The sequence below is a fragment of the Xyrauchen texanus genome, chromosome 12 (assembly GCF_025860055.1).
Source record: "Xyrauchen texanus isolate HMW12.3.18 chromosome 12, RBS_HiC_50CHRs, whole genome shotgun sequence".
Classification (NCBI taxonomy): Eukaryota; Metazoa; Chordata; class Actinopteri; order Cypriniformes; family Catostomidae; genus Xyrauchen; species Xyrauchen texanus.
In genome coordinates, this window is record NC_068287.1 from 5,829,071 (window position 1) to 5,973,249 (window position 144,179).

General features: G+C 38.6%; 4 protein-coding genes across 6 annotated transcripts; 1 reads left to right on the forward strand and 3 right to left on the reverse strand.

The window, feature by feature from the left end:
• Nucleotides 1-7,402: 7,402 nt before the first annotated feature.
• LOC127653318 (ras-associating and dilute domain-containing protein-like) lies at nucleotides 7,403-66,407 on the reverse strand. The gene is made up of 16 exons (XM_052139969.1): nucleotides 65,905-66,407; nucleotides 62,971-63,300; nucleotides 61,444-61,679; nucleotides 53,607-53,935; nucleotides 43,513-44,187; nucleotides 43,243-43,280; nucleotides 39,980-40,164; nucleotides 39,371-39,483; nucleotides 30,470-30,689; nucleotides 29,988-30,160; nucleotides 21,866-22,010; nucleotides 21,455-21,633; nucleotides 20,872-21,247; nucleotides 15,200-15,318; nucleotides 10,151-10,290; nucleotides 7,403-8,272 (listed from the first exon to the last, which is right to left on the reverse strand). The coding sequence occupies exons 1-16, from the start codon at nucleotides 66,030-66,032 to the stop codon at nucleotides 8,173-8,175; spliced, it is 3,486 nt and encodes a 1,161-aa protein (XP_051995929.1). The 5' UTR covers nucleotides 66,033-66,407; the 3' UTR covers nucleotides 7,403-8,172.
• Nucleotides 66,408-72,798: 6,391 nt separating this feature from the next.
• LOC127653325 (luc7-like protein 3) lies at nucleotides 72,799-86,979 on the reverse strand. 2 transcript variants are annotated; one of them, XM_052139977.1, is made up of 11 exons: nucleotides 86,771-86,978; nucleotides 85,426-85,492; nucleotides 85,305-85,344; nucleotides 84,682-84,826; nucleotides 83,333-83,407; nucleotides 82,962-83,066; nucleotides 82,632-82,793; nucleotides 80,025-80,365; nucleotides 79,512-79,693; nucleotides 76,384-76,580; nucleotides 72,808-73,349 (listed from the first exon to the last, which is right to left on the reverse strand). In XM_052139977.1, the coding sequence occupies exons 1-10, from the start codon at nucleotides 86,867-86,869 to the stop codon at nucleotides 76,417-76,419; spliced, it is 1,380 nt and encodes a 459-aa protein (XP_051995937.1). In that variant the 5' UTR covers nucleotides 86,870-86,978; the 3' UTR covers nucleotides 72,808-73,349; nucleotides 76,384-76,416. The 2 variants fall into 2 exon arrangements, with proteins under 2 accessions (XP_051995936.1, XP_051995937.1); XM_052139976.1 differs by having other exon boundaries at nucleotides 72,799-76,580; nucleotides 86,771-86,979.
• A 7,457-nt stretch (nucleotides 86,980-94,436) lies between these two features.
• LOC127653327 (phosphoribosyl pyrophosphate synthase-associated protein 1-like) lies at nucleotides 94,437-118,313 on the forward strand. Of its 2 annotated transcripts, XM_052139979.1 has the most exons (11): nucleotides 94,437-94,706; nucleotides 95,269-95,321; nucleotides 98,737-98,803; nucleotides 99,072-99,244; nucleotides 101,232-101,347; nucleotides 101,454-101,509; nucleotides 104,139-104,281; nucleotides 105,753-105,791; nucleotides 110,017-110,087; nucleotides 110,195-110,341; nucleotides 114,112-118,313. In XM_052139979.1, exons 1-11 carry the CDS (start codon nucleotides 94,624-94,626, stop codon nucleotides 114,268-114,270), a joined length of 1,107 nt encoding a protein of 368 aa, XP_051995939.1. In that variant the 5' UTR covers nucleotides 94,437-94,623; the 3' UTR covers nucleotides 114,271-118,313. The 2 variants fall into 2 exon arrangements, with proteins under 2 accessions (XP_051995939.1, XP_051995940.1); XM_052139980.1 differs by lacking the exon at nucleotides 105,753-105,791.
• Nucleotides 118,314-124,275: 5,962 nt separating this feature from the next.
• Nucleotides 124,276-125,627, reverse strand: rasd4 (rasd family member 4). Its single transcript, XM_052139982.1, has one exon. The coding sequence runs from the start codon at nucleotides 125,442-125,444 to the stop codon at nucleotides 124,818-124,820; it is 627 nt and encodes a 208-aa protein (XP_051995942.1). The 5' UTR covers nucleotides 125,445-125,627; the 3' UTR covers nucleotides 124,276-124,817.
• Nucleotides 125,628-144,179: the final 18,552 nt, after the last annotated feature.

Genomic DNA, 144,179 nt, shown 5'->3' on the forward strand with positions numbered 1-144,179 from the left:
TTGTGTAACAAAACTAGGGTAAAAAATTTTGGAAGTTGTTGTTATTATGTCATATATTCGCGTCACATGACAATTCCTTTGTTCCCAGATGAAGCACACTGCCTACAAATTGATGTCACCAGCTGAGGAGCTCTATCTAGAAATAAAATTCTCAGTTCAATCCACCAGAGGGAGGCAAACGCCATTCAAATAACTGCTTTCAAGCTTATTCTCGTGAAATAATCTCTACAGCTCTACTTGACACCATTTGAAATTCCTCAGATGAAACACTTGGGATAACCCTTTAAATCAGTCTCACAAGTTCTATTTATGTGCTCAAGGAACTTCAATATAAATTTCAACATTCCCGTTATGATAGTATTACTGAAGGAACTGCTGATAGAGCTCTTGCATGGATGAAGGAAGACCTTATTCACAGTAGCGCCAAAGATTTTTGACGGGAATGAAAACGCGGCTGTGGGGGATAAACTTGCAGTATCTTCAATGACTGGATAGAGCTCCTGTCCTGGATCACATATAATTTTCAACAACTCATGTTGTCTGGAGTTTTTTGTCTGAAATATATTTATTCAACATTTCCACAGTGGAATGAAATATGCAACTCTTTGAAGAGACATCTATCCCTCACAGCCTTGTTGTTGTTCCCATAAAAAAATCAAAGCTGGCGCTGCAGTGAATAAGACATATTGAGCTGTTCAGCCTTGACATCAATTTGTAGGTAACCCTGGAATCTTAATGAAGCAGCACTGGAGTCTGACCATTCAGAAGTGGGTAGAGAAAACAAGATAATAGAGATTTACATAATGCTACATAATCAGTAGAAAAAGCAGAACAGAACTAAAGGACTCAGCTGCTTTGAGAGCCTATAAAGAGAGAAACTTGTCTAAACAGCATTTTGAAATACAGTGTCTCAGCATGAGCTCTGGCATATGATGGGTGTGTCTGCTGCTACAGTGGAAACCTCACTCTCTATAAATGCTCTATAAATGGCAAGTGTTGAGGTGACCCGGGGCAGCATTCTTTGAGACACACCCTTGGGCTGCACCCCCCACTACCCCTTCTCAAAAAAGCTGGGCTCCTCATTTGCCCAGGAGTGTGCTGTTGCTTTAATTAGATTGCTAGAACTGATGGACCCAGCAGATCAGGGCTGAAACCGCAGTTTAAGACCTCATGAAATCAAAACTAGAGTTTTGTGGCTTTTAATGCCTGTTAGTTTTGAAGCCATCTGCTAGTTTACTTCTAAAATCTGACTAAGCTAACTTCTAACTAATGTAACTTACTATCATACATGTACTATATAAGCACATTGAAAATGAACAGTTTTTCGGTTATGGGGAAAAACACAAATATTGATGACTCATCTTGCAGTCATGTGCACATCCACTCAAATGCTCTCTTAAAGGTGTCATATTTCATATTCTTTTAAAAAAGAAAATCGTTTTATAATCTTCCCTGTGGTCCACTGATAATGTTAGTAAAGGTTTTTTGCACTAAAACATCCTAATTTAGCTATATATGATCATTTTGCACCCTGTCTCTGGCCCTCTGACTGAAACGCTCAACTTTGGCATAAGTGCCTCCTTAAAACATCAAAGTAAACGCCCACTGTTCTGATCGGTTAACATCGTACAGACCCTGGAAAACAGTCATATTTGAAACTCAATCGGAAGAGAAAGAACAAGGTCCACAACATTATAAAACAAAATTTCAAGGTTTACACGTAACGTATATCCAACACACTGCATCCGTATATATTAAACTGTTTACACTCACACCCTGTCTACACCGGACGCGAGAGTTGCGTTGCATCAAAAGCAATATGGAAGCGTAGGTGCGCCGACAGTAAACAGATGTCCCATTCCATTTTCCTCTGTATATGCTAAAGACACATCCACATCCAGTTTCCAGTATCATTCCATCATGTTTTCATACACCAACAATTAGCCTAAAAATAGCGCAGATGGGCGAAAGAAATCGTCCATGATAGAGAGCTTCTCCTCTTTAAAGTTGTAACTTAACACCGCGTCTTTTAAAAGCAGCTTGAGATATGTATCAAGCAGTCGAAGACGTCTGTCTGTACATGTTTATGAAGAAAAACATTTCAATCCAGACAGGCACATGAAGGTCTCCAGTGTAGTCCAATTTGGATTAGAGATCAACGATAATCTGATTTTCAGATATTTTTTCCGATATTCAAACATGAAATTGCATGCAAGACAGCCATTGCAGCAGTGCATGTGCAATTGTATTCAATGTAACAGCCATTCATGCTCTAGTCTAGTGAGATGTGTAACAAATGCTTAGCATGTAGGTTATAAGTAGTAACGCATTACATGTAATATGAATAACGCAATACTATAAAAAATTACAAGTATTTGTAATTACACTACATTACATTTAAAAATATGCGTAATCAAATTATAGTCTATTCTGCAAATGGGACTGTGACGGCTGAGGCCGTATTGTTTGGTGTGTAGTTTGTAGTGTTTTATCTGTCCTTTCTCCAGGTGAGCTGATTGCCAATTGGGCACACCAGCATGTGGTGTTTCTCTGTGATATAAGATATAAGTCCCATGGTTGGAGGGAGCTGGGAGACAAGCGGTCGGTGCTTTTTCACGGGCTTTTGGACATGTTGACTCTTCTCCCGGGTTCCCACCCCGGCTGGAGTGGGCAGCATGTGGTTATTGGTCTCATTGGAAAAAAAAATTATCCTTCTTCTGAATATAAAGATGCAGACGATTCATTGATAGTCGGAGGATTTTGATTTGAAGAAAACAAATCAGTTGCAAATTTAAATCCCCATTTGAAAATGTTTTTGTAAGGGGAAGAGAGATTATCTAAATCATGTCGTTTGATTTGGAGACATTTTTTCAAGCTCCGTCTGAAGCACTTCTGGATCGACTGTCAAAAGAACAGTTTATAGAAATTACTGAGTTTTATAATGTTGGTTTGTCCACATCTGATAAGCGTCTTAAGGAGGGCGTCAAGGCTGTAGTTAAGTCTGATTAGATTTGGGAGTATTGGTAAATTCGGATGAATCATGTTCTCCTGCTCCCGTGGGATTGACATTTGAGCAACTAAAAGAATTGATGCAGTTGCAGTTGGAAATCCAAAAATGATTGCATCAGTCGGAAGTTGCTCGAAAAGAAATGGAGAAGTATAAATAACTAAATTAGGTGTATCGCCAAAGGTTTAGGGATTTGAGAAAAAAGTGATAAAATGTATGTAGAGTTTGCTCATGACCAGTGGTGGCACTTGCACGTTGGTATACATATGAAATGTGTCCACTTTTGAGGCTTTAGCAAATATAATTGTGTTGGAGCAATTTAAGAGTGCGCTTCCTTCACAACTTACCATTTATATGAATGAACGTCACGTTGCTTCTGAATCTGATGCTGCTGTGATAGCTTACCCATACTGTGAGTCCCACATTAGTGATATCCATGTGGGTCGGGCTTACGGACAGAGAATTTATTCATGTTTTGAGGCATCTATTGATTTTTCTACTAATTCTGGCTCAACTAATAATATATATATATATATACACACACACACACTGGCAGCCAAAAGGTTTGGAATAATGTACAGATTTTGCTCTTATGGAAAGAAATCTGTACTTTTATTCACCAAAGTGACATTCAACTGATCACAATGTAAAATCAGGACATTAATAACATGAAAAATTACTATTACATTTTTAAAATAAACTTAAACTACTTCAAAGAATTCTCATCAAAAAATCCTCCATGTGCAGCAATGACAGCTTTACAGATTCTTGTCATTCTAGCTGTCAGTTTGTCCAGATACTCAGGTGACCTTCCACCCCACACTTCCTGTAGCACTTGCCATAGATGTGACTGTCAAGTCGGGCACTTCTCACGCACCTTACAGTCCAGCTGATCCCACAAAAGCTCAATGGGGTTAAGATCCATAACACTCTTTTCCAATTATCTGTTGTCTAATGTCTGTTTCTTTGCCGCTTTTTCTTTACAATTCTTCCCATAATGCCTGCACCCCTGAGTCTTCTCTTTACTGTTGTACATGAAACTGGTGTTGAGCGGGTAGAATTCAATGAAGCTATCAGCGGAGGACATGTGAGGTGTCTATTTCTCAAACTAGAGACTCTGATGTACTTATATCTCTTGTTTAGTTGCACATCTGTCCTTCCACATCTCTTTCTGTCCTTGTTAGAGCCAGTTGTTCTTTATTTTTGAAGACTGTAGTTACATCTTTGTATGAAATCTGCAGTTTTTTTTTTCAATTTCAATCATTGTATATCCTTCATTCCTCAAAACAATGATTTACTGAAGAGTTTATAGAGAAAGCAGTTTATTTTTTGCCATTTTTGACCTGATATTGACCTTAAGACATGCCAGTCTATTGCACACTGTGGCAACTCAAAAACAAACACAAAGACAACCTTAAGATTCATTTAACGAACCAAACAGCTTCCAACTGTGTTTGATATAATGGCAAATGATTTTCTAGAACCAAATGATCAATTTATGATTACTCAAGGATAAGCTGTTGCAGTGATGGTGCTGTTTTTATATTAATGTAAAAATGTCCTGATTATACTTTGTGATCAGTTGAATGACACTTTGGTGAATTAAAGTACCAAATACCTTCAGAAATATCTGTACATTATTCCAAACGTTTGGCCGCCAGTGTGTTTGTGTGTGTGTGTATATATATATATGAGATAAAGCTTTTAACACTTGGGACAATTGAGGGACTTGTACACAACTATTAAACAAGGTGAAAACATGAATTGATGCTCAAGAAGACAACACACTACTATATGCATCCTATACTTTATGTAAATATCTGTAATGTAGATTCTGAAGAGCAGTACTAAATAAACAAAAATATTTTATCTCTAATATTTGTATAAATTATTACATTTATGAGACAAAAGGGAATGGAAATGTATCTTAACTATTTATACTGTTTATTAAACCTCCAATTAATGGGTTATCAGCTGTCTAAATCGAGCAACTCTGTGATTTGGCGATTAAAAACAGTAATTTGGTCACAAGTCATTTTTTTAGTCTGGAACCGTATAAAGTTGTTTAAAGTTTCTAAATCAAACCTTTTTTTCCATCTACTTTAATTTTGTGGAAATATGCGTTTTCAATTTTTCATTAACTGAATGATCAACACCAATTTAAACTACTCTCTATCCCTCACAGCCTCATTTTCATTCCATATGGCACTACTCTGAAAATGGTTTATAGGTCCACACAAGTGGCTCTCAAAGTGTGGGGCGCGCTCCGTAGGTATTGCAAGTGGGGCGCGGAAGACTGACCCGTCCTCAAATCCCGTTCGCTTTCACACATTCAACAAACTCATGTAAACAAGGTCATTCTTGCATGCATGCCAGTTTCAGTCTGTTCCTCTCACAGCACTACCGTATGGCTTCAGAAGAATTGAAATCTAAGTCACGAGTGTTATGGGTGACTTTAATGGCGCTTTTATGTGTGCTTTCGGAGATTGAACAGCCACAAAGACGATCCTCTTGTCCCTCAATCTTGTGTTTCATGGATGAAAAAAGAAATACTGATTTTTAACGACGAGAGTAAGTAAATGATGGCAAAAAAGGCATTTTCGGCCATAAATCCAACTCTTTCGAAATTTCAAAATTAAAGCTAGCAGGGCCGTAACCAAGGATGTTTGGGTGATCAAGAGGCTTTTGGGAGGGAAACAGCCAAAAATACACCTCATCACAATCTCTTCACTAGGTTTGTGTACATGACAAGGTCTTAAAGGGGCGGGATTAAAGCTGAATCAAAACGTTTGACCCTTGGCTGCCGTCTGGTATGCATCTGCAGAGAAGAACATTCATATCAGCAGAAGAGCAAGTTATGCCATTTTGATGAAGGAATATGAGTTCTAAAAAGTTTAATAAAAAAAAAAATTATAAAAAAAAGGCTGATTAGATAATTGATTGAAAAGATTATTGGTGCCAGACGGGCTGGTTTGAGTATTTCTGTAACTGCTGATCTCCTGGAATTTTCACACACAGCATACTCTAGAATTTACTAAAAAACAAAGTTCTGTGGACGGAAACACCTTACTGATGTGAGAGGTCAATGGAGAATGGCCAGACTGGTTCGACCTGACAAAGTCTACAGTAACTCAGATTTGGCAGCATGAGTGGGACCTACACAATATTAGTGTCATGTCTACATGTGTTTTTGTTCAGGTTTTGTTTTCATGTCTTTTATTTTGATAAGTTCCTGTTCATGTCATTTGTTCCCTAGTCACGTGATTCCTTTTTCCCTCCCTGTTCATGTGTCTTGTGTTCATTGGTTTATTATTTAATTTTCTTGTGATCAGTTCTGTCTTTTCATTGGTTAACTTGTTTGTCTTGATCTCCCATGTCTTGTATTTAAGCCTTATGTTTGCCATTGTCCATTGTCAAGTATTAGATGTGAGTGTAGCTGTTTTTGTGAAGCCAGAGTCCAGTCCAGTCCAGTCCAGTCCAGTCCAGTCCAGTCCAGTCCAGTCCCAGTTCACATTTATAGTTAGGGTTCTGGATTTCACGTTTATTAAATTGCACTTGGGTTCTCAAGTTTTAATATTGTGGCTGATCGGTGTGTCAACACAGGAAGAAAACTGCACTGGTCAACTCGTTTCATATGGTCTTTAAAGGGATAGTTCACTGAAAAATGAAAATTCTCTCATCATTTACTCACCGTCATGCCATCCCAGATGTGCATGATTTACTTTCCTCTGCAGAACACAAACATGAATGGTGGCCAAAACTTTGATGGTCCAAAAAGCATATAAGGGCAGCATAAAGGTAATCTATAAGAATATTTAAGTGTTTTTTTTTTTTTTACTACAAATCTCCACTTTCACTTTCACATAATTTTCTTTTATGTTATTCACATTCTTTGTGCATATCACCACCTACTGGGCAGGGAGGAGAATTCTTTTTTTTTACCCACACCTATCATCTCACTTCAGAAGATATGGATTTAACCACTGGAGTTGTATGGATTACTTTTATGTGCTTTTTGGAGCTTCAAAGATTTGACCACCATTCACTTGCATTGTATGGACTGAGATATTCTCCTAAAAATCTTAATTTGTGTTTGGAAGAAGAAAATCATACACATCTGAGATGGCATGATGGTGAGTAAATGATGAGAGAATTTTCATTTTTGGGTTAATGATCCCTTTAAGACCATTATACTGGATACTCAGCATATTATTCGAAATTACTCTTCACAATAAGGTGAAAAACAGACCCTAAAAAAACATCAATGTTGATATCAATGAATTTAAAATTAAAATCTAAATTAAATTGGAAGCAATGATGGAAGAAACCAAACAAAGGTCAGATGAATACTAACAAAAACACTGTTGATGTATTTTCTTTAAAAAGAAACATCATTTATTAATAAGATTTATTACACTTGTACACTTACCAATATAAATATTATAAAACAAATGCTTTTTGTTTTATAATTTAAACATTGATGACAATATAACACTATATATTGTATATAGTGACATTGATGACAATATAACACTGTTTCTCTGGCACTGATGTTGAGGGTCATATTGTATGTTTGACATGAGGAATCTCACAAGTAATATCAATATGACATCAATATAAAAACGGTACATGGGTTCTTTCATAACATCAACGACAATACAATTTAATAGTGATACTTTGGTGAAATACTGAAAATATTATAATGACCAGAAATGACTAAATAATTGGACTATTTTTACAGTAGTGTTTGGATGTTAAGAACAGCAAATGGGGCTTAAACACATAAATGGAATAGCCCCGTCTGGACCACAGCGATTTCATACTAAACCAGAAACACATATAAATGACGGATACTAAACGAGAATAAAACACTGGTAAAAATATAAAATGTCAGGTAAACCAAGAAAGTTTGGTTTGTGAAAATGACACTGTGAAAGTTTTTTGTTTTTACACTAATACAAATAATGAATGGTCATTTGAGACTTTCATCTAAAGCTAGAGATGGAGAGACTGCCAACAGCAGCAACAGAAATATCAATGTTTTTAATCCATTCTGGATCACTTTTCCTTTGGTTTCAACAGAAGATTTGACTGCATCGATCTGCCCATTGCTACTGTCCTGACCTCTAAGTTGCTGTCCGGCCAAATGTTTTTTCTTTTCTTTTTTAGCATCTGGTGATACAGCTCCTGCCACTGCTTCTCGGTTCCGTTTTCGCCACCAGTAATTGAAGTGAATCACCTGACGTCCGGATGAGCTCTCTTCCACTGAGAGGAAAAGAAAGACCACAGGAGGGTTTATTTGGTCAGCATCAATGCCAACAATGTCCATCACATCTCATCTGTGAAACCTGAAGCTTCTAACATTAAATCTTATAAGGTCAAGAATATATCTGGGCCATATTTTTTACCGAAATCAAAAGAAAGAAATTAAATTACAGTGCCTTTAAAAAGCCCTGTTAAAATTGCATCTTTTTGAGATAAAATATGAACTTGTACCTTTAATGTCATATTAAAACCAACAAAATTCAAGGAACAAATAAATAGAAACTTTTAAGGAAAAACTTAAAATATCCTAGTTGCATAAGTGTGCACACCCTTTTATAATGTGGCATGTGACTTATTATAAAAGTTAACCAATCACATTCAAACTCTTACTTAAAAGTAATTATAATCCTTCAGACATCATTTAAGTGATGCTGAACCCTGAATAAAAATCAGCTGTTTCAGTGGAATTTTCTTGGCATCTTCTTGGTTGCATCTTACTGCTGAGTCTCACTGTGAACAGGTACCAATCAGGACAGGGGTTCAGAAGAATTTCCAAAAATGAGATTTGCCATGGAACACCATGAAGGCCACACATGGGGCACCGCAATGGTATTCCAAAGCATAAACACGGCGGCCATCAAAAATTGATGAAAAAACAAGAAAACTTATCAGGGAGGCTGTCAAGAGGCCTAAAGCAACATTAATGGAGCCGCAAGAATTTCTGGCAAGTCCTGGTCTCTAGCTGCATGTGACAACAATATCCCGTCCTCTTCATTTGTCTGGGCTGTGGGGAAGGGTCGGAAGCCAATAGTCACAAATTTTGCCAAAACATATATCCAATCACCCAAAACCATATAGCAAAATGTTTTATGGCCTGATGAAACCAAGATAGAACCTTTTGGCCATCATTTTAAAATGTATGTTTGAACGCTCATCACCCAAACAACACCATACCCAAGGTGAAGCATGGTGGTGGACGCATCAGGTTATGGGTCTGCTTCTCTTCAGCTGGGACTGGGGCACTACTCAAGATAGAATTAATCATGGGTAGTGCCAAATACCAGTCAATTTTGGCACAAAACTTACAGGCCTCTATTAAAAAGTTGAAGATTAAAAGGAATTTCATCTTTCAGAACGATAATGACCCCAAACACAAATCTGTCAACAAAGGAATTGCTTCAGAAGAAGAAGATCAAGGTTTTGGAATGGGCCAGTCAGAGCCCAGATACTAAATCCAGTCGAAAACTTGTGGAATGACTTGAAGAGGGCTGTGCACCTTCCTATTTGATCGAGCTGGAGCTTTAGACTGGCTGCTGTATAAAAGCAAAAGGTATTAGTTGAGGGGTGTGCACACTTATGCAACCAGGTTATTGTAATTTATTTATTTATTTACTTTCTTAAGTTTCCATTTGTGGTTCACTTCAATGTGGTTGATTGCATTATCACATTGAAGGTAGAAAAAGTTTTGACATGATTTATCTTGGAATCATCATTTACATCTCAAAAACCAGCAATTTTAAAAGGGGTGTGTAGACTTTTTATTGCCTGCCCATTCATCAATCCAACCAACCATCCATCCATCCACCCAACCTACTAACCATCCATCCGATAATGAACTTTAAAAAATGTATTAATATATGCAAAAATTAACATTAATCAAGATTAAGAAGTGCTGAAACAAAATTTGAATAGTCCTAAAATAGGCTTTATTTTTATTTATGCAAAATAAAAATAAAAATGTTGTCTTTTTATTTTCTTTAAATGGGACCTAGATCTGTTTTTGTGAGATCACCCTATTTTCTATGTTATAAAAATGACATTTCGGCTTTAAGCCAGTATGTTGGGTGGTGTAATAAGTATGCTGTGTTCAGTGGTCACCTGTGGTAGTCCATGCCAACCAGACTGATTCCATTCACAGCGAGGATGCGGTCGCCCACTCGCAGTCTCTGGTTGAGCGCCGCTGGAGAATCCGGCACTACAGACCTAACATAGATCCCACTCAACCGCAGTGGAGTTTTCTGCTCAGAACAAAGAGAAGCCAAAAAGAAGAGAAGACACAATGAGATTAGAAATGAACTACATCTAAATGAGTAGTCTGATCCAGGACCCTCTGTGTAACACTTGTGAAATTGAACGCACTTTACACAAATACAGTACACTTTGGAGTCCCATGACTTTTTTCAAGCATTTGATTTTGTGAGAACTATTAGATCAATTAAACAAACTATTAGTTTAACTGCTAGTTCTGCAGGCATCAAATGACTATTTTCCCCTACTGGCTCATTTTAATGACCAAAAATGTAATATCACAAATCACAAATGTAATAACACAAATGTAACATTCCATAACCTTGTGCGACCCCGCGGCCTCATGCGAGCACTCCCTCTTTTGGATTCGCTATACACAACGCATAATTTAAATTAATTTAAACCCATTGCATACTGTTCAGGACACTCCGAGTCGTCAAGCTGTGTTTGGACATGCACCAAACTTTGATAACAAGGTTGCAAAAATCATAAACCTCATAGAAAATGAATAGACAACAAAAGAAGCTCAAATAATATTTAGGTTTGACCTCCTGAGGTTGACCATTTACATTTTCTTAAGGTTATAAGTAGTCAACTGATATTGGGATTTTGCTGATACAGATAACTGAAGTAGTGGAAAAGGCGAAAACTGATTTATCGGCTGACATTTTTTTAAATAAATGTATTCAATTTGTTTTTTGTTTTTTTCTAAGACGATTTACTTAGTCTTTCCAATACGTGATGGACACAGACATAGAGGCTACAAGAGTCAAAATTCAATGAAATTCCAAATGCAGTTTACCGTGCAACCAAAATCTCAATAATAACCCAATCAAAAATAAGATTTGATGCATAACAAAGGACTTTTAGTCTTAAACAAGACTGAAATACACTGCGGACTCTTATTTTGAAATTTCCAGCTGCTAACTCGTTTGAGACTATGGAAATAAAATATGCACTCTTACAATCATCTAAAACATATTACAATTAAAACACTATAAAGTAAACTGTAATTCATCAACAGTAGAACTATCGGTGGACTATCATCTATAACTATCGTCTGCTGATACCTGATGTTCCAAAAGTAGCGATCATCACCGATTGATCTGCAAAACTAATACATAAATCAACCTCTTGTTCTATTCTCCTCACCTTTCACTGAGCATTTGATGAAAAAAGAAGACTTTCTACTTGTGGAAAGTTCCTCAAATCGCATTTGTGTGAGGGCTTCCTGAGTCACTCGAGGAAAGTAGATGTTCAATTGTCTTTGAATGATGAAGCACACAGTCATCAGGTTCTTATTGTTAACATCAACACCACCTTTTCAATGGCAATTCAGCTGTTCTGAGAAATGCAGTCATCACATGTTTAGTCAAGAACTGGACTCATTATTGGCTTCAAAAGACTATCAGTGGGGCCAACACAAACCCATTAATCTCATACGGAGCAGTTTCTCGTAAATGTAACCCCCCACATATGCACCACATAGCTAGCACCTATGTCAGCAATACCAAGTCATTTACAGGGCAAAACTTTGAGGAGGCGAACAAAGCACAAAATGTGAAATTTTCTTGTTTTAGTGGAGTACCTGTATTAACTGAGCAGATGTGCATCACATGATCTGTGTTACTGCAACAATAGTTCAATCCAATAAAAACTGGACATTTCAACCCAGTGTTTTTGTTTGATTTGATGCTTATTAGAGTATAACGCAGTTAGCTTAGCTACATGCTAATGGAAAATTCGATTTAAATGAGTCGTTATTCAAGTTTCTCAGGTGCTTCACATGAGAAGTGCTATTTGCATGATGCACAAGATCCTGCTTATACAGGGCATTCCAAATCAGTCACTTGTGAGGTTCCATTTCAGTTTCTTACAAGGCAGTTAATAGCAAGACAGCTCACTAGGTTTTGGAAAAGAGCTGTATTTAACTGTACAGATACTGTACATGACTAAGGAAGTCCAAATTATTTTTAGTCATAACAGCTGTTGACTGGCCTAGTTTTGAAGCATGGAAATAAAGGTGTTGTGCTGCATTACAGTTTGCATTTGACTAGCAGGTTTTCTGAGCAACTGTGCGTACATAAGTATGGATATGGAAGACCTACTATATATACGTAAGTTAGGGTCAGTTCTACAACAATACCATAAAGGACTACATGCTAATCACCAAATGAAACAGATTTTATGAATTATCTGCTTAAAATGTTCCTACTCACAATTGATTTCAATAGAGTTTGATGTTAGCATGTTGCTAAGCTAACAACTTGATTTTCAAAATAAGCATGAATAGTACTATTCACACAAATATTGGATGAACAATTTGGATTACATTTTTCACTAAGATAGTTACAATGCATTCTCGGGTTGCCTTCTCAATGAAGGATGTCAAATGTTGCCAAATTTGGCCAAAATGAAACATTAAGACAAGATTTTGCCAGCAACTGTATTTTTGAGCCTTCAGGTCGAGAGTGCAGTGGACTTAGTTTTGGAACAGCGAAATAGTCAGGACCTTAAAATATTGTTTCCATGATGTCAATGGATAGAAAAAAAGAGACCTGAGGATACAGTGTCAAACAAAGGTTATGTTTGGAATGAAATACTAGCTTACTACTAGAGTCAATGTAAGCACAGCGTAGTTCTAGCAGGAAGACTAGCAGCTGTACATCATCGCACCATTAGCTGGGTAATTCCCAGCCAATCACACGTAAGACATTGCTTTATAAGTCTGATCACAATCTATTACATTGCTGTTTCAGTGTGCTAACGCGGCAACCTCCACCACCCCACCACCACCAGTTGAGTCCCATCCTGCACAGGGGTAGGCTCCTCGCCCCTGCATCCTATCTCCAGCAGGATATGAATGATCAGAGTACAACTTCATCGGACCTCCAGACGGGGCTTACCCTAAAGAGAGACATTACTTTTCTGTTTTATATTAATCAAATAAATGTCATCTTAAATTTCACTCAAGTCTGCGAGTCTCCCTGATAGAAATTAAATGAAGCTCATTTATAGGTCCAGATGTATTCAATTATTCAAGAATACATTAAAAGTGCAATTCATACAAAACAATTACTTGAATGCACCTCTTTTATGGTGAATATGTTTTCAATTACTGAGTTCAAAGTCATTTTGATATTAAAGTAAAAAATGTCATGAGGTGTTACAATAACATTTACACAAACTTGGCACATGTTTTAACTATATATTTAAAAGATTTCTTATTTTTATCACCTCAGACAACCTTGTTTGTCTGTGAACCACTTACTGAATACTGTATACACTGTAAACTGCCGACTGTTTTTACCCTTTTTTTGTATTATTCACTCTACATGGCATACCGTTCTGAAACTAAACACACTATACAATGATAAATGTTGCAAATTGTATTATGCCGGTATTATGAGTCAAAACAGGGAATCATGGCTGTAATTACTTAACAATGGAAAGTTGTGTGACCTATTGTAAGGGCATGAACGGTGAGTGTTTGCCTCGCTTTTGGTGTGAAGGTGCCATTTGTCAGGAATTCATAACATTTTGACATGCCGCATTCTGTGTTAAAGGGCCTTAAGAGAGATGTTGAGCAACACAAAGGTGACATAGAGATGAAAGTACTGTGGTGGGTGGGGGGGCATGGTCATGTGTCTGTCTGCAGGACAGGGAAAGCGGTGAGGCTCGTCACCTGAGCTGTAATTACTCTAACACCTGCCTCTCATTATAGTGATGGTGGAGGAAGACCTGATAAGGCTCACCAGAGCATCAGACGAGGACAGAGAGTGGCCCAGAGCAGTGGGGAGGAAAGACCCGCAACAGAGACTGCCATTTAGAGAGAGCTATTTTGAGTTGGCCACTAAGAGCCGTTTTGCTTTGTGTGTGTGTGTGTGTGTGTGTGTGTGAGTGAGCGTGTATTTATCACTTTGTGGGGACCAAATATCCCCATAAAGATAGTAAAACCCGAAATTTTTGACCTTGTGGGGACATTTTGTCGGTCCCCATGAGGAAAACAGCTTATAAATCATACTAAATTATGTTTTTTGAAAATGTAAAAATGCAGAAAGTTTTCTGTGAGGGTTAGGTTTAGGGGTAGGGTTAGGTTTAGGGGAGAGAATATAAAGTTTGTACAGTATAAAAACCATTATGTCTATGGAAAGTCCCCATAAAACATGGAAACACAACATGTGTGTGTGTGTGTGTGTGTGTGTGTGAAACAAAAGTGTGTGAATAAACACTCAACTGTTCGCAGTCTCCTGACTCCTCCATTGCCCACGAACTTATCGTTATCACAATTATATAGGACAAAGGACTAGATGTTAACCGATATATCGGTTTAACAAATTAATCAGTGCCAATAGTTGCTTTTTGGAACTATCGGTTATCAGCAAAAATCTATACCGATAGTTGTTGATAGTTTTGTTTATTATTCCTCCATGTTCCTCTGTTGCTGGCCCTATTTTGATTAGATAATCAAGTAATCTAAATTGAAGCGAGGGCATGCAAAGAAAAATGTGACTATATGGGAACATGCCCTATAAGCTCATACATTGTGTCTCCAACTTCATATCTTGTGAATAATAATAATAAACCTTCTTTGGTAAACTTCATCTGGTGAAATATACAAACTCTTTGTCTTTTAGATTATATAGGCTATAAAAAGTCTCCATCATTTCAGAATAAGAGTCCCTTGTGTGTTTTGGTTATAATTCAATCTTGGAATTAATTAATGTTGGACTCTTTTAGATTCTATATCTGTGCCTGTTTTAGTATAGTCATTTTTTAACATTCTTTAAATCGAATGTAAAAACTATCGGCCGATTAATATGTTATCAGCCTTTTCCACCACCTTTGTCATCGTTATCGGCAAAATCCACTATCAGTCGACCTCTACAAAGGACTCACCATTCCATCCACAAGCGCCAGGCCAAGACCATGAGGTCCTCTCTTCAGCTCTACAGTGAACACCTCATCCTCATCTTCATCCTTTCGGTGGCCTGAGCTTCCGCTGAGGCCATTCCCTACTGAGAAAACACAATTACACAGGTCAGGGTTTTTTTAACACAAGTAAACAAGTTAATATTTAAAAGAATTGATGAATATCACAAAAAAGCATATATTGCGCATAATGAAAATAAAGCCTATTTTTAGAAATAATTTTGGATTTGGATGGACCTGGAGAGCGGTCCATCGCTGCTCACCCCAGAATTTGACTGAACTCTAACAATTCTGAAAGGAAGAATGGGCAAATATTCCCCAAATTTCAGTAGGTGCATGAACCTAGTAGAGACATATCCAAACAGACTGATGGCTATCATCAAAGCATAAGGTATTTCTACAACTTTTGCAAAGGGGTATGATGATTTTCTATAGGCACTGTATATGTCTTACTGTCTTTCTTACAGAAATATAGAAAGATGAACGGAACAAATGTCAGAACAGAACAGAACAGTATTTGCCAGTAGCAGGGCTCTGCCAGTTCAACAGGATGTAAATAAGGCTGCTAACACATATCACCTTTTTCTGTGAAGGCTCTTGGTGCCCACGTTCCATTCTTTCAATGGTGGCAAATGGTCATAATTCAACCGATGTCTGAAGTGAATATCAAGTGTAAATGCAATGCTTTAAGTGTGGACCTTTCTTTATCTCTATGATAATGAAGTTGTCTGAGTTAATTGGATTAGGGCTGCTCTCCTGTAACTGCTCATCTCCTGAGCGATTTGTCTACACTCGATAGGACTGTCTCCTACATGTCTATAAAACTGCAATGTCCCTGAGTTTATACTTGATGACTGCTGCACAAAACAATACATTCTGATGTGTAGACAGATCTTCTGCAAATAAGACTACTGCTGAAGCTTTATCTAATTCTTCTGGTCTTTTCTGGAAGTTTCCAACAGTTTTGGTGCAGTCAACCGGAAAGAGTTTCTTGCCTGACACCCGACAACTTAACTCAACTACAATTCAGTAAGTGTCACATTACTCAAAGAACCTTTAAAAGACCAGCATTCATGATGATCCTGTGATTTGCCAGGAAAGTGTAAAGAACAGCTGCAGGGTTTATCTGTTTACCAGATAACCAGAGAATATCATCACATAGTATCTGAAGTGTTAATCTGGTTATTTTGAAATGTCAGACACAAAGCTTTTCATGAAAATGATTGTCTACTTTTACCACCCAGAACTGTCTGACACACTTTTGCTTCGAGACATAATAGGAAAGGAGGAGGTGGGAACTGGATGAAGCATCAAAGTAATATTTTAATGAAAAGACACAAATATAAACTCTCGAACTGCTTCATCCAGCTGCCTTTATCCCTTTCCTCGGCTGATTAGCCTGACCCCCCCAAAAACATGCACATGTATGTGATTTTCCGAAATTTGAGTCCACTTGAGAATATTTTGCAATTTTTCTCAATTAATCGTTCATTTTTCATTACAAATTATATTATCAGCATAACAGTTTGAGTGAAACCTTTTTCCAAAACATGAATATTATGATATAATCATGATCCTGAATGTGAATTTTCACAGAGCATCTTGTGAAAGTGCTTAAATTAAAGAATCCCGGTCCTTTTGCGCAAAATGAGTTAACAAAGTTAATGTCACAAATTTGCGCGAAAGTGAAGCGTGAACAGCTCGTGACGCGCAAACGGCCTGATGATATAATTTTTTTTACAAGTAATTAAATTGTTGATATCAGGAATGAATATCTGAACTAGTAAAGTGTAATTATTGATATAAAAAAGGATCCTAAAACAACATCAAAGCCTATGTCCTTCAGTGATACCATTTCACCCACTATAAAACACTCGGAGATGATGTCACAACTTGTGGGCAGGGCCCCGTCTCATGGCTCACTCCATGCCCTCCTCAACCAGCATCCTGAACCATGCCTGCTCCAATTAAGATTCCACCCAGCAAGCCAACTGTAAATTCCCATGATGCTTTATCCTCTACTCATTTTCTCCTGACATCACCAGCTCTTTGTAATTCCTGAACCAGATTATAGGATTTGGGCCAATACCTAAAAAGGCTGAATGTATTAGTGCCCAAAGCCACTGTGGTCAAAGCAGAGTTACTTTAATGAGGAAAATCCATACTTTAGAAAGAGGTGGTGGGAGAATAGGGAATGGGATGCATAAAGAATATCCACACATCAAAATAAACTCTTGTGTATATATACACAATACAAAAGGCCATATTTTTGGGGTGGATAGAGGGGATTCCCCTTTGATCATTTCACCATTTGTTTCTATTTCTCATTGTTTTAAGTTGACAATGGCACCAAGTGAAACTCTTGGTACTTTTGTACTTTAGAAACTAAGCTTTTGAGGTCTGATGTCTGACTCTATCCCCAATGTGATCTAACGCATATTTTTTTGAGTACCTTGGTGTAATGTAAATACCATATGGACATTGCAATCATCTAGTGCCATAGTATTCTTTTTGCAGTATTTGCATGCTGCTTTGGTTCACGAAACATCCGATTGGATTGAATACTCATGCTGTTGTAAACATTTATGACCAGTTTTACGACACCTTCACGGAAGTCATTTCTCACCATTAATGAGACAGCAAGTCTTTACCAGAGTCCTACAAACGTCTCTGCAAAAGGTGCTAAAGCACTTCAGAAGTTCTACGATTTACTTGGCTTTGAGAGTTTAGGCTAAGGTTTACAAACTGTTTTACTTGACATCAATCACTTTTTAACATTAATTGCATCAAGTAACTTCAGTGTTTTTGTAAGCTTTCTGGAAACGTGATTGTTATTGGTCAATGTGGCATTCTGTCAAATATTTTTGCATTATAATAATGACTTCTAAACTGTTTCATTGACTGGTAACCAATCTCCTACCAAGCTGTGCTAGTTTCAAGTCTGTTATATCACTCTTTTTTGATAGTTAGGGTTTTTGGTTTCACGTTTATTTAAATAAACTGCACTTGGGTTCTTCACTCCTTCGTCATCGTCTTCGTCCTTGCCATTGCCAGCTACAATTCGTTACACGTGAGCTCCCAGATTGTTTATCAATGGTATATGCTTTTGTTCAAGCCAACAGTCTGTGATATTTCAACTTCATTTAAAAGAAATTGTGTTTAACAGAGGAATGTCTGATGAAGAACTACACTTCCCATGATCCTGGGTAAAATCCACCAATCAAAGAATCGCTGAAAACAAAGCATGTCAAAAGAGCTGTGCAGCGACTGCCCACTTCCATGATGCAATCAAGTAGCTCTCCCTACACTCTTAACCTATTTATGTATTTGTATATATCTGAATATTTTGCAATCAAATTGAAATACTTAGTTTTTAAACTTATAATCAACAACTTTAAATCAGTAGTTTTATATTTTTCCACATTTTAATTCAATTACGTGATTTACAATGCTTCACAGGATTGTAGTTCACTTTCTCAAGTACACGCAGTCTTGTGCCGTTGTTTGTTTTTTGGGCCGATTTTCAAACCCTTTTTTTCTTCAAATCAAAGTTTTGTATTTTTGTGATTCACCTCGGAGCTGGTTAGTTTGGTTCATGGCTTACAACTCTTAATATATAAATTACATTTTTTTTTTTTATTTACATTTTATGTAATCCCAATGGAAACATTGAAAGGGAATACAAGACAGTTGAACAAGTGAGTGGGCACTGTTGTGCTCTATTCTGCTATGATACGTAATGCCCACTTTTCACAATCCAATCAACAGCCCTACATTTACTCTCACATCGATGTTCAAGAATCTTACATCATTCCAGTATTTTATAAATTGCATTCCCAGCCTAATTAGAAGGGGTCACTCTAGAGCACTAGCACACAGTGACTTCCCCTGAACATAACCTCATGTTACATGTGGGAGAGCTGTTTTCGTGGTGAGCTAACTGTGTTTCTCTCCTCGTGCCCACATCTTCTTCAACCATTGCAGCCAGAGCACACAAACTCAACTTCACATCAACACCTCCACCCTAATTCACCTCCAAAAACAACACAGCATTTGAACTTGAACACACCCCACAGGGCAAAAATGTCCAAGATGTTTCTCAGAGTTCAGATCAAAAACAAATAAAAGCAGGGGCGGGAGTCTTTAAAGAATATTTCACCCGAAAATACAAATTCTTTCATCATTTTCATCAAGTCAAAAAGTTGCCACATTTTTCAAATTTTTCTGAAAGCACCTTCCATCCACGAATCAAGATTCACAACCATTGAGCAAAATGATCCATGCACCAAATGTAATTACTTTATTGCTTTGACAACTAAATAAAACTAGCCAGTGATCGTTAACTTTTTACTGCAACATAGTACATACTGTGGTTATATTGTAAGAACGACAGTTGGACCATCGCAAAAGGGTCCTTAAAAATGTACAAATCTTATAAAGCTACAAGGGACTTTATAACTTTAGAATGGACCGTAACAAATTAGAATCTAACATAATAGAAGTCCAATTGTAAGTAATCGCCGACTTATGACGCAAGCTAATATAAATGACGTGAACACATCAAAGATATTCAGACTACATCTACATTAATCCGGATATATTTGAAAATGGTGTTTTCGTAACACTCTCAGTCCACACTGCCGTTTTAAAACGTTTTCCAAAAGTTTCTCGTCCACACTGAAATGTCTGAAAACATTTAATGTGCATCTGAATAAAGAAAACGTAAGAAGCATGGACCTGCGTCATTTACATGTATGGTCTGAAAAGCAATTGTCCTTGTGTTCTGTTGCCAGATAGCAATTCCACGTAAACTTCTCATCACATTTAAAGGGATGTAATATTTAAACAACGCTATCAAAGTGAATAACAAGCCCAACAGCGGCGCTACAACATGAGCCGCCATCTTGACTGTTGTGGGTTGAATGGATCACATGACTTCATCACATGACAACAAATACGTCATTGTTTTCGAATATCTCCATTTTCCCTATCCGCACTACAATGCAAAGATGGCGTTTTCAAATTGATCCAGTTGGGAGAGCGTTTTCGAAAAGCTACATTTCCGCTGGACAAATACGCTGTCTCAGTTTGGACAGAAGGACAAAACGTGGTGAAATTAATGCATTTTCAATCTGTCTATTAAAGAAAACATCTGTTGTGAGTTAAGTGTCTTCTAAAAGCTAAGCTAAAAGCTAATCTAAAAGGTAAGCTAAAAGCTAAGCTAAAAGTGTCAAATATATCATCAGAACTTTATCTAGGATGCCTAAAGTTTTTCTCCAGAACTCCAAATGGAGACACATATGTGGAATATTCTTTCGTTAAGACACCAAAATGAAAATATGAAGAACAAAACCACAACGTGTCATAATGTTTTTGTGTCAAGTGCCGTTTCACAAACAAACGGAGACTGACTTATTTAAAGTGACCAGCACTGTTATAAGGACACAAATCTTATCATTTATAAATATTTTATAATATTTAAGGAGATTGAGAATGTAAATAGAAAATAATATTTAAAAAACAAAAAAAAAAACAACATGGTTGAGAAGTATGGCTAAAGGACGAAAGATTGGAAAAGGAGCGAAGGAGATCAACATGTGTTTTAGTGTCTTTAGACTTCAGGGTCAAGTGATGCTTACCTTTCCTGTGTTGGTTTGTGGTCTCCCCTTCCTGCAGGCTGACTTCAAGCTCGGCTTGCTCGAGATTCTGCGGGGTGTTGGGGGGTGTGAGCAGGCAGGAAGGGTCAAGGGCCAGGCTCTTGTGGTAACCCAGGTCAGTGTCCCCAGGCAGGCTGTTTTGCAGCTCCAGGCACTTGAGTTTCTGGGTCAGGACGGCCTCACACGAGCTCAGCTTGCTTTGAGACCCCCGAAAGTGTGGGGGGTGTTGCGGCTTGTTTGGCTCTAAATCCCGGGTGCTGATTGGTTCAGATGCTTCATGAGCGGTGTGACAGTTGGGTGGTGAGTCTGTAGGAGTGGATATGGACTGTGTCTCTTCAGTCAAGTCACTGCATGAGTCCTGAATGACACAGAAATATATATACGTGTATATATATATTTACACAAATATTTTTTAAACATATTTAAAAATATTGCTAAAAATTTGTATATCTTTCCACCCTTACTTAAAACACAAAAACTAAATCCATTAACTCACCATTGCAATACATGTCAGTGCATTCACTGTGGAATGTGTGGGCAGTTATCAGCAGTAAATGAGGTTTACCTGTGAGTGCTGAGCATCAGACAGTGATTGTCTGTCTGTGATGGAGTGAATGAACTCCTGCAGCCGCTGGAGTGGCATGAACAGTCCTGGCTCTGTGATGGGACTGCCTAGCTCCAAATTAAACTTGCTGTTAGGCAGGATGAGAGGAGGATGGCTGTCGAAACTCTCCAGGATGTGAGCTAATACACACAACATTTATGCTGTCAGCATTTTTATCACTGAGCACAACGAAAAGCATGCAGGATATAATTTGGGACATTTCTTATTTAAGCCACTCCCTGACAGTAAATCACACACAGATAAGAGTGAATCTCAATAAATAAATAAGGATAATGTAGTGTGTGTGTGTGTGTGTGTGTGTGTGTGTGTGTGTGTGTGTGTGTGTGTGTGTGTGTGTGTGTGTGAGCTCACAGGTTTGGAGGGATGCCTTGGCGTCTTCTGTAGACGGCTTCCAGCTGGCAGGACATGAACGGCCCGCGTTGTATTCTCTTAACATGTGATGCAGTTGCGCGGGGTTAAGATGAACAAACTCGGCTCTCAGAGATGACCAAGAAGCCTGAAATAACATGCACAGATGGACAGGGGTCAATGACATGACACTCATTTCAGAACATACATTTATTGTCTGCAATTCAAAACAATGACTTAAACCAATTCTATGATGTACATGTTTTCAATATCTGAATTAAAATCATTTTCATCATATAGTTGAAGTCAGAAGTTTACATACACTTTTTTTTTTAACCACTCCACTGATTTTTTTAACCACTCCACTGATTTCATATTAGCAAACTATAGTTTTGGCAAGTCGTTTACGACATCTACTTTGTGGATGACACAAGTAATTTTTCAAACAATTGTTTGCAGACTTTCATTGTTTCACATTTAATTGACTTATCTAGTCTTATTGACTTATTTGACTTAATTTACTTATTTAGATATACTAAGTTAACTGTGCCTTTAAGCAGCTTGGAAAATTCCAGAAAATGATGTCAAGCCTTTAGACAATTAGCAAACTAGCTAAAATACATCCACAGGTACACCTCCAATGTATTTTAAGGCCTCTTTGCTTGACATCATGAGAAAATCAAAAGAAATCAGCCAAGACCTCAGAAAAATAAATTATGGACCTCCACAAGTCTGGTTCATCCTTGGGAGCCATTTCCAAAAACCTGAAAGTACCACATTCATCTGTACAAACAATAGCACGCAAGTATAAACACCATGGGACCACGCAGCCATCATACTGCTCAGGAAGGAGACGCACTCTGTCTCCTAGAGATGAACGTATTTTGGTGCGAAAAGTGCAAATCAATCCCAGAACAACAGCAAAGGACCTTGTGAAGACACTGGAGGAAACATGTAGACAGGTATCTATATCCACAGTAAAATGAGTTCTATATCAACATAACCATAAGCCAGATTACAGTTTGCAAGTGCACATGGGGACAAAGATCTTACTTTTTTGTAGAAATGTCCTCTGGTCTAAAATTGTACTGTTTGGCCATAATGACCATCGTTATGTTTGGAGGAGAAAGGGTGAGGCTTGCAAGCCTAAGAACACCATCCCAACCGTGAAGCATGGGGGTGGGAACATCATGTTGTGGGGGTGTTTTGCTGCAGGAGGGACTGGTGCACTTCACAAAATTGATGGCATCATGAGGAAGGAAACTGATGTGGACATATTGAAGCAACATCTCAAGACATCAGCCAGGAAGTTAAAGCTCAGTTACAAATGGGTCTTCCAAATGGACAATGACTCCAACCATACCTTGTGGCAAAATGGCTTAAGGATAGCAAAGTCAAGGTATTGGAGTGGCCATCACAAAGCCCTGACCTCAAAACTTTAGGGCAGAACTGAAAAAGCGTGTGCGTGCAGTGAGGCCTAAAACCTGACACAGTAACACCAGTTCTGTCTGGAGGAATGGGACAAAATTCCAGCAACTTATTGTGAGAAGCTTGTGGAAGGCTACCCAAAAGGTTTGACCCAAGTTAAACAATTTAAAGGCAATGCTACCAAATTCTAACAAAGTGTATGTAAACTTCTGACCCACTGGAAATGTGATGAAAGAAATAAAATCTGAAATAAATCATTATCTCTACTATTATTCTGACATTTCACATTCTTAAAATAAAGTAGTGATCCTAACTGACCTAAGACATAAGAAGGTGTATGTAAACTTCTGACTTCAACTGTATTTGTGAGGCTTCAAGTAAAACATTTTAAGTTGTTGTAACTTTCCAGAGATCAATTGGTCTCATTAAAAGGCAGACAAACTTGAAGAATAAAACACAAAGCAATGTGAAGAAAAATAAAACCAAACAAAACACGAAACGCAAAACTAAAGACGAAACAGAACACAAAACGAAATGGAAAGTGACATGAAATGAAACACGAAACAAAACACAAAAAGGAACATGAAACAAAAACAATAACAAAACAAAAAACACAACAGGTCTGTGTACTTTTGCATCCATTACTTTTTCCTTTTTATCAGCCAGAATTATAGTTGGGACCACTCTGCAAATTTGTCTCAATTTTAATGAAATATTGTCCCGAACCACCACTCACTGTAAACTGTGCATGTCATATGTAGTAGAAACTTGTTGCTGGGCACATAATTGGTGCTGTTATGATGTTTTACCTCTAATGGACGATGTGCCCGATTATTTGCCATTGACCCATAGAATAAATAAATATGTATGGGACCGGGTTGTGAAAGGGTAAAAACATACAAGTAGATCTATGTAGCTATATACAGACAACATATCTCACATACTGCATCTCTCTGACAACACATGCTTTGCATTGTCAAGCAAACAGTAAGGAAACTGGTGGAGGTGAACAGAAACACTCTTGTTCTGTTCCTGAACAAACAAAACATCTTTAAAAGACACTTAAACAAAGGGCAGCTTGTCACCTCACATTTTGAATTTATTTTCTCATTCTTCTTTACTGACACTTTATGTATATATTGTACACTAATCAACCACAACATTAAAACCACCTGCCTAACATCGTGTAGGTCCCCCTTGTGCTACCAAAACAGCTCTGACCCGCTGAGACATGGACTCCACAGTGGACCTCTGAAGGTGTCCTGTGGTATCTGGCAGCAAGACGTTAGCAGAAGATCCTTCAAGTCTCGTAACTTGCGAGGTGGGGCCTCCACTGATCGGACTTGTTGGTCCAGCACATCCCATAGATGCTCAATCGGATTGAGATCTGGGGAATTTGCAGGCCAAGTCGACACCTTCAGCTCTGTCATGTTCTTCAAACCATTCCTGAACAATGTTTGCAGTGTGGCAGTGCGCATTATCCTGCTGAAAGAGGCCACTGACATCAGGGAATACCATTGTCATGAAGGGGTGTATGTGGTCTGCAACAATATTTAGGTAGGTAGTACGTGTCAAAGTGACATCCACATGAATGCCAGGACCCAAGCTTTCCCAGCAGAACATTGCCCAGAGCATCACACTGCCTCTGCCGGCCTGCCTTCTTCCCATAGTGCATCCTGCTGCCATCTCTTCCCCAGGTAAACAATGCACACGCCCCCGGCTGTCCACATGATCTAAAAGAAATCATGATTCATCAGACCACGCCAACTTCTTCCATTACATGGTCCAGTTCTGACACTCACGTGCCTGTTGTAGGCGCTTTCAGTGGTGGACAGGGGTCAGCATGGGCACTATGACCAGTCTGCGGCTACGCAGCTCCATACACAGCTAGCTGCGATGCACTGTGTGTTCTGACACCTTTCTATCACGGCCAGCATTACGTTTTTAGCACTTTATGCTACAGTAGCTCTTCTGTGGGATCGGACCAGACAAGCTAGCCTTCGCTCCCCACGTGCATCAATGAGCCTTGGGTGCCCATGACCCATGACCCCTTCCTTGGACCACCTTTGGTAGGTACTAACCCCTGTATACTGGGAACACCCCACAAGACCTGCTGTGTAGGAGATGCTCTGGCCCAGTCATCTAGCCATCGAAGTCACTCAAATCCGTACTCTTGCCCATTTATTCTGCTTTCAACACATGAAATTCAAGAAGTGACTGTTCATTTGCTGCATAATATATCTCACCCCTTGACAGGTGCCACAATAAAGATAATAAATGTCATTCACATCACATGTCAGTGGATTTAATGTTGTGGCTGATCAGTGTAGTCAGTGTTAAAAGACAGAGAGAAGTGTTTTCCACAATGCTGCTACATCCATCTAGACAAAATAACTTCAGGACTGATCTGTAATTAAGTCTCTTCTCACACATTTATTTAGCAAACAGTGGCTGGGAATGAACATTGTATAAACTCAAAAGCACCACAGACTCCTGCTGCATCTGGTACAATAAATCATTGAGGCAAATCCTTTATGTTACAGCTAAATTACACTGGTTCCCTTCAATTTGTTTTAATCTGAAACCAAATGGGCTTGGGAATTGCAAAACAAAAAGAAACTCAAAAGTAAAACACCTGAAAGGATTATGTAATGAAAATTTTCTTGAAGCACCGTACAGTTTCTAACCTATTTCTTTGGGATTTGGTGTGAAATATGACCTCGACATTTTTTGTTTGTTTGTGAGATTCACCCATAAACAGTGAAATGTACATGGTGTGTATGAGTCTGGGAGGGGTGTTGTTTTTTCTTTCATGCATATCTGGAACATGTTTATGAGTAACACATTTTTTCCAACCGAATGTGCCAAACATTTTGTCCGCATCTTTCAAAACCCAGGCCTGGTATAAGGTGCCTGTTCTGAAAAAATATGTTTCTCAGAGGATTTGCAGTTCAGTCTTGTGATGAAGATGTCACCGTTGCAAATTTGTGCCTGCATCATGAAAATGTCCTTGTAATGCCGTCTGTTCTCACCTCAGTTTGGAGTATTCTGTCCGAATGAATTGTGTATGTACAACCACGATATGTTTAATTATACTAATAAATATATCAGTTTAGTTACATTCATACAGTCACATTCACACACACGTGTAAGTGTGAAAAGGGTCACTTATCAAATTAACAATAAATAAATTAAGCAAAGAGAATTTGATGACAGAATTCTCAGAATTCATTTTATTTTCAAATGTAGCCTTGGGTAACACATTGGGATCCTAGAAAATGAGTTGAATACAGCATCAGAGTGACATTTAAAATAAGGCCCAAGGGGGATCTTTTGGTAATACAGGCAAAAAGTCGCTATAGGAATGTATTGTTATAAAGGCCAAAGTATACTTCGGTTATCTGTAGTCGCTGATCGGAACACGCACAGTATGCGTGATGCACATTCCGACATCAGCACAGTCTACGCAGACTGTCCACGTGCAGTCCAGATTTTGTCGACATGCTGATAAGTCCTTGTCTGTACGCATCGTAGCTGCATTCACCAGCTGTTGGCTGTACCAAAAGAGTATCACACAGCAGTTGTAGTGCGTCGCACGCGTTCATATTTACTTGCAGTAAATAAAAGTATATTTTGGAAGGCAACGTGGTCAACCAGGCGCGATCCGATCTGGAATGCGTAAAAACGAAGTATACTCGGGCCTGGAGAGTGTGTTGCTCAGACTTTGGTCTTGTTAGAAATTATGAAAACAAAAGTCTTTACAAAGTCTGAGACATTTTTGAGATCTCTACTGAAACTCTAAAGGAGACACATGTGACATTACTGGGGTGTTTTCTCCAGGCAAACATCTGAGAGGCATCAGACATAAGCAAAAGTCTCCATTTGCTCTTCATTTAATCTAATTGCTGTCTGGGAGAAACAATTGAGATATTATTCTGTCTTATTGGTGCACTTGTTGTGCCAACATACTGGGATAAAGAGTAAACAGCTGTCCCGGAATAGACACATGGAAAAACCAAAGTACAACATGTGCAGCTATGTGCAGAAATGGTTGCTTTAAAAACCACAAGCACTGACCTCATGCCACGGGTGGAACCCTAACAACCAGTCTCCTAGCAATTCTGACATGCAACTATTGTTTGACGGGATAGAGGAAGTTAACATTTACTCTAATTACATACTAGAATATACTGAGAGAAAGAGGCTCAATCTGTTTTGTCTTGACAATGTGATGATATTATACAGTAAGTAAATATTTACAGGTTAGATACCATGCTATACATGTCATGCAGTAGCCCTGTACGACAAATATCTAACTATCACTGCATTAAATACTAACCTCACGGTGATAGTGCACTAATCAGGTTAAAGATAATTCACCGCAGAGACCAGGGTCCACGGCCACTAGCTAAACTTTAGTCAACCTGAATACTGTCACACCCCTTGAACAGTGTCGGAGAGTAACTAATTAAATTAGCCACACTGAGGGTCTAGGTAGCTCAGTCAGTAAAGACACTGACTACCACCCCTGGAGTCACGAGTTTGAATCCAGGGCGTGCTGAGTGACTCCAGCCTGGTCTCCTAAGCAACCAAATTGGCCCGGTTGCTAGGGAGGGTAGAGTCACATGGGGTAACCTCCTCGTGGTCACTATAATGTGTGGTTCTCACCCTCGGTGGGGTGTGTGGTGAGTTGTGCATGGATGCCATGGAGAATAGCTTTTGGCACATTGTTGCACATTGTTGCACATTTAACAAATAAAATTTTGACTCCGAAGCATTGGGAAGTAATTTTAGGGAATTATTTAATGTTTAGAAAATATTTGATAATTGTTAAAGGTGCTGTAAGCAATTTTTCATGTAAATTAATGCAAAAAAATCTGGCTTCTTTAAAGATATTAATGAATAAGTGTCCTGAGATATCTCACCAGTCTCTGTGACAGCTGTAGACATTGTAAACAGCAAACAAAAATGGGTTCGTGAACCGTGGACACTGACGCTTTTAACTTGTCAATCATTTTGCTCGTTTTAATTTGAAGCAGATCATTCATAATGTTTGTCAGCGATGGTTTATTGTTAAAAAGTACTTAAATATTGAAATTTTTCACACCAAAAGCAGTCGTTTTACTTTAGAAGATGTTAATTTAAACAGTGGAGTTGAATGGATGATGTTTGTGCAGACAGTCTGTGATTTTTGGAGCTTCAAACGTCAGATCACCATCCACATCCATTATAAGGACCTGCTCAGCTGAGATATTTTTCTATTTCTCATCAAATGTGTTCTGCTGTTGAAAGAAAATCATACACACCTGGGATCTCATGAGGGTGAGTAAATGATGTGAGAATATTAATTTTTGGGTGAACTATCCCTTTAAGCAAGGTTCACACTGTACGATTTTGTCGTCGATATATTTTTCCTGCAGTCTTTAATTGCTTAGTGTGACATGCCCACAGGCGGCTGATGTGATGGCCGAATCGTATCCTCTGATGAAGATCTGGCAGTCAGAAATGTTTTGAAAGTTTTCACGCAATGTGACTGTTCTTATGACGACCAGTTTAAATAAACGTAATAAATGATGACATAACGTCGCACAGTGTGCATTAGACTTGACCAAAGATCTCACTGGGATCATATTGTACAATCTGACAAGCAACAGTCATAAAGGAATGTAAAAATCAAACAGTTATGTAAATTATGGTTCAGGCTGTGTGATTTGGACACAAAAGAATGTTCTTGTGATTATTTCTAATCTATTATTAACTGCCTTAAGCGATGATAGCCAAATCGTGAGACCTGTAAACCCTCCACGCTACAGGCTACGTTGTCCTCTGTTATTGTGTCTTTGTTTTATGGGCTTGATAAACTGAGTGAAACTGCTGAGGTCATTTCCTTATTCACAAAAGTGTAAACAATGTATTCCCCAGTGTCTTCTGAAGTTAACAGGTTAATACAGGATCAAGCGCTGTTGCACCCGTTTGAAACCACATTTCTGCTGTTTCAAGTTCATCCTGTTGCTGAAAAATGTATTCATGTCATTTTGATGCAACTTTTATGACTGAGCTAAATAATGCATATTATTCTGGATTACATCATGTGCGAATCGAGTTCTTGAGATGTTGTGGCAGGCTGAATGAGGTGACGTAAGGGTAAATGGCAGCACTCAAGGAGTAAATATGACCTTTGTTATGAGATTTCTGCTGTCATATTAAATGAATCTAATGGCACAAGCAGGCCATTGGTTGTGAAACAGGTTTGTTCAGCATTTCTTCAAACATCACGTCATTTTTATTTTCAGGGTGGTGGTTAAAGACTTAAACAATGGCACAACAGGGTTTAATGGATGCATTATTAGTATTGCTATTCTGATACTCATACTTGTTGAACAACTACAACACACCCAAATGAATTCTTTGCCATTCAATAACATGTGCTTTATCCACAGACAGCTCAATGAAACTAGCCCAAGCGGTCTGTCAAGTGAACTAAAACTAATTTCTACGACCTTTCCAGTCATTTCTGATTAGTTAATATCTATAAAATAATACTGCCCGTGTTTGTGATGCAAGTTCAAAGTCCTAAACATCTGGGATGGCATGAGGGCCATTCAGTCTTAGTTTATTCCTCTCTGAGATGAATCAAAATCACTATTGGTGAAGCAGTTCAAAGAGAAACCATGAGGTAATATGGATCGTTTCTCACCTGCAGTAGGGTTTCTTTGGGAGTAGCGAGGAGGTTGGCGGCTGAGGAGAGTTTCTGGAAAAAATCCGCAGCCAGATCGCCCAAACCAATGCTCTGAATCCAATCCATGAGTAAATCCAGGTTGGCACGAATCTGGACTCCTCTAGACCACTGGTAGAACCCACCTCCAGACCCTTAAAACATTTACACCATTTACACCATTTATTCAAGTCACAATCAGTGTTGGGGAAAACCTGTTACAAAGTACCGGCGAAAGCTTTTTTTAACTTCAATATTGGGGTGCATTTAGCCATGCTGTGTGGTAAATGGCCAGTGCTATTTCAACCGTGGTTGTAAAAGTTATGTCCTGTTGAAAAACACCTCTCAAGCGTGTTGAACAACAAGACCATTGGGATGAAGGACAGAATGAAAGAAAAATAAAAGCATACAGTTTGGAATGATATGAGGGTTGGTAAATAATGTGTGTAATAATTAGTGCTCACCTTTCTCCATGAGCGCGTTGAAGAGTGATGCGTTCGTGAAGAAGAACAGGTACGCCAGCAGTTGAGATGTGATGTCACTGTGCACCTGGAAAATGTTGAGTAGTTGTAGTGCCTGCTTCAGCATGTCTAGGATCTGGCTGACTGCTGCAGGCATGCACAGCTGACCACTCTCAGAGAAAGGATTACTGTCCAACAGCCCCGGTAACACAGTATACATACTCTAACAGAAGGGAAATCATGTTCTTTTACTGTGCTGATCAATCCCTCAAAAAAAGTGTTCAGATTAAGACTCCGCTAATGTGAATGTTGCTAGCCTAAATACTTGACAGAAAGATGTCTAGCAGCTATATTAATTCTCACCGACATACACTGGTGGCCAAAAGTTTGGAATATTGTACAGAATTTGCTGTTTCAGAAGGAAATTGGTACTTTAATTCAACAAAGTGGCATTCAACTGATCACAAAATATACATTTATGTAAAAAACAGCAAAAGTCATTTTTGATCAAATTTAGACAGGCCCCATTACCAGCAGCCATCACTGCAAAAGCTTATCCTTGAGTAATCATAAATTGATCATTTGGTTCTAGAAAATCACTTGTCATTATATCAAACACAACTGAAAGTTGTTTGGCTCGTTAAATGAATCTTAACGTTGTCTTTGTGTTTGTTTTTGAGTTGCCACAGTGTGCAATAGACTGGCATGTCTTAAGGTCAATATTAGGTCAAAAATGCCAAAAAATAAACTGCTTTCTCTAGAAACTCTTCAGTAAATCATTGTTTTGAGGAATGAAGGATATACAATGATTGAAATTGCCAAATGGAAGATTTCATACAAAGATGTAACTACAGTCTTTAAAGTCAAAGGACAACTGGCTCTAACAAGGACAGAAAGAGATGTGGAAGGACAGATGTGCAACTAAACAAGAGGATAAGTACATCAGAGTCTCTAGTTTGAGAAATAGACACCTCACATGTCCTCAGCTGACAGCTTCATTGAATTCTACCCGCTCAACACCAGTTTCATGTACAACAGTAAAGAGAAGACTCAGGGGTGCAAGCCTTATGGGAAGAACTGTAAAGAAAAAGCCACTTTTGAAACAGAAAAACAAAAAGAAAGGTTAGAGTGGGCAAAGAAACACAGACATTAGACAACAGATAATTGGAAAAGAGTGTTATGGATCTTAACCCCATTGAGCTTTTGTGGGATCAGCTAGACTGTACGGTGCATGAGAAGTGCCCGACAAGACCGTCACATCTATGACAAGTGCTACAGGAAGTGTGGGGTGAAAGGTCACCTGAGTATCTGGACAAACTGACAGCTAGAATGTCAAGAATCTGTAAAGCTGTCATTGCTGCACATGGAGGATTTTTTGATGAGAATTCTTTGAAGTAGTTTAAGTTTATTTTAAAAATGTAATAGTAATTTTTCATGTTATTATCAGTTGAATGACACTTTGGTGAATAAAAGTACCAATTTCCTTCCATAAGAGCAAAATCTGTACATTACTCCAAACTTTTGGGCACCAGTGTGTATTCACAGATTACACATATGATATATATACATAAAATATTTATTCTATGCTAGGACTCTTCCTCAAAACACTACACTTAAATTAAAACTGGACGTGGCCCCCAACATGCATGTTTTATGAATGTATACTTGGAATATCTATTTATAAATCTGAATATGTATATTGTTAGAAATCTGAATATATAGTTAGAATTCTGAAAATAATGTAAAAAATTCTGAAAGTTAGAAATCTGAATATATGAGGTTAGAATTCTGAACATAGTTATAAATCCTGAAAATATTGTCAGAAATCCAAATATTTATAGTTAGAGTTCTCAAAATATAGTTAAGAATTGTGAAAGGTAGAAATCTGAATATACAGTATGTATACAGATGTTAGAATTCTGAATAAATTTATAAATTCTGAAAATATAGTTCAAAATCCTGAAATTTAAAAATCCAAATATATGTAGTTACAATTCTGAATATAGTTATAAATCCTGAAAATAGTTACAAAATCAGAATATAAATAGTTAGAATTCTGAAAAAATAAAAAATAAAAAATAATAATAATAATAATAATATATATATATATATATATATATATATATATATATATATATATATATAAATATAAATATAGTAGTTCATATTTTGAATGAAGATATACATCATGAAATTAGAATTACAAGTGTGAATATATTATATTAGGGTAGACCGATATATAGATTTTACCGATTTATCGGTGTCGATAGTTGCTTTTTGGAATGTCGATCGTTGTCATAATTTCGTCATTTCAAAATAAGAGTCCCCTATGTGTTTTTGGCTTGTTTAAACTAAAAAGTCCCACATTATGCACCAAATCTTGGTTATTTTTAGGATTTTGTCTTTGCCATAGAAAAAAAAGGGGTCTGAATACTTTCTGAATGCACCGTGTGTATACAGTAGTTAGAACCCTGAATATAGTTTTAAATCCTCAAAAGAAAGCCTATTTGTTTCCCTGTGTATGGTTGAACAACAGTACATTTACATGAAAATGATATATATATGAAAATCATACAGTATACATACATTTTCATGTAAAAATGTACTGTTGTTCAACCACGTAGGGCAACAACAAAATAGGCTTAATAGTGAATATACAGTATGTGCAGTAGTGAATATCTGCATACTTCAGAACAAATGCAGAACAAAACCCAAAATATTTAAGAGATGTTTGACTATGAGTGCTTTTAGTGGAGAATATAGAGCCATTAGCATTGCTCTGTGCACTTCCTGAATATCGCGTCTGAGCCGATAGGAAGCACAGCACTGGCATACTTCCTCTCAGCGGGGTGATATGTGTCTGTGACTGTGCTCTGGTGAATGTCTCCTCCCAGACTGCCCATTGTTACCATAGCAGTGATAGTGTTGGGAATCAATCAGATAAGTCTAACCTAGCAGATGCTTTTCACAAACACACTCACTTTGTCCAGTGACTAAACTACAGCTCCCCCTCATGAACTGATAACAGCATTTTGTAAACAAATAAACATCACAGCGATAATCGTGCCAGATGGACACTCGGGCAAGACAGAGAGCCCATGGGGGCGTTTTTATCACAGGGTAAACAATAACAATGTACTGAACCAAAACACTGACAAAGGGGAAGATAAAAAATGGATCAGGAAGTACAAGGAAAGAAGAAAAGAGGGAAGTTCTGGCAATTTTGTCAATACAACCCATTTTACTTCCCTTATGTGCCATATTATTATTTGAAATAGGTATAAAAACCGACAGGACTCTGTTTATCCATCAGTTTATCCATCAGATTGGATTCAAATCTGCAACAATGGTCAATAAATGTGGCTTTTTTTGCTCAAATCACACTTTAATAACACTGGATGCACTCAAGGCATGTGCTGAGGTCATTGAGTAACTAAACGGAGCCAAAGGTCTCACCCCATCATGACTCCTCTATGACAGACACATTCTGCGCTTCCGTTTAAATCCATGACATCACAGCTTTCATCAGCACACTCAGTGTGTGACTAAGAGAAGCCTACCATTCACATCAATGGCCACACATCCCCCTGTATCATGACAACTCATACCAGACAATAGTGCAGCAAAATAAAAGCAGCAAAGTACATGACTGATTCATGAAACTGGATATACATGATTTAGCTGGTGTGAAAAGCTACAAGGAAAGAATGCAATGGTATTACAATTAGTGGTTGACCAATATGGGGTTATAATGGAAAATGCTGATATTCAGTGTGTATATACAGTGGCAAGAAAAAGTATGTGAACCCTTTGGAATTAGCTGGATTTCTGCATTAATTGTTCATAAAGTGTGATTTTCATCTTCATCAAAGTCACAAGTTTGGACAAACACAATGTGGTTAAGCTAACAACACACACATAATTATTATCTCTCATGTCTTTATTGAACACATCCCATTAAACATTCACAGTGCTGTGAAAAAGGAAGTGAACCCTTGGATTTAATAACTGGTTGATCCTCGTTTGGCGGCAATAACCTCAATCAAGCCTGTCCAGTAGCTGCGGATTAGACCTGCACAACGTTCAGAAGGAATTTTGCACCATTCTTCCTTACAGAACTGCTTCAGCTCAGACATTTTCTTAGGATGTCTGGCGTGAATGGCTCTCTTGAGGTCATTCTCTATTGGGTTAAGATCTGGGCTCTGACTGGGCCACTCCAAAAGGTGGATTTTCTTTTTTTGAAGTCAATCTGTAGTGGATTTACTTTGATGTTTAGGTTCATTTTCCTGATGCATCACCCAACTTCTACTGCGCTTCAGCTGGCACACAACCACCCTGACATTATCCTGTAGGATATCCTGATAAACTTGGGAATTCATTTTTCCTTTAATGATGGCAAGTGGTCCAGGCCCCAAAGCAGCAAAGCAGCCCCAAATCATGATGTTCCCTCCACCGTACTTCAAAGTTGGGATGATGTTTTCATGTTGGATTGCGTTGCCATACATAGTGCTGCGTGTTCTTCCCAAACAACTCAACCTTTGTTTCATCAGTCCACAAAATATTTTCCCTGTAGCATTGTGGAGTGTCAGGATGGCCTTTGGCAAACTTCTGCCCCACAGCAATGTTTTTGTTGGAAAGTAGTGGCTTCCTTCGTGGTGTCCTGCCATGGACACCATACTTGCTTAATGTATATACTACATTATATAGTAAAATTATGAACATAGATATTAACCAGTTCCAATGATTCCTTGAAAAAGTCTTTAGCTGTCACTCTAGGGTTCATTTTTCCTAATTGAGCATTCTGCGGTGTGCCCTTTGAGTCATCTTGGCTGGACGGCCACTTCTAGGGAGAGTAGCCACAGTACTAAATCATCTCCATTTATAGACAGTTTGTCTAACTGTGGACAGATAAATATCTAAACTCTTCTTACCCATTCTAGCTTTATGCAAAGCAACAATTCTCATTCGTAAGTCTTCTGAGATCTCTTTTTTTGCAAGGCATATTTGAGTTCTTTTTATAAATCAAAGTAGCTCTAACTTACACCTCCAATCTCATTTCATTAATTAGATGGCAGATTTTCAACTCCTCACTGTAATTAGCATTTGATGACGTCATTAGCCTTGGGGTTCACATACTTTTTCCAACCTACACTGTGAATGTTTGAATGATGTATTAATTGTACAAGAACAATACAATAATGTGTGTTATTAGTTAAAACAGATTGTTCAATATTGTAACTCTGATGAATATTAAACCAGATTTTAGGACAAGTTTATACATAAATTCAGGTACTTCCAAGGGGTTCACATACTTTTTCTTGCCCCTATATATATAATATATATATATAATATATATCTTTTTTGTATGTGCAATACAATATCTGAAAAACTTTAGTTTTTTAAAGTTACATCAATACTCGCTGGCAAAAGTAGTTTGTTGTAGGGAAAGTTACATTATAATTAAAGAAGCTGAACTACTGTCACACTAATGAAAAATGTAAGTTGCACTCTTTTAGTTAGTTACTCCCCAACACTGGTGGGCATTATGACTACTTTAACTGGACACTCATCTGCCCATTTGGTGATGAAAGCCGAATCTTTCCTGGACAGGAAACAGATGAGCTCTCTGAGTCCAAATGTACAAGACCACAGCTGCTTCCCCATCAACTCAACACCCTGCAGAGGAAGAGTAACTGTGCACTTTCTGTCTGCTTCACTGTCAGCCCTCTTGAAGGAATACGTAAAAAAAAAAAAATGGAATACAAAAGGACACATTTTTAAAGAAACGTTACGCAACTCGTGCCATACGACAGTAGTGACCACAATTAAAGAAGTCTTAAAAGTAGTCGGAATACTGCAAGTCTTCTGAAGCCCAACATCAGCTATGTGTGAGTAGCAGACCGATATTGAAGGCGTTGATCATCTTTCCCTCTGTCAAAACTTGATTCTAGCGCATATCTAAATAAAAAAATGGTGCATCAGTGTTGAAGCCAAACGACATTGGCTCATATGTGTGTAGAAACTGAATGTGTTGAAGCATTTAAATAGTTGTTGTTTTGTTTTGTTTTGTTGTCATCTTTGGAAATATCTTCAAAAAACTGGAAAAAATAAAACAACAAAAAATGTGTTCTACAGAATAAAATAACAGTAAACAGGTTTGATATGAGGGTGAGTGAAAAATGAGAGAATTTTCATTTTTGAGTGAACTATTTGAACCCATGACCTTTCAGGGGACAGGGCTGCAGTGTTTGAACCATGAAGGACTTAACCTCTATTTTTCCGCAAAGTTAATCTGTAACTGACCTGTCACATATTTGGAATATCTCCTCTCTGACCCTCATTACAAGGAGACTACAGCACCTGGATGTTCTGCACCATCAAACTGACATAACCCACTAGTGCAAAGGTGAATGAGTTTCATTCTTGTTTCCTTGAAAGTGTACCATGCTGTTATTCTTCAAAAGTAAAAAGCAAAAGTCCACCCAAAAATGAATATTTTGTAGTCATTATTTAATCACCATCATGTTCCAAACCTGTGGGCTACTATTTATTCGTTTAAACACAAAAAGAGAAATTTTTGAAGCTTTTATGATGCTTTTTTGTCCCTTTTCGAGCTTGAAAGACATGGTCACTATGAGGTGGTGTTGTCTAGAAATAAGCTAGGTAAAAATGTACCAGAAATTCTTCTTTTGTGGTACATGAGAAGAATAACAGCATGGTGTGAGTAAATTAGGGATACACTGATGTATCCGCTGGCAATATTTATCAGCCAATTATTGATCAAATTTAATCCATTGGCATTTCGGAAATAAGCATAAAAACTCAGATATGAAAAAACGATGGTTGATTTAAAATGAATTAGTAACACACTTTGTAAAATCTTTGTGAATTTCAATGCACAATCCAGAAATAATAATAGCCACAATATTTACAAGGGTTGGACCTATACTACTCTACTAAGAACATGTAATATTACATTTTATTTCAATTAAATATGAATGTTAAAAAACTGCCATAAACGGATGTATCACTTGTAAAAGGCTACATGATGAGAGGAAACCACTAAAAATGCTTTGAAACCAGCAGAATTTGACCTCTGAGACATCAGTATGATATGCATCAATGCTGCGTGATTGATTGAATTAAGATTGAAATCATAATATGACCAAGCGTGTTACTTAACCTTAAAACTGAAGTATGTACATTTTTCGTTGTTAAAATACCTTTTCCTATCCCAGCTGAATATGCAGAGACAGCCTTAAGTAAGACATTCATAGGTTAATTTTCTTGAAAACTGTAAAAACTGTGTATTTGTGGCACTATGAAAATTCCTCAGATTATTTATAGCGACCCGTCTCAAGAGAGACACTGATTTGACCAATGGTTTGAGTTGGGGGTGGGACTATCTGTTTGTTTGATCGTTGACAGAAGGGGGCGTATTCACAAAGCTGTTTTGAAAACAACGTTTATTTTTGAATTTCCACTCGGTGGCGCAGAAATTACATACTTCATCATTAAAAGGATGCGTTTATGCATTCAATGATCCAGTCAGCACTGTCTGAGCAAGCAGCACCCTCTAGCAATCTGAATGGCATTATCCATGGTCCATTATACCACTATATTACAAAATGTAAAAGGATGTTTTTTCCTTTGGTTTAAACCTTTTATTTTTCCATTATGTGGTTGACATTTACGTGGAATTGCGTGGAATTTCTGTGGTAATTTTTTAAACAATAAATATAAAGTAAAACAATGATTTGATGACAAAATAAGGTTAGTGGCAAAATATAAGTATCGGCCTATGGTTTTTTGTTAAAATCATATCGGTTGGAGTAAATAATGACAGAATTTTCATTTTTGGGTACACTATACCTTTAAGACATGCATCAAGTATAAATACAGATAAATCCAGCAAGAAAATAAATGTTGAAGTCAAAACATTCCATGCTAGTTCAGTAGTATTAAAGGACAGATAACGGCCATTGGTTCGAACCTTGAGAAAACACAGTTAATGTTTGTTTTTGATTCTTTGGAAGAATAAGACAAGCTATCTCGCCCACCAATACAGACAGCCAATCTCTATTTCTCCACTGACTTGTTATGACTGAACTCTGGCTGGCTCACTGGAAGCACAGAATGGTGTTTACAAGGGTATGTCCTGTTTCACATATTTCACATCCGTTTAGGGCTATGAGGAAAAAATGTTGGTCGGGCAATATTTCAAAAAAATTATATATCTTGATATTTTTCAGCCTTTTGATGACATATGATATATATCCTCCACCGTACAGCCATTGTAGCCAATTAGATTTAAATTGTTCTAATCATGGCATGTTTTCGACAGCGTTTTTTATTAAAATGATCACAAGGAAGAAGGATATTTAATCAGTTTAATTTATGTCCACCAATAAAAGAATGTATTGTAATAAACAGCGATATTAAACATTTTATTACATGTTAAGTGCCACGTGGAAACTTCCGCATTTTTTGGAATTGATACTTTGAAACGGACAGTTTGAACTGAATCACGTAAATGAATAGCACTTAGGCCTACCTACTCTAACACAGCTTGTTTTCAATCAGAGAAACTATTAATAAATCTGTTTTAACATACTTGACAGTGATGAGACAAAGAAGTTTATGAAACTAGTCTAATGACACACTTTTTAGGAAACTTAGTTGCCCAAAAAAAGGTAATCTTTTCCTCATTTGAACAATAAAACTTTTATAAAATTAAACACAAAGTGTGTGATTTTTGTGCCATAAGCACCAATAAAGAATTTAGAAAAAATAATCACTGTATTCAAACAGCCATTGGTCAGACCAACAGACACTGCAGCCAAGTCCAACAACAAATGGTATTTTAACATCTAAATAAAGGCATTAGACAGCCTTGATACTTACTTTGGTGAGATAATAGACACACTGCTGGAAGCTGAACATGATGACCTCCTCCAGCACTGTCATGGCCTCCTCACTGGCAGTACGTGTGGACTGGATCTCTGAATCCAACCATTCTGATGCAGATGGAGACATTAAACTTTAATTGCACAATCACAACATACCTCAGTATTGACAGAGTATTGACTGCTACCAGTATACTTGAACTCTAAAAACTGATCATCTGTTGGATTAAACCAATAACTAAGTAATAAGGCACGAGAGGCCTTGTTTTGCAGTGATTTACCATGGTTAAGTGAGTCATGCCAAACAACCTTTTTATAACAACAGTAAATTATTGTAACAGAGTGATTTAATATAAAATATATTAATAATAATAATCAAAATAAACAATTCTTCCACCAAATAATATAGTTCCTTATCCTAACTGTTGGCAATTAGAACAATTATTCTATGAATTAATGTTTAGCGCATTAATAAAGAATGCATTTGATGGGCTGTCATACCTTATCACCATTCTATGAGTTTCCACTCATCCAATCATATTTCAAAAAGAACTATCCAATTTATAATGTTTTTAAAGCACAACAAAAACTCAGACAGGACGAGTACCTTTGTCCTGTTCCTGTGTGTCCTGCTGTCTCCATGTTAAGAGCAGAGGAACCTCATGCTGGATGAAGTGCAGCAGCTCAATGGAGTTGGACATCCACAGTATCAGCGGCTGCAGGCCTGACATCAGATCCTTCATGTTCAACACATGCATCATCACTGACTCCTCCTCAACATTACTGGAGCTTCTGCAGCGTACACAACACACTGATCACACAAATAATCAAAAACTGGAATACATGGCATACTCTATCCTTCCATCCATTCATCTATCTATCCAATCAAGCAACCATTTACCTATCTGTCCAAGCAACCAATCAACCACCCGGCCAGCCAGCCAACAATCCAACCAAACAAACCACTGAACAGACCAACCAGCCAGCCATCCAACCAATCCACCCAACCAAATAAACAACCATCTATCTTTTAAACCAAGCGACCATTTAGCTATCTGTCAGACCAACCAATCAGCCAGTCATCGAACCAAACAAACCACTGAACAGACCAACCAGCCAGTCAGCCAGCCAACCAACCGACCATCTTACCGTCCACCCAACCAAACATCCATCTTTCTTTTCAACCAAGCAACCATTCATCTAACTTTCTGACCAACCAATCAGCTATCCAGCCAAAAAGCCAACCAAGCAAACCACTGAACAGACCAACCAGCCACCTAGCCAACCAGCCCACCCAGCCAAACTTCTTACCATCCATCCACCCACCCAACCAAATAAAAATCTTTTCAACTTTTTTACTGTATCTGTTTGACCAACCAATAAGTCAGCCAGCTGAGCAACTAACAAGCAAGACAGCCAATAAAACCACCTAACCAAATGTCTGTCTCACCATCCAACCAAACAACCATTGTCTATTTAGATTTTCATCCTGTCTAACAAACCAACCAACCAGCCAACCAACCACACAAACACCCAACTAAGAACTGTCTAACCATCCACCCAAACAAACAACCATCCATCTAACTTTCCAACCAAGCAAACATCTGTTTGACCAACCAATCAGCCAGCCAGCCAACCAACCAACCAACCAGCAAAACAAACCACCCAACCAACCATCTGTTTAACCACACAACCAAACAACCATTCATTAATTTATCTTTCTAACCAAGCAACCATACAACCAACCAATTAACCCACCAATCAACCAACCCACCAACCAACCAGCCAACCAAACAAACCATCTAACCAACCATCTGTCTAACCATTCAACCAAACAAAACAACCATCCATCTATCTTTCCAACACAGTAACCATTCATCTACAGGTATCTGTCAGACCAACCAATCAGCCAGCCAGCCAAACCAGCCAACCAACCAAACAAACATTCGTCCATTTATTTTTTTCCAACCAAGCAACCAATCATATATCTCTCCAACCAAACAATCAATCAATTGACCAACCAACCAGCCAGCCAGCCAGCCAGCCAACCAAACCACCCAACCAACAGTCTGTCTAACCATCCACCCAACCAAACAACCATTCATCTATCGTTCCGACCAAGCATCCATTCATCTATTTTTCTGACCAACCAATAAGCCAGCCAGCCAGCCAACCAACCCACCAACTAAATCTATCAATTTATCTGTCTGTCTCTTTGACTGTCCATACATCTAGAAATAATCTGAGAAAAAGAAAAGTTGGTACATCTTGGTCCAATGAAGCCACTGGCTTCATAACCTCTAATATTTAAGCAATAGCAAGAGCTCTCTAAGTTTTTGTCTTTCTACTTTGAATTGCATAAAAAGCAGCAACAAAAGCAAACTAAATCAAAGGAAGTTCAGATCACATATGGGAAGTGAACCAATTAAGCCCAACCAAATCTAAGTTTTACATGTTTTCTTATATACTGTAAATGTTAACAGCCTTCCAATAGAATTTGTATTAAATCAAAGATTAATCTCTCATCTAAACACTTATGTTATGTTTTGTGATAAACTGACAAAATTGAGTTACTTTATTTAACTGAAAACAGATTCAGTACGTAGCATTAACAAGTTTAATATGAGGTTCAGTGAGCTTATGGAACGATAGGGTTCAGTGGAAAATATACCTAAATAATTCAAAGTAGTGTCAATGTAAACACTATATTTTACAACAAAGCATGTTTTCTATTGTTGTTTAAACAAATAAAATAATTATTCTGCTTTTCAAATGCACTGTTCCTAATAAGCCAACATGAAAATAAAGTTATATTTCTGGATTATAATTACAGACAGAGCACTACATCTTATTTAAGCATAAGCGGCTTCTAAAATATTTTAATTTAATGAGATTATTAGCCGTTTTTATTCATTTATTTTGTTTTACTGCATCTATCTTTGTCCAGCACGCTCCAGAAACTCATGAAATCCATCTTTTCAAATACAAAGAAAATAAATAATATCAAGTATCAATTGGTTTATTTATCATTCCTCGCCTGGTATGTTCATCTGACTCCAGAAAAATAACTTTTTTGGAGGTCATCAAAAACAGTGAAGAAATGTCCAAAATGGCTGCCAAACCGTGGTAGCACATGTTCCCAAATACCTCAAGAACGAAACATTTGATTGGCTCCAAATAAAAAGTAATATGATGCCAACAAATATTTGCATTTCATCTGCAACATTTTTTTTTTCTCTTGCTTTCCATCTTTTTTATATTTTAAAATAAATCAGTAAATGGGCTTATATGGTATGTGGGCTTAATTGGGTCACTTCCCCTAGCCGTTGAGTTTCATTTCACCCTTTAGTGCTTCTGTTTTAACCAAGGGCGTAGATTTTGCTTGAATATTGGGGGGTTGCAGCATGAAGCATCTACATGTTTCCATTGATCATGCTATAAATGTTGGGGTGGGGTTGTACTTGCTTGTTTTAATTATTACCCCACCCCATCCCCCTGGTTTTAACCACAAATCTTTTCACCTCACCACAATATGGAGGGAAACAATTGCCAATCAGGATGTGACCATGCAGGCAGAAAATATCAGCTAATAAAAACACGCCAGCTCTTTGATAGTCAAATACACAATTTATACAACAGACAATCACAGCCTGAGCCACATTAACACTACTAACTAAGATCTGCAGACAGATTTATTACTGGACATTTCAGTGGTTAATGATGGTACTCAAGTGGTCACGGTTTGGCATTACATTGAAAACAAGATAAACATCTAAGGCACCATGGGTGATAATAAGTTAGATACTGTTGATCTTTATCATCTCTGCTCTTATTTCAGGGGCATGTGAAATAAAAGAAAAGCTTTCTCACATGTCTGGCTGCAGAGCTGCAAGTTCCTTTGTTCTTTCCTGTGGAGGGAAAAAATACATCTCAGAAGAACAGTTCTGCTATTGTGTGGCATAATCTTTTATCTCTGATGGGTCATTGCTGTTATGCTGTGCATTTTCAAGTTCCCATCGGGTTGGAAAAAATATTAAACTTGCATAAAGTCACAGTACATTTTTCAGTAGCAAGACAATAGTTTTATCTCATTGTATCTTTTGTTGGTTGTTTGTGTGTAGTCTAAAGACTTCCACTCACCCACGTGGTGAGCTGGACCTGATTGGCGATACCTAGCAGTAATTTCCGCAGGTGAACCAACTCAAAGTTAGTGGCCGACTGCTGAATGCACAGGCAAAGCAGAAATGCTGAAGTAACTTTGGGTTCTTCTCCCACTGGATCCACCATGCTGAAAATCTTCTCCAAGACCTGATCTTCATACTGCAGCTGGTAGGACAGCGACACCACCTTACCGTCCAGGTCCCTCCAGCGGGCTGCCGCTTTAAGGGGCTTTGTCCTCCTAATGGAGGATCTGCATAGTTTACAAGGGACCATTGTGGCAGGGGGACACAGGGTGGCCATCCAGGATGGGGTCTGGAAAGCTCCTTTGTCAGTAGGATCTTTAAACATGAAGAGATAATATTGACCGAGCCCCACCAGGTCTCCTGGACACAACTCCACCTCGTCATAAAGCGGGACTCCGTTGTGTGTAATGGGAGCGCCGTGAAAGGGTCTGAGCTTGGTTAACATCTTGCTAACGTCACTGGGTTGGTCACTGGTGGCGTCTAGACGCTGTACGCAACAATGTTGGGGCAAAATATCGGGGGCAAAGAGTAGGACGTCCACCTTTAAGGTCTCCTCGTCCTTACCAGAAATGGATTCACTGGAGCAGCCAAATACACATCTGTTCCCGCTCATCAGATAGATAAGAAAGTCCTGCAACAAGGACAAACAAGGAATTAACTCAAGCGAGATAACTGTCAGTACATCTACACAAAGAGATATAATCCAGCTACATCAAGCATTCACATAGCCAAACTATAGTCTTCATCTGTCTGTCCAACATGTCGCAATGCATAATTAAATATTTGACGGAAGGATGTAAACTGAGGAAGTGCTGGTAAAACACAATGCACATCACCTCTAGAGGTCAACCGTTATATTGGTTTTGCAGATTAATTGGATATTGGCAGAAATAAACCGCTGATAGTTCGTCTATATTTTGGTTTTTTCCCCTCTGATCTACTGTTGATTAGTTACTGCTCATATTTATATATGAGAATGTTTACTTTGTAGTGTAGAGGTTGACCAATATATCGATTTTGCCAATAGCTACTTTCGGAACTCTCGATTTTCGTAATGGTTAGTAAATAGCTCATGTGGATGATATATGTAATTGAACTAGTTCAAAAATATCCCTACGTGAAATTATAGAATGTTTTTGTAGATAAAATGGTTATTTAAATATTTTTACGTGCTTTTGTGAATACAAATTATGCAATAAATATAATATGCGATGACATATTTTAACTAGAGGTCGACAGATATTGTTTTTTTCAGGCCGATGCCGATCTTTTGAAATCCGGGTCGGCCGATGGCCGATTAATGCTGCCGATTTAATTTGGCCGATATTTGGCCGATATGTGCTTGTTTTTAACCTCTTATTTGAACCTTTTATTTGAAAGATAAAATGTAACACAAATAATTACTTAGGATAGACAACATTTCTCAACAATTACATTTATTGAACACTTGACCAATCTGCACTTGTACACTTAAAATTAAAAATGTATAATGTAAAAACATATTGTATAAATAATGTATAACAAATATATTAAATAAACAAAGCAGGTGTTACGAACTGCTCCGAGACACGAAGGTTGATATCCAAATGCAGCTTTAATTAAGGGGCAATCCAGACACGTAATCCAATATTCAGAGCATCCAAGAGAAGCACAGGCATAACTAGGGATGGGCATCGTTAAGGTTTTAATGGTATTACTATCTTACCGATACCGCTAATCGATCCGGTACTTTAACGGTATTCTTAGCGGTTCTTTTTGTTTATATATATATATATATTACACAAATATAAACGTTATATAGGCACAGTGATTTAATTTCAGGAAGGTCTCCTAACATTACTGTTCAGGTGTGGTCTAAAAAGAAATCTAATAAAGTAATCAATTGTAAAATAACACTGCATAGTTTATCATAGATAGATTAATGCTTATTAATGCAGAAGTTATTCATTCAAGAGCTGTAAGTGATTTTCTCTTTGCCTTTTGTTGTTTGATTCGCAGTAATGGCTCAATCGTCACGTTTAATAGACAGCTTCCCCTTTAAGACCGAGTTCAGATCTAATAGGCTCCTGATGCAGCATATTTTCTCCCCAACTATTTCCATAACTACGTCCATTTAAGACATAAACTGTGTTTAAGTGAATCTCCAAGCCGGTCGTTTTGACATATTTTTGTGTATAGTTGATTGTTTAGACGCGCACATGAAACCCAAATAGTCTATACTTTGCTTGTCTCGTTGCGGTGTGTTTCGGAGCGTGCGCCGCCTTGGGAACGGTATCTCTTGCGCTCTTTTTATTATTAAACGCGTCCCGCAATTTAGCAACAGTAGCTAGACTGCATTTTACAACAATCACCGATCGTGCTGATTCTGACGTTAAGTTTGAGTTTTAGGGAGAAATGTCAGTGCACCGCTGTGAAGGGAAGGAAGTTGTGCTAGACAGAATGCGGCTTATGTATCAATATTCTTTTTATAATCTTTGGAAGGTGAAATCTAAAATAAAATCAGACTAATATCACAGATCTAAACCAGGCTATGTCTGAATGTTTCGTTCTGTCACTCATTAAGCAGGGCTCGTGTTGTGCTCGCTGTGGCACCGCGTGAGATCTCTCTCTCTCTCTCTCTCTGACTGCGAATAGCTAAATTGCATCACAGACAAATGGTTTCATATTATTATACATAGAAATGGCTGGCGAGATAAAATAACTTTCTCTTTATAGCAATAATAAATGTATTTTCTTAATTTCTCCAGTACCGACAGCAGAACCGGTAACGTCCGAGCTTACCAAAGCCAGTCCTTCAACAGCCTATACTGCGTTGGTATATTTTTATTACTTATTTATCTGCATTGAGTGACAACCCTCTCAAATATAAGACACACAAACAGAACAAATAAAAGTCTCAGATTCACTGTCTGTAATTGCTAAATTCTTGCTTCCTTATTGTGACATGATAGCAACCCTTCTGCTGTGATAATGCAACTTCAACTACGCTATCAATATCCAAAGTAGCCGAACGTCATGTCAACTATCGCGTTTGTCACGTTTTTCTTGAAGTTGGCAGTAACATATCAAAAGTTTTTAATTAAATCTAAAGAAGTTATACAAATTTAACCCTTTTCTCCAAGGAACTTAGCTCCTTCCTTAGGCACTGGATGAGGTCTGCTCACTCTGCTGGAAAATGATTCTAGGGGCAGCGTGCGTCGAACACGTGTTCCACAACAACACTAGGCTGCCCACAGATGCGCCTGCCCAATAATCGGCTTGATATGCGTGGATATTGGCCGATGCCGATTATGTAAAAAATGCAAAAAATCGGCCAATTAATCGGTCGACCTCTAATTTTAACCCATGCCCACCTGTCCGATAAGTGTCAAAAATAACGAAATAAATTCGACCATACTCTTCAGTGTGCTATTTAAATTAGGAGTAACTATAACTCAGCAAAATACAGTTTCAAATTAGCTTCCAAACAATGCTGAAACTTAACTAACCAACAGTGGTGTAAAACCAGATTATTGCCATCAAGTCTTTAATCTTCCTATCAACAATCATTTGTAAAAAAAACCTCATTACTCGTAACAGTATGAGGAAGTGTGGATGACCTTGTCTAAACTCTTCATTAGCCCACACTGTATCAAAACAGTGTCAAAACAGACAGATTGGTTTGATCTGTAGAAGTGCCTCTCACTACTATCAGAATTGATTGACATAGAGCTGTTGTAAATATCTTAATCTCAGAAAATCTCCTGAGCACCTGCTATAGGCTGTAAACTCACTCTCATTCACCTCTTTAACTTACTCTTTGGTCTGGCATGAAGGAACAAGCCGATGAGTATCCGGTAGGGTTGGGTGACCAATGTCTTATTTGACGTTATGAGTAACTGTATAAAATGGTAATGGTATGCATTTATGATGGAAATATATATTTTTTTCTGTTTTAAACTTGAAGGACTTGATAGAAGCTCCACAAAATGACGTGGTTGAAGAACTTTTTGTCTATAGATAAAACTGTTGGTCACTGTTGCGCTCTATTGGGTGGCAGAACTAGTTCTCTCTGTGACTAAGCTCTGCTACTGCCATGGCTGAGTGCAGGCATAAAACAATGCTGATTATTACCTGCAGTAAATGACAGTCCGGCGTGTGTCAACATGTCCCTGGAATTTAACTCCTGATAAAAGGGCAGCATCAACACAAGGCAATACTCATATAACTACTTAGTAAATTAACCACAAACCAGTGCATTCTTCTTACACATAAACCATGAGCAAATGAGTAAAAGAATCACACAAACCATTGAGAGGTGCCTAAAAATACACAATGATAAAGACGGTTGCATATTAAGTTAACATGAAATCAAAATGGACCTTATTTACTTTCTTAGTACGCATTCCTAGTAACTGTATTTGATTCTACGGAGCATGTTATTCAAAAAAAAAAAAAAAGAATGTTTGTCTTGTAGTGTTAATCAAAACGTAATAACTTGCTCCACCACTGAAACCACTTATGACACAAATCCCTCCTTTTTAAGCCCTCCTCTCAGGGGCGTAGCCATACATTTCTTCTCTTAAAAGCTCTACCTCCCACTCTTTCTCCGACCCTTTTTCTTTTGAATGTCTGATTTTGGATTCATTTCTGCAGATACATTAAATAAGCAATGTACATCATGACTTGTAGTCAATTTGGACAACATGTTGGCTGATGGACCAGACCACTTAATTTTTTTTTGAGGGGGGGGTGGGGTTCGCTAACATGGGAGGAGAGAAGGCAGATTATAAGGGAAATCCCCATTTATACAGGTGCAAAACAGAGTCTTGCAATGTTGTATTCCAACCAATAGCATGTTATTAATATATTTATACAGTTGATGTCAGAGGTTTACATACACTTAGGTTGAAATCATTCAAACTCATTGTGGTAGAGCAGAGGGCAGGGCCGGGTCTTGATTCCACACACCCGGCCCCTAATCAGACTACTCAAGCCTCCGAGAGGGATAAAGGCCGACCAGAGACAGCAGTGCGACAGAGAGAGAAATACGGGCAGCTGTCCGACACCTGTGTGTGTTTGTCATTTTGGTTAATTTCATTATTAAATTATAATTTATATTCTTATGCCGAATCTCACCTCCTCCTTTCCCCTTTACCTTGTTACAATCATGTTTGAGCCACTCCAAAGATTTCATATTCTTAGGTCAGTTAGGATCACTACTTTATTTTAAGAATGTGAAATGTCAGAATAATAGTAGAGATAACTAGATAGGTACATTTCCTGAAGAAAATGTGAGTGGTGCTTGCCGTGGCAAAACTCGTGAAATAGCATGCTTGAAAAGAACAAAAATTATGGTCATAAATAAATCAACCCAGAAGTCTCTACGTTTTTCTGATGCAGAGATATGTGATTTGTTACTCGGTTGCTAGGGTAAACCCATCTGGTTGCTAGGCAGTTACCATAGTGATAGTAATGAAGTCTCCTTGCCATCCTTATTGAAATAAGTCAACCCGAAGTCTGTACTATTTTCTGGTGCAGAGATATGTGATTTGTTACTCGGTTGCTAGGGTAACCCCATGTGGTTGCTAGGCAGTTACCATAGTGATACTTATCAAGTCTCCTTGCTATCCAGAGTAAAATCAGTCAACCAGGAAGTCTCTACGATGTTCTGATCCAGAGATATGTGATTTGTTATTTGGTTGCTAGGGTAACCCCTCCTTGTTGCTAGGAAGTTACCATAGTGATACTTATGAAGTGTCCTTGCCATCCTGAGTGAAATAAACCAACCCAGAAGTCTCTACGCTTTTCTGATGCAGAGATATGTGATTTGTTAATTGGTTGCTAGGGTAACCCCATCTGGTTGCTAGGCAGTTACCATATTGATACTAATGAAGTGTTCTTGCCATCCTGGTTGAAATAAATCAACCCGAAGTCTGTACTCTTTTCTGGTGCCGAGATCTGTGATTTGTTTCTCGGTTGCTAGGGTAACCCCATCTGGTTGCTAGGCAGTTACCATAGTGATAGTAATCAAGTGTCCTTGCGATCCTGAGTGAAATAAATCAACCCGAAGTCAGTACTATTTTCTGGTGCAGAGATATGTGATTTGTTACTCGGTTGCTAGGGTAACCCCATCTGGTTGCTAGGCAGTTACCATAGTGATAGTAATCAAGTGTCCTTGCCATCCTGATTGAAATAAGTCAACCCAGAAGTATGTACGCTTTTCTGATGCAGAGATATGTGATTTGTTACTCGGTTGCTAGGGTAACCCCATGTGGTTGCTAGGCAGTTACCATATTGATACTAATGAAGTGTCCTTGCCATCCTGGTTGAAATAAATCAACCTGGAAGTCTGTACTCTTTTCTGGTGCCGAGATATGTGATGTGTTTCTCGGTTGCTAGGGTAACCCCATCTGGTTGCTAGGCAGTTACCATAGTGATAGTAATCAAGTGTCCTTGCCATCCTGAGTGAAATAAATCAACCCGAAGTCAGTACTATTTTGTGGTGCAGAGATATGTGATTTGTTACTCGGTTGCTAGGGTAACCCCATCTGGTTGCTAGGCAGTAATCATAGTGATAGTAATCAAGTGTCCTTGCCATCCTGATTGAAATAAGTCAACCCGAAGTCTCTACGTTTTCTGATGCAGAGATATGTGATTTGTTATTTGGTTGCTAGGGTAACCCCATCTGGTTGCTAGGCAGTTACCATAGTGATAGTAATCAAGTGTCCTTGCCATCCTGATTGAAATAAGTCAACCCAGAAGTATCTACGCTTTTCTGATGCAGAGATATGTGATTTGTTACTCGGTTGCTAGGGTAACCCCATGTGGTTGCTAGGCAGTTACCATATTGATACTAATGAAGTGTCCTTGCCATCCTGGTTGAAATAAATCAACCTGGAAGTCTGTACTCTTTTCTGGTGCCGAGATATGTGATGTGTTTCTCGGTTGCTAGGGTAACCCCATCTGGTTGCTAGGCAGTTACCATAGTGATAGTAATCAAGTGTCCTTGCCATCCTGAGTGAAATAAATCAACCCGAAGTCAGTACTATTTTCTGGTGCAGAGATATGTGATTTGTTACTCGGTTGCTAGGGTAACCCCATGTGGTTGCTAGGCAGTAATCATAGTGATAGTAATCAAGTGTCCTTGCCATCCTGATTGAAATAAGTCAACCCGGAAGTCTCTACGCTTTTGTGATGCAGAGATATGTGATTTGTTACTCGGTTGCTAGGGTAACCCCATCTGGTTGCTAGGCAGTTACCATAGTGATAGTAATGAAGTGTCCTTGCCATCCTGAGTGAAATAAATCAACCCGAAGTCAGTACTATTTTCTGGTGCAGAGATATGTGATTTGTTACTCGGTTGCTAGGGTAACCCCATCTGGTTGCTAGGCAGTAATCATAGTGATAGTAATCAAGTGTCCTTGCCATCCTGATTGAAATAAGTCAACCCGAAGTCTCTACGCTTTTCTGATGCAGAGATATGTGATTTGTTACTCGGTTGCTAGGGTAACCCCATCTGGTTGCTAGGCAGTTACCTTAGTGATACTAATGAAGTGTCCTTGCCATCCTGATTGAAATAAATCAACCCAGAAGTTTCTCTGATTTTCTGGTGCAGAGATATAGTTACTGCTAATGGGTTGCTAGGGTACTCTGTTTAGTTGCTAGGGAGTGGCTTGGCAGCTGCCAATCATTAATCTCCAACAGCTGCTTGTCAGTATGAATGATATAAACCAACTCCCATGCCTCTGTGACATTCAGAATGGAAGATATCCTCTATGGATTTTGGTTGCTAAGGTGCTCGACAATGGTTGCTAGGGAGGGGCTAGGAAGTGTTGAGGTGATTCATGATTGGCTGTTTGCTGCCCCGAGTGAAACGAGACCACCCTTGTGTTTCTATGAAACTTCTATCCGGAGATATCCCTTTGATGTCTTTCATTAGAAGTGTATGGGACTTGTTGCTAAGGTGCTCTAAATTGTTGCTAGGGCGTGGCTTGATAGATTCAAAATGATCCTGAGATACTGATTGGTCGTCTGAGTAAAATGAGCCCGCCCCATTGTCTCTATGACACTGTGATCCAGAGCTATGTTGAATACAAATCCCAATGCCATTTCATTTCATGGGCCGTCCTACACCATTGTAAGTCAATTGGGGCATTTTTGGGCAGCTCCTGCCCCCAGGGTGCAACTTTTACCCCATTTTGAGGTATGCTCTTACAGAGCCTGCCAGCCTCTTCAAATGTGGCAAATCACACGTTTCTGCGAAATCCTCGCTCGGAGCTGTGACGCGTCAAAGTTTGTCGCAATGTTAAGTCTATGGGATTTTTCGCCGCTTTTTTGCCCCTGGGGCAATTACCGTACTCCCGATCGCTTATAAAAGTCATAGCACACGTGTCCTCAATAGGTCGCTCGATTTGACACCTCATTCGTGGGTCTACGCCAAACGGTGCGGGACGAGTTAGGTGCCGAAGTTTTGTATGGAGATAGAATAATAAAAAGTATAAAAATAAAAATAAGTATGTGAGATTACAATAGTGATGCTTTGCAAGCACCACTAATTATTTATTTCAGCTTTTATTTCTTTCATCACATTCCCAGTGGGTCAGAAGTTTACATACACTTTGTTAGTATTTGCCTTTAAATTGTTTAACTTGGGTCAAATGTTTTGGTTAGCCTTCCACAAGCTACTCACAATAAGTTGCTGGAATTTTGTCCCATTCCTCCAGACAGAGTCAGGTTTGTAGGCCTCCTTGCTCGCACTCGCTTTATCAGATGAGGTCAGGGCTTTGCAATGGCCACTCCAATACCTTGACTTTGTTGTCCTTAAGCCATTTTGCCACAACTTCGGAGGTATGGTTGGGGTCATTATCCATTTGGAAGACCCATTTGGAAGCTTTAACTTTATGGCTGATGTCTTGAGATGTTGCTTCAATATATCCACATAATTTTCCTTCCTCATGATGCCATATATTTTGTGAAGTGCAACAGTCCCTCCTGCAGTAAAGCACCCCCACAACATGATGCTGCCACTCTTATGCTTCACGGTCGGGATGGTGATCTTCAATTTGTAAGCCTCACCCTTTTTCCTCCAAACAGGATGGTCATTATGGCCAAAAAGTTACATTTTTGTTTCATCAGACCAGAGGAAAGTTCTGCAAAAAGTAAGATCTTTTGCAAACTATAGTCTGGCTTTTTTATGGTGGTTTGGGAGCAGTGGCTTCTTCCTTGCTGAGCAGCCTTTCATGTCATGGCGATATAGGAATCGTTTTTACTGTGGATATAGATACTTTTCTACCTGTTTCCTCCATCATCTTCACAAGGTCCTTTGCTGTTGTTCTGGAATTGATTTGCACTTTTTGCACCAAACTATGTTCGTCTGTAGGAGACAAATGCATCTCCTTCCAGAGCACTACGATGGCTGCGTGGTCCCGTGGTGTTTATACTTGCATACTATTGTTTGTACAGATGAAAGTGGTATCTTCAGGTGTTTGGAAATTGCTCCCAAGGATTAACCAGACTCATGGATGTCCACAATTATTTTCTGAGATCTTGATTTTATCATGATGTCAAGCAAAGAAGCAATGAGTTTGAAGGTAGGCCTTAAAATACATCCGCAAGTACACCTTCAATTGATGCCAATTTTTCTATCAGAAGCAAATTGGCTAATTGCCTAAAGGCTTGGCATAAATTACTCATGTCATGCACAAAGTAGATGACTTAAACAAGTGTTTCCCAACCACTGTGCCATGGCACACTAGTGGGAAATTATCAGATTCCACAAAATACATCAGGGCTCTGGACTGAGACAACCCTAAACCCGTTTAAAATTGAATTAAATGTAACACTTGAACAAAAAATTCAAAGGAGCAATAAATTCTAAATCTGATTGGATGAGTCAAAGTCATTGCAAAGCCTAATATATAAAATGTAAGAAACGAACTAGAGCACCCTAGATGAACAAAGTCTGCGTTTATGCTACGTGCAACATCAATTTAAAATACCGCGGCCATATGAAACGCAAAATAAGAGAACATCTTTGAAGATATCCACAGTGGGACGTTATTGTCTTACCTGTCTGTGGTTGTATCCCTGCAGCAGAAGAAAGTATGGGAAATCAAAGGGCAAGCGGATGGAGTATTGTGTGTTGATGTCATCGCTGCTCTCAGTCTCTTCTTTCTCTGCATTGAGATGATGAGCATCTTTATCAGCCTCTGCTTCTGTATCCTCCTGTACAGATGCATTTTGGGTCTCATTGGCTTCTTTTCCCATAGCTGACACATTCATGTCACTCAAGCTCCTCCACATGCCCACAGCATCCACCCCATCACATGTCCCATCCACAAACAGTGAAGTGACCCGTGAACGGGCGTTCTGCATCTTTCTCATCTGGGCATTGAGGCCTGGGGTAAGCAGAGGGAGGGTGTGAAACAATGAGAAGAAGTGATGGTAAGAAAGGTATTTTTTTATATTTCTAATCAGCAATGGTGCACAATAGTGTTTTAAATAATTGGTCTATGTAAAATCAGTCAGTGATTTTGATACATTCTTGAAATAGTGGTCATTTTAAATATGAATTAGATATTAGATATCACACTGGAGAAAGGGGAAATAAAAGAAATAAACCAGATTATGACCCATTTATATTAGGTGTCTTTAACTGCTATGTACTTAAGCATTTTCTACAATGTACTTACTCTGTACAAAGGTGTTGTTGCATTGTAACTAACCCTAACCATAACCATAACCTAAACCTAACGCTGCATTTAATTACATCTGTAGTTACACTGTTAATCTTATCCCTATCCCTAAACCTACCAGTACCTCAACCTCAGTAGCAGCCATTGTGAATCTTGTGAGAATTTAGCAAAGCGAACATGTAGTTGCACAGTAAATGTAATGCATTGTATATATCTGCTGTCTTCCTGGGCAAAATCCACTGCTTCAATGCCAGGGGCTGCGGAAAGATGCCAGGGCATTGCTATGTGGTTGCTGAGGTGTTTTAAGCATGTGTCTACATGGTTGTTAGTGTATATTTGGTGGCTGCTTACTGGCCCAAGTCAAGAGAGCCCTATATATACAGGGCTCTACAGTGCGAGTATTTCACTCGCATTTGCCCCTAAAAATTGATGTGTGCGAACTGGAAAAATGATTTACGAGCACAGTGTGCGAATAAAGATTACAAACGTAACCCCCCCCCCCCCTAAGATATTTGTTTAAAAATTACAAAACCCACATTCCACAAGCGGCTTGTGCCAACCACAGTAGAGTTTTCTGTGATGACGCGGTCCAGTCAGAGAGAGAAAGGTGAACAATGGAAAAAAGTATCGGTATAGCGAAAAAGAGACGAGCAGAAAGAGGAATTTGGCGAGGGGGATTCGCAAGGTTCAACTAACAAAGTCTCTTCACAAGGTTTACTGGAGACGGCTAACGTTAGGGATGCTGAGAGCAATGTTACCGAAGCTACCGTGACCCCAGCTATCACTTCAACATCCACTGAAGCTGGTGGAGGGAGAACATATAGATTCAATGCAAATTGTCTCAAAATGTTCCCATGGCTAGAGTTCGAAAACAACGTCATGTTCTGCAAATATTGTAGAGGGCAGAAACAGGTGGGCAACTCGTGCTTCGTGTCAGGAAACCCACATCTGAATTAGTGATGGGTTGTTTACGATCGATTCGGCTCTTGTAGGTGAACGTTGGGAGCCGGCTCGCATATCAGAATCTATTTATACAAATATTTAACAAAATTAAGATATGAATGATCAAAAGATTTAAAAATAACGAAAAAAACAAATAAAATAATATAGGCCTAAATGCTCAAGCGCACACATTAGTTCTGACAGTCTGCCCAGACTAAAAGCCTCACCTGTTGTTCCTGTCAATCAGACAAGCAGTGTCAACCAATGAACCAAAGATGCGTGAGGGAGGGCGGAGCCAACTTATGTTGCTCAGATTGTATTTGAATTGTTACATTTATATGCACTTTGTTTATATACATTGAAAAGTTAAACTTTAAATACACACGTTACATTTATTTCATTTTGTGGGATGCTGCAGTTTTGCTAATTATTTATTTTTCTTTGATATGGGGCATTATTCTATTATCAGTAGCCTACCGCCGCTACCAACATGCATAGGCTACTACGCAGTTTGCGTAGGGCATCAACTCCCTAGGGGGGCACCAGAAAGTCCACCGGCTGCCCTTACTCGTTCGCTATACGTTCTTCAAGGACCCAAAAGCAGTTGCAGAACACAGACAATCACTTCACGCTCATATCACGTGTAGGGCATCAATTTGGCCAGTGGTGGCCCTGTCTATTATGCTGTTCAGAATGTATTTGTTTTGAATGGTTAGATTTATATGCACTTTGTTTATATACAATAAGTTATACTTTAAATGCAAATGTTTAATAGTATTATTTTTCTTAACAAATCAATGCATTTTTTAATAAATTGTGGTTAAAGTAGAGTGCAATTACATTTAATAATTTAATTTGAATTGTTTTAACACCAATTATGAAAAGAGCCGGAATGCCCATCGCTAATCTGGCTAGTGTAGCGAAACATCTCACGGCAGAGAAACCATCAGGCTCTGTGTAAGCAGCCTTGAGGAGGCAAGTGCTGCAGTCTGAGGAGAAGTGGAAGCAGCTGAAAATAAAGATAAACAGCACATACTTCATTTGTGAAAGAAGATGAACCTTTCCTCAAATTTGGGCCGCTTAGGCATGGGTTCAATGTGTGATTTGGGAGGTATGTGCTGTTCCACAGATGTCTGTCCCTTAGTACACACACACACACTCATACACGCAGTATAAATATGTATGTAATAAATTGTTTGTTAATAAACTCTGTATTTAATTTTCACTGTGCTCCAAAATTTTTTCATTTAGGAGCGCTTGTACTCCTTGGGAAAAAAGTTAGCGTAGAGCCCTGATATAATACTAGGGTCGCTCCTGCACCTACTGTCTTTGGGTATTATGGCCATTTTATTATTAGCCAAATAAAATTCATAAATCCCTTTGCTCAAAAAAGCAATATCAATGAGGTATCATTCACGTCTGTTGCACAAGCAGTGGACAAGCTAGCCACCAAAGTTGAATACTTAGGGCAATATACTTCTAGTGAAATCGAAGAAAGTAAGGGTGTTCGAAATAGCTTGCCAGCGAAATTTCAGGAAAGCTTCATGCTGGCTGTTATACACCTTCTTACTGCCATTGGTCATCGTCATCTTTTCACACAATTTGTGATAAAATACAATAACATAGAGTAACCAGTGAATAGTATGACCACATATAGCATGTAAGTGTCATGAATGCAGAGTGTAAACATGACAAATTACACATTATCTACAGCACATATTACTTTAAATCATCACTGAGTGGTTTAAAAAGCTTGTTTTACCGATCTCATGTGAATTCTACTCATAGACTGAGGCATGTACTCAGGCATGTACATATTGATACCATTTAACATTTAAAATCACATTAGTTAATGTTATATAAACCGTTAATGTAAGCGGTCCTCTAAATTCCCGGCCTCATCGGTGTGAACAGTGTCTGAATATTCGCAAACAGTATACTTTCTCTCTCTAAATGAGGAACGAAAAAGAATTTCAAAAGCCGATCCCATACAGACGTATTTGATGCATAATACGACTTCTTTGTAATGCAGTCAACTTCAGGAGCATGTATAGATGACACGCAAAGACGCAGAGTGTCCCTACAATGACTAGACTGCAAACAGACAATTTGCGCATGTTGTGCCGATGACTAAATTTGAGTCACGCTTGTTTGTACAAAACCAGTATATTGACTAGAATAAACATCAACAAAAGATGGGTTGTACTGTAAGTGTTAAACATCTTACAATGGCATGATTAATGCCACATCACTTAAATCAAATGAGTCAAAAGTAATTGCACTGACTATGGCTTCCTCAAAGAGCAACAATTTAAAGCTGCAAAAAAACATAACTGTTAAAAGCTTTGAATGAAAGAATTCATGTTTTCTCAGTAAATCTACTACATTTAGCTGTACAACTGTAAAAGTGTGCAACATCACTTCAGATGAACTGCTTTAAGATGACTCTAAAAACAAACTTGACTGGATGGGAATGGTGTAATATAAGCACCACTGAATTCAGCTAAAGGGCAGTTAAGTGCTGTGAGATGTTCTCAGAGAGGTCAGGCTTTCACACCCATAAAAACTGGGTGTTATCAGCTGTGGAAATGGGTGGTCATTCACATTGTTCTGTCAGCCCAGAACATACAGTGATGGGGTTGAGCTTCCCCAGTCACCGATTCAAAAGGGAACTCTTTGGAACACCACAGCCCAAAGCCAAAGCCAACAACAGAAAATAGCCTCAAGAGTACAGGAAGCACGCTCAGAAAGAAAAACAAGCGGCCGATTCGGTGCTGGCGGCTAAAGCGCGATGGGAAAGCCCAGTGTGAGTGCTGATAAGACTATCCCAATAAAACATACTTCTGAGAGAGTGATTTAACTAAGCTTCTCGTTGACAACTTTTTGTTGGGATAAGCTATGAGGTACCTCAGACTGTTAAAACATTCCTATATTGTGTCAACTGAAATAGAGATCAAAGGACAGCTTGTTAAAACATCTCAAAACTAGGGATGGTTCACAATGGTCAGGCTGTTGAGGTCAACAAGTTTATTAAATTTTTTATACATTATCTACATTGTAATTTTTTAATTTTTTTGACAATTTTAGTGGAAATAATTAGTTTTTTTTTTACTTTTAAATATGTGTCTTGAAACCTCTGCATTTTGTTCCATTCGGTTGTGCTTTGTACGCAAGAACGCATCTTCTGTCAACGTTTGCAATGAGAATCACAAGGAATTTAATGATTCCGGTTCCAATTCCTCTTAACGTTTCCATTAACGAGTTTTTAGTACTTTTGATGAAGAAATATTTGGAAATAAGAAATGCAATGAATATTGGATTTACTGCCCTTAGCAGCCTGTTATAAAATAATGAGATTATTGCATATTTTAACAGAACAGATTCTTGCCAAAGCCTCTTCAGATAATCGGTGCTTAAAATGTTAAAGTCCTGGGATATGTAAGTTAGGCATATGGGGTATCATTTGAAAGCATAGAATCTGAACTTTTCAAAGACTTCTGCATTTATGTTACATAAAATAACAAAATAAGGCCTGAAAACATCCATCACAAAGAAGTGTCACCTAAAGGTAATGTGGTAGATATATTCATATAAATATATATGTCTTTCAAATAGCAATTAAATAGACAAATCATATATCAAACGTATCTTTAATGTGCTGCAAGCCCCAAATAGCTAAAAACTTTAAATCTGCTCTTACCTTTTCTACAAAATGAGAATTTGTTTTCTTGTCTGTGAGTTTGCTTGTGTGAATAATCCAATGTTATATCTAGAGATGCACCGATCGACCGGCCAGGGACCGGAATTAGCCGATTTTCCGCATGCTCGGCCCAGACCGGTAACCGGCCAGTCAGCCTCACGTCTTACCGATTCCAAGCCGGTCCGTTTTGTTGCCAGCGGCGCAGGCAATAACGTCACAGCCGCATGTAAACATGTCATTGGCGTAGAAGATCTTCACTGTGAGTGAAGAATACATAAAGTTCGAAATGTGTAATAATTGTAAGGCCAAAGTAAACCGTGGGGGAACCAGCACAATAACTTTCGGATCAACAAACCTAATTAGACATTTAAAACACCATCACCCAGCTGAAAATGCCCATTTTAAAAAAGAAGCTAAAAAGGGAATGCGGCTAAAGCTAGCCAGAGCTCTGAGCCAGTCACAAGTCAGCAGCGTCTCCTATCATCCCTTGGAATGAGCAGCGAAAAGACCAAAGCAATTACGAGGAAAATGATGGAATTCATGGCCCTGGATGACCAGCCGTTCTCCATAGTTGAGGACAGAGGCTTCAGAAATCTGATACATTTCCTCGATACAGAGTAGGAGGTACTTTTCGACGTCGCGTTGCCCGAGTTGTTTAATCTTGTGTCATGTAACACACGCAGCCTGTTATCTGTCAACATTTGGGTACACAAATCCGGGAGAGGGGAAGGAGGGTGCTGGATGGCAGAGGCAGGCAAAATACATACAAATCGTGGCGTTGTGATTTATCGTAATTTTTCCCACCGTGCCGATATTAAAATCAGTGCAACACACATTGCAAAAGGCGTGGGCATTGTCGATATGGCTTCGGGATATGAAATTCAATTCTTCCATCCAGCTGTTGTTAAATGTGCATGTATATTTAGTTTTTTTCACCGGAGCACCAGCTGAGTCTTCTCCTCCCATCTACCAGTGATGCTTGATTTAACATCCCGCGTCTACTGCCTGCACAGATATCAACAGCGCAAATGGGTTGTAGGTTGCCAGATTGAGGTCATAAATGATTTGTAATTTGTATGACGTGCTGATTGTGTGAGTAGGATGCGTTTCATTCAAGATCTGGCAACTGGACCACCTTGGAATAATATATTGATGTGATTATTCATATAACGTGGTTTGGGCCATACAAATTACGGGAAAAACAGGAGTGTTGACAGGTATGCAAGCCGTTCCCGAAGCAGTGCTCAGTTTTACAACTGATATTTGTACATCTAACGTAAGTTGAGCGTATTGGACACTTCAGTTTTTCAGATCTTAGTAATTGTTTTGTTAGACGAGTAATAAAGAGAAACAAGTCCATTTATAAAAATAGTGGGAAATGACATTTGTTATATAAAGCAACTCATTTGCAGTTAATTGTTATTTCTACCTCTTTATAGTCACAGAGCACTTTATTTTGAGAGTTGTTTAAGTGAGAGAAGATCCTGTAACTTAGTGCAGTTTGGGGGAAATTGTAATGTTTAATAATTTATTTTATTATGAAAATAAAATTTTGCATTGAAGAAAGGTAGATTTTGTTTGTATATGTGGTCAATAATAGGTCTTAGAAAGAAAATCGGAATTGGAAAAAATCAGTATCGGCAGGTCACACTTGCAAAAAATCGAAATCGGCCTAGAAAAGTGCAATCGGTGCATCTCTAGTTATATCTTAGATGTCCAGAACAAAATATGCCATCCAGCAGGAAAAGCATGCTAAGCAAATCATCTGCAATATACTGTATGTTATCGATTATTGATGAAAACATTTTATTCATGGCAAAGGGGAGGATCTCAGCTTTGACACCTAGATTGAGCTTCTAGTCCACTCAGAGGCCGAGATATTCTATTAAACACTGGCGGTGGTGCATGAACTGAAAATTAGACTGAACGTCTATGGTCGAGTACATCTGTGAGGGCTAAAATGCGTTAGATCCCACCTACATTTCAGATCGACATTTTGCTATGGAAGGTAAAAAAGCAAAATCTCTGCCATCTAGTGGAATATTAGTCCACAGTATGTGTAAATGGTGAGCTTATAAATTTGATTGTGAAATATTGCAGCCAGCAGCCCAACAATGCCCCAGTGTTGAAGAGGTTAAATAGACAAATAATGATATTTTATTCATTCTTAATTTGTTTTCTAAAGTACCACAAATTACAACAAAACTCAGAATGTATATCTTTAACAACACATTGTCATTTCCACAACCATCCAGGGCGTCTGATTTAAGTCTCACACATAACACAGTAACAGTTCTTTGTTCATTTGTGTCTGCATTAGTGAAAGATTGCACACTTGTGATCCCGTAACCGAACTGAAAGTCATGAAAATCATGGTTCCGGTAAAAAAAAAAAATTTGAAATGGTTCTAAATAGGAATTGTTTTTCAGTTCCCAACTAATTATACAAGGCTTACAACCAATTAGTCGACAAGTCAGGTAACCGATCGAATAGTCTTGTATATCCCAACTCAAAACTACTGAATAATATTCTTTAAATTCACTCACCCAAACTGATATTGTCTCCATACCTGCAGTGACGGTGTCAGCATCTTTGGCGCTTTGCACCTCCACACTTGCTCTTTTCTGGATCTCGAAACGCCTGGAAAATCCCTCCTTGGGTTTCCATAGTGACTGCAACACAAGGGGCTTCTCATGGTCACCGACCACACGAAAGCACTCGGTCTTCCATTCATTGTCCAATCCAGTTTGGCCGATCACATCACAGAGCACATATGCACTGGGGTCTTCTTTCTCCAAACAGTACCTATGGGGCAAGAGAATACCTCAGCTGACCAAATGACTGACCTTATTGGATGAACTGACACTGTGGAAATTGTTGACTGAAACCGGTTTGAAGTTGTCAGCAGTGGAAGTGTCAAAGCAGTACATCATCTCAGAATGTTCACTAAACGCGGACCAATCAGCTATGAGCTTGAGGATATACTGTGCTTCAGCAACAGTGAAATGGTCAAATAACAATTTATTTTATTTTATTTTTTTATTGGAAATCCATTGGTATAAACATTTTATTTGAATGGGCCATTTTAGAGTAGCAAAACAATTTTACATCTAATGGGCTTTAGTCATAAAACATATTTGTTATATTTGTTATATGACAATGTGAGTAGAGTTCGACTGACATATCGGTTTTGCCGATTAATCGGTGCTAATAACTACGGAAATCGGTTATCGTCAGAAATTAACACTGATAGTTTGTCATCAGTTTTTTTCCCTATGATCTACTGTTGATGAATTACCACTCCTATTTGTTTTATAACAATGTTTCCTTTATAGTGTAGGGCTTGACCAAAATATTGGTTTTGCCGATTAATCAGTGCCGATAGCTACTTTTGAGCTATCAGAAGAAATTAACGCAAATCTTTCCCTGATATATTTTTTTTCTAAGGGTCTACTGCTGATGAATTACTGCTCATATTTGTTATATGCCTATGTTTATTTTATAGCGTAGAGGAAGACAGTTATAACGGTTTTGCCAATTACACAGTGCCAATAGCTACATTCTGAACTATTGTTTACAGGCTGAAATGAACGCGGATAGTTTGCAAGTGATAGTTTGTAGTTATGTTTATGACAATGTTTACTTTATAGTGTTTATATTGTAAAATGTTGCACATGATTGTAAGGGTGTACGACTGTACGTTGCACATCATTGTTTCCCTAACCTCCAATATTTCGGTCTTGTTTAGTCCAGCTGTATTCATCAAATCTTAATTTTTTTATTATTATTGGGATATTATTTATTGGCACAATAAACTTCATGTGGATATTAGTTATTGGCTTTTTCCAACACCTATGCAAGGACATAGATTTGGCTTGAACATTAACCCATGTTTCCATTGATCATGGTATAAATAATAGGGGGGTTGTCCTTGCTTGTTTTGATTATCCCCCAAAATATATATGCCCCTGGTTATCGGTATCGGCAAAATCCAATATTGGTCACCTTTTATAGACAAAGTCTTAGGAAACAACACACATAACCTATTATATACTTGTCTGACACTTCAAGGACAGATCAAGAGGACATCTCTCACCTCTCCAGAGCCTCTTTTACCAGCTCCTTTGCACTGGAGCAACTGGTGGCCAACACACTCTTGTAGTTGGCTCCTTGACAAATGTTGCTACCAAATATCTTGAGGATCCCTGGAATAGACCTCTGACTGGAGAGCTCTGCAGGGTCGTCTGCTGCTTGGAAGTCCAGGGCGAGGGTTCTGCCATCCTGACCATGCCTGATGTCTCTCAGGATAGGACTTCGATTAAACACTGTGGTCAGTCTGTTGTTGTGTCGGCGTATCTTGCTTTTGGCCGGCTGCCTAACTCCAGTGCTCTCCATTGATTGAGCTGTGCTATCAGACGTGTTAGATCTAAGAGAGACAAAGAAGAGATAAGGATGTTAAAATAACCTTGAAAACCTTCTGCAGCTCTGCATATAAGTCACTTTATATAACAATGTTATCACGAAATAGACGGCAGATCAAATAGAATGGATGATAACTCTGAATGGATCATAATTTTACAAATTTTACATAATTTATTTGTATTTTAGTTTTTTTTTGTAACCACAAACACTTTCAAATAAATAAATAACTGCAGCAATATAATCGATGTCATCTTTAAAAATTGCCAAAAGGGAAATCAGCTCTTTATTTCAATGAAGTAAATTAGTCTTATGCGAGACTAGGAGTTGTATTACTGTCATTTTATTGTGAGTTGCCATATGGCAACATTCATATTTTCTCCATTTTTTTGGAAAACTATAGTAGACCTTTAAGCCAAAATATTTAACTTATCAAAGATACAACAAAAACCTTCAGCATGTGTTAAAACAATTATTAAAACAGCTACTACTGCCTTTTTCATTCTCACAATGTAATTTGTTGGGGGGTGTTCAGAATGAAGGAAAATGATATGTTGCATTGTGGTAACACCATAACTTATAGGTTTAACAAGGTAACTACTTCTGACTAAAACGTTTTTGGCTTTTGATCAAGCTAACTTTGAAATAACACTTTGTGTGCTTGCCAAGATGTTGGAAAATTGATTAAAGCCATTCAGTGCCAAACATACATTAGCCTCAAATATTTAGACTTTAAGCCACACTTAAAAAATATCTGAAAGTCACTTCATTCAAAAACTAAATATCAAACCAAATGACATGTGCATATAAATGATGCTAAAGCTTTTCTCAGAACTACCTTTACTTTTCTGAGCCATTTTGTAACGATTTTCAACTGGTGTTGAGGAGATTTTAGTGGATGAATGAAGTCAGTGTGAACTACAGACATAGTTCATCAACTATGATTCTTGAAACACGTAACAAAACAAATGTGTGGACAAAACAGATTCAACTTTGAATTTCATTAGAGATGATCCCTAGTTTGTTCAAAACATTTTCCTTTCATTTTCTTGATCACGCACCACCACCCTTCAACCACCTGTTATTCTTCTATTATAACATTTGACAACTTCATTGTGTCCCTATTTTATTTGTTGTTATCTTTTGCCTTACAGCATTCAAGTAGCGAAAAAAAAAGGCAACAGCTCCAAAACATTTAAAGATGAAAAACTAGCATATTAGGGTAGGGCTCTGACTTGGCCACTCAAGGACTCTGACCTTCCAATCCCTAGGCCACTGAATTGCTTTTGGCAGTGTGTTTAGGGTCATGAAAGGTGAACCACATCTTCAGTTGTCGAGCAGAGGGCCACAGATTTATCTTAAGAGTTTGGGTGTACATGGAAGCATCCCTTTTCCCTTCAATCCAGAACGATTGCCCAATCCCTGCTGAAGAGAAACACCCCCACAACATAATGTTGCCACCACCATGCTTCACATTAGGTATGGTATGTTCTGGGTGGTGCGCTGTGTTTTATTTCCTCCAAATATAGTGCTTGGAGTTCAGTCTAAACGGTCCAATTTTTTGTCTCATCTGACCATAAAACCTTTTTCCAACTGGCATCAGAATCAGAAAAGTGATTTTCGCAAAATGCAAACGAGGCTTACTGTTGCTCTTTTTTTAGAAGAGGCTTCTTTCTTGCCAGCTTTGTGTAAAGCTTGGGAGATGCACACACCATCTCAATCTCATCCATAAGTGATTGTAAAGGCTTCAAAGTTGCCTCTTGATATCATCCCTGTATTACCCATCAATATCCTCCTGGCACAGTCATTCGGTTTAGAGGTGCCATGTGCTTTCCATTTCTTAACAATGCTCTGAAAGGTACTCAGAGGGATAGTTAAAGCCTTAGAAGATGGTTTTATTCTTAAGTAATCCAAACGACTTGATGTCAGGTGGGGGACTATTATCCAGGTATGTGATCTGAAAGGGTAATGGTCACACTTCGGGGCCTGATCACTTATCTAAACCAGGTATTTTACTAATATAGGTTTTGTCATTTTTCAGAATTTGTTTACATGTTATTTTCACTTGAATGTTGAAGGTTTTACTGTGTTAATACAGCTGGAAAGGCTCAATTTAATGTATTTACATTTCCAGGGTGTAATGTGACAAATGTGTAGGATATTAACAAGGTTTGATGACTTTCTATAGGCACTGTATTTATGAAAACATTTATAAAATTAGGTAATGAGCCTGTCTTCATCCAAAGGATGTTCTTCCTATACCTGATATAAGTTCAATAAGGTTCCAAAGGCTGTGATGAGATTCATAGTTATATGTGTGTGTGTGTGTGTTTATTCATTGTTTTTCAGTCTCAAGAATCAGCATGGACATGTTTCACTTAGTTTGACAAAGAGAACATGTCCAAATACTATATCTTTTGTTTTATTATTCCAAACCTAATGAACTTTTTTGCTAAATGTTCTGACTAAAAAAAAAGTAATTCATACATTGTAAGTGTGTCCTTAAAGTCCCAATCGCTTTCAGTCTTAGCAATACGTTTAACACTAAGCAAGTTTAATCAATGTCTGTAAAGTGTATTAAAGTTCATGTATGAGTGTCTTAATATCTTACTGTAGAGATCCATTGCTGGTCTTTCTGCCCAGCTTTGCCAGGCGCTTCTTGGGTGAGCGGATCAATAATCCAACAGGAAAGCCGAGAGCTTGTTTAGAGATGAAATCGCTTCTCTCCTCCGAGATCATTTTAAAACGCGTAATATTTCAAATATATGGTATAATTCAGGTGTTTACTGTCTGTGAGCTCCTCGTGACAGCGCAACACATGTTGTACTTTAGTGTACATAATATAGTAACTTCAAGTCTTAAACATCATCGCACGTCCTGCCTCCAAATATGAATCGGTGTCCTTTGGTAACTTTCATAAATATATTCCATTGTAACGTTTATAAAGACAATATCCGCTTTGCCATTAATAAATGTGAATTAACTGTCAATTCCGCTTTAAAACAATTCACAATCTTATATTAAAAGACAGCAAAATAACTTCATTTCATCGATCTATGTCCAAACTCTCAAGCGAGCTGTCTGAGGCACCAGCGAGCGACACACCAATACCGTTTTGTGTGTGCGTGTGTGTCGTTTGGAAAAGTTCAGCGCTACTAGCCTACACTGACGTCACGACCACCAGCGGAAACCTTTTCCAACTATGGTGAAGGTTTAGCTCATGCATATTAATTACAATACATGATTGGACCAGGAGTGGACGCTCGAAAACTCCAATTAATTAAATAATCTCCGGAAAACTGTCACAAAAAAATATCCGGGTAGTATGTTATTGTCAGCACAAAATCAATAGATAAAAATAAAAATATTTTTGGAATAAAAATCAAACAGATTTTTAAGACCTTAAAAAAATCAAGCAGATTTTTAAGACCTTAAAATATATAAAAATTAGCACATTTTGATCCCCCTTCCTGAACTGACATTAATTTATTGTAATTAGATGTCAATTCTATTGTAATTTTTACATTTGAACGAGTTGTAGAGTTTGTTTATATTTGTTATTCGTATATTTAGTAGATACGTTTTTTGAATTCTAATTTAAAGTATTTATATAAAAAAAAGCAGGATGATATTACTAAACCAGTAATGCGAGATATTTTTATAATAAAATTATTAGAATTTGAGTGGAACATTTTCTCAAAACAGGCGCTCTTTTTCAAAATATCACATCTTATTTTGATTTTGAATTTGGGATGGAACATGACCCATACTTCTTCGTTAACCCAATTTGAGTCGTAATTTCGCCACCGGGTGATCGTGACCATTTCTAAATAATAATAATACTAATAATAAGTAAACAAACAAACAACGTTGAGAACACTTTATTATTAAAGATGAGACATGTATAATTAATAAATACGTTATAAATAATTAATTATTTAATGATAACATACAATTCATAATTTAGCGTATAGATTAATACAAATTATTTAATAGAAATGATCATTTACAATACAATTTGTAAACTATAAAAATTGTAACGCTATTTCTGCATAGAAAATAGGATGTGGACAATCTCGTGTTCGTCATGAGTTGATTTCATACATTTAAAGAGGTAGTATAGATTCACTTGAAATGACTGACACGGTTATTATCATTCATGTAAATACACACGAATGCTTTAAAACACGGATGTCAGCAGTGATCATGAATTGCTGTATGTGAATATGAGGCGACAGGCGGACGATTTGATCAGATTTGTAAGGAAAAGGGAAGGGTGGGAGAGGATTTCCCTTGCCCTGGATGTGAAAGTGCTCAACAGTAAAATATGCACTCAATCTCTTTGCGTTGTCAAAAGCCTGCGCGCGCGCGCACACACACACACACACACACACACACACACACAAAGTCAGAGAATGTTTGTGTAACAGATAGCCCAGTTTCGATTTCAGACTTCAGAAATGTGTGGTGTCCGCCCTCTAACGGCAGAGCACACAATTCACACAGAACTATTGCAGAGAAAAGCATTCAAATGTTACGAGCTACTACAATACAACTGTTTCCATGAGACTGTATTACTCCAGAAAGCCGAATCCACAATTGAACTATTTTTTTTTTTTTACTTATTGGGAACAATTACACACCCAACATCACAATGTAATTGTTCAAATATTTTAATTGTAAGGATTGGCACCTGACATACAACTTTAAATCCACTTGCATCCTGACCAAGGAGCCCTTAAGCACTGAACAGAAACTTTAATAATGATTATTTTTGGAGATTTTTTTTAAAGCGCACACATACATTAAAATAGAAACAAACCGAAGAAACCATATCCGTCTCTGTGAAGGGCAACAATTTAAATTAGCGGCCCGCCCTTTCCAGCCAATCAGAAACACTTTCTGCCTGTCAATCATTTTAAGCGGTTTAGTGGACTCTTTGGCTTAAAGGAGCTGTAAGCGATTTTTCTTTTCATGGAAAGGTATGCAAACATTTTTACTACTCCCTGAAAGATATTAAAGAAATAAGTGTCCTGAGATATCTCCTAGGTCCCTGTGACAACTCCAGACTCTGTAAACAGCACACAAAATGTGTCTGGGGGCCATGGACAATGATGCTTTCTGTCTGTCAATCATTTTGCACATTCTCATTGTAGTTTCAGCTAATTATTGAGGCATTTCGACATTTTTATGCCATGTTGTTCATAACTGTTGTCAGTTGAGGGCGCTATTTTGCTGCTCGTGTTAATAAAGCTAATTTGGTATCAAGTGCAGGGTTTTGGGGAAAGGGGCGTGGCTAATCCAGCAGCTCAGTTTCTGGAAACTCTAGATTGGCTAAAACTTCTTTCAGCACCATTAAGCTATTTTTAAACCATATTGTCTCAGCTAACAGATGTCAGTTGAGGGACCTATTTTGCTGCTGTTGATTTTAAAAAAAAGGTTTCTTCTTGATGTCAGTCTCAATAAAGCTCATTTAATATCTTTGAAAATGTAGTGTTGTTCTGAACATTTACTATATATATAGTATACACATACACACCAGTTACTTCTGGTCCTCGAATCTGATTGGACGAGAGACGTTCTGTGAGTGCTGATGGTCTCACACCATCATCACTCGGACGCTTCATTGTGTGTGTATCACTCCGCTTGTGTTCGTGCCATTCTAAACTAAATTGTAAGAGCAGTGCATATGTATTTATAGATGTCTCTTTACATTTAATTTTGTGACATTACACATTTTAGCCAGCAAAAGGTGGAGGCAAAAGACCATTATTTTGTGTTTATTATGAGAAAGTTGGTGACGTGAAGTGAGTCAGTGTCAATCAGTTTTTATATTCAACAGCACTCCATGAATTCTTGCATTACTACTACACTACTAAAGCTAGGAAATAGCTTTAAACAACTTTAGCATTTAGGCTTAGGAGAGACAGACTGATTAATTACACAAACTCAAGGTGCTTACCTCTTACACACTGGAGAGGACAAAATGGCAGAGGACATTGCGGTTTCTAGTGAAAGACACTTGCGCACCGGCTACCTCGAAATAGAGAGGAATACCCCTGCTTGGACGGCTATTTTTCCAATGAGAAAATAGGATGCATTTCACCAAAATAAAATTATCTTCAGAAAGATGACTAACACACTACAGCTTCATCAACATGATGAACACACACTACATCTCTCTCTCTCTCTCTCTCTCTCTCTCACACACACACACAACTTTGTTTCTCCAATAGCATGTTAGAAACAGCCCAAGCAGTGATTCTAGTAGTTCTGAAGTTATGTTTTTATGTTTAGGCTTGGACACATCATTTGATTTGAGCCAGCAACGCCAGATTCTGATCTGTCACGTAAGCAAGTAGTTCCATGAACAAATAAATTTTTTTCTTTTTTTCAAACGTACTTGTTTATTGAACTGTTGTATATAAGCAATATCACACTCACAATCGTGCTATATGGCCCTACATCAGCACTTCTGTGATTACCTGCGGCACTCAGCTGATATAGGGCCATATCGCACTCTTGCTCATGTGATATTGCTTAAATATTTATCTTTGAAATGCAGGATTTTGGAAAAAGGGGTGTGTGGAAATAAACAGCTAAAATTGCTTACAGCACCTTTAAATTTATGGACCCTTTTCACACATCCGCATGCCATAGTTGGCTAAACTTGAATGGCGGTGAATGGGGACCGCAGCAAATCAAATTTTTGCTTACCCGTGTGCTCCAACAGCAAAAGTAAAAACAATTATGCTTTCAAAGCTTGGCAAAAGATAAAAATATATAATGCTGGTTAACATCAGTATGAAGAGAGAAACAGGCCCGATCTTTTGTTACTCATCCAGCAGGTGTGATTGAAGCCTCATTGCAGCAACGATAACTGATTTTTTTAAATGGACTGCAGGGTAATATAAAGTACAATGTTATAAATTTACACAAAATATGTGTTTAAATTGGAACATTTATGTTGTTAAAGAAGGCGGAAATGGCTGTGGACTCCTCCATCTGTTGGCGGATGGCATCGGGCTCCTCCGTCCCGTATATATAAAAATATATATTTTCTTAATTTAATTAAATGCTAGCCTACTTCACTAATTTAATTCATTGTTGTCTGTCAACCTCATATAATCAAACGAAAATAAAATCTTAGAGACCTATTATGCCCCTTTTTACAAGATGTAATATAAGTCTCAGGTGTCCCATGAATGTGTCTGTGAAGATTCAGCTCAAAATACCCCATGAATCATTTATTATACCATGTAAAAGCCTCTTTTTTAGTGGAATCAAAAACATGCCGTTTTTGTGTGTGTCTCTTTAAATGCAAATGAGCTGCTGTTCCACTAGTCTGGTGAATACAACCAGAGACAAAGGTAACTTTAGCTGCATAAAACAAGCACATTCAGAAAGGTAATTTGCAAACATTCACAAAATATAAAGTGCGACACTTACATCTTCAGGATATAAAGCTGTAACACAAACAGTTGTTACTGATCTATGCTTGAGAATCAGATTTTTTTTTCTGCTTTATATCAACACTCATTGACAAAGCAGTCTGGTGTAAAATGATTTGCACAAACATACACACATTTTTGTATGTTTTGGGGCACATTTCCTTCCAAAACAAAACGTGTCCACTGCATCTTTAGTGACTCGGGATGTACATTTAGATGCCGGGAGTACATGAAGACTCTTATGTTCAGCCAACAACAGAACACTTATGATGCTTACGAAGCTGAGATATTCTTCTTCTCACTGTATCTGCTCAAGCACCGGAAAAAATGGCGGACTGTGTGAACACTCAGGGGAGGATCTATGATAACAGGGTGGAGTCCGTCACCAGTCGTGGGCGAGGCCTACTCTAACATGACATCAGAAACGAAAATCATTCATTTTGATTAATGGAAATATAAGAGCAATGGGTGGTCTTTTAACATCGTAGGGTGGTTGTGTACACTGCCAACTCGCATTTAAGTATAAACCAAGTGTGCCGCACAAGCCCTCAAAAGTGAAGCCAAAACGTCTCGATCGCCCCCCGGTGACTGGTCGTAGTATAGGTCATAAACCCCGCCTCCCCATGTTATTCAACGGGACGTGAGACCAACTTAGCCATTAAATTAAACTTCACATATCTTTTTTTCCAAAGACAGTTTCTGTCATTTACTGTAGTTTCTATCACGTTGATGTAATTTCAAGTGTTTGTTGTCAAAATAAGTTTGTTTTTAGTTAGTTATTTGATGCTATAAAAACGGTGCTGTGACATCATGATTGACAGGTTCTTTGAGCGTAGTAGTCACTGAAGCACTGAAGATTTTTCGGGATCTTCGGAGGACTGAGGAGATTGGAGCTTTAAATATCTAAAAATGTAATATCTAAATTTCTATAATTAATTATTTCACACCGTCATAAGTCAAAAGTGCAGGGGCGTGTGCTTTCGATTGATTCAGCGAGAGTGAGGGCGGGGCCTTGATTTCGCGGCTTTACTTCCTGCTCACTACTGCGCAGGTCTGGTCCCGAAATCGCAACTGCGCAGACTCAAGTCCCAAGATGTCAGCGCCATATCGGGACACTGGCGGCTTCAGTTCTCACCAATTGAAAAGAGCGAAGGTGCGTCGTCGATCTTTTTTTTACAGTCTATGGTACGAACACCATGTAAAAGTGAATTTTGCATAATAGGCCACCTTTAAAATAACCATGACTATATTTTAAGGTTGTCCCACAAAACACCTCCCTGCAACGTTCATGGAAGGTTAGTTTATGGTTTCAGAAATAAAACCATTAGAGAAAAAAACAATAGTTACATTTTAAACATTAACTGCAAGTTATGACTTATGAAGAAAATATAGAAATTTGACCTGTTAATTGAAAACCGCTGTCCTGTTTGAACTTGTTTAGGCCTAATTAAATCACACACAACTATATACTTAAAATATCCTTACGTCTCCTCTGACAACGCCATAAGAAAAATCCTGGAGGCGCCACTGGGGTTAACACGTCTAGCGGTGAATGGACGACCACAGCAAATATATTTTTCTTACCCGTTTACTCAAACAGCAAAAGAAATCAAATCCACTTCACAGCTTTAAAAAAAAATAAATAAAAAATAGCGTTGAATTACAGCAGTCAGAAGGGAAAAAGAGGCCAAATTCACCATCAACTTTTTTTTTTTTTTTTAAATGATTCTGGGGTAATATAATACAAAGTACATTAACACTAAATCATTAACAAATTGCAAATATAAAAAAAGTTATCTTGATTAATACAGCTAAGCATAAGGTGGAAACACAGTCTTGGGTCCATACATTGAAGGTACAGTGAAGAGTTAAAAAGAAAACGATTATTTAGACACATCATATGTAGTTTTATTTAGACCCACTTAGAAACCATCTCCAGGCCTGATCATATACATTGAAGAAAAAAAAAAAAGAAAAAAAAAAGGGGTACATTACATCTGGCAGTAGAATCCAGTATTTAATGGTGTGCTTTAATTTTATTAAAAATGAATCACGATAGAAATTAGACACCAAGCAGTTTTAAATTTTTATTTTTATTCAAGACAAATACAGGATTAAAAACTGGAACAAAATGAAAACTCACTTGTCTAAATTAAAATTGTATAAAGGTTTGGGATTTAGCGTACAGAGGGGAAATAATATTCAAGCAGTTGAGACCCTTAGGGCTTCCAGTCAAAATACTGAACAAAACTGATCTTCAATATCTCAGATGTGAGAGCCGACTGAACAGAGCAAACATGCCACAAGTACTTTACTCAGTCTGAATGCATACTAACAGAAATAAGGGTGGACCTGCATGTGCATCTAAATGAGCTTATAGCAGTAAGACCAAAGAAAACAAAACCAAAGAACATGATAAAAAGAACACGAAAGGTCCTGTTGAAACGCTGAAAAAAGGCGACAGAACCATTTTACATTTACATCTCTTTATAATTTTATCGTAATAGGCCACTACGTCTGTGGTTCACCTTATTTTAAAGCAGCGGAGTTGTGTTGTAGAATGGAGGTCTTCAATGTCTTCCTCTTGAAGTTGTCCAAACTCCCCCTGACATACACAAATGGTCAGAAAACATTCGATTAGTGTGTGAAACCAGACACATTTTCAGCAGATCCAATTAACATTTCACAATTATTTCTGTAAAATAAAAATTAAAAATCAACATTTTTTAATTTAAAAAAAGAAATCAATCACATTTGTTAAATTTTTATGTTTTTTGTCCAATCAACAATCATAAACCTTCAATTAAATATCTCGATCTACAGATTTAGAAATGTGCATTTAAATTGAATAAAGTAGCAGCAAAAGTAACTGCTCTGTGACAAGAAAAAGTCATTGAAAGAAAGCAGACAAATAAAACCTTGGGAGTATTTCTTTAAAGAATTGATATCCCTCATCTATATGGTCTGACTTTGACATTGTAGGTGGCTGATCTTATTCTGAATGCATGCACTAATATTATAAGGACAACACAAGTAGGACATTTAAACAAACGAGAGGAAGAATAATAATAAAAGTTTACTTCAAATACACATCTGCATTTAAAAATAATCTAATTTAGGCCACGTCCACACAAATACATTTTCATTTGAATACGCACTCATTTCACCACATTCACATTTCAAATTGACACTAGAGCGGCACTTTCCTCCACCAAAATCAGAGCATTTCGAAAACACTCCATTACTGCATACTTTGGAAAGCAACGAGGTTAAGAAACTGAAAACAGTTTTAAACGAAAACAGATTAGTATTGACGTGGCCTTCAACTAGGGCTGGACAATATCAGACATTTATTGTATGTACACAATGACTTCACTGGCAATAAAACTAATGATTATATTAAGCAGCATCAAGAATTTTTCAACAATTTTAAGTGTTTTTTATTTGGCCATCATAAGTCTTAAAAACAAAAATGCGTCAGACTAGTTTCACAATCATTCTTTGTCCAATGACTCACGAGAACTTTGAACTTCAGTAGCAAACATGCAGTTAGAATCAGGGGCGGAGCCAGGAGTTTTTCAAAAGGGTGGCCAGGCAGGGGCAAGCGATCAGTCTGTGGTGGCACAGAATTGTTCTGGCAGCATTTTTATATCGTCAGACTGTGGGGGCAGGGAGGAATGACACCCGGGACGGAGAGGATTGGCGACCTTGGTGTGCGCACATGTTAAGTTTGTACAGAGATGATTTCACCTCTAAAGAACTAAATTGTGACAAAAGTTACCAAAAAAAAAAAAGACTAAAACGGCAATTGCGAGTGGGGAGGCTCTGCCACTGTTTAGAGTGACAGTTTGATTCTTTTCAAATAATTTCAAACCATCCATTTCAACAAATCGATTCAAAACTCTCCAGTCAGCAATTTGTTTGCACCATATTTTACTTAAGTAATCATATATTCAACTTTTTATTAGAAATATATTTAAAGGTGCACTCAGTAACTTTTGTCTTTGTGTCATCTTGGACACACACTGACATCTAGTGGTTTGGATGCAGCATCATTTAAAATCAATAGTTTTCAGTTTCACATGTCATTGTAGAAATGTTGTATTCACAGTCAGTCATGATTACTTGAATCAATGAGTGAAAGTGTCAAATAACAGGACAGTTACTGAGATTAAGGGAGTAGTATTCGGCTGGTCACCACACGTTAGTCCCGGACTAGTAACCGTTACAGTAACGCAAACAGCCGTTTATATGAATATAATTTGTTTTAAATGTATACATTTTATGTTAGAAGTGCAACTCTACACAATGACACACACTTTAAAAGTAATTTAATTATGTTAGTAAATGTAATCTGATTACAAGAATTTAAAATGTAATATATTACAATACATATTTTTTTTTTTTTTTACTAAAAAAGTAATTAGATTACAGTTGCTAAATACTTTGCAATAGGATTACACCCAACATTGCTTGGCAACAGTATTTGTTTGGTCAAAACTCTTCCTCTGAATTATTTCAGAACAAACACCTACAAGTAAATTGAGGTATTGAATGTCGTCAGAGGCTGAAAAACATTGAGATGACTGTTTTAGCTGTATTGCCCAGCCCTATCTCACACCTATCACTGCTTACTGAACAGGCAAAACAAAAATAAGCGACACAAACAAGGAGAAAGAACTGTTTTGATGTTAATCTGGTTTTATTGGTTACTCTGGGATATCAATTGGGCTTCATCTGTAAATCTGACACATTAAATCCACCTGTTTAAGGTGTAGAGTAAGCCATTGGCACTTGAAACCAACAGAAAGCAAAACTGAGGACATTTCAAACTGGGAAAAAAGAGATAGGGTAAATAAACAAGCTCTAAGACACGTTCACAGGCAACAGCATTCAAATGGATGTGGGTAGTGAAAGGAGTACCTTGGGTGAGTACCTGCACAGATTGACAGTATCCTTGATTTTTAAATTGGCTTTTCATGGGGGGGTCGTTCACAACACCAACGCTGTGTGAGGTGTGGAAGTCAGCTGCAATAATTCATTAACCCTACACTTCCATCATCCCAATGCTATCGGATCTCAACTTTAAGAACAGACGGTATTAAATGTGCAACATCCATGTAAGTCCAAAAAAATCAGTATTCATTGCAGTTCAATGCACTTGTTGGACCTCTTATAAACACCTTATAGACAGTAGATGGTAAAATGCTGAGTGCTTATGCATGTAGACATACATGAGCACACAATCATTTTGTTTAACTGCAAATAATGTGCAAACAAAGTTATCTACTAATTTATTCTTACTGCGAGCATTGAGTGAGTACAGGTTTAGGTAGTAAAGGCAGAGTTAGGAAAAAAAGAAAAAAAAAAAACTTAAATTTGGAAGAGAACTTGTCTAAAAAGACAGATGTATGACCGATACAAAACGAGGTACCTCCAAGCATGTTTTTCAGGGCTACACTGGCTTTTCCGTCTGGTTTCATTCATTCTACTTCCGTTTCGGCCTAGTCCCCATCTTCAGTGCATACTTACGATGCACTATTAAAAAACAGGAAGAAAAATCACAGACAGAACTGAAAGAAAAAGGGGGGAAGGGGAGAGGGAGAGAGACCCGGTCCGGGGAGGACGGTTGCACTTACCTGGCTCTGATCTGAGGTCCTATCAGATCAGTTTTAATTGGACTGTGTGTCACCTTCAGAATGAAGCTCTTCGGCGGTGCCATTCACTTCCGCTTTGGGAGGCTCTGCCTCCATGGGTTCGGGCTTGGAAAGCTCATTGGACGTCTCAACAGAGCCCTTTCTGCTGCTCTTCTTCTCATCTGAAGAGTCCTTGTGTTCTGAGGGAAATATGGCAATAACATTTATTAAACAAAGATGGGTGGTGTTAGATTCAGCCAAATTGAAGGATCAACAAAACAAAACTCAGTTTAAAGAGAGTGAGTGATTGGCCACTTTTTTTTACACAATGAGTCACAAAATCGGCATATTCACGACTAGGAAAAATATAGATGTTTTGATGCTTTAAGATCTTTTGAACGATGTCAATATCGATTCATAAATCCCAAGATCGATCTTTCATTCTACAGCTCTGGAAAAATTTGAGTCCACTGCAGGATGATCAGTTTCTCTGGATTGAATATTGATAGGTATGTGTTTGAGTAAAATTAACATTTTTGTTTTATTCTATAAAGTACCGACAACATTTATCCTAAATTCCAAATAAAAACATTGTCATTTAGAGCATTTATTTGCAGAAAATTGCAACTGGCCAAAACAACAAAAGATGCAGTTTTCAGACCTTTAGAGCAAAGAAAACAAGTTCATATTTGACATTATATCAAGCTTCCTGTGACTTAATTTTGAGATTGATTACATTGTCATTATCAGTGATACCTTGATTGTCAACAGAGACATCTAATAGCAACCAAACTGATAAACAATGCTGCAATGCTAACGTTTGCTCTACAGGTTTATAATAAAAGAAAGTTTAATCCACCATGTTTTGAACATCGGTCTCTGCACACATTTGCTAAACAGGTTTTATTGTCATATAAATGTAGAAACTTCGGCTCAATGTATATTATTTAAGAAAAGTGAAGGTTTATCATTGACTAAATCTCCCTCGGTGCCGACACACCTGCATCTCAGCAAAATAAGCTGAAGATTTCCGCACAATTTGCAAGTCCAACATAAAGTGGCGTTCCATTGCAGTTTTCCCAGTATGAAGTTTAAAATTCCAAGTTAAATGGGAGGAAGCAACACTGCATTTTAAAAATGCTATGATTATGGTGTCACAGAAACCACGGTTTGAAGATAAACGGTTCAGAAACAGTGGCTGGTTTGAGCATTTCTGTAACTGCTGATCTCCTGGAACTGGAAAATGTCTAGAATTTACTCCATCCAGTGAGTAGCAGTTCTGCGGATGGAAATGTCTTGTTGATGAGAGGTCCACAGAGAATGGCCAGACTGGTTCCAGTTGACAAAGTATACGGTAACTCAGATAACTGCGCTGTACAATTGTAGTGAGCAGATGCTAATCCGAGATGCAGGTTGGCACTTTTTTAGCAGCTCGAGGGGGACCTACACAACATTAGGCAGGTAAGTTTTAATGTTGTGGCTAATCTGTGTATGTGCATACTGTATTTGTACATGTCTATGATGATTTTAAGCACAGCCAGCTATTATCTAGGGCTGGCTGATAAAACGATCTCGATATATTGTGATAAACCACATGACAACGATAAGCTTTTGAGAAATGTTCGATATTTAGCCTGTGTTCTACATCTAGACGATCAGGTGCGTGTTGCTAAAAACGCAAGCAGTTTGGTTTTCTTATCGTACCTTTCCACTGTAGTAGTGGAGCGAGCGCTTTCAAATTCTATCTATGGAAGCAGAGCGCCATGCTCACGAGGTGGATTGTAGAATTGACAGCAGCATGGGGCAAGCTGTTCCCTAGCGTTGGAGGTGGCTTTGAGCGGATTTCTTCCGTGTCTATGGAAAAGCAGCCTCAGATTGTATGAAGTTGCTAATGTCCCCGCTACACCAGTCACAGCGTTCCAGGTCCCAACCCGGTATTGATTCCATCCGGACTGCAAGACATCATGACAAGGGTTGCGCCCTTTTATCGTCTCTAGTGATCAGCGTGACAAAACAATAGTGCAGGTTACATCATATCTGATCTTTCAGCACTGTATTCTTGAATATTTTTCTTTAGCACTGAACACAATGCATTTATGCCCTGTCCCGCTCAGCACGTGTTTTCTCTTTTGCCCGCACTGAGTAGACATGAGGCGCATGTTTCCAGAGTGCATGTTTCCAGAACGACCTTCCACAGTGGATCACTTCCCACTTTTCCTTGATGTTCTGTAGTCACTTAAGTTTTTTTAACTATTCCTTACACTGTTGGTAGGTCCGGTGGTAACAGTGTGCGGCCAACAGCTGAGACTTTTTCGTTTCACTCATCAATAACGAGTGGACCGTCTGCACCTCGTTTATTGACCACGGCGTGGTTTTGCGCACAGCCATTTCTTTTTTCACAATTCGAAAGTCCCATGAACAAATGATACTGTTATCGCTGTTGCTAACTTTAAAACTAGCGGGTTTATGTTGCGTGTCGGAAATCCAGTGACGCTGGTAGTGGCGATTCTTTGACCAATCAGTGATCTGCAGGATTTTGACGTCACATTTAGTATCGGCTCGGCTTGCTTGGAACCTCGACCAAGGTGGTACCAAAAAAAGTATCAGGTACTAGCTACAGTGGAAAACCTCCAAAAAGCAAGCAGAGTTGAGTTGTACCATGCAGTGGAAAAGCCCCATAACACCGTCGCAGTGTGCCGAGATTTCACTGGGATCATATTGAACAGTCTTGACAAACAACAATCGTAAAAACATTTACAGTGTACACCCGGCTAATGGCATTAACGCTTGATCTTTCATGATTGGATAATTGTCTGTTTAGCAAAAACACTTGTAGTGACCAAGTGTAATTACTCGAAAACATTTGCAAGGTATACAATAAAATCAATCCACAAGAGCGCAACAGTTGGTTCTGAAAGTAAAATCCAATTTTTACGCTTAATGACTACGTCAATAATTTGATACTGTCCTGTCTTTGATTGGATAACGTCTCTTATGAATGCATTTAGAATTTCTATTTTATAGAAAATGTTAATAAACTGGAAAAACACTTGTACTTAAAAATAAAATGGGCAGTCACTCTTGCAATCGATTATATAAATAGTTTGTTATTTCAGCATCAAGTGTCAAACCTTTGTCCTTAGAGGATTTTTCCTTGTCCCCTCTGTCCTTCTCTCTGTCTCTGCTACGGCTACGGTGCCGGTGGCTCTTGCGCTCAGAGCTGCGGGATCTCCTCCTCTCCTTGCTCCGAGAGCGCCGCTTCCTGTCCGAGCGTTCCCGGCTGCGCCTCCTCTCTCGGTCACGTTCACGGCTCCTGTTATACATGCAACAAGTTATTAAGTACTAATGTATCAAGGAAACCCAAAATGTCTCAGACAGAGCAAGCGCATGTTAAAAGCCCGGGTATACCTTATTTTTCAGTTTGTACACTACAACTGATTTGTGATACGTCCCATATATGATGCTGCAAACCATTGAGATGTTCCAAAAGTGTCAGTCATCCTCCCACCATTATTTTTCACAATATGTTCTGGTTCATTTGAAAATATGTCACATTAAGGAAGTTAAGTGTTGGAATGCCATGATGTATCTAAATTCTCAGGTCTTGTATAGTGGTCAACAGTAGCTGTGTGACAGTAGTGTACCTGCTGCGTTTCCGGTCCCGTTCCTTACTCCTGGACCTCTTCCTGTCTCGCGAGCGGCTCCTGCGGCGGTCTGATGCACGGCTGGAGTGTCTACTGTTTGAGTGACTCCGCCTCCCTCGTCTGTCCCGTTCCCGTTCTCTCTCCCTGTCCCGATCCCTCTCTCGCTCGCGTTCCCTCTCTCTCTCGCGCGCTCGCTCCCTCTCTTTTTCCCGCTCTTTCTCTTTCTCCTCCTCCTCCTTGCGTTTTTTCTCACGTTCCTCCCTTTCACGCTCACGGTCCTCCCTCTCTTTCTTCCCTCGCTCGTCCTTCTCCGGGTCCTCTGAGTTCCGACGCAGTTTTTCCTGCGGGATCGAATAGATATTTAGTTCACATCCTTTACATTTTACACTTCAGTTTTTTGTGTCATAATTAGTAGGGAAACACAATGAAACAAATAAATAAAAATGACAATTACAGCTTGCACAATTACCTAATTGTGGACAAAGTGTCAGTTACAGCATGTCTACTCGAACTGCATCATTTATTTTAAACTTATTTTAGTGTTATTATTAGACTAACAGTTTTGCTTTTACGGTTTAGATGTCTTGACTTACTGATGTATAAAACAGCAATAAAGTAAATCAGGATCTGTAATTTGCTTGTTTTGGATGTAGCCTACATAAAGTATAGTAGAAGGAAAATTCTATATCAAAATTACCTGAAAATTAAATATCATGGGAAATAATCCACAATTATGTTTTTTTGACATAGTAGTGAAGCCCTAACAATAAGAATCAAAATCGGGTACCCACAATCCTCAAGTACTGGGAAGTGACAGCAATGATCAATCATGAAAACGATGATATATTATGACATGCGTGACATAACTTTTTACAAAGTTTGAAATTCATTGACAAATATACACCATCTTGTCAAAGAGGGGCCTAATTTTTTTATTTTGACATTGTCATGATTTTTGGTGGTACCTTGCAGTCTAAATCATTACAGCAACAATCTCCTACACACGACTTTCTGTGCGAGGCTTAGAGCGTTCATACAGCTAAACGGAGCGCAGTTGTATGGAACAAACACTTTTTAACTAACACGGCACCTCCTGGCACAAATAACAAAATTTCTGTCTCTGGAACATTGCTATTGTGAAACAGAGATCGGATATCAATGTTGAACCCTTAGACCTTTGAAAGATTTGTTAATTTGTTAACATTTATTACATATACAGACGGTAAATTATATATTAACTCTTTCCCCGCCAAACACGGAATTTTCCGTGTTTTATGAAAAAACGCTTCCCCGCCAAACACGGAATTTTCCGTGTTTCAGGTGTTATACGGTAAGGAAGACCCCTGCGCATGTTTTGAAAGAGTACGCAACTCTTTGATTAAAGAAACAGACTGCGATCGTCTCAAACATGAAGAAGTGGAGTATTGAGAAGCTCAAAATATCAGACATAAACATGCCTTTTTATCAGCTTTATGTCTGAAATGTTGTTTTTTGACAAAACCGACCTCTGTTCAAGTCGCAATAAAAAAAGAACAAATGAAGATAAAATAAAATCGTTTTTTTTGCCTAAAAGCAGAGGCTCAGATCTTTATTGTGATATATATAGCATCTTCATATATTCATGGAAGAAAATATTCTGCGGGCCATTAAAATTTAGCGAAAATCGTCAAAAACCCTGGTGGTGGCTGGCAACTTTTTTTAAAAAACGCTGGCGGGGAAAGAGTTAAATGTATGCAGAGTGACGTCACCACCGCATGTGGGGAAATGTGTATCAAAAGGTTAAAAAAATGTTGAACTACTTACAGCCCTAATTTTTACTCAAACGAACGATTTGCTCACAATTCCAACATCTTGTCTTGCGATCAAGTTTTAATCTACATAAGAGCAGTATCTAGCTGATGAAATACGATCTAGAATTTAGAGCAGAGCAAAACAAGACAGAAAATGTCTGTTCATCACTGATATTTCTATGATTTTCATTCATTTCTATGACTTTTCCAGACCTGGAAAACACCATTTTAACATGTCCTATTTTTCTATGACAGTGCGAACCCTGCTTGAAGATTTTTCTTGGAATCTCAATTTAAAAACATCCCCTGATATTTCCTGTTTTTTTATCACCATGGAAACCCTGGTACTGGTCAAGATTTGTGAACTTGTTTTAAATAGGCATCTGATTGGGCCAATATGTGAAGCCAATAATGTGGGGTCTATTTTCTTTTTAAAATCTCTAACCATGCCACAGTAATCATTTGAAAACATCTTTTTCGCTATGTTGACCTTCCGCCCACACAGAGACACAAATGCTGCTTTTTGAAAAGGCCCTTCCAAAATTTGAAAATGCTTTCTTCACGTTGTAGTGTGGATAAGATGGGAGATATCTGAAAACGATGATGTATTTGTCGTCATGTGATCCATTCAAACCAAAACTCCCCATGTTGTAGCGCCGTTGGACTAAGAGCGCATCCAAAGCACATTTTCAAATGTATATCAGAGAACATTTACAATAATGCCATCATTACAATTATCAACTAAAAATTAGAAGAGAGAGAAAAACAAAAAAAACGAATCACAGTGGCAAATATCTTGTTCAAAATATTAACTGACCTTCAGTTCTTCTACTGTGGCTTTGATTTTGGCATATCCCATATGTTGTTTGCCCATTAGATGATCGTCCACTCTGGACTGAGCGTCACCCACTATAAGAAAAGCACCACACACTTCACACACCTCCATCTGCTTCTCCTGAGCTGCAAAGCTCTCAATAGTCTGATGAAGAACAAAAAAAAAAAAAACATGTTTATACACACCCACATCATTTTCATTTCAGAGTAAAACACAGTTTTACATTTGATGTTTGTTTTCAATTATTCCACAGCAAAAACTACAAAGAAGAGATGATGAATCTCATTTATGTGTCCAGGATGTGCGACTCACTGAAGGGTTGGAACTAAGCTGCTCCCTCTCTTCCTTCAGTTGCTCCACCAGCTTCATCATGCCCTGCGCCTCCTCGACACGACCCTCCGAGCCCAACTCCTCAATCTGATCACACAAACACACACTTAACACTTCACAGCCTTCCCAAAACACTCACATTCACATTCTTTACATCTTATAATATGCAAAACTATGGATGCACCAATATCACTTTTTCTCTTCCGATATCTGAAATCTTAGGAAATCAACAGGCTAATACTGATCTCGATCCCAGTGATGTTTTTAATCATTTAAAAATGGTTTAAAAATGCCAGTACCGGAGCCGATAGCGATCCAGGTATCGGATCGGTGCATTGCTACGCAAAACCTACCTGAAGTACAAGCTCTTCAATCTTCTCTGTGAGGACCTGAGCCTTCTCCTCGTTCTTACCCAATGGACCTGGTCCCTGGAAATTAATGTTGGAAGTTGGAATAAAAATGTGGACAGTAAATCATACTGTCTATAAAAGAAAAATGTAAATGCTCATTTACTCACCCTCATATTGAGAGCATAACTTATTATTTACTGTCTTCCGAGAAAGACCAAAGGAAACATTTTAAACAATGTCTGAGCTGCTGTTTTCCATCCAATGAAGGTGAATGGGGATTTAAGAGGATAGTTCACCCAAAATGAAAATTCTCTCATGTAATCACACCATCCCAGATGCATTTGACTGACTTCTCCTGACCACAAACAATTTTTAAAAGAATATTTCGTGTCGGTCCATACAATGCAAGTTAACAGGGTCAAAGACTTTGAATCTCCAAAAAGCACATAAAGGTAGCATAAAAGTAATCCATACAACTCCAGTGGTTTTATCCATGTCTTCAGAAATGATATGATAGGTGTGGGAGAGAAACATCAATGTTTAAGTCCTTTTTAATATAAATATCGACTTTCACATTATGTGCCCATTGCTACCTACTGGGTAGTGAGGAGAATTTATAGTAGGAAAAAAAATTATGTTGCCTTTATGGTCACCCTTCACTTGCATTGTACGGACAAACAGATATTCTTCTAAAAATCTTTTTATTCAACAGATTAAAGTCATACACATCTGGGATAGTGGATTTTGTTGATTCAAGTAACTAAGGTAGTAGGAAAGGCCGATAACTGATTAATCGGCCCATAGTTTTTCAATCTGACTTATAAAATAATTAAAAAAAAAAATCTTATTATGGCAGGATGACAAAATGTCCAAAATGAATAAAATCCCAGATGCAGTTTTTTTTTTGTTCAATCAAAATCCTAATAATAGCTAGAAAAAAAACACAATTTGGAAAATAATGTGAGACTTAAGTATAAACAAGTCTGAAACACATTGGGAACTCTTATTTGAAATGACAAAAAAAACTACATGCAACTATCAACAGATTTGTGCAGATTACCGATAGTTCGCAAAAGCAACTATCGGCACAGATTAATCTGTAAAACCGATATATCGGCCTCCCTCTAGTATGTTCCTCACACAAAGCTAATATATGGCTTCAGAACACTAACATGAGGCAACTTTATATTGCTTTATTTTGGAGCTTTGTGTTAAAAAAACCACCATCCATTTTCACTGACTGGAAAACATTGTTTTGAACAACAAAAAAAGAGAAATTGTGAATATTCCATTAAAGATATTAATACAAGTTTGAAACAAGTAAATTTATGACCGAATGTAAAAGTACACACTCCAGAGTTCTGCTGCGCTTGTGACAGTGCCAAGCGCGCGTGGCCCCTCCGAATCCTGCGCTCCACCTCGGCCAGCAGACTCTGCAGGTACCGCAGGAAGTCTCGCTCATATCCTTCCTTCATAAAGCGGGAACTCTTCTCATACCTAAAGCATTCATTACCAAATCATGAGTCAGAACTCAAACAACATAATGACAACCGTAAATGGATGAGTCGCACAAAACCAGCAAGGACATGACCGGGTCATATTTCACGCAAATCAAGAAAATAAGAAATTATATATTTTAAAAACGGCATTTTTTTTTTCAGACCACTAAGACTCATTTTCTCCAAAATACTCATGACCATAATGCAAAAATAAATTACAATAAATAATACTGAAAACATACTGAAATTGTCAAGTATTTATACATTATTATTTGATGCATTTAATTTACACATGATTAAATATAAAATAGTATAATAGCTAATGTAAATAAATTTAAAAAAAAAATAATGATCCATAAAAAAAGAAGATACATTTTCTTAATGCAAATATATATTTGTATTATTAATTTGGGGTGAAATATGACCTGGACATATTTTTGTAGGATTCATTCATAAAGCCTAGTGTGGTAACTTACATTTTCCTCAAGTTTTCATCATGGATTTTTTCACAAGGACCTGGTAAAAAAAGAATGATTAATTTCACATCTGATAAGAATAAAATCAGATTAATATATTTAAGAACATTAAGATTCTTACCCAAGTCTGACCGTGTGTTAGTGAACAGTTCAGCAGGGCAGAAGCCACACAGGTAGTATTTACAGACCTGAAGCAAACAGAGAATCATGGGTAAGTAGATGTTTAAACCAATGAACTTCCATGACTTCCCCCAGTCATTTGTGATTAGTGGGTAAACATTTAAAAAATACAATCTAGATAGCTTCATGTCACATGGTTTGACAATTGAAAATGGGTTTAATTGAACCATTTTTGCATAGAGCAACATTGAGAGCACCATATTTAACCATGTAGGCCCTAAAGATGAAGATACACACCAGAAAGTTTGTTCCGAACTAGAATCTAAAAGCAAATAAATATATAGTTAATACATCTGGAGTTATAAGCACACCAATTTTGGAAAAACATCAGAAGTGCTTTTTTTTTTTTTTTTTTTTGGACACTTAATGTGACAACAGATGCTGAGGTAAATTGATTTTAGTAATAACCCTACATTTATCTGTAAAAAAAAAAATCTAAACCGGATGACGGCATCTTTCTAATGTTATTTCTTTGACCTGTAGTTTCGCTCCAAACATCCTGGACAAAAATAGTCATTTTGACCCAGTCCTCAAAATAATGGACTACTCTGTAAATATCGATCCATGGTGCTTAAACTTTTGGCTTTCATCATAATTTATGCTTAACTTTTACTTTAAAATAACATATTTTAAGCCAAATGCCTGTTGTTTGGACTAAAATGGCAAGATGCACAGTGAAAAAGGGGTTCATTTTTTTGTCAGTTTTCCACCAAAACCAATTGAATCACATCAGAAGACATGGATTAAACCACTAGAGGCATATTTGTGATTGTTATGCTCCATTTGTGCTTTTTGTTGCTTCAAAGTTCTAGTCACCATTAACTTGCATTGTATGGACCAACAGAGCTGAAATATTCTTCAGTAGAAGAAAGTTAGTTGAGGGTGAGTAAATGATGAGAATTTTCAGTTTTGGGTTATCATTCATGTCTAAATGTGCGGGAGTTTCGACAATATTAAACTTAGGGGGTTTGTTCAAATCTCTAATCCTAAGTATGAGCAATAACAATGATTGATGCCTCAACAAACACCGCATAAACAGCTTGAGGGCGGGACGCTGCACTCCTGGATGTGTGCCGCATGTGTTCACATGCAATAATGACACTAGCGTGCTAACTGCATAGAAACAACCGGAACGAACAAACGAACGAACAAACAAACAAACAAACGAACGAACGAGACCCCATTCACTGTACTTATATTCGAAATGTCTTCTATAAGCCGTCTTAATTCGGTTTCAGTTTGTATGTAATGATATGCTGCTGGTATTTAGCAGTTAGCGCACTCACAGTCTCATGATCCCAGCGCACATTACAGCGCTTCTCATCCGGAGCCAAATTCCGGTCCCGGCCCATTAACTCATCGAGTAATTGGGCGGCTGAAAGCATCGTGTCTGTTGTTTAATGTGTGATCCGTTATAACAGAGTGGTTTTATTCATCTACAGAATAACGTGTGCTGCGTCCCCTATTCCGATCTCCACAAAATGGCAGCTGAGCAGCGCGCAACAGAGATTACCCATAAGTCATTTCGAGGAACGCCAACCTTTAGTACGCTTCCTAGTGGACGGGATGACAAGTACGCTTTCATAAAGAAAGCGCCTAATTTAACCCGGAAATGGTCGTAGCAGGATTTTATGATATGATTTTAAATGAGTAATACGTGTTTAAGTTTTGTACTGGTTTACAACGGCCATGTTTGTTAAAGGGACAGTTCACCCAAAAATGCAATTTCTTTGATCATTTTATTCACCTTTAACCTTGACATCAGCAGTCTCCGTGGCAATTATGATTTCGAGCTCGATTATATTTCCCAGTACCTTCTAGCACTCTGCGAACTGTACTAATAAGTGTAATCGAGCTTGAAATCATGATTGTTCCTGTAGACTGCAATTGCAAGATGTACAGTGAAAAAGGAGTTACATTTTTGTCTTCAGAAGACATTGATTAAACCACTGGAGTCTTTTGGATGGCTGTTATGCTGCCTTTATGAGCTTTTTAGAGCTTCAAAGGTTAACACCCCATTCACTTGCATTGTCCAACAGAGCTGAAATATTCTTCTAAAAAAATTTGTGTTCAGCTGAATAAAGAAAGTAAAACACATTTGGGCATGAGGGTGAGTAAATTAGAGAATTTTCATTTTTGGGTCAACTATCCCTTTAAAATGATGATTTTACTTTGAGATGTGTGGCAGAACTCATTTCATAACCGCTGGTGGGAAAAGCAATGTAAAGAAAATGACAGAAAATTGAGGTAAATCTAGTTACGCTTAAACGAGTAAAGGTTAACTTAATGTTATTATGTTAAAGCGTAATTTCAAATATATATTCTAGAGAATAATTTTTCGCTCTGTCCCACTTTACCAGTAGGTCCTGCTGCTTAAACACAGCTGGGATTTGGTCAAAAGGATCTTCAAAGTTTCTTCTTCTCAGTATTGAATATTTCTTAATTTTTGCTTTTGACTAAGGTAGAAGACATCCTAAGATTTCTTCAAAGGTATAATGTTAGGTTATGTGTTGTTTGGATCATAATTCAAAGTGTCAAGGAAATAAAAATGTCAAAATTGCCCATATTCACCATATAATAGTAAAGGCAATTAATAATAAATATAACTAAACTAATAATTAAAACTAAAATTAATTTGAGATCAATTTTATTTTATTTTAGTTCTGTTTGGAGTTATGAAAAAATATTTTAGTTTAGTTTCAGTTTTTCCAATAATTTAATTGTATTTTAGTTAATGAAAATGATTTTAGTCAGTTTTCGTTAACTATAATTACAGTTAATCCAAGCCACCAGTAAGTTAACACTAGTGTTAGTGTAACCCAATTTAAGCCACTGCAACATAGTTCAAAAAATTACTAAATGTGAACCTTTAATTAAGGTAATATAATTTGTTGTACATCTCAGTTTGTACTTAATGCATCTCATGATATGCTAATTTCCTCATGAGTTTTTGTTGTTGTTGTTGTTGAAGAAATCAACTTAATACAGTTTTGTTTGAGATAAAAACACAATTATATTGCATAAAGTCCAAGTGAGATTCAACACAGTCATCAAAAAATATGAAATGATATGATTACATTGCTTTGAAATGTTCAAATAGATTCAGACTTCAACGGATGGTGTTCACTCAGCCTCATTTTTACTGCATGCTCAATTAACTTGTTTAAAATTAGCAAATGCAACACAATTCTTAGCATTTGGTCTCAGCTTAATTTCATTGTGTACAATCGATCTTTGTTCACCTAATCCAATTTTGTTGGGACTATGTGAATAATAGAGGATTTGTTGCATTAGTGTATTGCTGAAACCGGGCAGAGGATTTAGCATGCTTTGCATGGGACTGGACTGGCAGAGTCAATTTTAAAATCAAGTGTTATTTGAATGTATGTCTATGCAAAACGAAACAAGTAGGAGACTTGTTTGAAGTTCAGTACGTGTTTGAAGTTCAGTTATTTTGGGATTTAGAGGAGATTGTGTAATGCAATGGAGGTTACCATTGCGAAGAAGAGTGAAGCTAATGGTTAGGTCGAGGTTGGGTACTGTACTACTGAGAAACATTGGATTCTGTAAACTCTCAGCAGCACCATACTTGTTATATAGTACCAAAAGGTATTTACAATATGCTAATGTGTTTGTTGCTAGCTCTCACAAAGCTGCAAGGTTCAATAGAGGTATTTGAAAGGATCAAACTTAAGTAACATTGTGACAGGGTGGAGGGCGGGGCCGGGATTATACACACCCGGTCCCTTATCAGGCTAATTAAGCCTCCAAGATCGATAAAGGCTGATTGCGGATGGTGGTGCGACGAGAGAGAGATCGTTTACGGACATGTACGTCGTGTGTGTGTGTTTGTCTTTTGTTTAAGTTAACCGTTAAAATATTGTTTATATCGCCAGGCCGGTTCTCGCCTCCTCCTTTCCATTGAACTGCTTTACACTGGTACAGTAACCCGAGAAGGAGGAGGGATCCACCCCAACAGAGCAGCCGCGGCCGTCTGCAGGGGGACGGAGGAGCACAGCCGCCTGGAAGCGGAGGAACGGCCGCCGACCACGAGGGGAAAAGGGGCTCCTAACCGACCGCCTGGAGCGGTCAGGGCCACTGCCAGGGGTGGAGGAGTCCCCTACCGGCCGCTGAAACGCAGCGGGGTCTGAGACCGCCGACCACGAGCTGGTAGGGGCTCGCTGCTGACCGCCTGGAGCGGGAGAACTGCTGCCAGGGGCGGGGGAGACCCCTTCTGTTCCCCGAGAATGTGGCGGTGTGTTCCATCTGCCAGGGGCTGGAGGACTGCCTCCGATCCGCCCGGAGAGGCATGGCTGTCGTGTGTTAGAGGGTGGAGGAGTGGCCGAGGAACAAGCTACGGCGTATCGGAGAACTGGCGAGTAAGTGTTTTTTTTTCATCTCTCTCTCTCTCTCTCTCTCTCTCTGTTGATCCGCGTTGGCCTTTTCCCTCTCGTTGAAATATTACAGTGTTTTTTTGGGGGGTATTACACTGTTACAGGAAGTACCCCCCCCATTTTTAATATTTCTGTTTCCCTCCCCTTGTCCCTTCCCTCATCCAGGTAGACAGGGATGACCTGCTGGCAGACGGGGCTTAGGGCACGCCCTCCTCCAGGGAAAGGGGGTGGCTGTACATCATGCCGGGGGCTCTTCACGCTCTATTCCTGTCAGACACAGAATCACTGTGCACCCACAGACTAGCACACGATTGACCGCTGCTGTAATCAATCATGCAGTAGTCAAGCATGCATTCAGAATTTTAATATTCCTCAATTCAAACTGATTACAATTCACAAGCTTTAGATTTGAATCTGATTTTTAATTTGATAGTTCCGTTCTAAAATTTACTGACTCATTAAGAATAGCAGCAGTTTAGCAAGGGTCTCACATACTGTAAGTGTTTCGGATGAACGCATATTAACGTCAGTGGAGTCAAATGGATTCTTTACCGCATCTGTGCTATGTGTGATTAGAACTAAATTTTTCTTTTTACTTTTTGATCAACAATTGACTATAAAGAACAGAAAGGATATTAAAAGAGATATTATTCAATAACAAATGGATTGCGCAGATCTCGTCTTTGGATACACATTACACGGAATGAGTCAAACCAAAATTTTACCCTCAACACACAATGAAAGTATCTTGGTGCTGAACTTCTTCTCTGCACTACTCAGTCACTGGTGAGTGAAATATTGCTGTACAAATATTGCTGTACAATATTTGTACAGCAATATTCATAAATGTTTTTTTATAAAACCATATGCAGATTTATTTTTATTTATTGATGTTTAAAACTATGGTTGTCAATAGAATAAAACAATTGTGATTAATCTCATTATTTCAAAAAGATAATAATGTTGACATTTAAAAAAAATTCTATGACATTTTTGCTGACCCGGGCCCTAGTTTAAAAACCTCTGGGTAATATAATACATAAAGTGGCTTCAGAAGTCAAAACATTGTTTGTTTTATTTCAATATCCTAATCATAAGTATAAAACTGGCCTAATATCCAAATGAATAAATTTTGCATTTGAGTTTGTCAATGTGTCTCAGGTCAGGATGTCAGAAAAAGCACCTTTCATAGGTTAAGGCCACACTTAATCATAGGTTTGGGGTCTGGGTTGGGTACAGTGTGTAAAATATGCATTCTGCCTCACTGAATTACATCCTGTACAGCTGAAAACAACTCGTTTCACAACTTACTTTTGGCGCCCCTCTGTGGATGTTACACCCTGAAATTGGAGCTAACATGTGCCCGTACACCCAACAGCAGTTACTGCTTTGGCCACTGGGGGCACTGTTACAGATTTCGGTAAGTACAGACCGATTTTAGCTGAAGAAAAGTCAAACCTGTGTGATATATTGTCTTTATCCTGATTGTGCTTAGATATCTTCGTAAGATTGTCGCCCTCATAGAGACCCCGTAGGAGAAACAGAATGTCCATTGACTTTCGAACCTACAACTAACATGGAAACATTGGTGGCAATTTCAGCGCTGGACAGCTCGTGCTTCAATTCTACTTAATGTGCGTTCTATGTGCTGGTTTCAGAAACAAACAAGTTTTCTTCAAAAATCAGAAAAGTGAATTAAGATTGCTTTAATAGTTCGATATCCCACTGATTATTATCACAAAATCCTGTCTGTATCACAGACATTTTCTGCCCAGTTGAATGAGCCCAACTTGTTTCAGATCAGTCTAATTTTGTCAAGCATATATTGTTTTAAAGTAGAGGAAATACTTTTATATTTGTCCATTTGACAAGTTTTCATTTATGAAACAACACATACAGAATAATAATAAAGAATATATAGTAGTATCAGGTCATTTTTGCCAACCATGAACTATCATTAGTTTGATGTTTTTCCCAGTACAGGGCAGCAGATATGATCAGTAGACAAACACTTGTTAGTTTATGGGGGTAGCTGACAAAAAATACTTTTGTGAAGTTGACATGTCCTGTGGCATGATATGCAGTGTTGGGTGTATTGCAGTACTAAGTAATAAATTACTGTAATGAAATTCCTTTTTCATTGAAAAAAGTAAAGGATTGCTCTTAATTTTTACAGTCATTTAATTACAGTTACTTCTGATGTAATTGTGTTAAATACTTTGTAGACTATAGAACAATTCTTTATAAAACAATAAAAAGTGAATTTAAAATCCAAATTTAAATTCTAATTATAAAATAGTTTTCTAATATAATGCTGCCCCCTTTAAATTATTTGGCCAGTTCATGAATAATTTATTTGATTTCATCTGATTCATTTGAAAGAATTAAAAGAACAGTTTCATGTCTATCCTTGTATTTTTCATGGATGATAAAGGATTTGTAATAAGTAATGCAATTACTTTTCAGAGTAATAGTACAGTAATCTAATTACACTGTAGAAGGTGTAACTTAGTAACTTACCCAACACTGTTGATATACTCAATCTAACACTTTCAACATCATTTTCTTATTTTTGTATTATTATTATGCATGCATGCAGCATTTATGACCTCATTGTTATTAAAATACAACATGGAATAGTCAGCTATTTGTAGTTTTAAAAATGTGTTTGTTACACTGTTGGACCATTTAAAATGAATTGTTAAAAATGTGATCTTAAAAGAAATCTTAACAAACTCTAAAGTACAATGTTGACGTGTCATCAGTTTAACTCCATTATTTTACAGCATTTTACATTTTAAAGAATCCCAAATGTTATAGTGTATTTACTCCAAAGTTATTTTCTTTTCTGAAGAGAATATGCATAGAGGATAAAAATTGGTTTATGTATATTCTGTATTTTGGAGCTTCAAAGTTCTGGTCACCATTCACTTGCATTATATGGACCTGAAGATCTAAGATATTCTACTAAAAATCTTCATTTGTGTTCAGCAGAAGAAAGTAAGTCATACATCTGGGATGCCATGAGGGTGATGAGTTGATGAGAGAATTTAGATTTTTGGGTGATAAAGTGTTCAAGAAATGAACAGGTAAGGATTGAATTTATAAGAGAAATACAAGCTTCAGGATGCACAGAATACACAATATCTAAACTCTCAAATCGGGAACTTAAGCAATGGCCTTAAACGCAGAATACAGGAAATACGGAAATCGTCCTTTTATTCCTAGACTTCATCAAACTCCAGTACAGTTTCGATTCCTTAAAACTCTTTGGTTTCGGACAATATTTCATCAAAAGTGTAAAAACTATATACAATGGTAATAATAGCTCTATTAAACTTGCTAATGGAAAAATCAAACAAGTGTATTCAATATCATCCCATATTACTTATTTGAAAAACTTGGGGGATTACATTTTCTGTTGCGGTGTCCTTATATAACTGGTAAACTTCCCATTGCTTTGGCCAATTATCACAAACAAGCATTACTTTTGTACTAGCAGTTGTTTTATATGGAACAATGGTAATATCATTCATAATCATTGAATATGGAGAATTGGGTTCAGCACAACATATTAATTGTAAACCAGCTTATTGACAAGAATAGACAATTATACACACCCTAATTTTATTTCAAAATATGTTTTGTTTTTTTTCATAATAATCTCAAATGTAGATATTAATAATACAACCTTACAAAATACTCAACTTTTAGTAAGTGGTCTCTCCTTTGTTGATAAACATTTTAATAACAATTTTATAAGAAATTCCTTTAATGTCGGATCCAGTCCGCCATGTAAATCAAAATGGCTTAAACCTCATTGTATATCTCAGTGCTTGGCACATTACCATATAAATATGTTATTTCTAATAAAGTAAAATAAATTATTTACAAAATTATTTATAGATGTTATCCTGTAAATGCAGCCATTAGTAGATATATTCATAATGTTTGTGATAAATGTACTTTTTGTAACACATCATTAGAAGATATTGAACATTTATTTTTGTATTTATTTTTTAACTGAATTTAAAATAGACATGACAAATAAATTAAACAAAACTCTTAATTTAGAACCATATGACATTTTACTTTGTTTTCAATTTTCAAACAAAATTACAATATTAATCTTTTAATTATTTTGGCAAAGTTTTATATTCACAAGACAAAATAACTGAAAAGAAACCCTCATATACTACCTTTTGAAATACTGATCTCACAATATACTTTGAAACCCTTTCAAACACAAGATCGCAAAAAAAAAAAAAAAGCTTATAAAAACAATAAACATGTTAAAACTTTTCAAATTCATGTAACTGCCCTAATATTATATAGCACTTTTTATCCCAGTATTTATTTATTTTTTGTTGTTATTCTCTGTTTCATATACTCTGAACTGTACCATAATGCCTTATATTAGCCTTTTGATGAATTTAACTAAATACAAAAATAAAAAACTAGTGTAAAAAACATACAAATTCTTCAGCACAGTAGGTGGCGGTGTGCATTTATTCAGTTGGTTTGTAACCCGCCATTAAACACAAAACGACGAAGAAGAAAAAGGTTGTTTGGATTGGAAACCGCACTACTACTGTTGGACTTCATTCAACAGTTCATTTCATGATTCATTGTTCGATTTCTTACATAAAGACAAAGATAAAACCTCGCAACTTTGTATGTACTGTTGATGTACCAGCAGACGTGGAAAAGGATCCTATTTGTTGCTGATATTTAGGTAATTCACCATGAACGTGGCTAAAAGCGGGTATCGTGTTTTCTCGGCAAACTCCACGCCTGCATGCACTGAACTCGCTAAGAAGATTACTGAGTACGTATACCATTACTAACACCACACAACATTATAGAGACTGGTTTCACTGGTGTGTGACTGTGCAGTAATGTTAATGTGGGTTTGGCCTTTGGATTAGCAGAACACCAGACATGTGCACACGTGACATCCTGACCTGTTGTTTTCTTGACATACTGGGATGCCAAAGTGCAAAGAATCCCCCACCTCAGATGTTGGCTGATAACAGAAAGCTCGTAGGTTAAAACCCCAGTATGAGTGATCCATTAACTATCTGCATTTTGTACTCCAAATCAATCTGTTTAGAAATGAAATGTAAGGTTTTCTTGCTGTCCTCTGTGCATGACCAGAGCATGACCAGAGTGCTCAGTAGTGGGTTATGCATCACATTTGTGAATGCATGTGACTCACTCGCTCCTTTTGAAAATAGACTGCATTCATGAAGAAGACAGCAGTGAACGAAAGAAAAACATCTATTTAATCAGATTGTAACTTAACTGTACTTTTAAAGTCACGTTTATGATGATTTTTAAGTGCAGCTTGGGATGCTAATGTTGATTTTCTTGGTCTATTTGCACCTTAGGCGACTGGGAGTTGAGCCGGGGAAATCTGTCGTTTACCAGAATCCAAACAGAGGTGAATCAAGAATACTTCTTCAGATGCTCTGTAACCCTCAGATTACCCTTCCATTTTTAACATGACCTCATTTTATGTGGCAGTTCTCACAACTTTAATGTGAAAATCACATTCTCATAAACCTGGTCCTAGAAATAAAGACGTATACATTGTACTTATTTAATTTGGGTTAAATTTTGGGTAAGTGTATCCTATAATATGGTGCCTTGATCATGCCACCACAATCAAGTCACAGTTGTAGTGACTGGAAGTCTGATACTTTTCTGCAACCAGTTCTTTTGGACTAACCGGTTAAAAAAACAAACAAAGAACCGATTCACCAGTTCTTTTACGTCATTGCGTAATAATGTCATGTTCCTAATGCTAATATCCTGGCGTAGTGGAATGCACACTCAAACGTATTCAATAATGCCATATGCAAGCGTATATTCCTGATTATTACATTTGACTTGAGTTATTGTTATCAGTGTTTCATTCAGTGATCTTGCATCTTAGATAAGTTTCCTACATTAAAGTTTTGCACCTAAAGCACCCAATACTGACTCTGAAATACAAACGCGGATGTTCTGTGTGTCTAAATCATATAAAGAGAATAAACTTGTCTTAATCAACTCGCACTTTTTACAGATGCTGTGATCCAACTCATAACAACGTTAAATATAATCTGTATGCACAATACTCTATAGTAATATTCATTTACATCTTTTGACTGAAACGTTTCATCCCCTCATAAAAGTCCTCTCAGTGTTTTGAACATGTCCGAAAGAGGCTATTCTCAGTTCAGTTAACTTGTGTACTATTAACTTGAGAAGTGCTTTGATTGACTCGAGAACTGTTGCTACCGGATCATCATTATACATTGATAAAATGGTAGTACAATCAAGTCATAAACTTATTTTCAGTACGTTTTATTTGTTATACTTTCTGCTGTTCAGGAAAAAACACCAGAAATATAAATTTTGCCCTTAATCACCCGGCACATGCATGCTCTGTATCAGCAGCTTATCAGTTTTCAGTATGTCGCACAGTCCAAAAGAGACAATTCTCAGTTCACTGTACTGTTGACTCGGAACAGTTGCGATATATATATATATATATATATATATATGTATATGCACACTGGCGGCCAAAAGGTTTAAATAATGTACAGATTTCGCTCTTATGGAAATAAATTGGTACTTTTATTCACCAAAGTGGCATTCAACTGATCACAATGTAAAATCAGGACATTAATAACATGAAAAATTACTATTACAATTTGAAAAAAATCTTCAGAACTTCTTAAACTACTTCAAAAGAGTTCTCATCAAAAAATCCTCCATGTGCAACAATGACAGCTTTACAGATTCTTGACATTCTAGCTGTCAGTTTGTCCAGATACTCAGGTGACCTTTCACCCCACACTTCCTGTAGCACTTGCCATAGATGTGACTGTCAAGTCAGGCACTTCTCACGCACCTTACAGTCCAGCTGATCCCACAAAAGCTCAATGGGGTTAAGATCCATAACACTCTTTTCCAATTATCTGTTGTCCAATGTCTGTGATTCTTTGTCCACTCAAACCTTTTCTCAAACTAGAGAGTCTGATGTACTTATCCTCTTATTTAGTTGTACATCTGGTCTTCCACATCTCTTTCTGTCCTTGTTAGAGCCAGTTGTCCTTTAGCTTTAAAGACTGTAGTGTACACATATATATATATATATATATATATATATATATATATATATATATATATATATATATATATATTAGGGCTGTCAATCGATTACAAATTTTAATCGAATTAATTACATGATGTCCCGATTAATAAATCGCATATACAAATATTTGCTGAGCAAGCCCCTCATATAACAATAATTCAATATATAGTGATGAAATAATTATACAGTTATCTTTAAATATTAAAAAATTATATATATATATATATATATATATATATATATATTAGGGCTGCCGATTTAACGCATTAATTCAGTGCGATTTAATTTTACAAAAAATAACGCATAATTTATGTAATTAACCGCATGCCCACGGACCATAATTAGGAAGATTCCTGAGAAATGCAAGCTTGTAGTACCACCTGTTTAATCCAGAGGGCAGTAAGTGAAATTTCAGCTGTATGATCAAGGCACAGTTTATACAGTGAAGAAACACTTCAGTAGGCAGAACAACAGACATGCGTTACGTTCTTGCGTTCAAAACACTTGAAGGAGCGCAAATGCGAACTAAGGGATCTCAAGATGTGTTTAAAGATTGAGTATTAAACTATATTTAACTTGACACAGTGACTATTTAAATTCCAGGGTAATATAACACAATAATTTTATAAACTTACACTCAATATTTAAACAAATATTATAAAACGTTTGCTAGATTTATGCTGCAAATGCAGAAGTGAAGATAATATTTGCTGTGATCTCCCAAACGTTTACTTCCACATTCCAAAACCCAGAGTGAGAAAAAGGTCTATTGTGAGTTATACATTTTATATCACGTAATTGTGATTTATTTATTTATTTTTTGGCAAACTGTGAATTTTATACCATGCAGTTTGAAATAAAGTTGAAATTGTGAGATACAAGGTCGAAATGGCAAGGAATTAAGTCACAATTGCAGAATTACTTTTTATATTTTCTTATTCTGTGGCTGGATCAAGGCATCATACTTCCCACCAAAATCAGATGTATTATATTTCCTTTATATGAATTTCAAAAACATGACAGATTTATCTCTGTTTGATGTTTTGTGTCAATTTCTGCTATTTCTATTAAGTGTAAATAAGGCCTATTTCCTAAACAGATGAAGTAAAAAGACATATGAATGTTTAGATTAAACTCACTGTATGATTAATTGATAATAATTCTCTTTTTTTAATTTGTTTTTCAATTTGAAAATTGAAGTTATTTTGTTATGTTGTTTGTAGAGATGGGACAGCATCACAGCTGTATAGGAAACATAGATTGCCTGGATGAGCGGTCATTTATACAGGGTTGCAATGGACTTTGGTCATTATTCAGAAATATTTCGCTGCCTAATGATCCTGTTGACTAATTAGGATTCAGTATTCCAGAGAGCCGTGTAATAAACCTGGATTACACAACTGAATGTTATTAAAACAACAAAATAATTTCTTATGTATTAAAATGCAACTTATCATGCATTGTGTTTAAACTATCTTCAGCAGGGCATAAGGCAATGAGAATTTTGAGGGCACATGTGCTTAATTGTAAAATGATTTCTTAATGGTCCTAATATAGCCTTCATTTTCTCTTTCAATGTTGGTGTGAATGATTACCTGGAGATGTTGATTGTGAAATGTAGTTGTCATGTCACCTAAATGATGATGTTAGTGGTCTTGGTGTTAGTAATAAACAATACGTTTGTGTTCCTACTGTGGCTTTGCTCTTATGACAGAAACCCGAGTTGAGATCAAGGAATCTGTTAGAGGCCAAACAATCTTCATCATCCAAACCATTCCCAGGTAACCGTGCCAATAAGAGGGAGAGTATTAGACCTCGAATTAGTTAAAACTGACTCAAACATAACTAGCAAGCAAAATACTGATCATTTAGCCTGCTTGTTAAATTTGAATAAGACTCATTTGAGCCTGTGTTTTAGCATAACACATAATTCTTTATGCAATTTATATCTGTATTGTTTGTGCCGTTTCATCCAAACGTGTCATATTTGCATTGTAAGGCCACTTTACAAGAACAATGAGCTAAAATACATTGTTCTCAATCTGTCAGAGATGTGAACACTGCCATTATGGAACTTCTGATTATGGCATATGCACTCAAGACGTCCTGTGCCAAGAACATCATTGGTGTGATCCCGTACTTCCCCTACAGTAAACAGTGTAAGATGAGAAAGAGGGGATCGATAGTGTGCAAACTGCTTGCTTCCATGCTAGCTAAAGCAGGTAATGACCTATGATGTTCCAACTTCTGTTTTTTTGTTTAATTATGAAAACATTATGATCAACTGTGTTTTTAAATGGACAGTTCACCCAAAAATAAAAATTCTCTCATCATTTACTCACCCTCATGCCATCCCAGATGTGTAAGACTTCCTTTCTTCTGGTGAATACAAATTAAGATGTTTAGAAGAATATTTCAGCTCTGTAGGCCCATGAATGTAGGCAAGTGAATGGTGACCAAAAAGCTAGGGATGCACTGAAATTTCGGCCACCGAAAATTAAAATTTTTGTTTTGGGCGAAAGAGAAAAAAGGCCGAAAATATGCCTCCCCACCCCTCAGTGCTCAGGTTTCACTCTCAATCGATCTAATCATAATCACGGCGCTACCAAGCAAAGGCCGATGTCAGCGGTGTAGAAATACTTCAAAGCAGTACCGCCGCTGCCTATATGCATACTACGCAGTCTGTGTAGGGCACCAACTCCCTAGGAGGGTACCATCTTACCCTAGGAGTGCAGCAGAATAACGTTATTCAAGGACCCGAAACAGTTGCAGAACACAGTCGATCGCTTCACGCTCATATTGCTAACGCGACAATCCCCTTGACTACTGGCGCATGAACAAAGATCTCTTTCCATTGCTTGTGCGGGTTGCACACACGTATTTTTCTGCCCAAGCACCAGCACAGAGAGAGAGACACTATTCAGTGCAGCATCTATGTTCTTGAGTTGCCAGAAAGCTGAGCAACTTTTGTTCTTGAAGAGAAACCGGGTACTTTTACTTAAAATAGAAAGCAGTCCAATTTGCTATGTGTTTGTGTATAGCAATTACATTCAAATTTGTTTAGCCCTGCAAAACTTTGTTCTTTACTTGAGGATACATCTGTCATTTACAGTTGAGGTTGGTTTTAGTTCTATTACCGCTGTTTTGCACAATAATGTTATATTAATGTGGAAATACGTTTACATAAACAGAATAGAGGTCCTCTGCCGTTCTGTGTTCTGCCTGTTGTTATCATTAAAATGACTGTGTAGCATATTTAAACTTTTTTTATTTGCAAGATTCTAGCCTGACCTGTAAGTTCATTACTTGACTGCTGTTTTGCATATCATTAGTTTTCTAGAACGTTAAATTTGTTTGTTAAAGAACTGAATAAAGAATACTATATTTAATAATGTTTTAATATATTTTCTGTCCAATTTTTGGTGTTACTTTCAATAAAAGTGTGATAATTTTATTGATTTGTAGTTTTTCAATTCAGATTAATTAAATTAATGAAATTAATTAAAAAGAATAATATTAATACAATTATATATAAAAAAAAAAACTTTTAAAATAAGTATTAAAAATAAAAGTAGTTTTCGGCCAAGTGCATCCTGAATTTTCGGTTTCGGCCCAGAATTTTCATTTCGTTGCATCACTACAAAAAGCACATGAAGGCTGCATAAGTCCTTTTTTTTACTGTAAATTCTCCTTCCTGCCCAGTAGGTGGCGATATGTACAAAGAATGTAAATCGCTAAAAATGCAAAAAGTTAAATTGGAGATTTATTGTAAAAATGTTCTTAAATATTGATCTGTTTCTCACTCACTCACACATAACATATCACTTCTGAAGTTATTGATTAAACCACTGGACTCTTATGGATTACTTTTAAGCTGCCTTTATGTGCTTTTTGAAGCCTTCAAAGATCTGGTCACCATTCACTTACATCGACTGGACCTACAGAGCTGAAATATTCTCCTAAAAATCTTTGTTTGTGTTCAGCAGAAGAAAGTAAGTCATACACATCTGGGATGCCATGAGGGTGAGTAAATGATGACATAATTAACATTTTGGGTGAACTGTCCCTTTAAGCAAGCTTGAAAGGAAAAGTTCACCAAAAATGGTAAGTATCATTATACATCATATTATGTGTTTGAAATGAGTACATTTTGATAGTATTTTCATGTTTTTGTGAGGTATCCCTTTAATAAAATGCTATGTTGACCAGGCCTGACTCATATAATCACCATGGATCTGCACCAGAAAGAGATTCAGGGCTTCTTCAGTTTTCCTGTAGATAACCTGCGGGCATCCCCGTTCCTGTTGCAGTACATTCAGGAGGAGGTGGGCAGATTTAACAGAGATTAATTTCCTCATTATATTACATGGAGAAATGAATTACTGCAACAAAAGAAGTATTTTATGCTCTTCCTTTTTCTAACTTGCTCAGGTTCCTGATTATAGAAATGCAATCATTGTAGCCAAGTCCCCATCTGCTGCAAAAAGGTAACCAGTTCTCTGTATGTAATACGCTACCATTCAAAAGTTTGGACAGACCTTTTCATTCCTAATCATTAAGTGTTTTTCTACATGTTAGAGTCATCAGAACTGTGTGATACTAATAGCACTAATGAAAGTTTGGGAATTATGCAGTGACCAAAACAATAGTAAACAAATGAATATCATCATATTTCTGAAGTTATTGAGAGTAGGCTCTCTTTTTCTATATATATTAGAGCTTTTCACACTTTCTACCAACTTCATGAAGTACACCCTGAAATGCTTTTTAAACTGAATTGAAGGAGTTCACAGTATAGAGAAAGCACAATGTGCTTAAGATAACAACACACAAACAATTATAATCTTTCATGTCTGTATTGAACACATTCACAGTGCTTTGGTCATTCCGCAGCATCTCTATTAATGTCTGGGCTCTGACTGGGCCACTCCAAAAGGTGGATTTTCTTTTTTTAAAGTCATTCTGTAGTGGATTTACTTTGATGTTTAGGTTCATTGTCCTGCTGTCTCATGAAATAAATTATTTCATGAGACTCGTGATTGTTATGAAAGCCAATGATAAGGTTTGGTGAGAAACAAACTGAAATGTATTATTTTAGTTCACTGGCTCTTTTTCTCCTGAGAATGTTCCTGATGGGGCACGAAAGCAACTGTTCACGCAGCCCTCCTCACGACATTGGGACGCTCAAAAACTAATTGTGTTTATCTAAAACGGCTCACCACAGCAATAGTGATAACAGAACACAACACAGCTGCACACAAGGTTCACAGGGGTTCATGCAGTCATGGAAATCCTGGAAAAGTCATGGAATTTAGAAATAGTGTTTTCCAGGCCTGGAAATGTCAAGGAAAAACAAGTTAACACTGAATGTTTTGGAAAAGTCTAACAAGATATTTTCAGCATTACAAGTGTGCAAAGAATTCTTTAAGTTTGACACGATCGCGGAGTAGTATGTTAAGAGGGGTGGCACCATGCGGTCGTGCACTTTATTAATGCTTGAAGTTCGCTCACGTTAGCTCAAGTTCATATGGATGGTGTATAAGTAAAGGAATTGGTACATTTCATATTTACATTATTGTTTGTATATATTAAAGCTTTGAATGTTTGTATGTAACAACTCCCCATGTTAATTCAGCTTGTGGTGATGTTTGCTTGTGAGTCTGAGCAGTGTTAATTGTCCACTTCTTGATGAGCAATCACTAAAAGTCTCAGTGTCACCCATTATCTTGTTTTTTATGGAAAACATGAGATAAGACGTGCTGATTGTTATTGATGTCCATTGTTGCCAGGGCAACAACCAATGTAAGCACACTCCCACGAAAGGTGTCAGTTTCAGGTCTATTTCTCTCGATTTGTTTTCCATGTTAATCTGTAATAAGGAACATTGACAATGTATGTGAAACTGAGGTTGTGAGGCACTAAAATATGGGCCAAACTGTGTCCCGCATCAATTTAATATTGAACTCAATTCAGTTCCTATTAGTACTGAACGATTCCATATTATATGTGATGTTTTATATTTTGATGAACACGTCTGATTTAAGCGCTTCTCACTGAATGCGCATATGAAGAATTTGCGAAGTAATTCATTGAATTGACAACAATTGATCACATATATAAATATTTGCTGTGAAAGCCCTTCAAATAACTAATTCAATAATAACAATAATATATAATGATCAAATGATTATAAATAGTTAAATAAGTAATTGTAAAAATAATATGTATTACAATAATATTAATTGATTACATTTCATTACATTATTGTGGCAGACAAGTAAAGCATTGATAAGACAACAAGTTGCTTTAAAAGGCAATATTTTTTTTATGTCCATATTATCGAACATAATACTATCGTTGGTCTACAGTCCACAGAAATCCATTTTGCAGTTGATTTAGTCAATCTATCAGAGATATATTTATTATAAGGACTTTTCTTAGGACGCATCAACGCAAACATGCGTCAGACGAACGCCTTTAAAGTGCTTTGGTGGCATCGCACAATAAACAGGTTTTTAGGTCGATGTGTCAAATAAAACGTTATTTGAAACTTTGAAAAAAGGAAGTTTTGGAATCTCGAGATCCCAGTGTTCTGTTTGAACACAAGAACACGTTCTCAACTTGTGATGTCTCAAGTAAAGCAAGCACGCCTGAGTGTGGTTTGTTCTGCACTTTGCCCATGCAGCTTGAGCTTTCCTTACTGTCTGTCCCCTGCTAAAAACGGGCAGTAATTCAAGCTTGAATTGCTCCGATGGTAGAAATATTCCTTATTATGGTCCGGGGACATGATTAATTGCGTTCATTGATTTAACATGTTTATTATATAATTAGTCACACCAAATTAACACACTATATCGACAGTCCTAGTAGAAACATTTGAAACCGCTGCAAAAGACTTGGAAATTCATGAAAAAGTCATGGAAATTTACTAGTGGAAATGTGTATGAACCCTGTAAACATATCTGAAGAGTTTGTAGTCGAAGAATTGATTCAATTCTATGCCCAAAAAAAGCATAAACTCAATCACTCAATCACAACCAGCCACTCAAACACGTGTTTAAGCGGACCATGTAACCAAAATTCTCTTTCTCTTCTCTCTTGTGGTTCTCTGTGCAGGGCTCAGTCTTTTGCAGAGCGTTTACGTCTTGGTTTGGCCGTCATGCACGGTGAAGCTCAGTGTTCTGAATCGGATATGGCAGATGGGCGGCACTCTCCTCCATGCGTCCGCAACACTGGACACCCCGGCCTGGAGTTACCATGTAAGAACAAATCTTACCTCACTTTCCACCAACTCTCTGCAAATAACTAGAACCAGGTTATAAACCCAACACTGATTGGGCTTCTCAGAATTCTTATATTTTAAATGATTTGAAATGGAGCCTGAATAAATTATTCATCATTACCCCTCCTAGGATACCCCATTCTGGCCAACATTTGCAACAGCATTGCATCTAGGATGCTGTTTATGTAGACAGCTACCTATAACGGCAATAGATGAGTCAACTCTCTAGGTTTTTTCATTATTACATATACTGCTGCTTCTAGACTTTTTTTGAGATTCTTATGCAATCACTTTTTTCGTACCTTGAGCACAGATTTACCGTAAATGAACACTGTTCTAACCAGGCATGACGCAATGAAGCGACAAGCGCTAAAAGATTTTCAATGTTAATGTCCTTCCCTGTCAAGACCGTGGCAATCATAAGGATAATAATTTTTTTCTATTTTAGGTGTCCAACTCACTTGAAATTTCATTGGCCCACATAATTGTGTATTTAACATCAAATATTATCAGGTTGTGATTGTGTGATGTTGTGCAGCATTTCCACGTTCAATGTGGACAGACAAATGAATGGAAACTTGTTGCCTCGCTCCTGGTTAGGACACATATTGTACAAACAAACTATAGCAACAATTCAACAGAGTTTCTGTTATGTTGGAGTTTTGGGGGTTACCATTATGATGAAGAGTGGAGCTTGAGCTAACGATGAGGACAGAAAGATGTTGCACATTAAATTGAACGATCACTTCAAATAATGTGCTAATACTAATCTACACTAATAATTCTTTGTTGCTCGGAACTGCACAAGTCTTTCACCTACTTGTGTACATGGTAGTGTAACAATAAAGTGATTTTGATTTGAATTCCTACCAGCATGTATTTAGCATGCTAATATTCACTTTCACTAGTTAGTACATTAAAAAATATAAGATTTATTTAAGTTTTTCATTTATTTGATTGGGTTTACCCAATTCAACTCTGTTCTTTCTACACAAAGTGTTTGTAGTGGGATTATGCATTACATTTCAAACATGTGGAATCACTGTCTATAATGAAATCAAGTTCAGCCAAAGAGCTTTTTTTTGGTTTTTGATTGTACTGTGATATTGTTCAGATTAATGAGCAAGCAAGTCTTTCATGAAATATGCCTCATGGCAAATGACTCTTGTATACTCCTAACACACATTGCCTGAGAGGAGTTCAATCCAAGTAGATGTGTTTACATGTATAGTTTTTGAAAACCCTTTTCTGTCTTTGCTCTTCTTTTTAAGGTTATTCAAGGTTACATTGCCCATTTAGACTAAAATATCTCTTGGCAAAATTGAAAATCTATTGATAAGGTATATTTGTTGCGACTGTGGATTGTTGAAGGCCTTGTTTCTTGTCTGTGTGTTCTATCATTTGTGTGTGGATGTTTGTTTAACATGATGTTTATTTATTGGTAATAGGCAAACAACATGCTCCGTTCCCAGGCATTGAGCTCCCAAGTATGATGGTTAACTCTTTCTGCTACCAATCACAGCAGTGACCACGCTGAAATGGTTCCTTCTTGCATGTGTGCAGTGACTGAGGTGACTTGGTGTCTGTAATTCAAGCACTCTGAAGACATTACTCTATTCACCATGAGAAAAGCCATTGAATTAGAGCCCATAGAGGTTCTTTAATTATTCATTATAATTCTGACAAAAGTGCAGTCTTAATTTTTAAATATGCCCCTCATCTGCTATTGAGCAAACAAACAGATGGTCCCGAGTCAAAGTTGTTGTATCGGGCAGGACAGGCTGCTCAAAGCAAACAGAGAAATATTTATAGCCCCACAGATACACAGTGTTTACTGAATTTAAATTTTTTTTTACTTATGAGTGGCTTATTTTTAGTTGTCGCTGCATATTAAGCTGGGATAGAAGAAAGTATTTTAACTAGGGCTGTGAATCGATTACTTTTTTAAAGCCAAACAATCGTGAGTAATCATGGTACATTAAAACAAACATTAAAATTCAATCATAATTATATTGACTTTTTACTTTGTCTCAAAGAACTGTTTTGTCTGTAAAAAATTGGTTAGTCATTTATTTTAGTTATATAAATATGTTTGTTAAAATGTTCAGTTATTTTGTGCAAATAGAGTTAATTAGACATGTTGATAAAAGAATAAGTTCTGTCTGTCTGTTGTTTTTTTTGTACTATTATAATAGTTTTTTTTTTAGTTTTTTTTTTTTTGTTCCAGCTTTGTTAGCATGTAAATCTGGTTCTGTTCATGACATCTCCCACTACTACTAGACAAATTATTTTTTCCTCTTACCTTCCGTCATAAAATGTAATGTTGATGGCGCTCTAATGTATTTTAGCTCTCACAGATGTGCTCATCTGTAGTAATTTAATCTAAATTTCAGTTCATGCATCAGCCCCAGTGTTTCATAAAAAATCTCGGCCTCAGAGTGGACTAGAAGCTCACTCTAGATGCAAAAGCTGAGATCGTCCCTTTACAATTATGTATATTTTATCATCAATAATCGATAGCATACGTTTCCCATGATTTGTTTAGCATGCTTCTCTTGCTGGACCACATATTTTGTTCTGGACATCTAAAATATAACATTGTATTATTCACACAAGCAAGTTTACAGACAAGTGTATATAATAAATTTTTTTTGTCTAAGGTTAAAGCAGATAAAGTTTTTAACTATTTGGGGCTTACAGTAGCAGTTTGTATTTGATGTCTTCGAAATATAATGTTTCACTTTGTGATTCTTTTGAAAATATTTCAAACTGTGGCATTAGGGGAACTAAATGTAATATTTTTTGTCTGTATAAGGGCTATTTGAAAGACTGTTATATTCATATTAATATTTCTACCACATGGCCTCTAGGTGCCGCTGATCAGAATGGTTTCAGATCTTTTGCTATTTTATATAAATGCAGAAGTGATGGTTATCTATGAAAAGTTAAGATTCTAAGATTTTAAATGATACTTCATATGCTTGACTTATTTGTCCATGGACTTTAACATTTTAAGCATAAACGTTTCCCTTGACATAGCTCCCCCTTTTGGACCCACCGGCAGGGCAGTGGGGTAAAACTTCAGTGAAGTGAGACAAACGGATACTGCAGTAAGTGCGTTAATTTTCTTTAACACTACACAATGAACTGTGTTAAATTTCCCAGCCCTAATATTAAGACCAAAAAAGTTACACACTTCAGCTTACATCATAGAATAATTTTATTTCACAGTAACCGTATTCATCACAATTTAGTTAAATAAAAATTTAGTAGAAAAAGTAGCAAAGTGGTTTATGTATTAAATAACAATGCGGTAATGCCTATTTTTGGATAATCTGTTGAATTAAATATTTTCAAAATCTAAGGTACTTTTGATTCTACTTTTGACTATATATATTTAATGTCAAATATATTCTAATTGGCTAGGACATATATTCTAATTGGCTAGGAGTAACGTGGCAGTCCTGCCCACTAATAGCCACGCGGATGTATTTTCCCCATGTATAAATGGCAAAATCTGTACCGCCTGTTATGGTATACATACAGTATACTCTCATACTGACCAGCCCTCATCAAAGTGTAAAATATGTATGTGTACGCTTCAGATTGCTTCCAAACAGAACTAAGAAGCCTCAATTGCAGTGCTTACTTTCAATTTCCATGTGATTATAATTGTTGAGAAATGGAACCATTGAATGTCTGTCTGAGAGAATTGCATTTGTTTGTGATCCGGGATCATCTTGCCAATCAACACACCATGCCTGCTTATAGAAACCCATAGACTATAGAGTTTTACAGACTTTTAGCTGCTTGTAACAAAGGCCCTTGTACTGTCTTTGAAACACATGACCTTGATAAAAAGGAAGTAGTTCATGGAAGGTGGTAGTACATATGTAGAAGAGACAGGGCAAAAGTCAGGCAATGCTCATTGTCCACATGATTGTACACAGCCAGCAATGAGAAATACAATAGCCACTTAACCACATGTAATATGTTGAGATCACTAAATTATTAGTTTAGTTTAGGGATGCACCGATATGATTTTTTTTTAAACAAAATACTACAGACCAAAAACGATATTTTGCCACCTTATTTTGTCATCAGATCACTGGTTTGCTTTGGAATTATGAGATGTACGAATGCTATTTTATTGTTCTAACAACAATTTTTCATGCTTATGACCAATATTCTGATGGTATTAGTTTGGTCAATAATTAGAAGATAAATTCTGGTGGCTGATAAATTGTTGCATCTCTAATTTTGTCTTTTAGTCAATATAATATCATATATTTGGGTACTGGCAGGCAAAACTCAAATTCTTATGGCCATAAACAAACCGCCACACCTCAGAATGCTCTTGACCATCGCCATATGTTAGTGGCTGTTCACACAAGACATGCTCTTGTGTTCCGTTTGCACTACTTTCTATTTGTTGGTCTATGTAAAAATGCTGCTTTGACTGTTGTGCTTTTTTTTTTTTTTTTTTTTTTTTTTTGCATCATGCTCCGTTAGCACCTTTTTTATTTTAGGAATCAAAATTACATTTTGTTCATCTTTTGACATGCAATTTCTGTCTCAAAACAATGATCCAGTCAGATCTAGAATGGGATAAAGGTCTCAAGTGTTTTGAGCTTGCTCCGCCATATTGCTTCAACCCTTTATTTTCTGTTTTCATTGAAAACAAAAGATGATGTTAGGAAGAATGTTCAAGCTGTTTTTTTTATACCACGAAAGTAGATTGTGATTTAGTGCCCAGCTCCAACAAGAAAAAATCACAAAAGTAGTCCATAGTCGTGCCAAGTCCATTTTCTGAGTTGTTTATAATGCGCCCTGTGTGAACAGCCCATAACAAAGGTTCCACATTAGAACTGTATTGAACAGCAGCTCCCTTCAGGAGCAGACCTGGTATATTGAATGCTATTCTGAGAGATGCTACTTTGATCTGTAAAAATGAACGTAGGATAATTGAAAAGCTTTGTGTCGTGCTCTTGATGAAAGGCATGTGTTGAAGGCATGTATAACTCTTTTAACCCCTTTGTATTCTCCAGTCTCTCTCTCTTGTGTTCAGTTGGGTTGGAGTGTGTATTCTGGCTCAGTGACATTAGCCCTGCAGTCTTGATTACTCCTAAATTACAGCAATGTGTTGGAGTCCGTCATGCTGACTGGAGGATGACATTGATTTATGTTGTATTTTCCGGCACTGACTCTGATTTGTAAACTTCTTGATAGGGTGTATTGGGAACGAGATGATTGTTTCGCATGGCTTGTGCCGCTTTTCCCCCCAATTTTGTTTTCATTCCTAATTTTGTTTGAATTGTAGGTAGGGTAAAATGGGAAGCGCTCTCCAACGCTAGAGTACACCTAGAGAAATAATTTTCTTACTCAGTATTTTTTCTAGTTTTCCAGTAAAATATCTGGCTGGTAAACACAAAGGATTTAGGATGTTTATTATTACTGCAAATCAAGACAAAAATACTGATGAAGAAAATGATTTGTTTGCAGTGTAGGTCAGTGTTACACAATGTGTAGTTTGGTTCCTTCTGATGGTCATTTTTGGACACGGGATGGTTGACATTTAGGCCATTACATACACTTGAACCCATTTTACCCAATCTACTCTGATGATTGAATGTGATTGATTGGTGTCTTTGGTCTATTAACAATTTCCTGAAATAATTTCTAAAATGACTAGTTGATATTTTCTCTTTATAGTAATGATGGCCAAAGAGAAACCGCCCATCACCGTTGTCGGAGATGTTGGAGGACGCATAGCCATCATTGTCGTAAGAAATGCCTATTTTTGAAATGGGTATAAGTATGTAAATGTTTTTCAATAGCCAAGGCAAAGGGTGATACATGATGTTTCCATCCCCCCTCCCACCCTGTGTAGGATGATATCATAGATGATGTGGAGGACTTTGTGGCAGCCGCTGAAATTCTCAAAGAGAGAGGAGCGTATAAGATCTATATCATGGCCACCCATGGCCTGTTGTCTGCAGATGCCCCACGTCTCATCGAGGAGTCTGCCATAGACGAGGTGAGTGCTTCTCCCCTTTCACAGTGCAGCTCCACTATCCCACACAACCATCGTCCCTGTTTTCTGTTTGTCTTGGTAGCATGTTTTAGGGTTCACGGTATACCGCAGTATAAAAATGGATGGTTTTCGTACCATGTACATTTGCTTATGTACGGTATTGAGAATTAAATGCAACTGGATGGAGAATCTCACCTGCGCGTGCACATCTCATTTCCTCCTCAGCCAGCAGTGTAAACGAGCTGCTGATAGAGAAGCCCCATGTGTTTTCAAGTGTCCTGTCTGGGAACATTTTATTTTTGCTGTCAATTTCAAAATCAATGGTCAAAAAAACGTTTACAAACAGGCACTGTTTGCAGACATCGCTCATTGTGAGTGCGGTATTGTGGTAATATATCGATATCTGATTAATCATTTAAGCCTATATCACCTAGAGAAATTTGAACTGTTACACCCCTAATATATATATGTATTAGGGTTGCACAATTTAATTGGAAAACTAATCGCGATCACGATTATGGCTGCCAAGATTATGCAATCGTGAAAACTGACGATTACATCGTTCAATTTAAGTCTGCTCCTGTTGCGTCAATGTTTCTATTTACATTGTGTTTTTGCACCGGTTGAGTATTCTAACCAATCACTAACATGTCCGTTGAGCAATGAAACGGCAATGGCCAATCAGAGCCGCTTAAATTAGTCCTCCGTCCGTATCTGTAATGACAACTGATGCTAATTTGCAAGTTTTAAACAGTCTGAATGCCTGGATGCTTGCTTTATGTTCTAGCTCTGTTCACGCAGCACATGAAAATTAATACTGAAGAAACATCACCTGACACTCGAAAAGAAGCTGTAGAACAAGAGCGAAAAGCACTTTGTAATTATTTTTGATTCATTGCATGTTGCACCACTCACTTTGAACGTAGATGTAAAATACACTGCAAATGAGCAACACGACAAAACTAAAATGCTCCCGTTCTAATCACAGCATTCATTGAGCTCGCCTCGAAATGCAGATCTCAAACAGTGTAAACCTGCAGTCATTGTAATGGGAGAGTTTGTTGCGTTGTTTGAACATTTTGTTTTGTCATGTTAATAAGTAGGCCTATGTGAATTTGATTTGTACAAAATAGCAATAAAATAATTCGGCTGAACTGTTCCAAGTGTGTTTTGGAAGTGTAGCCAACATAAAGAATATGGCATGAATAGCATATTTCAGGAATCACTGTCATTGTTATCGCTTCTGCTCTAATAAGACCCATTTGCCGCGCAGCTGGTATTGGTAGATTTAACATTTTCACGAATCGCACAAACGCCGAAACCAAATTACAGTTTTTACTTTCCAAAGTGCAACCACTGAGGCCAAATGATCTAATGATGATCTTACATGAACAAGATCACCATTGAAGATCTACCAGGATTAATGGTCCCCTGTCCAGCCACTAAAGGCCTTACTGAATGAAGTAACTTAATGGATTTAAATCGGCTGTTTATAAGCTTGAATATGCCATATTATTTACTGTACGTGGACTAATAATTTAAGCAGTAATTTAGCAATAATTTAATTTATTCTATACCATACATATACATTTTTATTTGCCTTCCCTTAACAAACATTAAAATTATAATACAATATAATAAAAGGCTTAAAATAAACTGGAGTGCAGCTCATATCCACCACCAGCTACTCTGAAGAACCACATGGTTGCTTTGTGACGTCACGGTAATTTAATATTTTAATCGACATTAATAATCGCGATTACAATATCAAGAGCAATAATCGACAATTATGACTTTTGCTATAATTGTGCAGCCCTAATATATATACACTGGTCAGCCACAACATTAAATCCACTGACAGGTGAAATGAATGACATTTATTATCTTTATTATGGCACCTGTCAAGGGGTTGGATATACTAGGCAGCAAATGAACAGTCAGTTCTTGAATTTCATGTGTTGGAAGCAGGAAAAGTGGATTTCCAAGGGGGCCTCAATATGAATTAAAAATGTATTTAAAATAAGAAATATAAAAATAATCCAAATGAATTTAAATGCTAAAAATACTTTAAGATGTATGCTCACAAATTATTAACATACTCTTTCTGAAACTTCTAGAATAAAAAATGATCCATGATTCATTATTTTAATCAGACACATCTAGTTTCGGGCGAAGGGGAAAATATTCAAGTATTGTCTTGGACAGAGGGGAGACTTGGTGTCAAAAAGGTTGAGAACCACTGGGCTAGATGACTGGGCCAGAGCATCTCCTACACAGCAGGTCTTGTGGGGTGTTCCCAGTATACAGTGGTTAGTACCTACCAAAAGTGATCCAAGGAAGGACAACCGGTGAACTGGCGACAGGGTCATGGGCGCCCAAGGCTCATTGATGCACGTGGGGAGCGAAGGCTAGCTTGTCTGGTCCGATCTCACAGAAGAGCTACTGTAGCATAAATTGCTGAAAAACGTAATGCTGGCCGTGATAGAAAGGTGTCAGAACACACAGTGCATCACAGCTAGCTGTGTATGGAGCTGCGTAGCCGCAGACTGGTCATAGTGCCCATGCTGACCCCTGTCCACCACCGAAAGCGCCTACAACAGGCACGTGAGTGTCAGAACTGGACCATGTAATGGAAGAAGTTGGCGTGGTCTGATGAATCATGATTTCTTTTAGATCATGTGGACAGCCGGGGGCATGTGCGTTGTTTACCTGGGGAAGAGATGGCAGCAGGATGCACTATGGGAAGAAGGCAGGCCGGCAGAGGCAGTGTGATGCTCTGGGCAATGTTCTGCTGGGAAACCTTGGGTCCTGGCATTCATGTGGATGTTACTTTGACACGTACTATCTACCTAAATATTGTTGCAGACCACATACACCCCTTCATGTCAATGGTATTCCCTGATGTCAGTGGCCTCTTTCAGCAGGATAATGCGCACTGCCACACTGCAAACATTGTTCAGGAATGGTTTGAAGAACATGACAGAGCTGAAGGTGTCGACTTGGCCTCCAAATTCCCCAGATCTCAATCCGATTGGGCATTTATGGGATGTGATGGACTAAGAAGTCTGATCCATGGAGGCCCCACCTCACAAGTTATAGGACTTTTAATTTTCTGCTGCTAAGGTCTTTGTGCCAGATACGATACAGATACACCTTCAGAGGTCTTGTGGAGTCCATATCTCAATGAGTCAGAGCTGTTTTGTTGGCTCGAGGGGGACCTACACGATATTAGGCAGGTGTTTTTAATTTTGTGGCTGATCTGAGTGTGTGTGTATGTATATGTATATATATATATATATATATATATATAGGTATATACACACCCCAAACTCTTCATCTGGTGAATATATATTATATAATAATATTTAAAGAGTTGCGTATGAATAACGAATGCAGACTAAAAGTTAATGTACTTCATTTATTTTCAAAGAGAACAGAGAAAAAATGACTTCTGTGCTCATTAAACTCTACATAGACCAACTAATGCATTGAATTACATTTCTTAATTTAATTTAAAGCACTTTTAGGGATATATAAAAATGATAAACGACTTCATTACAATATAATCTTCAGATCTACATGTTTTTTCAATAAATAATTATACAAAAAAAAGTCCTGTATTGAATCTGGAGAATGGGTCAGGTGTCCCACAGCAATTGCTTACCTTTGTTTACCTGGATTTGTTCTACTTATAGCTGAACGTTATAAGAAACAATTCATGTTCAAAACTGTCACCTGACCAAATATTTGTGATGTATTTAATGTTCTTCCAGGTGGTGGTGACCAACACGGTCCCTCATGAGGTGCAAAAGCTGCAGTGTCCGAAGATCAAGACAGTAGATGTCAGTATGATCCTGGCTGAGGCGATCCGACGCATTCACAACGGGGAGTCCATGGCCTACCTGTTCCGTAATATCACAGTAGACGACTAGCCAACAATCACATTTTTGTTAGAGGCAGATGTGAGGTCCAGTTTGAGAACCATTTGCCCTCTTTTGAGGTGTCATGCATTGTCCATAGTTACTGTAAATTCTCAATTAAACTGCTTTTATGCTACAAAAAAGTCTAAATAAACTCCAATTGACAATTGACAGAATTGATGTGGATCGATGTCTAAAATAAACTCTCTCAGCCTAGCATTTACAGTTTACATGTAATTCTCTCATTCTTTGACACACAGATATGCCTTTACAATCCAATGCACTGAACGTAATATGCAAGGTTCTGTTTTGTGCCTTTAAGTTATATTCCATGTTTTAAGTTTACTCTTATCCGAAGTTGGAACACTGAGGATTTCATCGCTTATCAGTATTTCTTGGTTTGTTTTGCTGTGTTGCTTCAAAATTAAAGGAATATTTCACTGCAAAATGAAAACGTATTTGCTCATCCTCATGTCATTTCAAACGCATATGAATTTCATTATTATGTGGAACACAAAAGGAGACTTTTTGAAGAATGTCCTGGCTCCTTTTTCCCCATATAATGGAAGTTAAAGGGGACAGGGTCAGTCAAGCTCCAAAATGACTAAAGAGGTCAATGAAGCGATTAAAGACTTAATTTTGGACTGTTCCTCACACAAAGCTATCATATAACTTCAGAAGACTTGGAATATAGAGCATAAGCCATATGGACTATTTTTTTTATTTTTTATAATACTTTTATTGTATTTGTGTTAGGGATTAGGATTAATCCCTTCTAAAGTAGATATATATCTTTGAAATGCATGGGCACCTCAGACTTATTGGTTATATTTTGACCTCTGGGCTTGAACCCTGGTTTCCCATGCTGCAGTGGTGTTGTCTATCCTTTGTACCACTGCTGGTTAAGTAAGATCTTGAAATTGATGCCTGGCAGTCCTGCCCACCCTGTGTAACACCATAGGTAGTACTTCATCAAAGTTGCCTTCACTGATGGTATAGCCCTGCCCCGCACTCATTCTCCTATCACCAGCCAAGGCACTCAATTAAAAGACATTCATTTAGGATTTTAAAATGATTTACTCTTTTTAACACTGACATACCAGGTTGGTTTAGAACCCTTATTTCCCAGACTGGAGGTTATCTTCTGCCCCATCTTGGGTCATTTATTTTTTTGGTGCATGTAGGGTGGATAACAGGACATGACTGGCATATATGCAATGGATAAATATGGTTAATATTAAAACAGATAGAGACTCAGTTTGCAATCATCTTAAATAAAATTAGACTTCGAATAAACCCAAATGCATAAGTGCTATAGACAACATATCAATATATTAAAAGACACCCATATAGAAAAAAGACCATGAAAAAAGATTAGTTACAAATTGTATTTACTTTCTGTAGATAAAACTCTAGTACCAAGTTTAAAATGTTATTCTTCCAATAAATAAATGTAATAAAATTAAAAATACCCTTTAGTTAGAATCCCATTTCTTCCTATTACTACCACCATTAAAACCAACCAAACTGTAAGCATTTGTTCTGCAGTTTCTTCCATCCATTGGGTTAAGTCCTCTGCTTTCACTTTGAACCTATGTGGACTGAATCCCTGGAGAGGTTGTCCATGGTTATAAATGTACTCATTAAGAGTTTCCAGGTTGGATTGTTCTGGTTGTAGTAATCTTTCTGGGTAATTAATAAGGGGCGTGTGAATGATTGCATTAGGAAAGGTTCTCATTGTTACCCTCCACAAACCCTGTAATTGTTTAATGCTGGTTTTGTTTGGGTGTTGACCTCTATTATTAATACCTGCTGCTAAAATTACAGTGTTTACATCCTTCTTTGGAGATAATCTCTCAAGGAGTTTTGTGATGTGTAAGAAATTGGCTCCTGGGAAACTATCAATCTGCGTTCCAGTATCTGGAAAGATTGGAATCTGGGCCAGATTAGAATCTCCAATAATTACAGTAGCTCCCTCAATAGAAATAGACCACTCTAGATATTTAATGTGTATTATGATGTTTGGTGGGGAACTGAATTGATTTTTTAGTCCGTGTTCAGTCTTGAGGGGATTCGGTTGCTGAGTTTGTTTTAGGGGAAAGAAGGATTGGTTCAGTTGAGGCGTTAATAGGATTAATCCTTTTAAAAGGCCTCATCGTATCTCTCATCCTCTCTTCTTTCTCAATAAAAGTATTTTTATTGAGGTCTGTAGATATGGTTTTGTTAGGCTGTGCCTGATTACCTTTGACTACATCAGCAAAAGTTGCTTCAAACTGTACCAGGGAGTCCTCCTTGCTCATTACCATTGTTAAACCAGCATCTCTCAGGCTCAGTTTAGTGTTTTGGTGGGTTCTGTGGAAAGTGGCAAATTTTGCACTCCTCATTCAAGGCTGTTTCACACGATAAGTCATGCTCACATTTTTAGCTTGGCGTGTATTATATTTAAATTGTTCACGCAATACTGTTTGAGTTTGTGTAGAATATCATCATTAATTGTTTTTGGCCCATTGGCAGGCTTAAGCCCACTCTAGGGGTTTAAATTCATTAATAGTCTTGGCCAATTGTACTCTGATCTCTGCGTAATGCTCTTGGAGTATATACATGTTTGTTGCATCCAATTGTTCGTGTTTAATTTTTTACTTTTTGAGATGTTTCTGAGTTAGGTCAAGAAGGCTTGATAAACTCAGTGCATTTTTTTTAACCTGTTTACTCATGCCTTTTGGAAAGCTCTCGGTATCCAGGGCTTTTTGTACAACCTCAGCATGATGTGTTCCCTGTATCCATTTAAAATACATTTTGGTCAAATGTATGTCTATACATGCACAGACAAAATGCAGATATTAATATCAGAAATACCTGGAGAAACTACAACATACTCCACAGTTAATGTAGCCTACAATTTCAGCTTCATCTGGTAAGAAAAAAAAGAATGAAGTAATATTTGTCTTTTTAATAATAGTTAAATAATATATAATATTAATAATGATTAGGCTATTATTATGAAAAGGTATTTACAAGGCATATATTATTCATAGAAACTATAAATGTAAGAATAACATTTCAAATTGGGCATTTCATTTAGTTTTGACGCACTTCTGGTTTAATCCCCGCCCACACCCGGTTCTATCCAAATAATATAGAAATATTAGGCCTATTATCTGCAGATATGTTTAGCATTAACTAAATGAAGTATACTGTGAGCAGTTTTCAGTTTCTTTAACCCAATCGTATAATTCTTGCTTTTGCTTTGTCATTTATCTATGAAATACATGGACTTTAATCCAACTAACACAAATGTTAAACCAACATTTTTTGGTAATAAATAAATACTAATGTACAGAGTGAAACAATACTGTTTACAACCAGAATGCATGAGTTTTCAAAGTTGAATTTATTGTGTGTGTGCTCTTGGTCAGTGTTGAAGGTATGGTTCACCCAAAAATGAACGTTCGGTCATCCTTTACTCACCCTAATGTCGTTCCAAACCTATATGGCTTTCTTTCGGCAGTGGAAAACAAAAGGCAACGTTAGGTAGAATGTCTGCCTCCGTCACTATTCACTTTGATTGCAATTTATTTAATTTGTTTTCCATACAATGAAAGTGAATGATGACTCAACATTTTGCCTGACATCTCCTTTAGAATGAGGATACTGGATTGGAACAAGTAAATGATGACTATTTTAAAACTTTTTGGGGAGCTTTTCCTTTAACATCAGTTTGAAGTACAGCTACACCACTTTCTTTTAACATTCTCTTCCACTATGATGCCTTTTATCTGTCAGTTATACGTTTAAATAGCTATTTGTTCTGGCTGACATTGCACCTGTCTGGCAAGTAAAAGATTTCCCAATGCCTCACGTCTCTATGAGAGCGACAGTGGTTGCTATGGCAACCTTAATCAAAGCTGGTTGGTTCTCAGAGCCTATATTTTTGCAGTGGTGCAAATACGGCCTGCGATCCAACCTTATGGCGGACATACGTTTTTGTTATAATGTTCTGTATTATTTCCCTGCTGCTGATTTGCAATCTTATTTTTGTAAATAAACACAACATGATCGCTTCATGGAGTGCAGTTGTCCCTTTATTAAAGATGAAACACCAGACAAATACGTGCAGTTGAGGTCATGTTGTGAATATAGCTGCAAATGTCCAGCAAACTCTTCTCAGGATTTGATGATGTCATCAGTGGTCTTCAGTATTAAGGGGTCGAGTTGGTAAAGGACCATTTACTTGCTCTAAACTCCTCAACTTTATTGAGAAGACACTGAGGAGCTTAGACCAAGTCAAGGGGCCTGAACAAAACCACAGGTGTCAATCTCACGAAAACATGCCCGGGTCACATTTTATCCCATATCATTAAAAAAAAAGGTTTCACCCTGGGATGCTTTTTAAACCGTTTTGAAGGGGTTCCCATCTATGTTGGGCACTTATTGGCTGCTTTTCTTCATTATGTGGTCCAAGTCATCCATTTCAAAAACAATTTTAGTTTTATTGAAATATATTAATATGGTGGCGCGATTATATTTTTGTCTACAAAACTCATTTCAAACATTTATTTATGATCAAAAGATTTTTAAGATCATGAGAAACATTTCAGGCAAGTGTTTCAAAAGTTATGAAAATAAAATAGACTAAGTCTTGTTTTCAGAGAAATTAAGTGTGTTTTATGCTTAAAACAAGAAAAACTATTTGAACTATTTCCCTTAGAAGTTTTTCTATTTAGTAACCTCATTGGTAAATCGTTTTTTTCTCATTATAAGCACAAACAGAAAACAATTTCATTAGATTTCCCTAAAAAACAACACGCAATAACATATCAATATCATGTCATTTTCCTTCTCAAGTAAATTTATCTTGTTTTAAGATCGTTTCAATATTTTTAATGGAAAACAAGAGATGAAGATACTCTAAGAATTTATTTTTGAAGTGTACAAAATATAAGGACTTATTTCTTTGTGTTCTAAGGTGAAGAATTACCAGTTACATGCATTTTTACCCATAGAGTACACCCAAAATAAAATAATTTAAAAACATTGAGCGACTAAAACGACTCCTCAAAAGACTGATAGTTGTACACCAAAAAAAAAAAAAAGCATACCTGCAGTTGTTTTTAATTGTGAAGCGTTGTCTGTTATCTCAAACAATGAAAAGATCAGGTGGGAGACCAGCACTTATCAGTGTGTGGATGCCTCTCAGTCAGGGCTGACAGACAGATAGACAGACAGCTGTGTGTTTAAACTGGACTAGAAGAGGAACTAGACATGCGGCACATAGAAGTCACTTCCTGCTTTCAGCTGTAGGAAACAATACACCTTTTTCTGCCCTAGGTATGAAAGGGGAACACTTAAAAGTGTGTGTGTGTGTGTGTATATGAAGTCTGTCTTTGTGTGTCTGTGTTTTAGCAGGTGCTATGGGGAAGCTGTGAATAGACCGTTGGAAAAAGGAGTTAAAAGCAGTTTAGAATAGACAAACATAATATGATTCGTAAAACTTCTGTTGTGATTTTTCCAAAAGGAGCTTTTTGATTGAGAATCTCTTTGCATGATAAATGGTTGAAATGAGTTGTAATTCACTACAAATTACTTCAGTAATCAGATTATTTTACAAACCCTTCAGCTGTCACAGAAATGCAAACTGGCATACATATGAACGTACACTGATGAGCCAAAACATTATGACAACCTGCCTAATATGCTCTTGGTCCTCCATGTGCTGCCAAAACAGCGCTGATCTGCCAGGGCATTAACTCTACAAGACCCCTGAAGTTGTCCTGTGATATCTGGCACCAAGACATTAGCAGAAGATCCTTCAAGTCCTATAAGCGGCGAGTTGGAGCCGCCATGGATCGGACTTGTTGGTCCAGCACATCCCACAGATGCTCAACTGGATTGAGATCTGGGGAATTGAGAGGCCAGGGCAACACCTTGAACTCTTCATCATGTTCCTCAAACCATTCCCGAACAATGTGTGCAGAGACCACGGCCATCCAATACCATTGCCATGAAGGGGTGTACCTGGTCTGCAACAATGTTTAGGTAGGTGGTATGTGTCAAATTGATGTCCACATGAATGGCTAGACCCAGCGTTTCCTAGCAGAACATTGTCCAGAGCATCACACTGCCTCCACCTGCTTGACATCTTCCCACAGTGCATCCTGGTGCCATCACTTCCCCAGGTAAACGGTGCGCACATACACGGCCGTCCACGTTAAGTATAGAAAACGGGACCCATCAAACCAGTCAACCTTTTTTCAATGCTCCAAGGTCCAGTTTCGATGCTCGCATTCCCATTGAAGGTGCTTTTGATGGTGGGCAGGGGTCTTCGTAGGCACTCTGAGCGGTCTGTGGCTGGTCAACAGGCTGCGATGCACTGTGTTGTGACACATTCCTCCTGTAACCATTATTAAAATATTCTGTGACTTAGAGTAGACCTTCTGTTGGTTCGAACCAAACGGGATAGCCTTTGTAGCCCACACGCATTGATGAGCCTTGGGTGCCCAACACCCTGACGCCGTTTTCCGATTTGTCCCTCCTCAGAACACTGTTGGTAGTTACTCACCACTGCTGACCGGGAGCATCCCACAAGCCTCACCATTTCAGAGATGCTCTGACCCAGTAGTCTGACCCTTTTGGACATTATCAATATTTCTCAGGTCTTTACTCCTGGCCATCTCTCCTGCATTCAACACGTTGACTACGAGAACTGATTTTTCGCTTACCATCTAATCTACCGAGACCTTGACATGTGGCCTTGTTAGGAGTTTATTAATGTTATTCGCTTCGCCTGTCAGTGGGCATAATGTTTTGGGTCATCGGTGTAAGTTATGTTTTAATTGTACTCTATGTAAATGTTATTTCAGAAATATGATGCAACAGAAGAACATTTTTAATTAAATACAATTTCTAAGCTTCCATTGTTGTGAATTTAGTGTTAAAATGTGTAGCTGATAAGAAATTTTACAGAATAATAACAGAAACAAACTTTTAAAGGGAACTCTTGAGTACTGAGGTTTGTTTCCACCACAGTAACGCAAGAGTACACGTCATGTAAACTCCGCAAAAAATGCTTGTAGGCCTGTTGTAAGGCAGGCCCTTACCAGACATCACCGGCAACAACATCACCTATGGGCACAAACCCACCTTCACTGCACCAGACAGGACTGACAAAAACTGCTCTTCACTGACAAGTCATAGTTTTGTCTCACCAGGGGGGATGGTCGTACTCTCGTTTATCGTTTAAGGAATGAGCGTTACACCTGAGGCCTGTACTCTGGAGTGGGATCAATTTGGAGGTGGAGGGTCTGTCATGGTCTGGGGCGGTGTGTCACAGCATCATCTGACTGAGCTTGTTGTCATTGCAGGCAACCTCAACACTGTGCGTTACAGGGAAGACATCCTCCTCCCTCATGTTGTACCCTTCCTGCAGGCTCATCCTGACATGACCCTCCAGCATGACAATGTCATCAGTCATACTGCTCGTTCTATGCGTGATTTCCTGCAAGACAGGAATGTCAGTGTTCTGCCATGGCCAGCAAAGAGCCCGGATCTCTTTCCCATTGAGCACGTCTGGGACCTGTTGGATCAGAGGGTGAGAGCTAGGGCCATTCCCCCTGAAATGTCTGGGAACTTGCAAGTGCCTTGGTAGAAGAGTGGGGTAACATTTCAATAAGGAAGAGATGCACTGCAATACTTAATGCAGCTGGTTTAAATTGTAAAAATAGTTCAAAATATCAATGCAGCCTTGGTGAGCAGAAGAGACTTCTTTTAAAAACATAAAAAAATCTTACTAATCTAAAAATTGTAAACGGTAACGTAGGTCTAAAGTTTTTAAATAAAGTCTTGTCTTTAAATGTATAGTCAGTACTTTTAACTTAAAACTTGATTTTGATCATTAAGTCTCCTCACATTCATTCTTTCTCAGGGGAGGGTCTTTGTCTCCTCAGGTGTGAATAACATTAATATTCATGATCATTCACACCTCCTCGCATACGGCCTTTCTAACACTAATAGTGTCTTACAAAAGTTAAAGTTAAATTAGTATATTGTATAGTGATCAGGATGGTTTTCACATCATTTTAGAAAAAACTCTAGGCTACAAGATCCAGTTATCAAAAGTCTTGTGGACAAATGTTTAGTATGTTATATGACCTTATTTCAATGAATTTTAGTTTAAAAAAATTCGAAAACCATGCATAAACGTTATTTTCTCAGAAATACAAACATGTACATACATTTTTCTCACATATTATTGTAGCCCAGTTTGTGCTGAATACAGTGTTATCAGACGTTAGCCATTAATGTGCTTTTAAGCAACTGAAAAAGAACAAATGTCAAGGCATGTCAAAACTTCTCCAGGACCCAAAAACACCCTCAGACCCCAGATGGTTAATTGTAATGCTCCTTCCATCCATTTTTTGTATGTATAATTTCCTTCTCCCCAGGAGCACTATTAAAGTATTTCAGGTCCGAACCACAAACCACCTCCACCGATGACACTGCCAGTGAATGGCCCTTACTAACTGTTCTGGTAACTTATTGGTAAAATGCTCTCTCTGAAATGAGAGCTTTTTTATTTAGAAAATATCTAATTTCTCTTCTTTTTGGCTGGTTCAGAAACCTGTAGGACCCCATACACTATTTTTGTTTAGGGCCCCCAAAACTCTTTTTATGCTCTTTATATCTCGTGCATGTACTGTTATGATGGTTATCGACCTGCTGCTCCCTACAGTGTTTTACATTTTAAGATTTGTTTTTTGGTATAAATAAATTTTTTATATTTTACTGAACAAAGTATGATGAGGTGGTGAAGCGTTTTTCTTGGTTAATGATGTCCAGTAAAGAACATGTATATGTGAGAGAGTGTTTTTATCTGACGTTTGTTTTCTCATTACACAGTGCATAATAACAGTTCAAATGAATGCACGGATAAATAGAAAATTATATTCACTGAAAACACTTTAATATTTATACACTGTGTATCATATCAAATATTCAGAAAAAGCACAATGTTAATGTTTAAGAAACTTTTACCTTTCACAAAATTACAATTGTGAAGTGCCTGTCTGCTTTCCTCTCCCTGATAGAATACAACTGATCTATTCTATGGACAACTTTAACATCTTCACCGACTCCACATATGACGTGATTTATTTCATGTTTTCTAAATCCATATGAATGTTTGTGTGGGTAACAGACCTACAGCCACTGACTGTGTCTTCTGAGACTCAAAACATTTAAGCCACATTTTAATCTCAGAACCTTTTATATCCATTTGGTGACATTTTACACTGGATAGTTATTTTTTATAAAAACTGATAATTGCAAGAATTCATACCTGTGAATGAAAATCCTCCACGGCATTTTCTATAAAAGCGTTTATAAAAATCTTCATCCAGTAATAATAATAAACAACTGTGATTGGCCCATTCTGGCCAGCGCTGAGAAAAATAAATTACTAGTTTGTCTTATTGCCATTAATGAAGGGAAATCTATAATATAGTAACCCAGGAATAACTTCATTTTCCGTATTGAGTCATAGCTCTGTTATGCAGCAGAAATGCTGTTAATGTGAGCCTATTGTTGCACAAATCTTAATTCAAATGACTATTCTATGTGAGGAACATTTTAGGAACTATCTTTGATCCTGTTCGTCTGTATGAGAGGACAATAAGCTTTAGTTGTACACCACACATTTCCCTGTTGCTTTGTTGTTCTCTACATTCAAAGTTTATTACACGCTAAGTATAAAAGCAAGTGAGAAGCTCTAGGCCAGTTGATTCACCACAGGGGGGCAATATTGGACAGTTCCTGTAGTATGCATACTGCATACTTGCAGGAGTAATCACTGTGGCAGCCTCTTGACTTCTACTGGATTTATGGTGGCTGCCTTGCAAACCATATATATTAAATGAGCGAAATGTAATAGTAATAATAAAGAATTAGTAACTTGTAGAATGGTAGTGTACATCACAAACTCAAAGAATGAGTCGACAAACAATTGATCTTTTCCATTGAGCTTTTATACCTATGTTACACAAATTCCAAATATTTTCACAATTGCTGTCAGAAAGCCTTAAATGTACCTGTTGATCAAGATATAAAAGAAAAATACATCAGTGCAATGAATGACATGTTTTTGACAAGGTGAAAGTTCATGTGCACAGCGCCAAACTGATGGTACTGAAAACAATGTACTTGATGCAATGACTTGTAAACCAGTGAATGCAGTGTCCATTATTTGTAATCTTGTCATTTTGTGAATAAAGTCAGAATAGCCAGTATACCTAGACATATACACAACAAGCAACTGAACTCAATACCACTGTCAAAACATTCACTGTACAAATGCAATTGCAGTAACAAATTCAGTGTCTCTTGATCATTCTCCACTTTGCCAGTAATCATTGTCCTTTTCCCTTCATCACTGGGGAGGAACATGATGCTGATTTTGGAGCAGGATTACAGGGAGTTTGCAAAGCCGTTCTCATGATCTCAACTTCAGAGAGTGTTGAGAAGTGACTCAACCTCAACTGTCATCTGTTGTCTTTTTCTTGCCACATTTAGGAGATGGAGCAACTGTTGGTCTTGTTCATCGGCGGCCGTATGTCCGTGTCATTGGGAAAGGTCTCTCTGCGACGTCGCAAGGCTGGACTAAGACGACTAGGTAGGTTGGTTTGCTGGAGCAGCTCTCTGAAAACCTCCATCACATTTTCATTTTCTTTGGCCGATGCCTCCAGGAAGCAGTTGTTCCAGTCCAGTTCGACCATTGCCAGCACATCATCCGCAGACACCCTGCGTTCATGCAGCCGGTCTTTCTTATTGCCCACCACCACAATGGGTGGGAGCTTGTCCTCCTTGACCTCTAGGATCTCCTCACGTAGGCTCTTGACAGCTTCTAGCGATTCAGGGTCATCTACAGAGAAGACCAGGGCGAAGGCGTCTCCGTTCTGGATGGAGAGCTTTCGCATGGCTGGGAACGAATAACTACCGCTCGTGTCCATGATGTGAATGGTCACTTTGACTCCAGCTACCTCGTATTCCTTGCTGTGGAGCTCCTCCACTGTCCGATGATGTTTGGGCTCGAAGCTGTCTTGTAGGAAGCGTTGGATCAGGGCTGTTTTTCCTACACCCGCAGCACCCATGAACACCAAACGCACCTCTGTCTTTTCCTTAACCTCTAGAGACATGCTTCTAAATCCCAGCTGCTTGTTCTTGGAGGATTCTTGAAGCTTGAAGCACAAGCTGTCTTAGAGTTTTATGATTGCCTCGTTCCTCTGCAGCTCCCTGCACAGACTACAAACTTCTAAATATTCTGGATCTGTTTTTGTTGCAGTCTCAAAGCAGATGAAATGTTGAACGGAGCTGTTGCAGCTGCATCTGTGTCTTGTCTGTTCTCTTGCCCTATTTATTGATTTTCTTATTTGTAGAGGCTCCATGCCCCCTTCAGCTCTTAGCCAATCAGCTTGCTGCAGCATCTCTCATTGTTAACCTACAGACCAATGAAAGGGTAGCATGCAAATGAGTTAGAAGCTCTTACTGTTGAAAGAATCGATGTGGTGGAGAAGTGTCAAAGATGTGTTTTGTTATTTAGATGCATCTGCTGTCCATTACAAGGAGTCTGAATACACTTCTTTGACAGGATACACATCTTTGGTAAAATGACAAACCATAGACATACAATTTATATACACCTTAAATACATTTAAGCTCAGTTTTTCATAATTCTTGACATTTCATCGTAGAACACATTCCCTGTCTTAGGTCAATTAGGATCACTACTTTATTTTAAGAAAGTGAAATGTCAGAATAATAGAGAGAATTATTTATTTCAGATTTTATTTCTTTCATCACATTCTCAGTGGGTCAGAAGTTTACATACACTTTGTTAGTATTTGGAAGCATTGTCTTTAAATTGTTTAACTTGGTTCAAATATTTTGGGTTGCCTTCCACAAGCTTCTCACAATAATTTGCTGGAATTTCGGCCCATTCCTCCTGACAGAACTGATGTAACTGAGTCAGATTTGTAGGCCTCCTTGCTCGCACACGCTTTTTCAGTTCTGCCCACAAATTTTCTATTGGCTTGAGGTCAGGGCTTTGTGATGGCCACTTCAGTACCTTGACTTTGTTGTTCTCAAGCCATTTTGCCACAGCTTTGGAGGTATGGTGTTTGACTGTGGATATAGATACTTGTTTACCTGTTTCCTCCAGCATCTTCACAAGGTTCTTTGCTGTTGTTCTGGGACTTTTTGCACCAAACTACGTTCATATCTAGGAGACAGAATGTGTCTCCTTCCTGAGCAGTACGATGGTTGCGTGGTCCCGTGGTGTTTATACTTGCGTACTATTGTATGTACAGATGAACGTGATTCCTCCAGGTGTTTGGAAATTGCTCCCAAGGATGTGGATGTCCACAAAAAATTTTTTTCTGAGGTCTTGGCTAATTTCTTTTGATTTTCAAATGATTTCAAGCAAAGTGGCACTGAGTTTGAAGGTAGGCCTTAAAATACATCCAAAGGTACACCAGTTCATTACACCTCCTATCAGAAGCTAATTGGTTAAAGGTCTAAAGGCGTGACATAATTTTCTAGAATTTTCCAAGCTGCTATATGCACAACTTGGTGTATGTAAACTTCTGACCCACTGGAATTGTGATGTAGTCAATTAAATGTGAAACAATCTGTCTGTAAATAATTGTTGGAAAAATACTTGTGTCATGTACAAAGTAGATGTCCTGAACGACTCGCCAAAACTATAGTTTGCTAATATGAAATCTTGGGAGTGGTTAAAAAATGAGTTTTAATGACTTCAACCTAAGTGTATGTAAACTTCTGACTTCAAGTATTTATACATCAAGGTTGTACTCTGCTCAATTTAATAAAAAAATAAAGCTGTACAACAGCACCTTTTTTTATTGTAATACATTAAATCATCACTGAAAACAATGGGAAAAGTAAAGTATTTTACACAGACTCGTTACGATATGAGAATTGGTGGGTTAGTGCTTAAATGTACTGAAAATAATGTAACAATGCAAAAAATCTAAAGTTTCCTAAATGTAGGCTGCTTTTTCTTTATACCAAATATATATATATATATATATTTATATTTTTCTTACTACAAGAAGCCATGGTCTAATGTATATCATTTAGAATTAAAATTTTATAAGATTTAAAAAAAAGAATTAGGGTGGTTAATAAATTATAAATAATTTACTGCAGTTACTTGATTATTATGTAGTCATGTAATCCATAAAAAGTTATTTAAAAAGTATTTTAAATTGTAATTTTAAACATGCTCTTGACAGGCTTTATGAGATTCACACTTGAGTATTGATTTGGCAATAGAAGTCACGCACACCGGTGCACCCAGATAATTTTCCACATTTAAACAGTCATTTCAAGATAAAAAGCACACAGTTTGTAGAGAAAATCTTATTGGCTTTTCATGGCCCCTTATTGGCCTTCCCGGATTTGGATCTCGGGACGGGACACCATCTGGCACCCACGACTGGACCTCTGGAATCTCCATGTCTGACCCGCGGTGGTAGACATGATCACTCAGGCCAGGGCCCCCTCAACGAGGCACCCTTATGGCCTGAAGTGGCGTCTGTTCGCTCAGTGGTGTTCTTCCCGAGGTGAAGGAAGCACGATTTGATCATCAGGTTCCTGAGAGGCGCGAGGAGGTTAAACCCCCGCCAGGCCACACCTCGTTCCCTCGTGGGACCTCTCCGTGTTGCTTCGGGGAGCTCCCTTCGAGCCCCTTGAGTCAGCAGAGCTAAAGGCGCTCTCTCTGAAGACCGCCCTCCTGACGGCGCTCACCTCCATCAAGAGGGTAGGGGACCTGCAGGTGTTCTCTGTCAGTGAACTGTGCCTAGAATTCGGTCCGGTTTACTCTCACGTCATCCTGAAACCCTGACCGGGCTACGCGCCCAAGGTTCCCACGACCCCTTTCAGGGATCAGGTGGTGAACCTGCAAGTGCTGCACCAGGAGGAGGCAGACCCAGCCTTGGCGTTGCTGTGTCCAGTGTATGCTCTTCGCATCTACTTGGAACGCACGCAGAGCTATAGAAGCTCCGAGAGCTAAGTAAGCGAACCATTAGATTTAATCATTTAATGTTCAACCCCCCTTTGGCAGCAATAACCTAAGATAATAATTTCTTGTGTGTTGTTATCTTAAGCAAATTGTGTTTATCTATATTTGTTTGATGTGTTTGACTTTGATGAAGATTAGATAAAATTTTATAACCAATTCATGCAGAAAACCATAATTACAAAGGGTTCACATACATTTTCTTGCCACTGTATACTGTGAAATGTCTGGAGAGGAGGAATAAATTATAATTTGACTTGTCTTGATTCTTTTGAAATGTCTTACATGTCTTCATTGGACCTCTTGTAATTTTACAGTCATATAATTTTATAATACACCTAGTCTCCCAGCCACTGGCGGGTTACATCAGAAAGGGCATCCGGCATAAAACCTGTGCCAAGTCAAATATGCAGACCACGAATGGTCAGCTGTGGCGACCCCTAACAGGAGAAGCCCAATGAAGAAGATACTATTATAAAACCAACAGACATGAACAAACAAAACTACCACGATGGGCAAAATGAAAACAAAACACGAAAACACAGGAACTGGGAACACGGGAACACAGGCATGGGAGCGAACATCAACAACATTCAATGATAGACACCGACAGAACAAACAGACAGGGTTTAAATACATGGACAAAGGACAAAGGGGCCAATGAACAAACATAACTCAAAACAAGATAACAAGGTGAATGAACAGAAACCAATGGAAAACTAAAGAGGACAGGTGAAAACAATGACAGAGAACACGAACGCTAACAGGGAGACTATGGAGCTACACAAGGGACAAAAGTGAAAACTATGGAATGCAAAAGTGACAAAAATGGCAAACAAAAGGGCAACAGTGAAACAAGACAAGGTAACCTAACATAGCCCCCCCTCAAGGATCGGATTCCAGATGATCAAAAGTGACAAAACAAAAAACAGGAAGAACAAATGTCCATTGACTGGGGGGGAAGCTTGTGGTGGCCAGACAGACCAAGGGGAGCAACGAAGGGCAGACAGGCAGTCCAGGGGGCAACGAGGGGCAGACAGACAGTCCAGGGGACAACGAGGGGCAGACAGGCAGTCCAGGGGGCAACAAGGGCCAGACAGGCAGTCCAGGGGGCAACAAGGGGCAGGCAGGAAGTCCAGGGGGGCACAGAGGGCAGGCAGGAAGTCCAGGGGGGCACAATGGGCAGGCAGGAAGTCCAGGGGGGCACAAAGGGCAGGCAGGAAGTCCAGGGGGGCACAGAGGGCAAGGACAGGTTCAGGTGGTCTGGGAGCTGGCCACAGGGAAAGGGTAGGTTCAGGAGGCCTGGGAGCTGGCCACAGGGCAGGGACCGGTTTGGTGAACCTGGGAGGAGGCCACTGGACAGGGACTGGGTCAGGGGGCCTGGGAAGAGGCCGCAGGACTGGAAAGGGTCAGGAGGCCTGGGAGACGGCCACAAGACTGGGACAGGTCGAGGAGGCCTGGGAGGCGGCCTTTGGACAGGGACAGGTCTAGGTGGTCTGGGAGATGGCCGCAGAGCAGGGGCCGGCCCAGGGGACCTGGGAGGAGGCCATCGGACAGGAACAGGTCCCGGAGGCGAAGGCGGAGCCGTAGGAGGCTCGGGAGGCGGAGCCGTAGGAGGCTCGGGAGGCGGAGCCGAAGGAGGCTCGGGGAGAAGAGCCGTAGGGCGCTCTAGAGGCGGAGCCCTAGAAGGCTCTGGAGTCTCTGGGAGCAGAGCCATAGGAGGCTCGTAAGGCGGAGCCGAAGGAGGCTCAGGAGGCGGAGCCGTAGGATGCTCGAGAGGCGGAGCCCTAGGAAGCTCTGGAGTCTCTGGGGGCAGAGCCATAGGAGGCTCGGGAGGCGAAGCCGTAGGAGGCTCGAGAGGTGGAGCCCTAGAAAGCTCTGGAGTCTCTGGGAGCAGAGCCGTAGGAGGCTCGGGAGGCGGAGCCGTAGGAGGCTCAGGAGGTGGAGCCGTAGGAGGTTCGGGGAGAAGGGCCGTGGAAGACTCGAGAGGCTTGAGAGGCAGAGCCCTGGAAGGCTCGAGAGGCTTGAGAGGCGGAGCCCTGGAAGGCCCGAGAGGCTTGAGAGGCGGAGCCCTGGGAGGCTCGAGAGCAGGAGCCCTGGAAAGCTCGAGAGGAGGAGCCCTGGGAGGCTCGAGAGGAGGAGCCCTGGGAGGCTCGAGAGGCGGGGCCCTGGGAGGCCCGAGAGGCAGGGCCCTGGGAGGCCCGAGAGGAGCCCTGGGAGGCTCGAGAGACTTGAGACTTGAGAGGCGGAGCCCTGGAAGACTCGGGAGGCAGAGCTCTGGGAAGCTCGAGAGGAGCCCTGGAAGACTCAGTAGGCGGAGCTCTGGAAAGCTCGGAAGGCGGAGCTCTGGAAAGCTCGGGAGGTGGAGCTCTGGAAAGCTCGGGAGGCGGAGCTCTGGAAAGCTCGGGAGGCTCAGAAGGCGGAGCTCTGGAAAGCTCGGAAGGCGGAGCTCTGGAAAGCTCGGAAGGCGGAGCTCTGGAAGGCTTGGAAGGCGGAGCTCTGGGAAGCTCGAGAGGAGCCCTGGAAGACTCGGTAGGCGGAGCTCTGGAAAGCTCGGGAGGCTCGGAATGCGGAGCTCTAGGAAGCTCGGGAGGCGGAGCTCTGGAAAGCTCAGGAGGCGGAGCTCTGGAAAGCTCAGGGGACTCGAGGGGCGCAGGCTCTTGGGCGGTCCAGGCTACTGACGTTGGCTCTTGGACGGTCCTGGCTACTGGCGCTGGCTCGGGGACGGTCACGGCTATTGGTGCTGGCTCAGGGACGGTCGAGGCTACCGGCGCTGGCTCAGGGATGACCAAGGCGTCAGGCACTGGCTCACTGACCTCTGAGGCGACGGGCTCTGGCTGGGTGACCATGGTATGCGCTGGCTTGGGTTTGCTGACCGTGGCTGGCGAGGGCTCTGGCTCGCTGACCGTGGCTGACGAGGGCTCGGGCTCGCTCACCGTGGCTGATGTGGGCGCAGGTTCGCTTGCAACGACAGGCGTGGGCTCAGGCTCACTCACAGTGACAGGCGTGGGCTCTGGCTCGCTCACAGTGACAGGCGTGGGCTCTGGCTTGCAGACCGGGGAAGGCTTCGGCTCTGGCTCGCTGACGGTAGGGGCTGCAGGCGCTGGCTCGCTGACGTAGGGGCTGCAGGCACTGGCTCGCTGACCGTGGCAGGCGTAGGCGCTGGCTCGCTGACCGGGGCAGGCGTGAACTGGGGAGCGGAAGCCTTTCTCCTCCTCCTCCTCAGGGCGGACGAAGCTGGCTGCATTGGCTCCTTGACCAAGGCAGGCATGAAGGTTGGCTCGCTGGCAGCCGTGAAGGGACGAACCACGGGCGAATGGAGGGTTACCACTGTGGGAGGAGCTACGGGGTCCTCCTCGACGATGCCCACAGTAAACGAGGAACCGCAGGCCAGCAGAGTCTCGGTTTCCCTGCATTAGGCTGAGCAGCTGACAGCTCGCTTTTAGAACTGCTGGATCCATGTTTGAGTTCTATCGTTCTGTTATGAATGCAGACGGAGGCAGACAAGGGATGAGGATCCAAATGCGGGTTTATTGACACGAATGAAAACCAACAGACATGAACAAACAAAACTACCACGATGGGCAAAATGAAAACAAAACACGAAAACACAGGAACTGGGAAAACGGGAACACAGGCATGGGTGCGAACATCAACAACATTCAACGATAGACACCGACAGAACAAACAGACAGGGTTTAAATACATGGACAAAGGACAAAGGGGCCAATGAACAAACAGAACTCAAAACAAGATAACAAGGTGAATGAACAGAAACCAATGGAAAACTAATGAGGACAGGTGAAAACAATGACAGAGAACACGAACACTAACAGGGAGACTATGGAGCTACACAAGGGACAAAAGTGAAAACTAAGGAATGCAAAAGTGACAAAAATGGCAAACAAAAGGGCAACAGTGAAACAACCCAAGGTAACCCTAACAGTTGGGTAGATTACTTCTGAAATGAAATCCGGCACTGATTACAAATTACACAAGTAAATTGTAATCAGTAAAATAATTGTATATTTTTTGGTAATCTAATCTAATTACTTTTGTATAATTTATGACATTTTGTTTTGATAAATTAAATAAAAAGCTATGTACTTTAAAAAAAATGTAACAATCTAATTACAAATATTTTATTTTGTAATTTGATTACAACATAAGATTACATGCTATCTGTTACTACCCAACACTGATATGGTCAAGTTCAATTCTATCATCCTAATTGAGAGCCTCATTTTCTGAGTGTTGCATTTGGCTCTATTGTTCCACTGATGCCATTAACTCCATCAGAATTACTCAATGAATGCTCTGGGATTGCAATCAGGGCAGACATAATTGACATTCAAACATATGATAATCATTTGAATCGACTGAATTGAAACAAAAGACACTTCAAATATTGATCAAATCATTTTATTTGGGATGGACAGTTGATTGAAATGGCTGTGTTTTGTTTCTAATATAGTCAAAGACTCCTGAGTACAATACAACCAATCTATTTATTATCAAATACTGTTTAGGGACAAAAGATGATTAAATTAATGAAAAATTCTGAATGTCTCAATGACAATGCACACAATTCCTATACTGTGGAAGGTAATTTTAGCTATTTGGATCAGGCCAGTACATTTATCCAGAGGCCTGGACACTCGGGAATGAAATGTATCTATGAATGCCCTTCTGTTGATTTTTGACGTGTACCTGTATAATTTTCTGTTCAAGTAAGCATGCAGATGAAATGTGTTTGCTTGCACATAATTAGCGTTTTAATGATGCTTAATAAATGTAAATGTCAAATACTTTGGAGCCATAATTCAAATGCTTTGCTATCTGTATAGATATGATTCTCCAATTCAAGCAACAGTTGATCTTGCTGTGAATAATAAATACATTGATGTAATCACATCACTGAAATGCACACACATGTTCTGCACATGAAAAGAAATTCAGATAATGTTTTCATTGCAAATTTGACTTTCTGCTTATGGTCACTGGTTTACCAAGTACCTTGTGTTGTATATGATCATTTATAATTCGTTTTAAAGATTCATACACATAAATAAAGGTGAATCTCTCTCTCTAAAAAAAAAACATTTCCATATATTACCCCAATATAAAACCATATATATATAAAACAAAAAATATCAGTAACACTTTACTATAAGTTTCCATTTGTTAACATTAGTTAATGCATTAGGTATCATGAACTAACAATGAATAACGCATTTTTACAGCATTTGTTAATCTTTATTAATGCTAGTTAATAAAAATGTAATTGTTTATTGTTAGTTCACGGTGTATTACCTAATGTTAACATGCAACTTCATGTAATAATGTATACTAAACTCAGCAAAAAAAAAGTCCCTTTTTCAGGACAAAAATTCAAAGGCTGAGGCTTTATTGTAAAGGGTTTAAACAATGTTTTTCATGCTTGTTCAATGAACCATAAACAATTAATAAACATACACCTGTGGAACGGTCGTTAAGGCACTAACAGCTTACATACGGTAGGCAATTAAGGTCACAGAACATCAAAATTAAGGACACTAAAGAGACCTTTCTTCTGATTCTGAAAAACACCAAAATAAGATGCCCAGGGCCCCTGCTCATGTGCATGAATGTGCATTAGGCATGCTGCATGGAGGCATGAGGACTGCAGATGTGACCAGGGCAATAAATGGCAATGTCCGTACTATGCGACGACTAAGACAGTGCTACAGGGAGACAGGAAGGACAGCTGATTGTCCTCACAGTGGCAGACCATGTGTAACAACACCTGCACAGGATCGGTACGTTCGAATATCCCTCCATCAGTGCTCAGACTGTCTGCAATATGCTGAGAGAGGCTGGATTGAGGGCTTGTAGGCCTGTTGAAAGGCAGGTCCTTACCAGACATCACCGACAACAACGTCGCTAAGACGACAAGACTGGCAAAAACTGCTCTTCACTGACGAGTCATAGTTTTGTCTCACCAGGGGTGATGGTCGGACTTTATTGTTACAGCGTTACACCTGAGGCCTGTACTCTGGAGTGGGATCAATTTGGAGGTAGAGGGTCTGTCATGGTCTGGGACAGTTTGTCACAGCATCATCTGACTGAGCTTGTTGTCATTGCAGGCAATCCAACACTGTGCATTACAGAGAAGACATCCTTCTCCCTCATTTAGTCCTGGTTCGTTTAGTGTTCACACTGGCATTTTAAACGTCAAACCTAACGATATAAAACCAAAGGCATCAGAAAAAGTCACAGCCTGCTTGGACCGCTTTTATGACGTATATTTTCTGACGGAACTTGCCTATCATCCAAAACAATGCCGGCTGCTGGGTGAAATGCGCTCGTTTTATTTATATATGTATATATGGTGGTATTTTTACCAGCTGAGAACAAATGAAGAGTTAATAAAATGTGTAAAGGAGTCAAAACAACGCCATTGTACACACAAACGAAGATATGCTGCAAGGACAGCTGACGGGCGGTTCCGACGCTAGTACCAAACTGTAATGGGCAACATAGCTCCTATGATGAGAAGAACCAAGTATGCTTGAGGTCAGTATTAGGCAAATTACTTCCTGTTTTTGGTCCGTTTAGAAATCTTTGGTCCATGTTGCATTCATATATCACTCACCAGTGTTCGTTTAGAAGTGGACCGAGACCCACTTTTCAGGTGGTCTCGGTTCGCTTGTTTAGTGCACACCAAGGTTCGGGTGACAGCGTTCACATTTGTTCAAATTAACTGCACTAACAGAGCAATCGCACCAGAGTTCGTTTTAATCGAACCAAACCTACCAAGTGTGAACACACCCTAACTGTCTTCTTGAAATCTTGAGAAATGTTATAAAGGCGACCACAGTGAACAAAGGTCACCATGGTAACTAGGTTCTGCCAGAAGACCGTATAGCTACAAACACAAATCATAAATGATTATGAGATTTACTTTTAAAAGTATAAGAAGCTATCAGGATGTTGATAATAACTATAATAAAGATGGGCTCGCCTCGTTTCGTGCCGACAGAAATGCAGCTCTGTGCAGTAAGACTCGCGGTGGTGGCTTGTGTGTTTACATCAACACGGAATGGTGCAATAACTCTATGCTAGTCTCTTGTTACTGCTCATCGCTGGTGGAGCTTGTGACTGTTAGATGCAGGCCTGTTTATTTACCACGGGAATTCACCACTGTCATTATAACCGGAGTTTACATTCCCCCCAGCGCTAATGCTAAGGAAGCGCTCTGTGAACTGTATGGGGCTATGAGCGAACTGCAGAACGCTCACCCTGACGGACTGTTTATTGTCACCGGAGATTTCAACCAGGCGAATCTCAAGACAGTGCTCCCTAAATTCCGTCAGTATGTGGACTTTGCAACGAGAGGGGCGAACACTCTTGATCTTGTTTACACAAACATCCCAGGCGTATACCGAGCGGAGCCCCGCCCCCACCTCGGCTACTCAGACCACATCTGTTAAGCTAATTCCAGCATACAAACTGCTCGTCAGATGTACAAAACCGCTCCAGAAGCAGGTGAAAACCTGGCCAGCAGGAGCCATCTCTGCTCTTCAGGACTGTTTTGAGTGTACTGACTGGCACATGTTCAGGGAGGCTGCAACATATGGCAACTCTACCAACTTGGAGGAATACACAGCATCAGTGACCAGCTACATCAGCAAGTGCATTGATGATGTCACCTTCTCCAAGACCATCACCACACGCTCCAACCAGAAGCTGTGGATGACTGCGGAGATGCATGCGCTGCTGAGGACCCGAGACTCCGCCTTCAGAGCAGGCGACAAGGCTGCCCTAAGAACAGTGAGGGCCAAACTGTCCCGGGTCATCAGAGAGGCAAAGCGCACATATGCTCAGAGAATCCACAGTCACTTCCAGGACAGCTGCAACACGCGGCGCATGTGGCAGGGCATCCAGGCCGTCACCAACTACAGGACAACATCAGTTGCCTGTGACAAAGATGCCTCCCTTCCAGATGCGCTGAACGACTTCTACGCTAGGTTTGAAGCACAGAACGACGTGGTGGTGAGGAAGACCACCCCTCCTCCCAACGACCAGGTGCTCTGTCTTACCACGGCTGATGTGAGGGAATCTCTATGTAGAGTCAACCCACGGAAGGCCGCTGGAACAGACAACATTCAACACTGAGTGCTCAGAGGCTGCGCAGACCAGCTGGCAGATGATATCTTCAACATCTCTCTGTGCAGCGCTGTCGTTCCAACGTGCTTCAAGGCCACCACTATAGTCCCCATGCCAAAGAAATCTTCAGTGTCCTGCCTCAACGACTACCGCCCCGTCGCACTCACACCCATCATCATGAAGCGCTTCGAGAGGCTCGTCATGAGGCACATTAAGACCCAGCTGCCCCCTCACTAGACCCACTGCAGTTTGTGTATCGTCCAAACCATTCAACAGACGACGCCATCGCCACCACCCTCCATCTGGCCCTCACCCACCTAGATAAAAAGGACTCATATGTTCGAATGCTGTTCATAGACTTCAGCTCAGTATTCAGCACAATAATTCCTCATCGCCTGATTGGAAAGCTGAACCTACTGGGCCTGGACACCTCCCTCTGCAACTGGATCCTGGACTTTCTGACTGGGAGACCTCAGTCAGTCCGGATCAGGAACAGCATCTCCACCACCACCACCACACTGAGCACTGGGGCCCCCCTGGGCTGTGTGCTCAGTCCACTGCTGTTCACTCTGCTGAATCACGACTGTGCAGCAATGCACAGCTCGAACCACATCACTAAGTTCGCCGATGACAGGACCGTGGTGGGTCTCATCAGCAAGAACGACGAGTCAGCATACTGAGAGGAGGTGCAGCGGCTAACGGACTGGTGTAGAGCCAACAACCTGTCTCTGAATGTGGACAAAAATAAGAGATGGTTGTTGACTTTAGGAGAGCACAGAGTAACTACTCTCCACTGAACATCGACGGCTCCTCTGTGGAGATCGTCTAGAGCACCAAATTCCTTGGTGTTCACCTGGCGGAGAACCTCACCTGGTCCCTCAACACCAGCTCTATTACCAAGAAAGCCCAGTAGCGTCCCTACTTTCTTCGAAGGCTGAGGAAAGCACATCTCCCACCCCCCATCCTCACTACATTCTATAGAGGGACTATTGAGAGCATCCTGAGCAGCTGCTTAACTACCTGGTTTGGGACATGCACCGTTTCAGACCACAAAGCCTTGCAGAGGATAGTGAGGACAGCTGAGAAGATCATCGGGGTCTCTCTTTCCTCCATCAAAGATATTTACAAAAAACACTGCATCCGCAAAGCAACCAGCATTGTGGATGACCCCACAAACATAGAACATAGAACACTATCTCATAGTATGTTATGTTTACATTTGGCATTTTTAGAAACTGTCATCTTTTTGCACTACTTTGCACTGGTCGGCGCTGCACTGTCTCTCACTGTGCCCACTGTCCTGTTAATTTTTAGAAATGTATTGTACTGTCCCGTACTTTTTGCACACGTTTGCACATGCACTTTATATAGGTATGTTATTTAGTCTGTGTGGTCTCATGTGGTTCTGTGTTTGTCCTATGTTGTTTTATGTAGCACCATGGTCCTGGAGGAACGTTGTCTCGTTTCACTGTGTACTGTACTAACTGTATATGGTTGAACGACAATAAAAAACCACTTCCAAGTCACCACAGTTATTGTTACATTAGCTGTTACTGAGGTATTTTGTTGGGAACTATGGTTTTCAATGTAATTTTTGCAAGGTAGCATTTTGGTGTAGGTCAAATTTGTTCAGTCTTCTAGAGTTTGTCAAAATCTATATAACAGGGATTTACAGTCATGGAAATCCTGGAAAAATAGGAACATTTAAATAGACGTTCAGGTCTGCAAAACCCATGGAAACAACATATTTTAAATTCGTTGCAAAATATTCAGTACATACAAATATAAAAGTATTTTGAGAGTGCAAGGAGACAATTACATCACTCACTGTACTTCATGGGAATGGGTTATTATGTGATATATCATCACTTAACCTTGGAGCTCATTGTTGGTGTGTCTTGAAAGGTTTATACAGTATGTTATTGAAAAATCCATTTCTCTATGGAAAAATAAATGGGAGTTTTACTTTCAGAACCCTGCTGTTGCCTTTTATATTTAAAACCATATCTTGGCCTTGCTGTTGATGGAGATCATCGTGAATCCTATTGAATTTATTTTACCTCAAACACAGAACAAATAAAAGAAGTGCCTCTGGGACAGCATATACAGTATCAGCAAACTATTCAAGCCTCATATATTACAACAATCCACAACTGAGTAGTGCAGCATCAAGTCACTCTGATGATTATTTGCTTAATGAGAACACTGTGTACATCATTCACACTGTGCTGTGGCTTCATTATATGCCTTATAGGCAGAAACACACAAAGACCGGGCTCATTTTCTGCCTCTGTCAAGACGCTCTGCAAGCCAGGCACTGACCCAAATGATTCATACAAAATGTTAACGAGAGTACTCGAGAACTTCCTTTCCAATGACCTAGTTTCAATTTTTTTTAAGGCATTTGGTCTAATTGGATTTGTCATTTAGGAGTTTTTGGTCTGAATCTACAAATTATTAGAACTCTGCAGTCTTATTAGTGTGGACTTAAAAATGCTTCAACTGATTTCACTTTAAGCCTAAAATAAAAGTGCGGAAAGACTTTGACAAATCATTCTTCAGGCAGGAGTAATGGGACTGCAGTGAAACTTTTGGACTTTAATTGCGGGCTATTTTGATTTGGTATACATTTTATGCTTTTGTTTCTTGGTACAACTGATACATTATACTTTTCAATTATTTCATAGTTGGTCCATTCTCAGTAAACAGTGTCATTTGTCGGGGCGGCTGTGACTGTGGTAGAGTGGGTTGGCCACTAATCGCAGGGTTGGGCGCCTTGCAAGGCAGCTCTGCCGTCATTGGTGGGTGAATGAGTTCATAGTGTAAAGGTTAAAAAAGCGCTATGTAAGTACCATTTGTGTCCCGAAGACATACTACTGATATATACAGTTCTGTACAAAAGTTTTAGGCACTTAGTGATCTCTTCAAAAACATTGCCATAAAAAGTTTTCATTTATCAATTAATGTCATAAAAGTCCAGAAAACATAAAAAAAGCTAAATCAATATTTGGTGGCAGCACCAATTCTACCAGGTACACCTGGACACAGTTTTTCTTGGTTGTTGGTAGATAAGATGTTCCAACCTTCTTAGAGATTTTGCCACAGTTCTTTTATCTTTTATCTATCTCAATTGCTTCTGTCTCATACTGACTCAATGTTAAGTGGGGTCTCTGTGTGGGTCAAGTCATCTGTTGCAGGTCTCCCTGTTCTTTCATTATTCTATTTGCAAAAGAAAATTTTAGGAGTCTAAAATGTATATTTCCTGTTGACACACTAAAGCTAAAGATATAAATAACCATCTTAAGGCAAATGTTTTTGTGAAAGATCTTAAGTGGCTAAAACTTGTGATAATGACTGTGAACGGAGACTGAGGCTGTCAATAAGATGTCATTCTGTCTATATATATATATATATATATATATTTAAAACATGACACATTTTGTGCTCTCCATTACGCTGATGTGTGTAAACTCTTGCCCTTGTGTGTTTTGTTGTGAGTAGAAGGTGGTGATCTGTAAAACTGAGCTGTTTCCATTTGGAGAGGAAGCACTCCACGATCTCTTTGAGATAACCGGCACAAATGTTTGCATTGGAGTTCATTTGCTCTCATCAACTGCTGACCAGGCTGAAGGCACATGTGGCTCTCACTCGTGTCTGAGAACTGTTGCAGGTCAAAGTGCCCTCAGTAGAGGCAGGTACTCTCTCTGCTGCTGTTTGGAGGATGATTTCTGAGTGACCAGTATAGTGCATCAGGTTCACTTATGTCACTTAGGGAACAGAAGAGGGGGATGCCTCCAGAGAATGTGTTCCAGACTACATTGTTTCAAAAGTATAGCCACAAGACTGAAACATTTTACGTGAAAATATGAGACTAGTGTGATAGAATTATACTTACTTTAATTCTATCCAATCTTTCAACCTAAATTTCACAACTACAATACATCAGTAAAAACTAACTTTTAATGATATATTAAAGGATGCCAGAAAGAGATTGTTTACATGGGGCAAACAACACTCGCAAGAATTAAATCCGTAATGCATAACCAGACGTTCATCCACCTAGAAAATCAGTCACACCTCAAAAAGGATGTTTTGGCAACTTTACAGGTCTAATATTAGACAGTTTTTACTCAATAATTGTATAGTGTTTCGCATGAGAAACAAAAATGTTTCATGGTTCCCCTTGAGTGTCTTGAAATACAGGACAGTAGCATCCCATACAGGACATCTTTATTTTGCCCAAAATACAGCTAATATGGGACAGTTGGCAACCCTACTTGAGTTAGGGTTAGCATTACATTACCCTTTAAAAAATTGAGAATTCTGGCAAACACCTGCCACTCATTAATTTCACATACAAATGAGCTTTGCAGGAAAACTCTTCAATGTTGCCAACTTCAGTGTTAGAAACAACTTCTGACAACAGAGGTTTTTAAAATTAGATGTGCAGGTCTGTGGGCGGGGGTCAGGGCTAATAGTGTTTAGTAATGTTATACTACATTAGTCATATGTTGCACCATTTGAAAGCTTAGAATCTGAACTCCATTTATGTTACATAAAAAAACAAGGTAAGGCCTGAAAGCCTCTGCGAAAACATTCACAAATGAGCGGCACCTTGTGGTTATGGTGTATAAATTAAATAGAAATGTTTTTAGTTTCGCCTCACCAGACCTATGAATTCGGCAAAGTTCTGGGCTCTAAAGCAGCTTCAAATGGCCAAGAACCGCCAATTTAGACAGAAAAAGCTAACTCAGCCATCTGACCAGTAACAGTCGGTTTTGTCATTACGGGGTGTTTAGGGGTGGGGTTATCAGACATGTATCATACCATAATAATAGACTGAAATGGGAAAAAAAAGTATTTCTATCACCCCCTTAAAGTGCCAGATACTCTGGGAGGGGTGATTACTGCTTTTGGAAAAGGTCATGAGGTTCAGTGTATTACTCCCTGCTAATTCAAAGTCTGGGGGATGGAGCTTTGGCTTCTCTCAAAATATTATGGGAGAAAGATCTAAATTTAGTATTGGAGGAGGGAGTGTGGGCTAGGATTCTAAAAACGTCAAATCTATATCTAGAGATGCAAAGGTGCGACTTATGCAATTAAAGATTTTACATAGATTCTATTAGACCCCCCTCTAGATTGTATAGGCTTGGTCTGAAAGACACCAATCAGCCCTCATTTCAAGTGTGGTGCACAGAGATGGGGAGGGTGGCATTATTCGAGGAAATGTCATGTAGAAGGCTAGGCAAATTAGATTAATTCGATAAAAAATGGGTCAGCTTTAATATTTTTTTTTTAATGGTTGGAAAGGATCAGACTGTTGCCTTCCAATGGTCACACAAGCCATCATCCCATAGTGAAAAGATTGAATGATACTACCAAATTTGGTAGGACAACCAAATTGAACTAGTACATTCCAAAGGAGCTCCCTGTTCACAGTGTCAAATGCTTTAGAGAGGTCAATGAAGGCCATAAAGGGGTCCTGATGTTGTTCGCAGCACCTTTCTTGAAGCTGCCATGCGGTGAAGATCATGTCAACCATACTCCTGTTCCTCTGAAAACCACATTGTGACTGAGGGAAAATTGATTCAGTGATATTCTTGATCAGCCTCTGTAGCAGAATCTTCGATTGGACTTTTCCTGCAACAACAAGAGGAGATATTCCCCTACTGTTGCAGCTGATGGATTTATCACCCTTGTTCTTGTATATGGTGATGATGTTGGCATCCTTCCATTGCTGGGGAATGTATTCACTTTCCCATGCCTCTGTGATAAGTTGTTGGAGAGTTCTTGTGCTAACCCTGTTTCAGCAATTCAGCTGGGATTTTGTCAACACCAGGGAACTTGTTTTTAAGGAGCACACAGCTGTCAGAACTTCAAATAAGGTGGGTGGCTGCATGAGAGAGTGACTGGTAGGATAGTCAGGCAGCTCTGCAAGTATGAAGTGTGGAGTGGTGGTGGAGTAGTGGGCTAAAGCACATAACTGTTAATCAGAAGGTCGCTGGTTCGATGTAAATGTAAATGAAGTGGTCAACAGATGCATGCTGATTAAGAAGGTAATTTAAATGGTCTATCCACCTCCACAGAATCCTGTGCTGGTCTGGGAGAAGTGTGATACCATCTGCTGTTTGAGCATGAGCAATTTTTGTGCCATTTATGGATTTAATTGCATTTTAGAAATTATGGATGTCATTTCTGTTTGGATTTTATGTGCCATGTTTACCCACCAATCATTTTGCAGGTTCTGTATAGCTTTTTGTACATCCCTACAAGCCGCTTGCCATTGCTGCTTAAGAATGTAGCATGAGGGGTTGTTCATGTATGCCTTATGTGTTTAGTGTTTATTGTCCACGAGGCTGCTAATGGTCTCAGAGTTACCTTCAAACCAATCTTGATTTTTTTAGGTTCTATACCCAATGGTTTGGGATGCTGCTTCATAAAGTGTTGAGCTTACTAGAGCCCACTTTTTGTCCGCTGATTTTTCTGAGCACAAAGATGGTTCCACCTCCTTTAACCTCCTGGCTAGGGCTCGACGAAACTCATCCCTAGTTTCAGCCGCCTTCAGCTGGGCACAGTATAGCTTTCTCTTGCAAGATTTTTGCAGTTGTATAGGTGGACTGATTTTCATATTGAATTTCACTACAATCATGCGATGGTCAATCTAGCACTCTGCACCTCTCATGGTACGTGTTATGAGAATATCACTAATGTCACTACAACGCACTATAATATAATCAATGAGATGCCAGTGTTTGGAACAGAAATGCATCCATGAATTCTTGTACTTGTTCTTCTGCTGGAACAGTGTGTTAGTGATGGTCAGGTCATGCTCATTACAAAGAGTGAGAGGTCTCAAACCATTTGCATTGGGCTGGCCAACTCCAAGCAGAAGTATTTTGTCACTCTTGGAAACTGTTTAGCAATGTTTCTTCCAGTGATTGGTAGAAGCAATCCATAACCCCATTCTCTGAAGGAAGTGTTGGTGCATAAGCACTGGAAAGTGTGGCACAGTGTTTCTTGTCAAGGGGGTTTACTGAGTGCCATCAGCCTTTCACTGATGCCTACTGGTGTTTCAGGCAGCCTTGGGAGGAGAGTTTTTTTATTGCCAGCCCAAATTCATAGAGATGTTGACCACTGGCTGGATACCCCTTCCAGAAGAAGGTGTAACCGATTCCTTCCTCTTTTATTGAGCCCTCATCATGAAGCAGGCTTCTGGTGGGAGTGTAGTTCTGCATACATGATTTTAGGTATGCTGGAGCAGACCCAGTGACTGTTTTGTATGCCAGCATCAGGGCCTTGAATTTAATACGTGCATCAACCAGACAGGCAGCGATTCGAGGAGTCACTGTGGTGTTGTTGGGCTGGACAGACAAGAAGAGTTGCGTGTCATCAGCGTAGCAGTGGTAAGAGAAACCATGTGACTGAATGATGTGTCCCAGTGATGTTGCGTATATGGAGAAGAGAAGTGGCCCAAGCACTGATCCCTGAGGTACCCCAGTAAGTAACTGATGTGGCTTGGATACCTCACCTCTCAAGGTTACCTCGAAGGACCTACCTGAGAGATATGAGTTAAACCAGCCAAGTACAGTTCCGGTGATGCCCAGAGTAGAAAGGTTGGAGAGTAGGATCTGATGGTTGACTGTGTCAAAGGCTGCAGAAAGGTCCAGCAGAATCAGAACGGATG

Bases quoted from the DNA above. Each gene is read 5' to 3' on its own strand.
- LOC127653325 (XM_052139976.1), bottom strand. From the start codon at position 86,869: ATGCTTTCAGCCGCCCAATTACTCGATGAGTTAATGGGCCGGGACCGG. The intron at 85,493-86,770 runs GTGAGTGCGCTA...TGTTTGCTTCAG, and splicing joins TGCGCTGGGATCATGAGACT to GTCTGTAAATACTACCTGTG. The intron at 76,581-79,511 runs GTTTGACACTTG...TATTTCCCTCAG, and splicing joins AAAATCCTCTAAGGACAAAG to AACACAAGGACTCTTCAGAT.
- LOC127653327 (XM_052139979.1), top strand. From the start codon at position 94,624: ATGAACGTGGCTAAAAGCGGGTATCGTGTTTTCTCGGCAAACTCCACG. The intron at 101,510-104,138 runs GTAACCAGTTCT...TTCTCTGTGCAG, and splicing joins TCCCCATCTGCTGCAAAAAG to GGCTCAGTCTTTTGCAGAGC. The intron at 104,282-105,752 runs GTAAGAACAAAT...TATTGGTAATAG, and splicing joins CCCCGGCCTGGAGTTACCAT to GCAAACAACATGCTCCGTTC.
- LOC127653318 (XM_052139969.1), bottom strand. From the start codon at position 66,032: ATGATCTCGGAGGAGAGAAGCGATTTCATCTCTAAACAAGCTCTCGGC. The intron at 30,161-30,469 runs GTGAGCACTAAT...AAATGTTTTAAG, and splicing joins CAACGCGCTCATGGAGAAAG to GGTCTGGAGGTGGGTTCTAC. The intron at 21,248-21,454 runs GTAAACCTCATT...TGTGTCATTCAG, and splicing joins CTGATGCTCAGCACTCACAG to GACTCATGCAGTGACTTGAC.
- rasd4 (XM_052139982.1), bottom strand. From the start codon at position 125,444: ATGTCTCTAGAGGTTAAGGAAAAGACAGAGGTGCGTTTGGTGTTCATG.